At 44.3% G+C, this 144179-nt stretch overlaps 2 protein-coding genes across 4 annotated transcripts in view; both read right to left on the minus strand.

Annotated features, from left to right (window-relative positions):
• Positions 1 to 33423: 33423 nt before the first annotated feature.
• On the minus strand, positions 33424 to 86319 carry RBPJ (recombination signal binding protein for immunoglobulin kappa J region). 2 transcript variants are annotated; one of them, XM_056855310.1, is made up of 11 exons: positions 86254 to 86319; positions 48409 to 48447; positions 45823 to 45918; positions 44566 to 44731; positions 42409 to 42583; positions 41975 to 42112; positions 41727 to 41839; positions 39549 to 39689; positions 38532 to 38687; positions 35835 to 35938; positions 33424 to 33819 (listed from the first exon to the last, which is right to left on the minus strand). In XM_056855310.1, exons 1-11 carry the CDS (start codon positions 86271 to 86273, stop codon positions 33504 to 33506), a joined length of 1464 nt encoding a protein of 487 aa, XP_056711288.1. In that variant the 5' UTR covers positions 86274 to 86319; the 3' UTR covers positions 33424 to 33503. The 2 variants fall into 2 exon arrangements, with proteins under 2 accessions (XP_056711288.1, XP_056711287.1); XM_056855309.1 differs by lacking the exon at positions 86254 to 86319 and adding an exon at positions 77496 to 77656.
• Positions 86320 to 139917: 53598 nt separating this feature from the next.
• Positions 139918 to 144179, minus strand: part of SMIM20 (small integral membrane protein 20) — an 8893-nt gene continuing 4631 nt past the window's right edge. Inside the window, exons 2-3 of one of the 2 annotated variants that reach the window (XM_056855944.1) lie at positions 141471 to 141527; positions 139918 to 139955 (exon numbers count right to left, since the gene is read on the minus strand). In XM_056855944.1, the coding sequence (XP_056711922.1) occupies positions 139918 to 139955; positions 141471 to 141527 (95 nt within the window). The remainder of the gene's footprint in view (positions 139956 to 141470; positions 141528 to 144179) is intronic. The other variant, XM_056855945.1, reaches the window with a different exon arrangement.

Genomic DNA, 144179 nt, shown 5'->3' on the forward strand with positions numbered 1-144179 from the left:
GTGAGCTTCACGTAATGAGTTTCTTCCAAGGCCAATCCAAGAGTCCAACTTTGTCCTGTCATGTTCCGCAGCAAAATATCATTGTAGGCTCAAATACCAAAGTCTTTTGGCTTCCCTCCCCTGCCTGTTTCGCCTTTGGGCTTCAATGCCTTGAAAATGACCAGCACAGAGGATAATGAAGGAGATGGTTGTGATGTTGCTCAGGAATGTAATGACGTTCTGGAGCAGCAACACTTTTTATTTTCTTGCTTCGGGAATGAACAATGCCTACAAATTGAGCCCACAGTCTTTGAAAGTCAATATATCAATTTCCTACCTCCAGGCATTTCCCAATAGCATTGTTATTTGTGACAATTTCATATAATAAAGAGTCAAGATGTTAGCGGAGGAAGGGATTGATTTTGGGTTGTTTTAAATGGTGATCTCTTATCTTCCACCAATTAGGAAAACGAGAAGACCCCTGCTGGATCAGACCAATAATATATCTTGTCCTGCATGATGTCTGTAACAGACACTAGCCGATGCTTCTGGGAATACCACCAAAAGATGGCAGCAATTCTTCCCCGTTGTTTGTCCCCCAGAAATACACTGCATCTGAATATGGAGGTTCCATTTAGCTATCATGGGTAACAGATAATATTGGGTAACAGATGGGTAATAGACCTATCTTACAGGAAACTGCCTAGAGGTATCTGATTCTACTTTTTCAAAAGGCTTCAAAGAAGAAAAACGGGCCAACTGGCCTTTAAGCAAATTAAACACATTTTCATTATCACCAAGACTTCTCTATAAAGGCTTTCTTGAGATAGCAAAGGAAGCATTACTTACAATTTATTACAGATAACCTGCCCCTGTTAGAAAGGCAATTTTTACTATTTCCTTCTTTATTCCCTATCATAGTAACAAAGCAGAAGCAAATAGCAGCTTCTACACGATTTCCCTTAACTCAGCCCCGCCACTTAATCAACACAAGTGTTAATTAATTTTCATGAAGTCCCCCCCCCCCACACACAGTAGTACCAGCAGCAAATTTAGTAGGTAGCACACTCTAGGAGAGTTATACCTTTTCAAAATAGAACGTGTGTAGGAAGTTGTCAGCAACTGGAAAGTGTTAATGGAGTTCACATGCCTACGGCTTCACTTCTACAACCATAAAAATGAGACCGGGCAGGGAGCCCCTTCGAAAAACAAATTGTTTGTTTCAGATGTTCAATTCACAAGGCTTTGGTAACAATGAATATCAGAGAGGGTAGAGAAATGGCAGGAAAGCAGCAGTCTTGAAAGAACATCCCTTTTCTTGGTACCACCCCAGGGTCAAGAACTTTGCTACCAGTATGTTAACGGAGATGGTCAAAAATGAATTACGAAGGAGGAAAGGAAAGCATGAAATGGCAGGCAGACAGGCTACATGCTGTGCCCTGAACTCCTTGGAGAAAGATCACAATGGGTAGCCGTGTTAGTCTATCTGTAGCAGTAGAAAAGATGTGAGTTGTGACTCATGAAAGCTCATACCCTACCAGAAATGTTGTTAAGACTTTAAGGTGCTACTGGATTCTTGCTCTTTCCTTGAAGAAAGGGAAGGATAATAATGGCTGGATAGTGTACCTCAACATAAAAACAGACACGCTAAAACCAACACCTGTGCATTGAAAGAATCTTGTTATCCATTCTGAGTCAAGTTAGAACCATAGGGGGCAAAAAACCCAGTCTTTTGCAAAAGTGTTTTCTAAGGCTGCTCTAATTGCCAAGTCAATTCCATATCGAGAGTTTCCGTCAAATTACTTTTTCGCACGATATATAACTTATGGAATTCATTACCACTACATGTGAGAGCCAGTGCAGTATAGTGGTTAGAGTCTAGGAGCGGAACCAGGTTCGAATTACTGTCCTGCCTGTCCTGTGCAAGCTTGGGCCAATTTTGTTCTCTCTCTCTCTCTCTCTCCCCCTCTCTCAGCCTAACCTACCTTACAAGGTGGTTGCTGCGAGGAAAAAATGTGGGTGCCCATTGGAGAGAAAGGAGGGGTATAAATTAAGTGCACAAATAAAAATATAAACGTAATGATGCCGGGCCCCGATTTAAATGCTTGCAAAAAGGAGGCAGGTCTGTTGTCTATTCAAAATGGTATTTCTATGTTCAAAGCCTACAATACCTTCTTGAAGAGTGCCGGAGCACTGAAGACTAGTTGTGAGAAATTGGTTTTTAAGCGCCAGCAGAAATTTGAATGTTTTGCCTCCTGGGGTGGGGGTGGAGGTGGGAATGGAAGGCGGAGATATGAGTGCCCATGCAAATATATGCAAATAGAAGGACGGTGTAGTATGATGTACAAAGGCCTGCAATCTCAAACCAAAAGAGGGTAGATGTTCCAATATTATACACATTGGCCTTTTATGCAGGACTGTTTCCCCGCTGTCACCCCTGCCAACAGCTTCGGGGCTTCCTTTTGATTATGCATGCCTTTTCCGCCTGTCAGAGGTCGCCTTGCTCTCCCCGCATTTTCCAGTTTCTGGCTAAAACAGCACATAGAAAACATGGGCAAAACGTGCAGGGAGAGCGAGGCGACCTCTGACAGGCGGGAAAGGCATGCATAATCAAAAGGAAGCCCCGAAGCTGTTGGCAGGGGTGACTGCGGGGAAACAGCCCTGCATAAAAAGCCGTTGAATAGCAGGACTCCCATTCCTTGAAGCTGGAAAGAGGTATTGTGAGGATTATTAGAAAAAGTTTGCCTATCCAGAATTCAGGGACAAATTTGGATTGTCTAGGTCAGGGGATGCACACCTTAACGTGGTGAGGGGGTTTGTGTGTGTCAGGGAAGCTGAGAGCAATACTACAAGGGGTCTAGACTCTATCAAGAGACTAAACTCAAGATGGAATGGTCACAGCTAAGACACCAGATGAAGATGCATCCACCCCCTTAAGGGATCAATGGCCACATCCACAGAAGAGAACAGGCGGTTCCAATGGGGATGGGGGCAGAGGAATCCCTGAAGGTTAGCTACTGGGCAGCAGCAGTAGTGGAAGGTGACACTGGCAGAAGATCTTTCGTAGACAACGGCAGTGCCACTACAGCTAACCCTGGTTAGTACTGCGCAGAAGAAGGCACTGGTAAACCACTTCTGACCAACCTTTACCTTGAAAAACCCTATGATGAGACAATCCAAAATGAAAAAAGATATAGTGCTGGAAGATGGGACCCCCAGGTCGGATGGCACTCAATCTGCTACTGGGGTAGAGCAGAGGACAAGTACGAGTAGCGCTGTTCTTAATGATGCGATTGGACTAAAGCTGAAAGGACGTTCAGCGGTTGACATGAATAGATGCAAAAGGAAAGTCCGAAGCTGTTCGACGCATATAATAGGAACATGGAATCTGAGGAGCATGAATCAGGGTAAGCTTGAAATTGTTAAACAAGAAATGAAATGTATGGACATTTCAGTCCTGGGAGTAAGTGTATTAAAGTGGACCGGATTAGGACATTTTCAATCAGAAAATTACAAAGTGTTTTATTCAGGGAATGACAAAAAGAGAAGAAACGGAGTTGCTTTAATAGTGAGGCAAGATGTAGCAAAGGCAGTCAGGAGCTATAATGCAAAGTCTGACCAAATAATATCAATCAGACTTCAGGGAAAGCCTATCAACATAAGCATCATTCAAGTTTATGTCCCAACTACAGATGCTGATGAGGAAGAAATTGAAAGTTTTTATGCCAGTGTTCAGGAAGAAATTGATCAGACACCTAAACAACATATGCTGATAATCATAGGTGATTGGAACGCAAAAGTAGAAAACAAAGCAGAATCAAATGTTGTTGGCAGATTTGGGCTAGAAGCACGGAATGAAGCAGGAGAACGCCTTGTAGAATTCTGTGAAGACAACAATCTGTTCATTGCAAACACATGTTTCAGGCAACCAAATAGACGATGGTATACATGGACATCACCAGACGGCCAGTTAGAAATCAAATAGATTATATAATTGGAAGCAGAAGATGGAGAAGCTCTATTCTCTCAGCCAAAACAAGACCAGGAGCAGACTGTGGTACAGATCATGAATTGTTAATATCGAAAATAAAGATAAAGCTTAAGAAAAATACCAAAACATTCATAGCACCAAATTACAATCTAAGCAATATTCTGGAAGAGTTTAAAGACCATGTGAGGAACAGATTTGCATTACTGAGTTCAAGTGAATGTAAACCTGAAGAACTATGGGTGGTAACTAGAGATATTATTAAGGAAGAATGTGCAAAGACTATTCCTGTAGCCAAAAGAAAAGAAAAACTTCGATGGATGTCTGAGGAAACTCTTAAAATTGCCAGAGATAGACGAGAAGCAAAAGTAGAAGGTGATAGAAATAGAATCAAAAGTCTAAGTGCAACGTTCCAGCGACTCGCACGTAGTGACAAAGAGACCTATTATAATAACCAGTGTAAAGAAATAGAAGAGAACAACAAAAAAGGAAGAACAAGAGATCTGTTCCAAGAAATCAAAGGGAAATTTAAAGCAAGGTTAGGCATGCTGAAAGATCAGCATGGAAATACATTAACTGAACAGGACAAAATAAAGAAAAGGTGGGAACAATACACTGAAGAACTATACAGAAGAGATGAAAGGATAAAAGATTCTTTCCAAGAAGAATCTTTTGAAGAAGAACCTACAGTTTTAGAAAGTGAAGTGAAAGCTACATTGAGAGCAATTGGGAGAAACGACTTCTGCTAGGGACGCTGAGCTGAGCACCACGTCTCTTGGGGGCTCCCAAGGGAACCAAGATTCATTCGAATCTGGGGTGCAATCCTGCACCCCTACCCAATCCTAAATAGTGGATTGGGAAACAGGATTTCCCCTGCTGCCCACGAAGTGCAGTTTGACCCCCAGTTTTGCTGAGAGAGCCATTGGACGACTCTCGGAATCCTGGATGAGGTCCCGCCTGGCCTGAGGGGAAACCATTGCCGTAAACGTCTCTCTGGAATTAGGCTCAGCTCTCCCCTACCTATTACCATCTAAGCAACGATACATAAGCAAGAATACCTACTCTTCTAAAATCTGAGTAAGTAACAAAAACTCTTTTGTTTTATCTGGAATTGGAAGTCCCGAAGGAATGGAAAAAATACCTATAGAATCCGTATCTCCCCATCTGAGGTTTGGATGACTCTTTGACATTTAAAAACATTGGATAAGCACAGGATCTTAATCAAATTGATCGGTGGATAGACATAACAATTGGGACCTTTTGAATGACGTTATAGCCATCAATCAGAAACTCAGAAGTGTAAAGGGGAGGGATGAGCAGATTCCCCCCCACTTCTGGGAGGAGGCTTTTTTGAGTAAACAAATTTTCAAGCTATGTCTTATCCGGAAACATCAGCTATTGTCTGCCATTGTGAGAATACTACGGGATTTTAGACCGGATGTGTGGCACCACTGTGAAACTGGCAAATACTTCCCAAGTTCCTAGGCAAAAGGAAGGAATGGCAGGCGTGTGACCTTATATCCTGTCCCCCATAACACCACTTTACAACTCACAACGTATACCTGTCCGGATTTTACAAATTAAACCTCAACAAACTACCAGAAGTAGCAACCATGGAAAGTGAGACTAAATTCATGGATCGACTAGTCTCTCTGACAAACAATATCTACGAACTCGTCAATCGGAAACTGGATTTAATTTCGGGAGATCTCAAGGATATAAAAGACCGAATTATGACAATGAGATCAGAGATGAGAGAAGGAAGCTCCCCAAATGACAAACCATTAAAAGAAGAATTAAATTTTGTAAAGGAGATGGAGAGCTATGAAGGACTACCAAAGGATACACATCTGCAAGAAGAAATTGTACCAACCCAATTGACAACCATGGATATGAACGTAAAAGACTTTGACTTTTGTTTGTATGATTTACCTGATGGACTTTTCAAAGTCAACTGGGAGAATTTAAAAGGGCAAAAAGCTGGAAATACCAGGATTTTTCTTCTCGCCTTAGGAATGGAAGAAAACATGCTGCAGATTTACTATCCCCCATCAGTTTTCACAGAGGGAATTGCACTAACAACTTCCATGGATGCCCTTCCATGTTTAAAGCTACTGGGAAAAAGAGGAAGATGCTGGAAATTTAAGATAAAGAGACTGGGTCAAAGGGTTTAGTCTTTCTCGGGATTTAATTAAAAAGGACTGATTAAATGGCTTGGCTCCGACAAAAACAGAATAATTAATGGCATTAAAATAACTGATAATTATTAGATATGTGGCAGAAATGGAGGAATCATAATGATATTCATTCTCAAAGGAAGTTAAAAATGATACTTATTATCTAATCCATTTTTTAAATAAAAATAGTGCTTTTTATTTCTGTTCTTTCTTTTTTATTTTTATTTTATTTTTCTTTATTTGAATATAGATAAATGAAATAGCAAATACTTAGATTATGATTAATGTTAAATAAACAAAAATATCTTATAAATGTTTGTAACAATATTAGGATTAGAATCTTAAACAAAGGAGATTACAAATAAATGACAAGATTGAGGGAGGTGTAGGGGAAGTCTTTATATTTTATTTTTTATCTATATATGTATGTATTTTCAACAATTATTTATTATAATTTATACTCTGATGTTTACCTATATTGATTGTTGAATACTTTGTCTAATTAGTATAGAAAAATAATAATAAAAACAAAATTTAAAAAAAAGAGAGCAATCGGGAGAAACAAATCACCAGGAGCAGATGGGATATCAATAGAGCTATTCCAAGCCACAGAAACAGAGTCCATCAAAATCTTGACAAGAATATGCCAACAGATATGGAAAACAAAACAATGGCCCACAGACTGGAAACGATCCATTTACATTCCAATTCCCAAGAAAGGAGACATCAAAGATTGCAGCAACTATCGGACCATCGCATTAATTTCTCATGCAAGTAAAGTGATGCTCAAAATCTTACAGAAAAAGCTATTACCATATATGGAACAAGAAATGCCTGATATTCAAGCTGGTTTCAAAAAAGGAAGAGGCACTAGAGATCATATTGCAAATATACACTGGTTACTGGAGCATACGAGATAATTTCAGAAGAAAATCAGCTTGTGTTTCATAGATTACAGCAAAGCTTTTGACTGTGTGGATCATGAAAAGCTATGGCTGGTTTTAAAGGAAATGGGTGTGCCACTACATCTGATCGTTTTAATGCACAACCTGTACTCTGGACAAGAGGCCACAGTTAAAACAGAATATGGAGAAACGGAATGGTTTCCAATTGGCAAAGGTGTCAGACAAGGATGTATTTTATCTCCCTGTCTCTTCAATCTATATGCAGAACATATAATTAGGAAAGCTGGATTAGGTTTAGATGAAGGTGGAGTGAAAATTGGAGGGAGGAACATTAATAATTTGAGATATGCTGATGACACTACATTATTGGCAGAAAATAGTGAAGATTTGAAACGACTACTGCTAAAAGTTAAAAGAGAAAGTGCCAAAGCAGGACTACAGCTGAACATCAAGAAAACAAAAGTAATGACTACAGGAGAATTACACAACTTTAAGGTTGACAATGAGGAAATTGAAATTGTTGAAGACTTTCTATTCCTTGGCTCCACCATCAACCAAAAGGGAGACTGCAGCCAAGAAATCAGAAGGAGATTGAGACTGGGAAGGGCAGCCATGAAGGAGCTAGAAAAGATTTTGAAGTGTAAGGATGTGTCACTGGCCACCAAGACTAGATTAATTCGTGCCATCATAGTCCCTATTACTATGTATGGGTGTGAAAGCTGGACAGTGAAGAAAGCGGATAGGAAGAAAATAGATTCCTTTGAAATATGGTGTTGGAGGAGAGGGTTACGGATTCTGTGGACTGCCAAAAAAAACAAATCAGTGGGTTATAGATCAAATCAAGCCTGAATTGACCCTAGAAGCTAAAATGACTAAACTGAGGCTGACGTATTTTGGTCACGTCATGAGACGACAAGAGTCACTGGAAAAGACAGTCATGCTAGGAAAAGTTGAGGGCAGCAGGAAAAGAGGAAGACCCAACAAGAGATGGATTGACTCAATAAAGGAAGCCACAGCCTTCAATTTGCAAGATCTGAGCAAGGCTGTCAAAGATAGGACATTTTGGAGGACTTTCATTCATAGGGTCGCCATGAGTCGGAAGCGACTTGACGGCACTTAACACACACAGGTCAGGGGTCCCCAACGTGGTGCCTGTAAGCACCGCGGTGCCCTCCAACCGTTTTTAGGAAGTGGGGTGGGCCATGTAAGGCTTTTGCCCAGCAAGGCTTCTGATTGGCAATTGGAAATTTAATTGGCTGGGCAGATTTTTTTCAAATGATGCTTTGGCTGCAACTGCCACCACCACAGTGGAAGGATCTGCACTAGAAGTTAGAGTCAGAGGTCAGAAAAAAACATAACTACACATGATGTTCATTGTTCTTTAACTATATAGGCGGGCGTATACATATTATACACAAACTTTACATATGCTGTGTCATGAATTGCGCACTTATCTATGTGTGTTTGTTTTTTAAAGTGGTGACTTCAATCCGTCTTCATTGTTTCGCATTGCTGGGTACCTTCAGGCAGTGTGCTACATTTTCAAGAACAAACTGAAAAAGGTGTCACATGATCTGTATTAAATTTTGGTTGCAAAAATTTACTCAAGCATCCAGATTAAAAACTAATTTTAAATTTTGATACACTTACTTCCATATCAATATGACTACAGATACTCATACTAAAAAGCAGCATTGTTAAGGTGCATTTTGCTTTTTTCAAAAATGCAAATAGTCCAGAGATGAATATGACTAAGGGTTTTCAACTTGCCAATAGTAGTCTGGATCCCATTAGCCGTATCATACATTTGGTGTGATTTTATTCAGCTTTTGCGTTCTTATGCCCTGATCACTTACCTAATGCTCGGTGGTATGATCTGATGTAACCAAAGTGTCTTTTGATGTTATGGTCAGGTGTCATTCATTTCATTCTGACAATGGTAATCACATAGCCACGGTTGTACTGACTTGCAAATGCCAGGAGATTGGAGGTGGGGTACTTGGGGAGGGCACAGTTTGGGAGGATGTGAGGTCACTTTTGGGTGATGTTCTAGGCTGCTTCCTGCAGTCTCTATGGTCTTTACCATAGAGATTAGGGGAAATTCCTAGAGCATCACTATGTGGAGGCCATTTCCCTTCCACTCTGCTGCAGCGGCTCTGGGGATTTCTGGCGGCACTGCCTGAGGTTTAGCTTCTGAAATGGGTAAGTCCCCTGAGCTGGGGGCTGTAGACAGGGGAAGGCCCCTTCTGCCTGTGGTTGCTCAGCCTGCTGCTGCTTTTCTCTTTCACTGCCTTCTAATTCAAGGTCCTCTTCATTCAAGGAAGGCTCAGCAGGTTGACTCATGACATTGTGTTACATATGGTACCAAGGGATGCTTCATGAGGAGGGTCCTAGTGATGCACCTTTGGGAGACTTTACAGTCAAATTCATTCTCAGAACTACCCTATTCCAAATTCAAATTTTGAGACCCTTCCTCAGCATCCTCCTAGATTCCCATCCGCTCTTCTGTCCCCAAGTAATGACCTGAGGCCATCTCAGCTCAACTACACTCCTGCTTTCGGGGTGGAAGATGGGAGCTGCTGATCCAAGCAAAACAGTCTGGCATGTAGGATTGCCAGGTCCCTCTTCACCACTGGTGGGAGTTATGGGGGGCGGAGCCTGAGGAGGGCAGAGCAGGAGAGGGACTTCAAGGCCATAGAGTCCAATTGCCAAAGTGGCCATTTTCTCCAGCTGAACTGATCTCTAACAGCTGGAGATCAGTTGTAATAGCAGGAGATATCCAGCTAGTACCTGGAGGTTGGCAACCCTACTGGCACACCACTGTTGGCATGCGTTCTAGTGGTTATTTACCCCTGCATTAATCTGTTCTTATCTGGTACATGCAAGCTAAATGGTGTCATTGTGTCTTGAACAATATCCAAATTACCACTCGCAATGTGGAAATAGGACCAAAAAACTGGAGGTGACCCCCTCCACATTTGTTTGTTTGCTGTGGGCACACAGAGCTGCCCATGGAGGCACAGAATAGAAGAGGGGATTTTTTTTGTCCAGGTCTAGGTTGGGTAATGGAAAGGGTCCCCCTGCTGGGACAGGTTCTTTATCGAGGTCCTCAGAGATCATTTCCCCATGAATGGTTTCCTTCCCGTTCCAAATCTGATTTGTAGTAGAAAACACAAATTCTGCGGGAACAAGATGTCAGGCTGTTCGTGCCCCACAGCAAGACGTCAGCCAGACCTGCTCATTAAAGCCAGCAGGCAGCAACACATCAAGCACCGGTTTGTGCCCTTTGAACGGCTGTCATCCCGAGTCCTAGAAGAACAATGACGGAGAGAAGGGGGGTTATTTATGCGGGAGTTTTGAGGTTTAGAAAAAGTAACACAGCAATGAAAATGGAAAGTTTAATAAAACAACCACATGTAATGTTAAATGCAGTAATGGGATATTTGTGGCGGGGTCCTCTTTGGTTGAGAGGTTGAGAAAACCCTCTCAACCTGCCCTCTGTGAAGGGAACATTTACCAGGATGATTTATCTATATATTTCTGAAGTGGGATTTTGATACAGAGGCAGCCCAGGAGCCCTAAATAGCAGAGGACAAGATCGGAGAGCATCCTACCAGTGCTACGTAACTAGCTAATGTTGCGCCCAAGGCAAGAATATAAAATTGTGCCCCCTATACTTTCACAGTCGTTACTTTGGTAAACATATAAATAACAAGCATAACAACAACACAATGTTTATTTTAGGCATTTTTTTTTCCGCGCCCCTCAGCATTGTGCATCATTTGCCTCACCCTTCCTACAGCTCTGTATCCTACCCTTGCCGAAAAACTGAAAGGATCAGAACTCCTCTATCCCACCAAACTCCAAAACCTGCCCAAGTGGTGACTGTGCATATGCATTTTCTTGAAGCCATCAAGAAAATTAGAGGGAAAGAAGAAGAACTGGTTTTTATATGCCCACTTTCTCTTCCTTTTTGAAGGAGAATCAAACCAGCTTACCATCTCCTTCCCATCCTCTCCCCACAACAGACACTTGATGAGGTAGGTGGGGCTGAGAGAGTTCAGAGAGAACTGGGACTGGCCCAAGGGTCACCCGGTTGGCTTCATGTGTAGGAGTGGGGAAACCAACCCGGTTCTCCCGATTAGAGTCCATCACTCCTAACCTAAACACCCAGCAAATAAGTAGTGGTCCCCCACAGGGAAATAACATTGGCTAAAATAGACGTCAGCACAGTTTACTCCTTAGTCAACCAATGGAGGCCTTCACCAAATCCCTCCTAACCCCTCCCACCCAAATTTGCTCAGAGTGAAGCCCTTCCTTCGCTTCCAAAGTGATAATATGGGCACCGGATGGGGGGAGATTAGAGACAGGGAATAAAGGCGGTTACAGCGACCATGCATAAATGGCTTCAGAATACCTCTTTGGCACGTTGCCTCTGAGCCCAGTTCGAACCCCCACACCCTCTTCCCCCATCCAACGCTCACTTCAGAGACAAAGAAAGGAATCCGCTTTTCCTTTGTCGGTGAGGTTAAATGCCTTACACTTCAACATTTGCAATTTTTTTTTGCAAATTTGCAAAATCATTCCAAAATGAGTGCCAAGGTTTCTCTAAACCAGGTCTGCGCTCTGTACCGGCTCAGAGGTTCCGAGGAATCTTTTGCTGGCTAGCAGCGTGATGGAAGAAAGAGGGGTGGGGCTGACTCCGAGATCCCAGGCGTGAAGCTATCCAGCGCCCTAGAAATGCCAGGAGAAGGACAACGGCTAAGTCTACTTCGTCTACTCAGCTTGGAAGGCCGAAACGCAAGAACACATTTTCCTTTTGGGGACAGGAAGAGAAAGAGGGTCGAGGGTCTGTAAAGGGAAGGGCATGGGGAGTTATAATACCTCTGAATGGAACCCTCTTAGCTCTTACCTTTGGGAGCTCTTTCACACCCGTCATTACGGCAGCCATGAGCACATGCTGTGGAGACCGACAACAAGACCATAATGGAATGGAATAATTCTGAATGCTTGAAACTAAGAATCCACAGCCTATCCTGAATGTACCATCATGATATTATAGGTTAGAGGATGGTGGTTTTATCGACTTTTCTTTCAATTCTTGCTCAGCCTGAGATATTGATAGACCACATGTGTGCTTTATACCTTTTTTTAATTAAACTTCTACATGTTGTGAGCCTACATCTTTGTACCCACATCAACCCCATTCATAGTCATTATAGAGAAGTAAGGGGAAGGGCTTGCAATTTATCTTTTCATCACCAGAGTGCACAACTGAATGGCTTAGTGGTGGTTAAGAGCGGTGGACTCTAATCTGGAGAACGGGGTTTGATTCCTCACTCCTCCACATGAGCGACGGACTCTAATCTGGAGAACCGGGTTAGATTCCCCACTCCTCCACATGAGCGACGGATTCTAATCCGGAGAACCAGGTTCGATTAAATGAATTTGCAGTCGCAAAGAAGTGAGGTCACTCTTATTAAGGCCAGAATCTTTGTCTCTACATTTACTACAAAGTTAACTCTATTCAAATGCAAGATAGGCTGTTGCAAACTATGCCAATTCCAGAGCCTGTCTGAGCTAGAAGAGAAAGCAGGGATGCAAGATGATGATCTGCAAGTTTTTGGGTGACCATTTGGATCTGCTGCATGCAGATATGTCTGAGCAATCCGAGGATTTTCTTTCAATGGCAATTCCAAATCAGGTGATAAATCCCATTTCAGATATTGAGGAAGTTGGGTTAGTGGAGGAAGAACTAATTGAACTAAAAAAAACGACATTGAGCTGAAGCCAGACTTTAAGAAATTGTACTTAGCAGGAATTTTGGTTACAGAAGGAAATTTCTCATTATTATCCTGCCCTACAGACAGTGGTTAAGAAGCTCCTTATTGCATTTCCAACATCCTGTTAGGTGGAACGTGGTTTTAGATTACTAAATGTGGTGATGTAAGACTCCTGCTAAGTGACTTTAAACCAGACATTGGGAAACTGGTATCACTTCATCAAGTCCATCCATCGCATTCAGAATTTACTAAACAGTGAAGTAGTTACTAAACGTCTTATCTAAGTTTTTTGCTAAATGACTATCAGATATTGAAATGCTGGTATCAGTTTTGTTGAACAAATTAAACTAAAAATTAAAAAGTTTTAATTGGCTTTTGAATAAATGCACAATTGTTACTGTTTTGAATGTGATTGTTACTACAGCCGAAGTATCCTTTATCCGGACTGCTTGGGACCAGAAGTGGTCCATATTTTGGATCTTTCCTTATATTGGAATATTTTTGAATTTTTGCATACAATGAGATACCTTGGGGATGGGACCGAAATTCATTTATGTTTTATATACACTTTATATACTTAGCCTGAATGTAATTTAAAACAATATTTTAAATAATTTTGTGTACATTGATCCATCAGAAAGCAAAGGTGTCACTATCTCACCAGTCTACCTGTATTAGCTGCTAAACAAGAGCAACAACAAACAACGGCAGGCATTCAGGCTCCACCTGTATTTTATTTTTTTAGAGTGAGGAAACATTGCATGCCGGCTCGAAGGGTCCAGTTTTTGGATCAGTCCAGATATGAGATGTTGGGATAAGGGATACTCTACCTGTATCTATTTAGTGGGTCGTGCAAACCACTATTCGGAATAATACTTTTCATAGGGTAGGGTAGAGGACACTGGGGATGAGTTTTTGGAGCCAAACAGGCGATGGCCCGAAAAGTTTGGGAATCACTGATCTAAGCAGATGGAGCTCTTCTACCTGAGCCCCTGCTGAAGGAGGCCGCTGCCATGCAGAAGACAGTGACCAAGCCTGAGCAAAGGCTCCCAGGTAATGGGAACCCTTTAAACCACAGTAATTTTAACTTTAAGGAGCCTGCCTTAGATAAACAGCTGCTAGGGCATGTACAGAGAGAAGAATTATGTGTTTACACTTTTCTTTTGGATCCCTTGCTTAACCTGTTGCTGGGCAGGAGAATGTGAGTGTGGGCATTTTCTTTTTAATAAATGTTTTGTAACTTTTTAATGCTGGTAGCTGTTTTCTGTACCACATAGACCTCCACCATTTCAGACATGGTGTTTTAAAACCAGCGCCAATAGAAGAGGAGGGGTGGTCAATAGGCAGGCTGCTACTACTTTCTCAGTGGTACACAAGTGCGGTAAGCTGTCCCCCAGATATTGGGTAGTGGAAGTTACAGGCACACGGTAAGGCCTTAGAACAGCAATTCAGGGAAGGGCAGGTCGGAGCCCTGCAAAGGCCATGTGGTGGAAGTGGTTGACCTGAAAGAGGGAGAGAAACTCCTTCAGGTGTTGGGAAAGCCAGGTGGGTGGTACATGCCAGGCGGAGACCTTGGATAGCCACTGGTGCCCAGACATGTCAGAGGGCAAGACAGAACAGGGCCTGCAGGTTGACAAGGCCACAGATACTCTTCAAGGTTAGCAAATTGCAGTGGAAAGTTATCCCAAGAAAGTCACCCTGGTTATATGTGAGAAAAGAAGACAGGGCCTCGCCAAGCAGAGAACCAGGACAGCCACAGAACAAGCTCCTACATGGGCAGACTTGCAAGACTGTTTCCCCCCAGTCCCCAAAGTGACTATTAGATGCAAGGTTCAGGCTCAGAGACAGGGTTGCCAACTTCCAGGTGGTGGTTGGTGATCTCCTGCTATTATAACTGATCTCCAGGTGACTGAGATCAGCTCCCCTGGAGAAAATAGCCACTTTGGCAATTGGACTCTATGGCATTGGAGTCCCTTCTCCAAACCCTGCCCTCCTCAGTCTTCACCCCCCAAATCTCCTGGTATTTCCCAACCTGGAAGTGGCTACCCTATTCAGAGACTTTCCTCTTGAGGTCATCCTGCTCAGAGGCATCTAGTGGTGCACCAAGAAAGCTTTCAGTTGCATTGTGACTCAGCAACAAGCAAAATGGAGATGTAGTTCCTTAGGAGGAAATGCCAGGCTACCACTGTTGCTGGTTGGTAGCTAGAGTTGCCCGCGCCCAGAGAGGGGAGGCTGGAGATCTCCCAGAATTACAAATGATCTCCAGAAAATGGCTGCTTTGGAAGATGGACTCTATGGCATTCACATCCCAACTGTACTCCCTCCCCTTCCCAAATCCCACCCTCCCCAGGCTCCATTGCCAAATCTCCAGAAATTTCCCAACCCTACCCATATCCGGGGGGGGGGGATATGAAGAAGAGTTGGTTTTGATATGCAGACTTTCTCTACCTTTCAAGGAGAAACAAACAGGCTTACAATCTCCTTCCCTTCCTCTCCCCACAACAGACACCTTGTGAGGTAGGTGGGGCTGACAGAGTTCGGAGAGAACTGTGACTGGCCCAAGGTCATCCAGCTGGCTTCATGTATAGGAGTGGGGAAACCAACCCGTTTCACCAAATTAGGGTCCGCCGCTCATGTGGAGGAGCAGGGAATCAAACCCAGTTTTCCACATTAGAGTCCACCGCTCTTAACCAGTATACACCACACTGGCTCCCAAACAACCTTGGAGGTAACAAAGCCCCAAGTTTCTTGCACCATCTATGAACCCTCAACTTTCCTTTTTAAAAATAATTCAGTCTTTAGCTCTTTCCACTACAGAGCTATAAAGAGGAACATCCTATGTTCATCTCACCTTGGAAACCCCATGAGGGCCGCTCAAGCCGAGTCAATTAATCTCATCCTGACCAATATCATTCTCCTCTGTACTGCCCTTTGCTCCTTTTGCTTCTTTCATGCTTGTCTCTGTTGTATGCTGCCTCTTTAACAGGTTAACCCAAAAAGCCTTGGCTCAAGGACACCTTGTGTGTAAATGGGAGGAAAATGGTTTCACCTTTGCCACTGGTCATCTGCATGAGTGATGAGCCTGCGCAAGCTGTCCGAACCCAACCCAGGATCATTCTGGGTTTGGATATTAATTAAAATCCAGCATTAAAAAAGCCCCAGACAAGCATAAAAACATAGATGATAAAAATAAACCACAGATACTTAAAATAAAAGTTTCCAGGTTAAAATAACATTAAAAATCAAGCTCTTCGTTCAAAGCCTGGGAAAACAGAATGGTTTTGACCTGGTGCCTAAGAAAAGCAAAGGAAGCGGCCGGTAACCCTCAAGGGGAAGGGCATTCCCCAAGTGAGGGGCCACTACCCAAGAAGGCCAGGCCATGTGAGAAAGCACACAGGTAACACAGCAAAACCACTATGGATGGCAGGACCACCTGAGCATTTAGTGGGTTTGCTGTAAGGTATAGAAAGGCAGTATAGATGTGTTTTAATTCATCTAGCTGTGCTCCAGATTTTGCCTGCCACCAATCTAAGTGAGCTTATGGCCACTGAAATGGATGCTTCACTGTAAAATGGATTAAACGGCTGCTCGGGAAACCCCAGAACCAGCAGCGTTCAGGTGGGTAACACAGCAGCTCTCTCAGAGAATCCCGAGTTCGCTCACTGAACAACAATTCTTAGGATCCTTCGGGGGAAGCCATGACAACCACACTTGATATTTCAGCTCTAGGAGGCAGACATATGCTCTCTCAATGCAGCATAATTACTCCGCAAAGCTGATACTCCCCTCCCTGCTCATCATCCCAGATTCCTCCTCAAAAAGAGCCATTTCCACCACTGAATTTCTGTCCACCTGCTGTGAGCATCTCCAGACTCCCCTAGGTCACTGTATTAAATGCGAGCACCTGCTTGATGCGTATTGTAAATTCAGCATTGGGGGGGGGGGGGGAATGCAATGTTTTTTTCTTAAATGCCCATAAATTAAACTCAGCTTTGTAACTAACCATAATCCACCTGTAATTACTCCATTTATTTATGTTGGGTTTTCTAAGGTCCTACCAGTGGAAAAGAACACATTAATAAACCCATGGGGTCAACCTGCTATTTCGTTTCCAGCCCATTCTTTGGCTGAAGGCATCCATCTGTTTCTTTTCAACCTGTGCTTTGGAACCAAAAATTCTTCCTGTTTGTCTTTCACTGTCCTTGGCGTTGGGCACAAAGGTATATTTGCACTTCAGTTCGCTCCCCAATCCCCCTCAGGAGCTGTGAGAATCTCTCCACCTGCCTGTTCCTTTTATCTTTGATAGCGGCCAAAGGGTACTTTGAAGAGGGTATCACATTTGTTCAATCCATCATACGTTGTGTCACCTTTTAAGTGAAGCTTCGTGTTCTCAAACCATACATGAGACTGATGGTCTTTAAAAAAAAAGTTATAACAGCCACTATTAACCAGTTTCTGACATTGCAAGACCCTTCCAGTCCCATCTATTCCTTTTTTGTCACAGTTCCCAGCTTTCCTCCATCTGGGAAAAACATAGAGATTTGGGAGACTGAGAGCATTGCAGCAACATATGACATCACTCCTGGTTACATGACTGGAAGTGATGTCATGGCACTGCACAGTGCCTGGCCCCTCTTCTGAAAGCTCCAGGCGGTTGCCAGCCAAGGGCTGGCAATCCTATAATGCCCTCATGGAATAAAAGGAAGCAAAGCTTCTTACAAGCAGGCATGAAAAGCTGACCTACCCCCCCCCTCCAAAGCCCCTGCTGGGTTAGGTACATTGAAGGGGAGCTCCTCTGCTAAGAGAAATACCATGATCTTCGGTCTTCTTTTTCAGCCAGTTTCAAAATCTTTCTCCACATCTCTTCTTCCCGCTAACCTATCTAACTGTTTCATCCATACACACACACCTTTTCGCTTTCTCAGTCTCACATCGGGAATTGTAGCAGAAGGATCTAGTCATCTACAGTAGAGAATTCTCAACTGTTGACCAAACGACAATTCCCAGGACTCTTTGGGAGAAGCCATTGCGAACCAGCGCAGTGTAGTGGTTAGACTACTGGACTAGGATCTAGGAGACCCTAGTTTGAATCCTCACTCTGCAGTGGAAGCTTGCTGGGTGATCTTAGGCTAGTCACACACTCAGCCTAGCCTACCTCACAGGGTTGTTGTGAGGATGAAGTGGAAGACATGAAAACAAATGCAAGCTGTTTTGGGTCATCATTGGGAAGAAATAAAAATAACTGATAATGTGGAATAGAGCATGTTTGTAGGGTGGGTATGCCCTGATCAGACAGCCAGCATGGTGTAGTGGTTAAGAGTGGCGGACTCCAATCTGGTGAACTGGGTTGGTTTCCCCACTCCTCCACATGAAGCCTGCTGGGTGACCATGGTCCAGTCACAGTTCTCTCTGGATTCTCTCAGCCCATGCAGAGGCAGTCATGGCAAACCACCTCTGAATGCCTCTTGCTTTGAAAACCAATAGGTTCGCCATAAGTCAACTGTGACTTGACGGCATAAACAAACACACCCTGACCTGGATAGCCCAGGCTAGCCAGATCTTGTCTGACCTTGAAGCTAAGCAGGGTCAGCCCTGGTTAGTATTTGGATGGGAGACCATCAAGGAATAGCAGGGTTGCCATGCAGAGGCAGACAACGGCAAACCACCTCTGAACATCTCTTGCCTTGAAAGTCCTATGGGGTCGCCACAGCAAAATAATAATAATAATAATAGGGTGGGTATAGGCACTACCAATTGAGGTCTAAAAAGCAGCTCTGGGTAAATTCATAAATAAAATTGTGATATATCTTCAAGTATTAACTTCAATATACATTTCCAAATACAAAGGGCAACATACGTTTCGGTAAATAAAGATATTACAAACATTGTAAGAAAACAGATGACAGGTTGCTTTCTCTTTCCCTTCCTTCTGTGTCTTCATCTGCAAACAAAAAGGAATTAGGAGTCCCGAAGTGTGGTTCATTTTGTCCAATTCCAGATCTCGTTCGCTACCACTGTGACAACGGTCATCTTTTCGTTTTGGATTTCTGTCACGTCATTGTAAAGGGCCCTCTTGCTTCTTTTCTACGCAGGGACAACAGCTCTTCCCTTCCTGTCGATGCATGAACCTTGCATATTCAAGCATCTCTTGCCTGATGCAAGGTTCAGATCCCGTTACCCAGGGGATTCTGTAAAGTAAGGCTCAGCGTCGCAAAAGAGCCACCTGCTGGTCATTTGGGAGACCAGCACCCGCTACACTTTGAACTGGAATTCCTCCTGTTCTGATTTTGATGGGCACTCTTTCAGGCTCAAACTACACATTACTGGTTTTAATGAGTCCCAGAGCCACAGAGAAGCTGCGAGGTAACAGCCACCCACCATGTATGTTTCTGGGAGAGCAATTCCTCTACTGAAAGCCAATGAGTAGGGTTACCAGTTCTGGGTGGGGAAATACCTGGAGATTTTGGGGGTGGAGCCTGAGGAGGGTGGGTTTTGGGAAGGGGAGGGGCTTCAATGGGGTATAATGCCAGAATATACCTTCCAAAGCAGCCATTTTCTCCAGGTGAACTGATCGGTGTCACCTGGAGATCCGTTGTAATAGTGGGAAATCTCCAGCCCCACCTGGAGGTTGGCAACTGTACCAATACGCCACCAGAAACACAAACTTGTATGTTCCTCTTACCCTTATTATTCATTTTGCCTGTTTGCAGGCACACATAGATATCCCTTATATGCATCCTCTCTGTGTGCTGGGGTATTAAAGATAAAGCTAATATGCAGGTCACAGTGACCCAACAACCGCTCGGGTCAATACCAGACACCTGGCAATGTACAGAGGCCACAAAGTAGCTCAAAAACATCTGGACCTTAAGTGATACATGTATTGGAAATGGTGATGTGTGGGGATTTTAAGTTTGTGTTCGGCCTACAGAAATGACATTTAAACTCTAGGTAGTAAGTTCCTGTCTGATACCGCTTGAGACTGCAGGTGTCGCATGGCTGAATGTTCCTCCATATGAATACACAACTTTTATATATCAAAACCAGAAAAATATGGTTGTCATGCTAGCCATTTACCTGACAGGCTAACTTTCCAGTAGATCTTTTTGTCAAGAGAAGCATTTAGGTCATTAATGTGAGCTGACACTGCCTTTGAAGTGGTACAGGCCAGAGAGAGATACCACTTCAATGTGTACAAGGACTGTGGGTTAAGAACATAAGAACACAGGAAAGGCCATGTGGGATCGAACCAAGGTCCGTCAAGTCCAGCAGTCTGTTCACACAGTGGCCAACCAGGTGCCTCTAGGAAGCCCACAAACAAGACCACTGCAGCAGCAGCAGCAGCATTGCCCTGCCTGTGTTCCAAAGCAGCTAATATAACAGGCATGCTCCTCTGGTCCTGGAGATGATAGGTATGCATCATGACTAGTATCTATTTTTACTAGTAGTCATGAATACTCCTCTCCTCCATGAACATGTCCACTCCCCTCTTAAAGCCTTCCAAGTTGGCAGCCGTCACCACATCCTGGGGCAGGGAGTTCCACAATTTAACGATGCGTTGTGCGAGGACTCAGCCAGCAGGTAAGTACGGGGAGGGGAAATCAAGTCCTGCTTCACTCTCCCACCTCTCACTACGTATTTGTTCAATATGTGCTCTCAAATAGTTCTTTCCTTATGTCTTTTCTGTATTTCACAGAATTCCATATGAAACTTGGGTCTATTTCCAATGAGGCAGGACATTTCGTTGGTTCACACGCATGCAAGGCAGAGGGAGGAGGGCAAATTGTTAATAGCAGTTGCAAATCCATTGTTCACAGCAGGAGGCTGTATCCGTTTTAGCAACTTAGCTCTTCTCGCTTATTAAGGGACAGTGAATATACATCGTTACCTCTCATTAAACCCATTATCTACATTAATTCATTAACAGTAATGGGAGCTGGTACTTTTCTACCTCTGCAGTTTACAAGCCACAACTGAGTTCTTCTAGTCAGCAGCGAAGAGAATTATGAAATGTATTCAGCAACAGTAAAAATGACCTCTGGATAGGGTTGCCAACCTCCAGGTACTACCTGGCGATCTCTTCTATTACAACTGATCTCCAGCCGACAGAGATCAGTTCACCTGGAGAAAATGGCCACCTTGGCCATTGGACTCTATGGCATTGAAGTCCCTCCCCTCCCCAAACCCCGCCCTTCTCAGGCTCTGCCCCCAAACCCCCCCACCGGTGGCAAAGAGGGACCTGGAAACTGGATTTCATTGACGACTATATTCTTGCATTTAGAATAAAACTGCCATTTCTTATAAGGGTAAAGGTCCCCTGTGCAAGCACCGGGTCATTCCTGACCCATGGGGTGACTAACCATTTGTACCGGAATAAGTTTCTGTGAGGCAGAGCTCACTTCATCAGATGTAATCTTTGTCTTTAAGTGGCCACATAAGCGACTTCTGTTGAAAAGTGCCATATGACATGTGTACACACTCAATCATATCCAGCAACTTCCCTGGAAGACAGTGAACCACACTGGTGACAAACACATTGCTCTTAAAACCTGCTTGAAACCTCACACCAGGTCTGCAAGAGGGTTATTCCTAAGGGAATAAGGGCACTTATTCATGCAAGGTGGCACATCAAATTTAAACTGAGGCTAGGGTTGCCAATGTTCAGGTACCAGCTGGAGATCTCCTGCTATTACAATTGATCTCCAGTCAATAGAGATCAGCTCACCTGGAGAAAATGGTCACTTTGGCAATTGGACTCTATGGCATTGGTCCCTCCCCAAACCCTGCCCTTCTTAGGCTCCGCCTCAAAAATCTCCCACCAGTGGTGAAGAGGCACCTGGCAACCCCAACTATGGTACTGGTGCACATTTTTCTCAACATTAGCATACCAAGTGACCAGGCTATACCTTTCAGACATATTGCAGTGTGCATAGACACCAGCAACCTAATTTAAACGTGTACATGGAATCCACCCATTAGTGGTTTTTACTCATGTGTTTCAGCAGTGGCAGAAACCCTCTACCTGGTCAGAATAGCCTTGGTCAAGAACTTGGGAGGAGGCCAGAAACACCACCACCAAAGCACTGCAGACATGGCCATCTCCAGGCTTCCTCAGAAGGAATTGAATGGGAAAGTAGTGATCTATTCATGAGCCAGACAAGTTTCTATAACCCTGCTGACAAGCTCCAAGGGTTTTATTTTATTGGGTGAGTGAATGAGAGCTTTTATGTTCAGAAGCTTCTACCTGCTTATAAAGGAACATCCTCCTTAAAATTCAGAAACAGCTTCCTTCTTAAAAGCCCCTACCTACGTCTGCAGTCTGAGGGATCACTTAGAACAGCGATTGCACTTTTGAAAACCCATTCTGACCCATGGGTAGTCTTAAGCGGGCAGACTGGCAGAGGTTTGGTGGGTGAAATGTGGAGCACTAGCATGGGGGAGAGATACTAGTCACCACCACTTCTTCAAAAAATTGTATTTTCCTATTTTGAAAACAAGCTGTTATGCTTCACAAATGGGAAAGTTTTTGTTTTTTAACCCCAGACTTTAGATGTAACATTCTTTAGAGGGTGAAGTAACAGTTCAGAGAACAAGAATTAGTAATGATCTGGGCTTATGAGGGTTGCCAGCCCCAGGCTGGGAAATACCTGGAGATTTGAGGAGTGGAGCCTAAGGAAGGTGGGGTTTGGGGAGGGACTACAATGCCATACAGTCCAATTGCCAAAGTGGCCATTATCCCTATGGGTACTGATTTCTATCACCTGGAGATCAGTTGTAATCTCCAACCACCACCTGGTCGCCCCTTAGTGGCAGCCCAAAAATCTGCTCTGGAACCCCTCAATAAATATATTTCCACACACCCTCCTACATTAAGGATACTGGGGACTTCATTCAATACTTGGAAGGCTTGGAAATACCTGAGCAGTGCTTTTTGGCCACAGTTAACGTGGTGGCACTGTATATTAACGTGCCGTTAGATTTAGCCAGTACTATCATTCATGATTTACTTGCCTCCAGGCAACCCACTGATCCACCTACCCACTTCCTTCTTGATTTCATCGACATCACTTTGAGCATAATTATTTTAGATTTCTTGATCAGAGCTACCTCCAAACCAGCGGTATTGCTATGGGTTCCGCCAGCGCGCCCACTATCGCAAACATCTTTATCATCCATTTTGAAAAGGAACACATCTTTGGCAACAATCCATTTAAAGAGCATATTGTGGCCTTTTAAGAGGTTTATTGTTGATCTCTTTATTTTTAGATCTGATGTGGACTTTTTAGAGGTTCATTAAGTTGTTAAATTCATGCTCTGATCATTTACTGTCACGTGCCATCAGTCAGAGATCCCCTATCTAGACACAATAGGGTACAAAAGGCAGCAGGGACGTTGGCAGTCAAAATGTCTAGGAAGCCATCTGATCGTAATTCCTTATTGCATTTTAATTCCTTTCACCCAGCACACCTTAGGGTAAATTTGCCCTTTGGTCAGTTTCTTAGGGTTAAACCAGGGGTTAAACCTTTTTCCTGCCAAGGGCCATTTGCACATTTATGACATCATTCAGGGGCCATACCAGGTGTAGATCTCCCGGTGGGGGGGGGGGAAGAGGCTAGGGTTGCCAGGTCTCCAGCCATCACCTGGAGGTTGGCAACCCAGGGGAGGCCACACAGAGAAGGCCTGCAGGGTGCCCCCAATCCCCCCTCCCAGGCGGAAGGGCAGCCAGCAGTGGGCCCGAGAAAACGAGGTGCCAGGGGGGCGAGGCCCTCAGTCGATCGGCAAGGGAGGAAGGAAAACAGAGAAAGAGGAAAAGGGAGGGAAGGAGAAATGGAGAGAAAGGGAGAAAGAAAGAAAAGGACGGAGGGAGACAAAGAAAGAGGGAGAAAGAGAGGGAAGAAAGAGTGACAGAAAAAGAGGAAGAAAAGAGAGAAAAGCCTTCCCACACACACACACCCGCGCACGCTGGCCCCGTGCGACCAGGCCCCAGCCTCCCCTGCCCAAACACACCCGGCGGCGCACAGAGCCCCACGCAACCGGACCCAGTCTCCATGCCCTCTCCTCCCCAGAGTCCACAAAAGGGCCCCCCTGAAGCCCGATCGGCTCCTGCATGCATGCTCTGCTGCTGGGAGTTGCCAGCCTCTTTCCCCCTCCCTCTCGCTGCTCAACAGCTGACAGTCGGCGAGAGGAGGTCCAAAGGGCACCGCAGCGCAGCTGTAAGCCGTGGTGCCAGGAACACCCTCTGGGAGGGCCGCCCTGCGCCCCGCCTCTGCAGCGGGGCCCCGGAGCTCCCGAGGGCCACAAAAAATGTCCTCGGGGGCCGCATACGGCCCCCGGGCCTGAGGTTCCCCACCCCTGGGTTAAACGGAACTCCACTGAACCGGAGCAATTCTCAGCAGCTGCTCATGATTTAACGGTGTCTTTAAGACGAAACCCTTCTAAGGTTCTCCAACAGGCTAAACTACGCACTGCATCTTTAGATAGGAAAGGCATCTTGGACAAGGTTAGGGAGACCTCCAACAAACTATCCTTTGCTTTTCAGTACACTCACCTGTCTAGCAATATCATGCATACGATTAGAAAGCATTTGCATCTTGTGCAGAGTATTCAAGGTTGTGAAAACACACCTATCTTTGGACTGAAAAAAAACCTCTATCTATATATGACAAATTGGTAGACACGGATTTAAAGGGGCAGATGACGGATAGACTCCCACGTGGACATTTTAAATGCAAAAATTGTTCAGCCTGTTCCCTTTGTTTTGAGGTAAAAGAGTTTCAGAGACTAAACACATAGTTCAGGTTACAGTTAAGGACATTCTCTAATTGCAATACTAAGAATTATTTATTGTATTAAATGTCCCTGTGGTCTTTTGTAGATCTGGTCTAGTATTAGACCCGTGGGAACGAGGATATTGGAACATCGAGCAAGCATACCCACCAGGGTCATAGATGCTCCACTCGTGGAGCATTGGGGGGGGGATACTGAGAATAATCTTCGTTATTTTGTGTTATGGCATCTTAAGTCCAAAACCTATGACCGGGTAGATGTGGAAAAAATATTGTTACAAAAGGAGGCTTTCTTCATTCATTTATTTGATACTGTTACACCCAATGTCTTGAACCTTACTGACTTGTCTTGACTCCTCCGATGTATTTCTCTTTGCTATGTACTTTTTGAACCTCTGTTAACTTCAGCATGTACCTTTAACAGCTTGTGGTTGTCTCCACACCTGTTACCTATTTTGATGTTAAATGGGATAGAATCAGATTAGGATCCACCTTTGCAATTTTGTATCCCACGGTGGGACAAGGCAAGAGGTCTGTAAACTGCTATGACTGCATGATTTGTAAACATTACACTGGTGAGTTGTTTATTTTGTATATAAGGTTTTCCATTTTATTTCACTAGTATATTAGGCTAGCATTAAATTACTGTTTTTTATACATTAAGAGTTTCCTTATGAGGAAATGAGGAAGAATATTGTATATTTGAAACGAGATTTCTCACGAAATGGCATCGTCTTCTTTGGTGACTGGCATACTCTCCTGTCAGGAAGAAAGGAACATCATCTATAAGGATGAAAGAAACTTCGTTTATACGGAGTACCTATTTGGACTCTTGGGTGTGATTTTGAATGTACTGCATCTTTATTTTTGCACACTCAGACCAGTGGTTGTTAACTTGAATTTGTGTTTATTATATTTATTTCATCTGTTGCATTGTGCCAGCCTGTGTGTTATTGTATTGCATTATCTATTGTGTACACAGAGGTATCTAGGAGCCCCGTGGCCCAGAGTGTTAAACTGCAGTACTGCAGTCAAAAGCTCTGCTCACGACCTGAGTTCGATTCCGATGTAAGTCGGTTTCAGGTAGCCGGCTCAAGGTTGACTCAGCCTTCCATCCTTCCGATGGAAAATGAGTACCCAGCTTGCTGGGGGTAAAGGGAAGATGACTGGGGAAGGCACTGGCAAACCACCCCGCAAACAAAGTCTGCCTTGGAAACGTCGGGATGTGACGTCACCCCATGGGTCAGGAATGACCCAGTGCTTACACAAGGGACCTTTACCTTTACACAGAGGTGTCAATTTTCATTACCACCTGGAGATTGGCAACTCTAGCACTTATGGCTCTTGACAAAAACCAAAAAACATTTCAGAAGCAGCCTAACCCTCAAGCAGCTAACACATTTGTCTTTTAAAAAAACAACCTTTTGACTGATTAAATGCAATTGCAAATTGCCTGGCTTTCAATGCTGATACCTTTTTTTAAGGAAGCATGAGTCAAGTCTATTGTATGAGGCCATAGACCATTACAATCTAAAACAGTGTAACAATAAGGAAGCATGAGAAGCTACCACCTTCTTTTAAGTGGGAAGGTCATATTTGTCATTTCCTTCTGCATCCCAACTATACCACCTTATCAGAAAGAAGTGCAAAGACAGACCAATGCCCTTTACTTGTACACTAGGGAGCCAGCATGGTGTAGTGGTTAGGAGTGATGGACTCTAATTCGGTGAACTGGGTTTGATTTCCCACTCCACATGAAGCCTTCTAGGTGACCTTGGGCTAGTCACAGTTCTCTCTGAACTCTCTCAGCGCCACCGACCCCACAAGGTGTCCGCTGTGGGAAGGGGAAGGAGATTGTTAAGCCGGTTTAATTCTCCTTAAAAGGTAGAGAAAGTTGGCATATAAAAACCAACTTTTCTTTTTCTTCTAGACCTGCCCCATGGGGGAGGACAAAAGCATAGAAGAGGTTGCAAGTCCCTCCCATGTGGTCTGAAACGGTACATGACAATTTATTCATCTCTTTGTAGATGAGCTCGAAGGCACATATGATGCTGTGGGCCAATAAGAGACCTAGAAAACCAATGGCAATTAAAAGCAGATCTATACTCACAGCAGTCCATAGGAGGCCCACAAGTTAAGTCCTTTCTCTTCTAGATCCATCTTCAGCGCCGATTCAGGCTCCTCCAGTTTGTGTCATGGTGACAATGTTAAATAACTCTTCAACACTTCTACAAAATTAAGCCCCCCTTTTCAAAAGTGACAGAATTCTACTTCATGACACTACATAAGCTGAGACTAAACCACAGGCTCATAAACCTAAGTAACACACACACACAAGAGCATTAGAACCCTCCCTGCCCAACCCTCCAGATTAAGGGAAACATATGAGAAAGCCAGAAATGCTATGTAGACTCAAAAGGTTCTGCTACAGAACCTGACTAGGATTTTAGATAGGCATAGGCATTTTCAACACCAGGCCCCTCTAACGATGGAAGTTCCTCTTAACTATAGATTAGCAAAATGAGTAGAGGCTAGAAAATACACAACTGCATATGATAAAGCTAACAGTAACAGGGATTTGTGGCAACAATGAATCAAGCCAAAGCTAAAACTAAAAACACAATTCAGCAAAATCAGAATTGAGCTCAAACCTAACATCTCTGCGTTGGCTTGAACTCAAACCAAACACTGCCAAATGAAAACCAATCCACATTCAAAGAAAGGTGATCTGCTCTCCAGAGCTCCTGTGAGTACTCCCTTTTCAGTTTGTAGGCTGCCTGGATCTTTACAGCCAAGTAGGGAACAGGAGCCTACGAAGAAAAGACTGCTTCAAATCCTCCAAGGTATGTATAGACAGTTTGTTAGATTTCCACCCACGTGTTTAAAAATAAATAATTCCCCCCTCATTGTGTTCATTTCTGTAGGAGTCACATTGCAAGAATATTACCCAACACTCATTTGCGTGGAACGTTATCAGAACCAAAGCAATTTAATCCACTACTTACCCATTTTCTAAAGTCAGCATTGGAATCGGAAAATTAGGAAATACCGCTGAACTTGAACCAGAAACCCAAATGTTTAATTATACCCTGAAGCTGACTAATTGGCTTCTAATTTAAACAAAATTAAGCAGTTCATTTTTTTCCCTTATTTAATAAATAATATCAAAAAGTGAACTAGTTCATATTTACAATATTGGAATAAAAAAGTCTTGTCTGACTTCTGCATTCTTTTTTACAAGTTGCATTATGAGAGATTCTGTATCCAGTTTGAGCGGAGTCCAGCATGCTCATCCTCACAGCTGTGGCAGACTTCTTCCAGCGGCCTCGCTCTGATCTTCTCCTCATGCCGATGACCCCTCGGTGTCCACCGCCGGTAACATCTAACCGACTCCTTACAAGCAGAAGTGCATCAAAATTTCAACAGGTTTGTGATCGTATCTCAGCATCATACACATTTTTGAGGCAGTCACAGGAAGAAATAGGACATGTAATTCATTTAATTTCAGTGGGGGGGGTTTAAATTGAATATTGAGCGCACTAGTTACACAGACGGTACACATGATAACACAATGTGGTTTACATTTCACTTTTATTTATTCCTCGAAACTGCTCATATTGCAGGCTTTTAAGTGTTTTTTCAAAACGAAATATGGAACTGAGCAGATTCTTGTTCCTACAAAATTATGGTAAAGACTTGCTTCAGTCTTCCACCTTATTGCTACGAAATTTTACAGGTGCACGGTCCAAAAAATATAACCCTTAAAGGACTGAATGCGTGCGAACACGCACCCACACTCTCACACAAACACACATACACCAAGATACACACTATCACTAGACACCTGTAGCCAATCCTCTGTCCGGTAAATTCCTCCATCACCACTTAAGTCGCATGACTACATTTACCCAGAAGTAAGCTGTACCATGTTCAGTGGCACCTACTCCTCTGCAACTGTATGCTGGACTGCAGCCTGAGCTGCATAACTTGTCCTCAAAGAGAAGCCACTGCCAACACCCTTCCCCAATACTCTCTCTGTGAAGGAAAAGGAGGAGGAGCTATTACACCTGCCTCCTTTCGCCCCTCCGGTCCTCTCGAATAACACCTATCTTTTGCAAAGCAACTGCTGATTCATTTGTTCTGGAAATCAGCCACTGCGAGAGAACTTTCTTGCAAAGCAAACCAACATCCTCTTTGGCTAAGATCGGCCACAAATGCCAAGAACATAACACATTAATTGAGAAGGGGGGAGTTCTGTGGCAGCTTGTGGGTTTCTTTCGCTTCCTGGAGAAAGCAGCTCCCCTCCCCAATTCACAATCTTACACATGGTAAGAGGAAGCACCGCTGAAATCACTGGGACTTACTTCTGAGCAAACCTACATAGGATCAGGCTGTAGCCAAATGGTTGTCTCTCAGCCCCTTCCCCTTAAAGGTTGAGGCCTGTATGGTGAAGCTTCGCTGCCCTGGGTGCAGTACGGGACAAATTTGGTCTCTCCAACCAAGAAAGAACCGAACGTAGAAAGCCATTTACAACTCTGGAGCTGCTTGCCACAGATTGCCATTTAAGGTAGAAACACTTCAGTCCAGAATAAGTTGGAGAGAGACATGTTGGTATTTCTAAAACAAAGATCCCACTCAGCTCTACATGGAGAGTGTTTGAAAACCAAGTTCAAAATCTGGCATAGCAAATTCCGCACTCATCATATACACAGCTGCTTTTGAAAGGGAAAACAACAACAACAGTAAATGGCATAGTCGATAACTGGTTTCATAACAGAAACCACTACAGAACTATCTGAAGTGGAGTTGTATGGGTATCAGAAGTGGATTAAAAATAACATTCTACATATGGAGAAGTTAAATATTCTCTCTGTTCACCCCGGGAAACAGGGCCAGCTTACACAATCAAGACAATCGAGTGACAAGTGTTATTCGCAGGCTGCGCTACTGGAAAAAGGAAGATCTGTGGGTTTGGAAATGCTCCTGCTTGTAGAAAACTACCACAGCAGGATGAAAGGTAGGCTGGAGTCTTGTGCCAGACACGATAGCTTTCTGCACACCTGTTCACTGGTTTTAAAATACGTGCCCACCTGAAGTGGCGCAGTCCAGGAAAAGCCTGGCTATCCGATCCTGCCGATGGTATAACCTGACCCTAAACAAGGCTCACGGGCTTCCGTGGAATGCAACACTCTTGTCAGCATGGGTTGTAAAGGAATTTCAACAGATTCTCAGACTGATTATTCTGAAGTAGCCCCATATTGGCACGTTGGCTTATCACAGAAGCCCAATGTTTGAAGACTGCCACTCGATCTTATCAAGTCATACAGTGCAAAGAACTGCATGAAGGACTGTGGCCTCAGCAGGCAGATTCCTCTTACTTAGGCTTCTAAGAGCTGAATGGACATTGTCCTTCTATTAATAAAGCAATTAATACAACAGAGAGGCAGCAGATTCAGAAAGCGAGCTGAGCGCCACTCAGGAGGGCTGAGCCTCTGGAAGACTGTTTCTAATTTATTTGTTGTCCCTGTGACATCAACAGAACCGCCAGCACAGAGGAAAAGCTACACATGCTGAGCATTCTAAACCTGAAAGGTACTGCTGGAAACTCAATCTCTTCTCCTGTGCCTCAATACTCTCAGTATCCTGTGGTGTACTGAAAGGCAAAGTAGTAGATAAATATACTTGGTTGGACACTGCAGTCTGTCCACAGAAGACGTTGACGCTCACGGATGTTCCCCATTGTCTAATCCCTCCCCACCAGTCATTTCAAACTCCAGGAAAATTTGTTCCCAGGGCCTGCATGGAGTCATAGCTACATGGGTCGGGGATGGAATTGCATACGGCAGGGAGCGATTTCAACCCGCTCCATCTCCCACGGCAGCATTCCAATTAAGAGGGCTATTACTGCACGCAGGTCCCACAACCCTGGGAATAACATTTTCTTGGAGTTGGAAATGACTGTGGGGTGGGGGAGAGCTGATGGACAGATCCGTGCTCCTTGAGTGGTCCTTACATGGTCCTTGCACTGGATCAAACCCCATCATCTGCTAGATCATTTTAAAAACAGAGGCGCAAAGTCAGACTGAACAGAAGCAAACGCAACTATATGCAAAAGGTAGACATAAAGGATTATGGGAAATGAATTAGGTCTGGAAGGGTCTGAGAAATTCGCTAAAATTGTTAGCAAAATTTGAAAGCTGTGTAACAGGGTTTTTTTATTATTAACTGTGTACATGATGACTGTTCTTGGATATTACTGAAAGCTGAAAATGAGATCAGTCTTGCATTCCAAAGCAAGTAAGCCAAAAAGCCTGCTAGCTCAGAATTAAAAACAGTACTGTGACATCCTAAAACACTGAGATAGAGGCAAACAAGTGCATGGGCTTGCAAGTAAATGCCAGTAAGCAGCTTAAACCAGAGATAAGGCCACAATGAATTCTGCCCTCAGTCACCAGAGAGGAAGGGAGGGAGACGGAGGGGGGGGTGAGGCAGCAAACACCTCAAATTAAGAGCCAGCTATGTATGGAGATCTTGCAGGGGTGACATGGAATGGGAAAAAAAGGATGACCTAGGATAGAATGCATTTTAAGACACTAGTATGGATTAACTTTCAGCTACCTCTCTTTAACCACTCCACCTTCACTCTCTAGGCTGCCCAGTAGTTCAAAAACTAGAACAGTGCTCCAGGATGAGGAATGAAAAATCCAGTAAATTGCTCAACCACGCAATGCTGCTGATCAAAACGGAGGACGCTGCCTCTTAATGTTGGGTAGCGGTCAAGTCAAACGCTTCCCTGCGAGAAGCCATTAGCTAAAGCACTGGCATCTCTTCTTTGCGGAGCAGTCAGAACTCACACAGAACCTAAATATTTATCATTTGGAAGGAGAAGGACGACTGCGCACCAGGGAAGGCACCCTACTGAGTCAAAGTTCTATGCTCACCAATTAAGAGAAAACTGAAATTGTTTTAAAACAATTACCAGATTGGGGATGGGGATACGCCATAACAAGTTCTAAAGAAAAGTATCAGTAACATTCATCTAGTGCAACTCAAGGGCCAAATTAATGAAATTGCTTTTTCTCCTCCACAAGGCGTGCTTGGCAATCAACTTGAAGCAAGATCTTCACAGAGGGGCCGTTTTTGCGGCCGTGTCCAATACACACTGAGTTTTTGTGCTACCTGATCCTTCAAATAAACCTCAATCCTTGAGCTTTCCTGGGTGTATAATGGCTGAGGACCCAATAGCTGGATGATCCAAAAGGTCACGCAGGGCTTTCTGCACATGCCTTGGGTTTCCAGACCCTCACTTTGGAAAGATACTCCTGAAAGTTTGGGATTTGGCATGGCATAAAAGATTGCAGTTGCAAAGGGGGGAGGGAGAGAACAGCAGCTTCTCCACATACACACAGAAGCACTATTTAGATCTTGGCCAATGTGCATTAGACCCATTTACATGCAACACGAGGGCAGAGCATTTGATGACGAGTCCTGGAAAACACTTTGGAGAGGAGAAAACAGCGGTGCTATCAATGGACCCTCAGTTAACACGCTGCTGGGAGAACAGGACCTAGTTGTCAGTGTGCATCCTTTACTAAGTACTATCATTTTACTGGACAGTCACTTTACACACATGCACAGGAAAAAAAATCATACAAAACTAAATTGAGGGTTGGCTTAATGCCTAAGGAAAGCCACAGTAAGCTTGATGACGGAGCGGCACCTACCAAGCCCATCTGTGGCCTATGCTTGAGGAAAAATGTTGCCATATGCCAACAAGACAAACAACATGCTGCCAAATGAAGTTATTGGGAACAGTCCACTTAAACACACACACACACACACACTTAACTTACAATTAATATCAAATTATGTACAAGATTAGCCAACCCCCCCCAAAAAACCCCTGAAGAAATCCTGAACATATTTGCTGACACATGTATTGACTGTGAAAGGAAGGGGACGAACCCTTTAAACACATGAACATACGCCAGTAACATGAGCAGCTCGGATAACTGCGCAACAGGCCACGTTTGCAATGTTAAAAAAAAAACCTCAAGGATTGACACTATAAATACATAAAAAGAGACACAGAAAGCTCTATCAACAACGACCAAAACAAAAAAACAAAACAAAAATAAAACCCAGAGCTCTAAGTTAACATCGCAGGCAAGGCAGAGGCATCTTTTTTTAAAGCTTTTGCACAAACTTCATATAATCTTAAAAAAAATATGCTGGCCCTTTTATAAGGTTCTACTTGCTGAAAAATAAAAACAAATTTTTTTCGTTCATAAAAAGTCACCAGACTTCAGTTAAAAAAAATGGAACAGTTCCAGCCATAGACCAAAAATATATATATATATATATATATTAAAAAACTGGAAGAGTATGGTAATTAGATTATACAAGCATGGTCAGGCTCGGAACCTGAATATACTTCGGAGCAAATGCTCAGAGGCAAAAAAAAAAAAATATAGAAACTATTTGGTAACAAAAGCGTACTATATGTTGTGATACAAAAAGGTATGGTGAAAATGTACCTTTTATACTAAAGCGTTCCTTGGTCCATAAAAACTATGTTATGTCCATGTTTGCTAGTTCAACTCCCCCCCCCCACACCACTTTTATTATTTTTAAATTCGTGCCCATTTTTATAAAGACAGCTAAAAATAGAATTTGAATACGGAGTATTCCTCCCCCCCCCCATTTCTATCTTTTTTAAATTTGTGGTTTCCATGGAGATCAGCACTTGCAGGTGATAGAAGTTCAAATAAGTAGTGAAGAGGTGTGTCCCCCCCACATGAAACCACAAAAATGGTTCAGTTTTGTTGTTTGAAGCACTTGAAAGTCAAGGTTTTTTTTAAAAAGTTCCACACCAAGAGCAGTGGTTAGGAAACTACCGTTGCCGTTGATGATGTGACATTGGTTGGGTTTGTGCTGACGTTTGTGTAACTTCCTTCACTGTTTGCATTTGTTTCGCTGGATGCCAGGAGACTCGAGTTGGCCCTGAGGATTGCTCCAGCGGCACTGCAGTGGGGTCGGGGCCCTGGCTCTGGCGTGTAAGTAAACGTAAGGCTGGTGGAGTAGATTATGCCATCGTTGCGGACCAACGTTACAGGCACCTGGACGGGCTGACGGACCCACCGCCAGCCTTCCCGGAATGCAGAAATGTCAGGGACGACGCACAGCATACTTTCAGCGCACCTGGAGAGAAGGCGAGAGAAAGGGTGAGATGCCGAGAATGCGTGTCGCTAAGAAGGGACAATTCAAATGGTTTTGAGAATCCATGAGAAGCCTGTAAATTCTGAACCCTGGCAGTCCAAAAGCTGAATTCTGAAAGAAGCATATGTTATTCAAGATGAGCTAATTTGCACGGTTTTTTAAAAAAATCACAATTTATTCTGCTACTTTTGCTTTTCTGCAAACATTTATTATGATTTTGCTCGTCATTATGGGAGCATATGCAGGGCATGTGCACCTAACCACTTGAAATCTTAATCAGCCTCCTGCAATTGCAACACATGTTGTGCACAAGATTGATTTGCAACCCTACGGGCCAAAAAATTGTCTTAAAGAAATTGACCATCAGGAAACGCAAGCAGCTGTGGTACTAGGCAGAAATCCGTGTCTTTTCGGTAATCCTCTGGAACTACTGAGAATTACACTATAATGAGATTAGTTATTGCAGCACTGTAGCCACTAGGGCTGGGCATATCGGTAAATCCGAACCAAAAATAAACACGAAACTAGCCATTTCGGCAATATTTGGGTTTATTTTAGACCGAACACCAAAACCTGGGAATCTGCCCAAAGCCAAATAGACTATTCCCAAAAAGCCAAATTGATATTCAGCTTTTTCAGCTTTCGCCTATTCGCCTTCGCTCAGATGCATGGCTCGTGCCTTCTCCCATTTTTCTATCTTTGGCTGGTTGTTAGGACCTCATAGTTGGGGCCCTTTTGTGTAATCAGAGCCAACTTGGTCTGACCAACTTTCCAAGTACATCACCCAACAGAAGACTAATTTGCATAGCAGAAGGGTTATTTAAAAGACGGGGATCACTCAGTCCTGTCCGGAGGGATATACCCTCCAACTAAAAGCACCAGCTTCAACAGCTGCTGATCAGGCTTCTGAAGAAGACTCCCTCACCCGCGCAGATGAGCAATCTCCTTCAGAAGAGCCGCCTTGGTCAAGACTTCGGCTGGCTCCGATATCCCCCCCGCCCCATGAAAACCTGCTCTCAAACTGAAGGTCGCCCTGAGTAGTAACTTCCATTTACCCACACTGAGACCATCTCTTGAAATCAGATTTTTGATGACTATATTAAAGGACTATTCACAGGATGTCATTTGCCACCAAAATAAATGTTTTCTATGCCTTATTTTTCTTGCGTTTAGGCCATTTTCCTCAGCTTGGAAGGTAATTTGCATCAACATCATGCAAAGTGACCCAGACACAAACTGACCCACAGGACTCTGAGGCACCAGCCTGCTAATTGGTTCTTTCCGCCAGTTCTCAGCAATGCTGACCTTCTGAACCTGAAAACCGATTGACAGCTCTGCTCTCACAAATGCCTGGAGGATGGGGGTGACCCCTTTGCTGGCCCATAAAATTGGACCCCCTGTCCCAATGTTCACCAAACTTTGTCCGTCTAAGGAGAGTCCCTTGCTGCTATGCTGCAAATTTGGTGACTCTACTTTGAACACACACACCCCGGAGCCTTGAAAATAACCTCCATAGACTATAATGGATCTGATTTTTTTGGGAAACCTGGAAATAAACCAAATACCTATTTACCGGTATGGGTATTTGGCTTATTTCGGATTACGAGGCCAATAAACCCGAACCCTAAAATTACCAGATTTTTTTTTTGTACACCCCTAATAAAGGTAGCCACTTTTAATTGGTGTGGATGCAAGATAAGGCACATTTATTTGTTTTTTGGTTCTTGTATAATAAGGAAGGGGGGAAAGAACACTCTGAAAACAGCCTCTCTTCTAACCTACTGGCAACTTTCAGTTATTAAAATGCAAGTCCTCACATTTTCTTTAGGATCACAAAAAGCTGCCTTTTTTAAAGCTTTTGATAGTAGGTAAGTTGAATTTGATTATTATACTTGAGAGGTTAACAAGCCCCAACCTTCGTGAGGCCTAGAAAAATCAACACACATTAACATGTCCCAAACCTGCCACATAAAAAGACCCAAGGAGCAGTACAGCACCTGTACATGGTTTCCGCTTCGACATCCCCAAACCAGACACGTAAATTTGGAGTGAAGTTCTGCCCCGTTAGTTCCAGCATCGCTACATCTCCACCACCATTCAACTGGTGAAGAAAAAAAGGCAATGTGAAGCCCAAGCAGGAACACAAGAAAGCACTATCACTTGCCAAACATAATACACAAAATCTTGCATTTGTTTCGCTGCCACCCAATACAATCAAAGATGCCGCCCAATGATTTGCTATGTTCAACTAATTGGCATTGATGGATAAGGTCTGCTGAGTCGACAGTCAGTGAAGAGTGAGACAGGCCCAATATTCTTTTTGTATTATCATTTTTTAAAGGATACTGAAAAGGATCGCTAGCGTCTTTGGACACTGAGTTAGTCTCAACTCTGCTTACAGCTGCTAAGATAGTTATTGCAGTATACTGGGGAAAAACACAGACTCCCCTTCTATAAAAGACTGGAACATAGCCTCATTAACTAAATTAACATACTACCAAAGGATGTAAAAAACTAATTTAATTACGTATGGAAAAGTTTTGTGAATACTGGGTGATTGTTATTATGGATTGGAACAAAGTTAGAGATAAAACATGCCATTTGCTTTTTATTAATTGTTGTAAACAGCTTTCTTTTATCCAAAGAACTAATGAGGGTGTTCGTTGCTTTCACTTGCCTACAGGTGTGTTAACGCACTGTATCAAGCCAAATACCTGAACGAACGCATGCCAAAATGTCCTAGAGATTATATTTCACAACCCACAAAATATAAGGGGCCACTTTGCACACTATTTACGTTCACACCTAAGGATGCCGCATGCAGGTGTGGCTAAAGCAGACACGTGCACCATTCAGGACACTTACCAAAAAGCTACCATAGTACCGTAAAGATTTGCACTGAAAACATCACTCAGCAGTGTTCTTGGTCTAGTCTACCTCTGAGCCTTATTTACCTCACTGAGCTGTTGTAAGGATGAAACGTGTGCACAAGAGAATGGTATTTTGCAGAGTGGCGCAGAGAAGTAAGCTGCAGTACTGCAGTCAAAGCTCTGCTCACGACCTGAGTTCGATCCCGATGGAAGTCGGTTTCAGGTAGCTGGCTCAAGGTTGACTCAGCCTTCCATCCTTCCGAGGTCGGTGAAATTGAGTACCCAGCTTGCTGGGGGTAAAGTGTAGACGACTGAGGAAGGCACTGGCAAACCACCTCGTAAGCATAGTCTGCCTAGTAAACGTCATGATGTGATGTCACCTCATGGGTCAGTAATGACCCGGTGCTGGCACAGGAGACTACCTTTACCTTTTATCTTTAAGATTAACAACTAAAGAAACAAAGCTGGTAAGATTACGCAAATTAATTTGTCACCTATCAAGATATATTGAAATGGGATGGTAAGAAATGTACTTTAAAGGAGTATCAGGAGTTGCAAGAGACTTTGAACTGGTTTCAATTCCAGGAAGTTACATCAGTATTTTTACAAGATTTGAAAACAGGTTTTTCTAAAGATAAATCACTCTTTCATAAACTCTTGCTGGATAATAATGAACGGCTGATCTCTAAGATGTATAAACTCTTACTAGAAATTTACTGTGAGCAAGAACGAATTAAACCAACTGTGATCAACTGGGCACAAACGCTAGGTCATGATATCCCATTGAATAAGTGGGAAAGATTATGGACTCGAGATCTAAAAGGTATTTATGCCCAATCGAGGGAAAATATCTGTAAAATGATGTATAGGTGGTATTTAACACCTAAAAAGATGGCGAGGATCAACAATACGATGTCTCCTAAGTGTTGGGAATGTAATACAGAGATTGGCTCATTTTATTATATGTGGTGCACTTGTGATAAAGCTAAAGAATTTTGGGACATGATATACTATAAAATCAGATTGATATTACAGAAGAATATACCGAAATCACCAGAGTTGATGCTACTTAATATAATACCAGATACTATTTTAACTCAAAGAACTTTTTTGATTTATGCAACCACAGCTGCAAGATTGCTGTACGCAGCTAAATGGAAAACAACGGACATTCCAGAAAAAAGAGACTGGATACTGAAAATGCTAGAATTAGTGGAAATGGCAAAATTAACTGCATTGATAAACCAAAGAGACAATGAACAGTTTATGGGAGAATAGGAGGTATGGAGAATTTATTGTGAACATGAATTACATTTAGGGAAATTAGAAGGTTACACATTGAATTGACCCGTTAGGTATTCTCTGATGACTAGCTATTAGATTTTTGTTTAATATTAGGGTCAATACTCTAAACGTAAGAAATACATTAATCTATTTTGAAGCAGAGAGAGGTGACGGGGAAGTCATTGTTTAATTCATTACTATGTATTTTTAACAACATTACAGAGATATTCTTTTATGATTGTTATTATAACAGTTGTTAAATGGATGTTAAATTTACTTTTTTTTGAAAATAATAAAAAAATTATTAAAAAAAAAAGATTACGCAAATTAATTTTAAGGCTATATAAAGAACCTGGGATTAAACACCAAGGCAGCATTCCACCAGTATAAGAGTTAAGGGGACTGCAGTGTATATGTGTGTATGGGGGGGGGGGGAGAATGGCACCCAACCCCCTTCAGTTAGTAGGAAATGACTTTAGGATTCCGACTTTAGGATTCCAACTCTGTAAAACAAAAAACCAAACTAAAAAAAGGACTTACTTGTAGACTTTCCACAACAGGCACGGGTGTTACTGGAGCATGGACCGGTCCCATCCCCTCATAAAACGTATACTCTGCTTTATCTGTGCTAATGATCGTCCACGAAGCTCCGTCATTAATCATCTCTTTATTTGGTTCTTTGGGGCATGGAGTGGCCTTTTGCAGGGCAGGGGGGAGGGGGGAAGCAGCAGAATTAGGCAGGACACTGACGAAGAGGCACAGAAAATGTACAACTGGGCTTTGATGCGAGAAATCGAGGGACCGAGTGCCTTCTTCAAGCGATAATTGTACGTCAGCATTAAAAACCACATATGTGCTGGGGGGCGGGGTGGTGGTGCTCCTGATCCCTTGCATGTACAGCCTGCTCTACTAAGCACACGTCCAGCCACAAAATATTAGCAAGTTAAGGCCTCAACAAGGCACTTGGCTAGATAGCACCTTCAAGAGTTAGGTCAATAAGCATTAGGCGGTATTGCGCTGTAGTATTACAATCCCCAAATGGGGATTCGTTTACATCGTCACCCGAGTCTTTGCTTCCCTCCTATAGTTTCCACCCCACGTCCTTTCACATCTCATTCCCTCAAAGCCCTGGCTGGAACAGAAAAAATTTCCCAGGCAGCCCTTTATTGCCCGATTCTTCTCCAGGCCTCTCAAGGTTACCTTATTCCGACCCCAACTTGCAGCTTTACCGCCAGTTCTGAAATATTTCAGAAGAACCTAACAGATCAACTTTTTCAAAATAAGCCCACCCACCCCCACCTGCAACAGAACTAAGCATGGTGATATGGCATTGTATGAACACACATCCATCCCTGGCCTTCCTATAACACTGGCAAACCCTGGCGTCCCTCCAGGGTCCAGGAACCACCCAGTCCTGCCTCCATAGCCTGTATGGAGCGTGCGACTACAATCCACAGGTAGCTACTGCAAACTTCATACACTCTGCTCCCTGACTAAGCACCACCGCAGTACAATTTGTTTGGCATTGTGTATGCCCTCTTTCATCTACTAACTTACTTGAAACTGGATAATTCTCTCTTGAGAAAGGCACAAATACATTCTTTCTGTATCTTTAAGGTAGAATGCACACTTATGGAGCTGTGACACTGGATCGTCTGCATCTAGTAATGCGGTCTGTTTATCCACTTTCCGAATTATCTGCACATGAAGCACACAGAAATGGTTAGAATCCCAATGTATTTATTTTGCAAGCAAAATGGATGGATTTTGCTTGTTCTGTGTCAGCATATACCCCTGGATCAAAACAAATATCCCTAGACATACAACTTGGGGTCAGGAAATATACCACCTAGTTAACAAAGAACTTCCGTAGTTCCACCACACTCTGCATGTATGATGCAATCTGAAACGCTTAAAGTGCTTGACACATGTCATATAATTCATGACAATCCCGTAAAGCAGGAAAGGGGGAAGCTGGCTGCGATAACGGCAGCTTCCCCAAGACCATCTAGTGGGATTATGGTAGAGGCCAGATCTGAACCGCGGGCTGGTATGGTCACATCCACAATGAACTACATGAAGAGTTTTAATTCAAGAATGAACTCTCCTGCAACACCACATTTCAAAGGCATTTGCTTTCTTCTTGTCAGCTTTCTTCATTATCCAACTTTCATACCCATACATGGTAATAGGGAATATTATGGCATGAATTAACTTGATCTTGGTTGCCAGCCTTACACTTAAGAATCTTTTTTAGCTCCTTCACGGCTGCCTTTCCCAGTCAGTTCTATTGATATCCCACCTGTTCTTCTTCAAGTCTTCCTGGAAGGAACCGATCACCCTTTCATCTCTTCTGTATAGTTTTCAGTGTATTGTTCTCATCTTTTCTTTATTTTGTCCTGTTCAGTTAATGTATTTCCACGTTGATCCTTTCCGCATGCCTAACTATGCTTAAATTTCCCTTTGATTTCTTGGATCTTATGGAACCGATCTCTTGTTCTTCCTTTTCTGCTGTTCTATTTCTTTATACTGGTTATTATAATAGTTCTGTCTCTACATGCGAGTCGCTGGGACACTGCATTTACAGCTTTGATTCTGTTTCTGTCACCTTTTACTTTTGCTTCTCTTCTGTCTTTAGCAATTTTAAGAGTTTCCTGAGCCATCCATGGAGGTTTTTCATTTCTTTAGGCTACTGGAATAGTCTTTACACATTCTTCCTTGATAAAATTTTTGGTTTTTCTGGTTCACATTCACTTCTTAATTAATGCAAATCTGTCCTTTGCATGGTCTGTAAACTCTTCAGGAATGTTGCTTAGATTGTATTTTGGCACCATGAATGCTTTGGTGATTTTCTTCAGCTTTATTCTAATTTTTGATATTAATACTTCATGGTCTTACCACAGTCAGTTCCTGGTTTTGTTTTAGCAGAGAATAGAGCTTCTCCATCTTCTGCTTCCTATTATTTAATCTATTTGATTTCTACATATTTCCACATATACAATTGTATATTTGGTTGCCTGAAATATGTGTTCACAATGAACAAATTGTTGTCTTCACCAAATTATATGAGTCATTCTCCTGCTTCATTTCATGCTCCTGGCTCAAATCTGCCAACAATATTTGATTCTACTTCGTTTCCTAATTCTACATTCCAGCCACCTAAGATTATCAGCACATCTTATTTAGGTGTGTGATCAATTTTCTCCCAGACCCTTGCATAAAAGGTTTCAATTTCTGTCTCATCAGCATTTTAACTAGATTGGTGTTTAATTAGAAATTAAAGATTCAAGTGTTACACTGAGAAAGACAGCAAGTGTGGTGTGGTGGTTATAAAGTGTCAGAAGAGGATCTGGGAGGCCCAGGTTCAAATCCCCACTCTGTCATGGAAGCTTGAACACATGAAGCTGCCTTATACTGAATCAGACTCTTGGTCCATCAAAGTCAGTATTGTCTACTCAGACTGGCAGCGGCTCTCCAGGGTCTCAAGCAGGGGTCTTTCACATCACATACTTGCCTAGTCCCTTTAACTGGAGATGCCGGGGACTGAACCTGAGACCTTCTCCATGCCAAGCAGCTGCTCTACCAACTGAGCCACAGCCCCTCCCCTTGGCCAGTCACACACACTCAGCCTAACCTTCCTCATGGGGTTGCTGTGAGGATACAGTAGAAGACAATGTAAGACAATGTGGGTCCCCCACTGGGGAAAAAGACAGAGTATACAGTAAATAAATATACCAATCTGGGGAGTGCCATGCCAGTAACTGAGCATACAAGCTTGACCGTCTGTCCATAATGGATATAGCCATCTCGAACAGTGAATTCTTCTCCTTCCGATTCATCATCATCCACTACACAAAGAAGAAAAGTGTTAACATGTCATGAAACCCATCGATATATTATACCCCCAAGCAGGCATGTTATGACACAATATAGTTATACACCATCAAGGATTTAAAAAAATATATAGTTGAACCTTTACTTACGGAGATGAATGTAAAAGGCTCCCCACTGTTGTGAGCTGGCGTGGAAGTTTCCCCCTTCTACATGCAAGTATCGGGTGCTTACAGTTTGCGACCGGAGTCTATTAAATAGTGCCACTTTAGTCCCTGATGCAATGCACACTGGAAGAAAACAGACTTCAGTGTAGCAGCCCGTAAGCACGACAGGGTGCTCAAAACACATGCATTAAAAGCAAACATATTTAAATGATTTATAGAAGGAACTCCATTAAAACCACAAATAAAGGATTTATTGGGGGGATTGAAGTGATTTGGATATAAACTCAAACCCACAGGTGAGTCTTTAAAATAAAAGAAGCAGCCGTCCCCCAGACCCATCCAAAACTGCTTGTGTGCTCTAAGCCACTGCATTGGCCATAGTCACAGATTCACAGTTGCAGCCGACCACTAATACTCACAGTCTGCATTTTTCAGTGACTGTTTCTTTTTAGAAGGCTTGGAGATTACTTTGATCCGTTTACTGAGGAACACGCCAATATCGTCGCTGTTACCATAGAACATTTTTACCGATAACATGAAGTGCTTTCTCTTGTCAGAATCAGATATGTACAAGGTTTTAGCTGTGCAATAGTTCTGCGGAAGAGAACAGATCAATGTTCCTATTTCATCCCAAAGACAGACACCCAAGCGAAACATAAGCAATCCTGGATCAACTTGCCAGGAGATTCGGAAGGCGAAATGCAAAAATGCAATCTTTTCAGTAAACTATATTAACATTTTAAATATGACCAGTTTCCTCTGTGTATCTTTTCTGCATGACTCCACTGGGTAGTTCTTCTGTAGTCACGCTTAAGAACATTTGAAAGTAAATCAAGTCTGCAACCCTATGCAGATCTGCTCCCTTCTAAGACCAATGGAAGTGGTGTGACTCTGCACAGGACTGCACTGCACGTGCTCCCCTCTCTTCAAGAGCCAAGCCTATGGCACCCCAAAAAATCATGATGAGTAGCCATGTTAGCCGTTTCCTAAGACCACCGTTCAGCTGCATTTTTTGTCTGCAATAATAGAACGTTGAATGCCGTCAGCAATATCTGCATCTGGAATCATAAAAATTAGGGTCCTTTTAAAAAGGAAGTTTTAGAAGCTTCAGCAGTGGTTTCTAGGGACTGAAACGAGAAAAAGAAACTATGCATACAGTTCATATTTCAGTCATCCATCATTACTGAGTACTGCAAGCAGCTGCCACTGAGAGCTACTGTAGTGGCTAAAGGGCCTGGGAGACCCGGGTTTAGATCCTTACACTGCCATGAAACTTGCTGCGTCACCTTGAGCTGGTCACACTTGTAGCCTAGCCTACCTCACAGGGCTGTTGTAAGGCTAAAACAGGGATGGGGAACGTCAGGCACGGGGGCCGTTTAAGGCCTGCAAAATCATTTGGTCTGGCCCTTTGTGGGTTCTGGTAGATTTCTAGCACAGAACGATCTAAGACTGGCGATCTGCCCCTTCCCACGGACAGGAATAGCCTCTATTCAAGACGGATGGGAGTTTGTTTTGCCATGAAAATGAACCTCCCCCCCCTTGCAGAAGAGTCGCTAGCTATGGAGCTGCTAGGACCACCCAAGAAACTGTGTTAACCCTTTCCCACTCGGGCCGTGGAGAAATGTATTCCCTCTGTACTACAAGAGGGCTGGGGGCGGAAGTGGCGACAATAGAGGGGTTAAAGGGGGCAGGCCAGAATGCGTGCCGGGGGGGGGGGGAGTTCTTAGCCAGTGTGTCCTCATTTTACCCCTGCAGGCAGAGGTAGCAGGAGCTGGCTGTAGAATCCGTCCCCGACCATGCAGAGCAGGAGCAACTCCGGCATGTGGCTGGACAGCTACGCCCGGCTGGTGCAACAGACCATCCTGTGCCACCAGGTGGGCGAGTGTGCCACCGCTTGGATGCCTGCCTGCTTGCCTGCGCCGGGGGGTGTCATCTGGGGCAGCTGCTTGCTTGGGGCTTGGTCAGCTAATTTTTTATGGCCTGTGAATGATGTTATAAATATCCAAATGGCCCTTGGCAGTAAAAAGGTTCCCCACCCCTGGGCTAAAATGAGGATGGGGAAACCACAGCGGGGTGCTCCTTGGAGGAAGGATAGGCTGAACACGTAACTAGAAAGATTAAGGGAGATCGTACCGAAGGGGAGCAAAGGTGGAGCAAAGCAGCAACTTGCCCAAAGCTACCTGGCACAAGAGAGCACTGAGCCTCTCAGCACGGTTTATCACTCTGCTTCAGCCAAGGATTTAATGCCTTTTGGTGGTGGAAAGTGCCATCAAGTCACAACTGACTTCTGGCAACCCCGTAGGGTTTTCAAGCCAAGGGACGTTGGGAGGTGGTTTGCCATCGCCTGCCTCTGCGGGGGCTGAGAGAATTTGAAGAGAACTGTGGCTGGCCAAAGGTCATCCAGCAGGCTTCATGTGGAGGAGCGGGGAATCGAAAACCAGTTCTCCTGGTTAGAGTCTGCAGCTCTTAACCACTACACTACACTGGCTCTCTGCCTGTCAGTCAACACAATAAAAAAGTGACCCAGGCAGTCCTCGGAACGCCAATCTGTAGACACACAGCAGTTCTCAACCCACCTTTCCTTCCAGGTTCAACTGCTGCATTTCTTGGTCACTATTTCCAATCCCTATGAAGGCGCACGGTTGGGATTCCTGCTCGGAGCAGCCGTCCCGTTCCATCTGTTCTTTTTTTTTCTTCCACCCACTACCCATAAGGTAGACGCACGGTGGCGGGCAAAAAAACCTAAGGGGAAAGACGAAGCGCGTTAGGATCGCATCCACGTCAGGTGCATTTTATGCACAACATTAATAGATGGTACGAGAAGCTGGACTCCGTGATCTGTACTGATCACCAGATAGGAAACTGGTTTGTTGTACATGCTAATTTCGCCCTTCAGCACAGCTACTAGAAGTATCAGAACTTTGGCAAACCGTGCCAAAGCTCCACTACAGGCTTTCAAGATTTTCCCATGCCCTGAGCACCCACTTTCACCACAACTTTAAAACCTAAGAACTTGTGATTTTAAGAATGAGATTCTGAGCATGCTGACCTGAACCCTCGAAATCATCATCCCCTGTGATGCAATAAGAATGCAAAACTGTAAAACGTACTCAGCTCTGGCTTTGTGAGATAACAAAGAGCTGCACAGCTACAGATTAGATCTAAGGCTCAGACACAGGCCAGCTACAGCTTCGCATTTAAAAATCCCGCCATATTTAGTGGAAGAAAGCCAAGCATGCACTTTTTCCTGAAGGACTCAAAGCTGCTTGGATCATCCCCATACCCAAAGTCAATCTTCTCACAGTATTTTATAAAAGGCTGTTGCATTCAATAGCACATTGGCTTTGCCTTGCAGCAGAAAACTACAGTCTATGAGGGGATGCTGGGAACCATCTTTAAAAGAGAATTAAACTGAGGAAGAGAACTGAAAGCATCGCAGTTGATCAAGCACACTTCTCCAGAAACTTCTCCACTGCAACTTTATTGCTGGAAATAACTCAAAAACAGGCATAGGCTTAATTCTGCATTGCTCATTTGGCCTGCTCCTGAATATCATCTGGACAGTAGGTGGCGCTCCACACAAAACGCTAGGACTGTTTGACAGACAAGCTAGAATCATGCGGACTTTGTTTTTAAACACCAATTTTAGACATAGCTAGAACCAAGTTTACAATGAACAACTGTAAGGAACCTGAAGAAATCATCGTTTTACACAATTTTTACTGTAGCCTATCAAATGAGACTTCCAGGAACCAGGAAAAAAAGCAGATTACGGTTACCTCAACAGATCAAGAAAAGCTGGAGAGTGGGTTCGCATACGACATTTTCCCTACCTCTTTTCATTTCCATAAGATTTCTGTGCAACTTTTGCATGAAGAATTAGGACTGTTTGATCACCTCGCTCCTTTAAATAATTTCTCATAGCTTCCCTAAAAATTAAAAAGTACAATAAAAGTTAATCAAAACTTCTTTTGTACTATAAGGGGGAGGAAAAAACTTCAGGCTTGAAACAGGCAACCAGAAGTTGACAAAAATCTGATAATAGACTGCATAACAATAGGTTACATACAAAAAATACAAAGCTTTAAATCATTTTAAATCATTAAAAATATCCTTAAAACCAAACACATTTCGCCCCAAAGGCCTTCCTCAGTGGTATAAATTGTAAAATACACACACCATAAAATGAAATCATTCAGGTTTCTACAGTTTGGTCAGGTTTGTTATATTTTATATATATCCCCTATAATGGTCCCATTGCCCCACCCCAAAGCCGCATTTCAGGGGCCATTTTGGGCTGCAGCAGGAGTGGGAGGTAAGGAAGTCATATTGTTGTTGGACCTCCAGAGCAACAAGGTGACCACTGTGTGGAACAGAACCCCGGACTAGAAGAACCACTAGTCTGATCCAGCAGGTCTCTTCTTATGTGCACCGCAGGCAGAAATCCTTCTATCTGCTGTGTTAAAACCAAGCATAAATATTTGACAGGAGACTTTCTGTACGAATAGTGGATATTTTTCATGGTTGGTTTATTTTTTTAATAAATGAATCCCACATGTGGGAAGACAATCTAGACAAAGACTGGTAGAGAGAGCAGAGAAATGGACAACACCCTTTTAAAATCGGCTCATTTTAGCTCAGCAGCCTAAATAGCCCACACTAGCCCCAGGGTTGTGAGAGTGTGGAAGCCAAGCAGGGTCAGCCATGGTTAGTACTTGGATTGGAAACTACCAAGGAAGCCCAAGTTTGTTATGCAGAGGAAGGCAATGGCAAACCACCTCTGCTCATCTCTTGCCTTGAAAACCCCTCGAGGGATCACCATAAGTCAGTTGTGACTTGATGTCACTTGACTTTCAGTACCACTGACAATGGCATACTTCTGGATCACCTATCAAAGTTTGGAGTTTGAGGCACTGGGTGTGTGTGTCCTATTTCTACTCATAAATGATAGGTCAGTTCCAGACAGTTGTATTGTGGGACTATTCCTCTGTGCCATAGTTCCATAGGTCTCCAGTTTGCGTCCATATCATTCAACATCTATGTGAAACCTCTGGGAAAGAGATCAACTAGAAGTTTAAGTTGTTGTCAGCGTGATGGTGACATCCAACTCTACTTCTCCTTTCAACCAAGCAAGTGGATATTCTAACCAGGTCATGAGATAGAGGGACTAAATCTGAAGATAAACCAACTCAGGTAGAAGTACTGTTAGCAGGCAGCTTGCCAAACAGTGAAGAGGATGTTCACTTTGCGATGGGTGAGGCTACCCTTCCCCTAAATAATGAAGTTTGCAGCTTGCAACTAGAGACCACATTCCTTATGGATGTGCAAGTGATATTCATAGCTTGAAGAATCTTCTTAATTCTGGTTGGAATGCCAGTTACAAGCCTAGGAATGCTACTGTGGCATAGTTATCCATGCTTCAGGAACATCTAGACTGGATTAACGTCTTATCTTACATTCGTGGGGCTGCCTTTTAAAAGTCTGTGGAACTTCAACAGGTCAAGAATCCAGAAGCCATATCAAGAGGGACTTATGCAGTGCTGCTCAAAAACTGTCAGCAGCTTCCAATTTGTTGCAAGGAAGTAGTGCTGGTGTTGAAAAGACATAAACAGTCTGAGTATCCGTATGATTTCTCTCCCAAAGAGCATGCTAGTAATCTGAGGGCCTTCTCCAGGTACTCCTACTTTCAGGGGTTACCCAGGCATTCAACAGAGAAAGGACCTTTTCTGGGGTTGTGCCTCACCTCTGGAACTCTGTTGACAAGTCTCTCTCTGTGGAACCCACCTGCTGCATCTATTTGCCTGACACAGACAATGTTGGGCTTGAGGTATCAGGTGAAGGAGCTTTTTCCATTTCCCCTGGCACTTTGGTGATAATTGGTGTGATCTCATGGTTTCATTGCTCTCACTTTTAACTCTTACAGTGCTATTTTAACCTGCTGTTTTAATCCTCAAATAAAGGATTATGGCATCAGATTAAAGCAGTTAAGCATTTTACTTATGGTTATTACGGTTGCACTTTCTTTCTCTCACAGTCACCCTGGACAACTGATGCAGTTTCAACAGAACGCAACTTCATACAAATTCTGCTTCACTGCAAAATTCTGGCTAATATATGTCCAAAATAATAGTCATCGGCTATACTACAAAAGAGATAAATACAGTCTTTAAAGAGTTTATTTTTAATGATACACAAATGTGAACTATTAAACAGCCAAATCTCGGCAATTATACTCAGGCAGGAGTTATGTGCCTACTAAAGTAATACAGAGCAAGCCACAGCAATGCTTTCTGCCATCTAATGCTTTCTATATGGTGTAACCTTCAAACTTGTGATTTCCCATCAGCCTGAGATGGCCCAGGAATATTTCATCCATTGTTTGCATGAACCAGATCTTAGTTCATACAGCCAAGACTTACCTGGTGAGCTGTTTAGGTTGAGGTCGCTCACCAAATTTCCTGTAAAACAAAACAGTCAGTTGTGAGCAACCATGATGTGACAAGGTCTTTAAAGTAAGTTTTATTTTGAACCACTATGCAGCCTTTCCCACCCTTCCCTATATCCTGCCAAAGTTCACAGAGCTTTCATAATAGCAAACTGAATGTTTATTAAATCAAAAATATACAAGAACACTTGCTCTACTTGGGATAAACTTTTTTTTTTTGCCAAAGACACAAGATTTATACTGCAATTGAAACAGGTTTTTTTAAAGATCATTTTCTCATTAGCTTCAAAAAAGGAAGAGCAGGAGCAAAACATCCAAAGAACAAAATGAGTTCAACATTTCTCTTTAACATATTAATGTACTAAGACATGGCCACTAGAAGTGGTAATATATATTTAAGAAGTTTTAGCAACCCAACTAATTATTTTTTAAGCTATTACTACTGCAGAGGAAAAAAATAAACATTACTTAGAAATGTTTATGGGAAAATTTTGATTATGAGTTCCAAAAGCAAGATAAGCCAGAATCCAAAGGAGCTCCTTTAAGCATGCCTTTGTCCTTGCAGCCCTGACCTGGATTGCTCAGACTGGCCCGATCTTGTCAGATCTTGGAATATAAGAAGGGTCAGCCCCAGTTAGTGCTTGGGTGGGAGACCTTGGGTTTCTACCCTGAGGAAGGCAACATCAAATCACGTCTGAACATCTCTTGTCTTGAAAATCCTACAGAGCCTCCATAAGTTGGCTGTGACTTGACGGTACTTTCCACTGCGCCATGTCCTTGAAACATCACAAATTGCCTTTGTCAGTTCCTTGACTTCCAAAAAATGTTATCTTAGTGCAACGGGAAGTTAAGAAAAAAGCCCAAAGGCCCACAGGTGCACAGAACCAGCTGCCCAGTTCTTTGGACCACAGCTGATATACAAAAACTAATCGATTGACCAACATCCCACCATTACCAAACACACCTCTTCTCAAAATGATCGAGAGAAACAGAAGACCCCTTTTCGCCCAAGAAATTTTTACGCGAACCCAGGTAGATAGGTATATAAAATAGGTATACAAATAAAAAAATTACTGATAATAGTTCATAAATTTATTTTAAAACAATTCTTTGGTATATATATAATTTTACCATTTATTAAAGACAAAAGCAGATTTTTCGCGACCCCCACTTTGATCTATACAATCTGAGGTAGAAGTAATAGAAGGTGTGACAAATAAGAAGTGTGATGCCATTCTTGTAAAATTATCGCTCAAGCTTTCCCTGATACTAAATACCTTTATGGGTAAGTAGTGTTATCCAATGTTATAATAATTATTTACTTCATTTATACCATGCCTTTCTCCCCAGGGGGACCCAAGCAGCTTACACCATTCTCCCTTCCTCCATTTTACCCTCACAACAATGACCCTCAGAACTGGTTAGGCTGAGAGACAGTAACTGGCCCAAGGTTACCCAGAAAATTTCTGTGACAGAGTGGGGATTCAAACCTGGGTCTCCTAGATTCTGACACTCCAACTACTACACCACACTTAAGCACAAGCTCGAAGAACAACAGTGCTTAGACCCATAACCAGGAGCCTTTGTTTTCCCGTAACTACAGCACTAGCTCTATCCCCTCAGCTCCATCAATTCAGGTCAGACTAAATGCTGCATCTATTAGCTGCCGGCGGCAGAGAAAGAGAAAAAGAAAATTAAAAACCGCCTTGCAAATAGGTTCACAAAAATGACTAACGCAAACTCATTTTGTTGCCATCTCACCTCTTCATTTGAACACAGGGACAGCACAGAAGAACCACCAAAGCTCCTTTAATTCACAGCAGCCTTCCTACCTGGTCATTGGGGAGCCATCCTTACCCTCTGACAAATAATCAGAAGAGAGGTTATAATGAAGTCTGGAGCATCATGCATAAGAACATAAGAAAGGCTGGATCAGACTAAGGTCCATCAAAATATTGTCGAAGGCTTTCACGGTCAGAGTTCATTGGTTCTTGTGGGTTATCCGGGCTGTGTAACCGTGGTCTTGGTATTTTCTTTCCTGACGTTTCGCCAGCAGCTGTGGCAGGCATCTTCCGAGGAGTAACACTGAAGGACAGTCCTTCAGTGTTACTCCTCTGAAGATGCCTGCCACAGCTGCTGGCGAAACGTCAGGAAAGAAAATACCAAGACCACGGTTACACAGCCCGGATAACCCACAAGAACCAAGGTCCATCAAGTCCAGCAGTCTGTTTACTCAGTGGCCAACCAGGTGCCTCTAGGAAGCCCACAAGCATGACGACTGCAGCAGCACCATCCTGCCTGTGTTCTGCGGCACCTAAGATAATAGGCATGCTCCTCTGATCCTGGAGAGAATAGGTATATGCATCATGACTAGTATCCATTTTAAATAGCAGCCATGAATACCTTTCTCCTCCATGAACATGTCAACTCCTCTCAAAGCCTTCCTAGTAGGCCGCCATCACCACATCCTGGGGCAGTGAGTTCCTCAATTTAACTATGTGTTGTGTGAAGAAATACATACAAATCCCTGCATACAAACAAATCCCTCTGGTGAAATATCACTGGTAGCAAGCAACCTTCCCCCACCCCCGGCAATGAAGCTATCCAGGCCCATACGTGCCAATCAGGTGGCGGAGCTTAAGTTTGGCAGATGTTTCTTATAAAATGTGGTGACAGGAACCCTGCAAGGTAAACACAGTTGTAGAGTCATCCTCTTTCAACAGGTAATAGGGATTTGTGGGCCTTATGCCCAAACCTCAGAATTCAACTTCCTAGATAGAGGACAGACACTGAAAAAAGTTATCGCGACAAGATGGAAAGACTCCATAAACTGCTCTCAGAAGTCCCTTTGACGTTTATTCAACCTCAGAACAGCTAAGCTGCTCTGTGGCGCTACAAGAAAAAAAAAATACTGAATGAATTCCTCCAAAGAATCTGATGCTACTGTTATCAAATAATCAAGCAGCTTGGCATTATTATAATGGTGTCAAATGTAAGAAGCCCCATTCAGTAACTGAAGATGGCATTCTAGGAGGATTTATATTGAGTCACCTCAAAACTCTCATTAATATTAAATTAAATATTGTGGTTCAATAGACTGTAGCAGAGACCATACTTTTTGTGACTCGAGTTAAGAGAAGACATGTTTCAATGAGGCTGATGTAGCATAAAAGAGATCTGAGGGTTTCTCTCATCAATGGGCAAATATAATTGTGAAAAAAAATATTGAAAAGTTGGATTTTGTGTTTAGATGCCAGCCAGCGATGGCATTCAGGTATTAGAAAGCCAGAAAATGATGCCCTTGAAAAGACATCTGAAAGGATACTTGTGAACTAGCACAGCAACATCAACCACTAGAGTTTTTAGAATTAAAAAAAACAACAAATCCTGCCATTGATTCATTGACATTCTTTGTAGATTTCCCCTCAACTCAACATGACACTGGATAATTATTAATTATTATTAATAATATTCTTTTTCTTTATTCTGTCCCCTATGACCTGCTGGGCGCTTCAGCAGATAGCTCTATGTTGCACGATTGGGTATATAAGGGTGATGCTCTGATTGATAGCTCATTAATCTAAGTCTTCTCCATGGTTTAAATTAATAAAAAAGACCATCTCAGAACCAAATATCTGGTTAACATCTCAATTCAAAAGCTCAGAATGGCTTCCACATCTCTATGCTTTCAAACAATGCTAACTGCAATATTGGATGGACGATCTAATAAAGTACCACTAGCACAATGTATTGGCATTTGTGGTTCTGCTGTAGAGAATTTATCTCATTATATTTTAGCTTGTCCTCTTTATGGACAAGCTAGGGGAAAATTCCTTCATACCGTATTTACTGGGTTAAGCTCATTTCCTAATTCCAATAAATTAGTATTTTAATTGTCAGATACCGACTCATTTTTCACTTACAGGCTGTCACTTTTCGCTCTAGCAGCTAGAAAGATAAGAGCCAAACTGCTGCCAAAGAATGTAACTAGCCAGAACTGATGGCCAGCTAGGATATATTTTAATTATATTGTATTTTATCATCGTTTATATGGCATTTTGTAGTTTATCTTTTATCTTTATTGTATAATTTTCTTGTTTTATAATTTAATTTACCTTGTAATGGCCTTTGGCTGTCTACAAATAAAAAATATTTACTTACTGGATTCTGTGTTTAGATGGCAGTCAGCGATAGTGTTCAGGTATCACTCAACATGACACTGGATAAATGGCTTAAAGCAACTGAGGGCTTTTCTGCATTTTTAGTTTCCTTGTTTGTGAGTTCCTGTTTCTTCAGGGGGGGGGGTCAGTTCCAGACAAGTTTTGCTCCCTTTAGTGGCTGATTCGATAACAAACAAGCTTATATCCAGCACATTTCTCTGCAGGTTTGAACTGCAGGTTTTTACACTGGACTTGTTTGGTGTCAAATCAACCATTAGTGGGAGCAAAACATGTGCAGAACTGGTAACCCCCCCCCCAAGAAACAGGAATTTACAAGCGAGGAAACTGAGAATGCAGAAAAGCCTTGAAATTTAACATCTATGTATAGCTGGACAGAAAACTGCTTCTTGCGGTCATGTGTCTGCACACCACCCCCTGTACACAGAATATGCGATGCGGTACGGACATTTGAAAGAACATGTGGCGAGAGACTTTGGGAAGAGGGATACTGTGCTGGTTAGCTGTAAAGGGAGGCTGTGGGCCAGCTACTAAGGAGGCGTCGAAGAGCAGCACTATGTAAGCTCTTGGCCCGAAGAATCACCAAAAGCAACAACCCAAACAGGTGGTCCTAAGAATAACCTAAGTTCAGCATCCTCTGCCTTTCAAGGCCCAGGCGGTCAGTTTTAACCACACTGGGTCCGGATGCAGGATGGGTCCCTGATGTAGAAGGTCCCTGGTTTTCGGCAGCTCCCACGGGTCTTGAGTGGATAGCTCCCTCAGCGCGGGAAACCACGGTCTTTGAGGCCAGTAGGGGGCGATTAGGATGATGTGCGCCTTTTCCCTCCGAATCTTCCTGATTACTCTGGGGATTAACGGAAGGGGTGGGAAGGCATACAGCGTCTCCCGAGGCCACGGTGTCTCCAATGCATCCACCCCTTCTGCCTCTGGGTGCACGAACCTTGTGAAGAACCTGCTTAGTTGTCGGTTCTCGGCTGAGGCAAAGAGGTCGACAGCTGGACGGTCGAATCTCGCGCATAGGAGTCGAAAGACTTCTTTGTTCAGGGTCCACTCCCCTTCGTCCAGCTGCTGCCTGCTTAGCCAGTCCGCTTGTGAATTTAGTGTGCCCCTGATGTGTTCTGCCCGTATGGAGGAAAGATGTTTTTCCACCCAGTTTAGGATGAGTAGTGACTCTGCATGGAGGGGTGAGGAACGAGACCCTCCTTGCCTGTTCAGATGCGCTTTGGTGGACACATTGTCCGTCCTGATCAGGATGCGTTGATTCTTCAGCAGAGGATGGAATTGTAGGAGGGCTTTGTGTATAGCCCTCAACTCTAATTTGTTGATATGCAGACGGGCTTCTGTTGTAGTCCACTGACCCTGGGCAATGTGATGTTGTAGGGTAGCTCCACATCTTTGTAGGCTCGCATCTGTAAAAATCTGAGTCGTGGCTTCTTGAATATATGAGAGGCCCTTGGTTAAGTTGGATTTCTTGGTCCACCATTGCAGGCTGGCTCTGACTTGCTTCGTTAAGGTAAGGCGAGGGTTCCGCTTCTGGGCTATCTGGATTTGATATGGTTTCAGGAACCACTGAAGAGTCCTCATGTGCAATCGTGCCCACGGTACCGCGCCGATGCAAGCTACCATGAGCCCTTGGAGCCTCACTAGGGACGATAGTCTGGTTGATGTCGAAGTCATGGTGGTTCTGGCTACAGCCTGTAACATGGATACTTTGTCTTGAGGTAGGAACATTTTGTTCTGAATTGTGTCTATGATGGCCCCCAGGTGATGTATTGGTTGTGTTGGCGACAGGAGGCTCTTGGACATGTTGTAGGGTTCGAATGAGTCTCTGTGTGGAGTATTGATGTTTGTTCCGAGGGGGCGCTCACCAGCATGTCGTCGAGATAGGGGAAGATGTGGATCCTCTGCTCTCTTAAGACAGCCACGATGTTGACTAGGACTTCGGTGAAGACCCTTGGGGCAGATGTAAGGCCGAAGGGTAGGGCTCGGAACTGCAGATGTAGATGTCCGTGCATGAATCGAAGAAATCTGCGATGTGCTAGGTGTATCATGATGTGCAGATATGCCTCTGTGAGGTCTATTGATGTTAAATAAGCTTGAGGTCGCAGCACCTCTACTATGGACCTGAGGGTTTCTATCCTGAAGTGCTTTTTGTGAACAAACCGGTTGAGGAATTTTAAATCTAGAATGGCCCTCCAGTCTCCGTTCCTTTTTGGCACAGTAAAGAAATAGGAGTAAACCCCGGTGCACTGCTCTGAGACTGGAACGTGTTCTATCGCCTGAATGTCCAGGAGGTGTTGAATGGCTCCTTGCGTTCTGAGGGCCTTGTCTGGATTTCGGGAGACTGGAGAGACCAAGTAACGATTTGGAGGAAATTTTAGAAAGTCGATGGTGTAGCCTTGGGATATCAGCCAATGTACCCAGGCGTCTGCTGTTGAGGAGGTCCAGGTTTTTACGAAGAACTCTAACCTTCCCCCCACCGGTGCCAGATTGGAGTCATTGTTTGGACTGCTTGTCAGCAAATCTGCTCGCTTTGTCTGCCCCTTGGTTGTTGAACTGGGGGCCTTTTCCAAATCTGGATCCTCTCCTGAAGACTCCCCTTCCAGAATTCCAAGAGTTTCGCCTCCCATCTGATCTGGGGCGTGCCATGTAGTGTGATGTCCTGAAGGGACGAAAGGAATGAGAGAAAGATGGTTTCCCATCCTTTTTGAGGTATTTTGGCAAGACTTTTTTCTTATCCTTGTTTTCCACAAGGATGTCGTCCAGCTTTGGGCCAAACAATTTTCCCCCTTCAAACGGGTACCCCAGCAGGATGGACTTAGACCCGCAATCTGCCGACCAAGATCTAATCCAGACGGCTCACCTACCTGCACAGGATGCCGCCAATGACCTAGCGGTGAAGGACATAGAGTCCAATGTCGCATCGGCCATGAAGTTGGAGGCCTTTAAGAGACGTGAGAGACTGTCCAAGACTCTTTTGTTGTCCTGTGGGGGCAAATCAATGATTTTTCGAATCCACATTATGCTAGCCCTTGCCACCAGGGTGGCGGTGGCTGACGCTTGGATAGACAGTGCTGCGGCCTCATGTGCCTTCTTGGCTGCATAATCAATTTTCCTATCCAGGGGGGATCCTTTATATTGCCTGCCCCATCCTCCGAGATTAGGCCCGAGGATTGGAGGTCTGTTATTGGTGCCTCTACCAGTGGTACCTGCAGCAGAGTCATGGCTCTAGGCTCCAGTGTATATAGCTTTTTTATGGAGGCTGGAATTTGCTTATTAGACATGGGTTTCTGCCATTCAGCCTTAACCAGATCCTCAAAATACTCTGGGAAGGGCACTGATCTTGTTTTGGTTTGGAGTCTAGTGAAGAACTCCTTGGATCCCCTAAATTTTGCCTTGCTCTTGATGGCCTCAGTGTCCTCATCCTCATGAAGGTCGAGGGCTGCCATGACTTTGCAGAGGGAAGACTGATAGTCCTCCCCTGCGAATAAACGTGGGTGTGGGTCTTGGCCCTGGGTTCTCCCTTCTTGCTCCTCTTCTGAGGAGAACTCCCCTTCTTCAGAAGAAAGATTTCCCTGAAATTGTACATCTTGGGATTGCCTGGGAGGATTGGCTGGATGAGCCTTTTGGGCTGCTTTAGTCGGCCAGGCAGTACTGGGACCTTGTGCTGCAGGCTCAGAAATCATTAAGCGCTCTGATCTTACTGAGCTTTTAGAGGGAGAAGAGGCTCTGGAGCTCACTGGCCCCCTAGAGGACTATTTTCCAAGGAGTGCAAACTCTTCCCTGAGGGCCCTTCGCATTAAAGTAATCATGCTTTGTTCACTTGCCCCCCCCCCACCATAAGTTGGGAAAGAGGGGTTTCTTACTGTGCTGGGTCTGTCGCCCGTAGCAGAGTCTCCCGCAGGGTCAGCATTATGGGCTGGTTGAGAGCACTCACCCTCGTCACCTTGCAGGGACAAACGGGGAAGTTCGGTGGCCGTTTCCTCAGCGCGCGCCTTTTTCGCACCATTTTTAGCTTCCCTGGCTGCCTTCGCGTCTTTGGCCGGCTGCCTTCGTTTTGATTTCCCGGCGGCCGCCTAAGGCTCGTTGCGCCGCTTACTCTTTCCCCCACCCGCCTCCGTCATTTTTTGCCGGCGGGAGGGTAGGAGTCCCGTGTCCACGGCCTTGTCCCCGGAAAGGAGTTCGTCTCCGGACCGCTCTTCCATTGCCATTTTCCTCCGTGAGGGAAAAAAATGAGCAGGCTCGGGTCGGGAAGGCGACGGGGGCACAAGCAGGACAATGCACAGACTTGACAAGGAAGACACAAAAGGACAGACTTTAGGTTTTAGTAGGGGAAAAAAGGTAGGTTGAAATGGTAGCTCAGCTCAAAGCTTAGAAGTAGCTCACTTTAATGATGCTTATCCCTCTGAGGCAGGATTAGAACTGGAAGTCGGGGGGCGTTTCAACCACAGGACAGGAAGTGAAAGTTTTAAGATCCTGCCTATCCCTGAGCATAGGAAGAGAAACACCCGCTCATAAGATGTCCTCTGAGTCTCAGAGAAGAGAAAAATTCATTTCAATCCAAGCAAACCTTGAATTCCCTGACATCCATGGAGTTAAAATGGAGAGGTTAGAATTCAAAGCTACTGATCTTGTACAAACTAATTTTGATAAGAGGAAAAATCTTGCATAATATGTCAAAAGATTATTTACCATTTAAAAGAAAAGTAGATAATTTTGTCCACAATTTACTGCAACACTTTGGTGTGAAGAGGATAACTGATGAAAAGACCATTATAAGGTTTAACTCAGTTTCCACATTTACCAACAGTCCTTAATATGATCTATTAGGGTGGAGGAAGTCTGTTTCAGGGAGCGGGAGATAGAGATAATTTACAGATCAGCAGAAATTGAATTAATCTTTTCACAATCTTTTGTAGTAGAGTTTATGCACAACTGTTTTGTAGCTTAACAAATGTATGGTGTATTAGATAGAGCAGTGAACTTTGATCAGGAAGCCCTGGGTTAAAATCACTCCTTAGATGACCATGGGTTAGTAACTTCCTCTCAGCCTAATCTGCCTTTTAGGACTTTCATGAGGATAGAATGGGGGAGACAGGAAATGGTATGCTGGACTTACAGCAAAGGCCCATTCCATCAAGAGAGATGGAGGATACCTTAATAGATTCAGTTCTTGTAGGCTATCCGGGCTGTGTGACCGTGGTCTTGGTATTTTCTTTCCTGACGTTTCACCAGCAGCTGTGGCAGGCATCTTCAGAGGGGTAACACTGAAGGACAGTGTCTCTCACTGTCAAGTGTGTAGAAAGAGTAATATATAGTCAGAAGGGGGTTGGCTTTGAGCTGAGTCATTGTCCTGCAAAGTATTAAAAGTAATGTGCTAATCATTGTCCTGTAAGTATCAAGATAATGTGCTAATGAGGGTGTGGTATGTTAATATGGAACCACGGTATCCTGAAGTGATCACACAGCCCGGATAGCCTACAAGAACAGATGAACTCTGACCGTGAAAGCCTTCGACAATACCTTTATAGATTGATTATTCAAATTATTTATATCCCACCTTATCTCCTTAGACTCAAGGCAACTAACAATATAGCAAGCTGCAAGGACACAAAGGTAAACGGCCCATTAACAAGGTTAAAAACAGTGTATGAGTTAAAAATGCACAGATAGCAATTCGTTCCTTGCCAGATGCTATAGGCAAAAACCAGGGCTGCAATTTGATGTCTCCACTGCCAGGTGGCGCCTTCCCCCTTCAGTTCAGAGGCTTCCCAAGCTGTGTTACTCATGGCTTAGAAATAGTGGACTTCCAACTATAAATCCAAAGAATTAGAAATCACATTAACAGGAGGACCTCCCCAAGAAAGCAACAGCAAGAAAACACAGCAGAAGAACTGTCAACAAGGTTGTAACCTACACTTGAGATAAAGATTTAAGAACAGGAATTAATTCCCCGTTAGAATGAAAGCCTTCCCTGCTGCTTAATTCAGGATGGGGAAGGATGTCCTCCACGTCTCTAAGCAGAATGGACCTTCACTTCAAGTAAGTCCACTGTGCCATTCTAACTAAGAGGATGGAAGGCATCCTTCCTGATGGGATGCCCAAAAGCTGTGGCCCCATCTAAGGAGGCTATGACTACCATACCCCTCTTCAACTAGACTACAAGCTGAAGGATTCTCCATCTGAAGAGTACATCAGGGAAGAAAGTGGAGTCAATTCCGTCGCATCTCACACATGCTGATACTGATCCCCAAAAGGCAAGCCTGTTCATTTGGAGCATTCATGTTAAAGCAGATGCGTTCCTGATAGAATGTGCCATGAGGTCTACTGGATCCTCGACTCCTTTCTGCTCTGAGGCTTTCCTAATACAGCCTCTGAGCCAAGCACTCAGATATGTTTTAGATGCCTTCCTGCCTTCATGATTTCCTAAAATTTGACAGCTCATAGGTACAAATATGTAAAGTTCCACGTAGACCCCAATAAGTGCTAGAACCTCTCCTCAGGATGTGTTGGGTTGGAGCAGAAGGACAGTAGATTGATCTCTTGGGATCATGACTGATCCGTTCACAGAGCCACTTTATCCTTGTGAAAAACCTTTAGTCCAACTCTAACAAATAACAGCCCCAAGCTTTGACACCAGCTGACCAAAACCACCACGAGTAGTAACAGACACTTCACTGAGGGGCTCCAACAGGCTGCACTATAACCTGTAAAACCACATGGAGTCTCCAGGACTTGAAGCGATGCTGAACTGGGGGAGGGGGTGGAGGCTATTCCCACCCCAGGAATGGCTTTACGTGCAAGTGTATTGAAAGCAGCAGACCATTAAATGGATGTAAGAATGTAAGCTAGCACTACAGTTGAACTTTGGATGGTCTTAAGGCCTAAGGCAGGGGTGTCAAGCATATGGCCCTCAGGCCAGATCCGGCCCCTTGAGAGCTCTTATTTGGCCCATAAGCCAATTGAGGCAGCCACCACCCCAGTCCCAATCTGGACTGGCAAGCCCACTGCAGGATCACCAGCTGAGACAGCACCCCTCCCGGTCCTGATCTGGGCTGGCAAGCCAACTGCGGGCCAAGTGACATTTATGTCATATCCAGCCCCCATAACAAATGAGTTCAACACCCCTGGCCTAAGGTCTTGGATCAACTCCTCCCACAGAAACGAAAGGATCAGGATGGAAGCGCTTCTTTGTGTCCTGCACCAGCACACAAAGGCCTCCCAGGAAGTGCCATAAATCCTGGCCACTTGCAGAGCCTGAGCAATGTCACTGCAAAATCCTGCTGACTTCAGGAAAACCCTGTAGCCTTTCAATCTCTAGACGGTCAGCCTCCACCAACCTGAAGCGGGCCTTCATGCAGCTTGACTGGAAAAACTGGAATGTGCCAAGGTTCCTGGTGCTATTTCCTGGAGACTGAGGAACCAGGCCTTTTCTGGCCAACGAGGCACCACTAGTATCAGTTCAGCTCCCTCCCATTTGGCCTTCCTAATAACCTGGAAATCACTGGAGTGGATGAAAAAGCAACTGGTCAGGAGGCAATCAGCATATTAATCTGCCACACCCAAGCATGCTGGTATTTTGTCAAGATCCTCCAGACCTGCCAGTTAGATGGCAAGGCAAATAGGTCCACCTGTTGAGCTCTCTCCTGGAATATCTTTTGCTGGAAAGCCCATTCAGCTGGATCTGAGATCTGGTGGCTGAGTCAGTCCGCCTCCACACTGGATTCTAACGATGTGCTGTGCCTTAATACAGGCAGGCCTCGGTTCAGTTCACAACATAAGGATCTTATTCACCCCTGGCAGTAGATATGCACCTTGGCAGTGATACTGATCATCTTGATGCACATATTTCAGTTTCAGATGGCTGACTGGAAGTGCTTTGAGGCTCCAGCCAACTGATGTGCTTGCTTGACTCAGCTTGAGTCCACAGCTCTTGACCAAGCTTGTCCTGAAAGGTCTGCCCTCTTCCTGGCAAGCTGGCATCTGTTGTGATCTGGGTTAATTCCTGAATCTGAAAAGGCTTCTCCTGAAGCAGGTTATGATCTACCATGCACCAATGCAAGCTTCTCTTGGGGACTGAAGTACTCTCAACCTCAGGAGAGGCTTCTATGCAACCTGATGTTGAAAGGGAAGGAAAGATTCCTCTTGAGTTTGCCCTCACCTTCAGGAAAGAGTCAACACTCTTGCTATCCAGAGAGGAACGATGTAGATAGAAGATGGGCATTGTTGTAGGATTTGCAAGTGGGTGAGCCCAAGATGGTGTACTGATATTATTAGGTTCCATAATACTATATCATGTATACTATTATATAAGGATGAAGCTGGCACTTACATCTGTTGCAGGGTTTGGTTCCTGGGTGTCATGAGTCAGCCTGAGAGTTACTCTTCAGAAGAAGATGAGGTGGCAGAACAAGCCCTCACTCCCTCTGAAGAGATAACACCGGATCAGCAAAACGGGGCCTCTAAGCCAGAAGATTGGCCGTCTGAAACAAGAGAACAGGAACAGGGAAGAGAAAGCCTTTCACCTTCAGGGTCTCCTCCACCAGTGGAGAGAAGAGTAAAAGGTAGAATGGCACTGCAGCAAAGGAGAAAGTCGGCCCGGCTTTTGGACAAAAGACGTAAGTTGTCGCAGGAGGAATCAGAATCTGAAGCCGACAGTTGAGCTGAAACACCTGGAGAGTTACGAAGACAATATAAGCAAGACTGACCGTTAAGTGCCTCGTGGGAACAAATGTTATTGCATGCCAACTGTCTCTGACAACCTCGTCTGAGATTTATCTCTTATCTTGAGAAGCTTCAGTTGGAGTCCGGTTTGCCGTGCTGTTGAACTTCAAAGAAAGCCGTGGCCTGCAGCCAAGACCTTAAGGGTGAGGAGCTTGCGTCTGTCTGTGACCTTGTTCCTGAATGGTGAGTGTACTGTTTCTGTGCTTACTGAGGAGCTGCCGGCCCCTCCCGGCAAGAGTAAAATACGCATCAGGCTCTGCTTTCTTCAGCACCGATACATTACTGTGTGGAAAGCAGAGACTCAGACCGGCCTGTACGCAACACTGGGATTGGGTCGCTTTTGGGTGGTCTATTGTTGGTGAGGTGTTTTAAATTGGGGGGAAGGGAGGTTGCATGTAAGTGAGGAAAACCCTGAGATGGAAGAGATATCCCACTCCAGGAGAGGCTGTTGGTCACTGATGATGTGTTAAAGTGATTTTAGTTGTGAGCTGTGGGTAACTACCAGTGGTGTTCATTTAGCTACCTTGGGTCTCTCGTAGCAGGTTTGCTTTGCATACTATTCTGGCTTTGTTAATCTGCTCCTTTACTATACTGGCGGGGTACTGTAAACCAAAAAAGGGTCTTGTACATCCTTCAGGTGACAGTCCCTGTCTGAGAGGGTAGAGTAATGAACTGCTTGACTACAGTCTATGGATTGTTTTATAAATTCCATGTGGCTGCTGGATGCATGCAGGTATGTTTGATGGTCAGTGGGTTATCTGTTCACTGTGAAGTTTCACTGGGGTGTCCAAGAAATATATCTGTTGCATGGACAGGCCCATGCTAAGATTGATCTTAAAGTCCTGGTGGACTCTCTCAAGACTTTTATTGTTATGTGTCCAGATAATGAAACTGTCATCACTATTACCAAGTTCAAAGTAGCTGTGAGTGAGGACAAATAAACAAGTTTGGTAGCTACATGTGCGGTGGCATTACCTGGGGATAATGATCCTAATGGCTTGTAGTGCATCTCTATGGCTGATTTTGGTATACACCTGACTCGGCATCCATGATTGCTAAGATAGTGTTTTCCAAAAGGCTGTCAACGGACCATAGTTTCCTCAAGAAGTGAGTTGTGTCTCGTAAGTAACTTGAGGGGCTGATGGCAGAAGGTCTGAGGTTGAAGTCCAAATAGCCGGGCATCCCTGCAGTGATAGTACCAATACCTGATATTATGGGATGTCCCAGGTTTGTGCATCTTCCTTTCAACCTTGCATTATAAAAGCATCTGCTAGCAATTCTTTCTTACCTACAAGGCATTTTCAATATCATTTGTCCTTTCATTGTCATGATTTCTAGTGAATGTGATCAAATTCTACCCAAACTGTCTCACAGACTCAGTTCAAGTTTTGTTTTTAAGTTTGTTTTGAGGCCCAGATTTGTCACACAACCTTGTACCGTTCCTGCTAAGCCAGCTGACCTTTCTGTGACCGTGTCGTCTCAGTCACTTCACAGAAGTTCATGAGCAGGCAAATGTCACATCATAGCACCATGTAAAGGCAAAAGGACAACAACCACTATGTCCCAGCTAAGTTTTTATCTTACTATAAACAGGTTGTAAAGTCCAAGGCTCCATCTACGCAAATGGCTACCAGAACATCAATACAGTGCAAGAGTCTACAATTTTTTCCTTGCTTTGAGATGAGTACTTATTAGCTTCCTGCTGTAATCCCAACAATTTCCAATGCTAAATTATTTTCAAACTTACTCTTTGTTCAGTATAACTGCTGATTCTTCAATGGTAATTACTTAAGAAGCTAGTAATCTAGCTTTAACTACACAACGCTTGCTTTACAAAAAGCTGTGTTTATTCTTCCCGCTGCAATTTACCTATTTGCAAAAGCTGCAACAGTGGCAGAACAAGAAAGTTCATTTCTGTACACTCATCCCAAGTTATTTACGAACTATACTTCTATGTAATTGAGGCAAAAATGAGGAAAATAATTTTCTTTCATTGCATCTGAGGAAGTGAGCTCTGACTCACAAAAGCTCATGCTGGAATAAATACTGTTCGTCTTTAAGGTGCCGCGGGACTTCAGTTTTGTTTAGTGAAGTCAAAGCCAGCTTTGGTTATTCTTTTAAGGACATCTGCAAAGCCTGTAGAAAGAAATAAAGTATCACATTGAACAGAACACGTACACCAGCGTGGTGTACTGGTTAAGAGCGGCAGATTCTAATCTGGAAAACCTCACTCCTCCCCATGAAGCCCGCTGGGTGTCCTTGGACTAGTCACAGTTCTCTCCAAACTCTCTCAGCCCCACCTACCTCACAAGGTGCCTGTTGTGGAAGGGGGAAGGGAAGGTGATTGCAAGCCGCTTTGATTCCTTTCTGCTGGAGAATGGCCACTAGCGTGACCAGTATCTTGGAAAAGACGAGTGGCGCTGAGGCCAAGCCAAAGGGCAGGGCCCTGAACTGAAAATGTTTGTCCCTCGTAAGAAAGCCTGAGGAATTTGTGGTGTGTGGTGTGAATGGGCACATGTAGATATGCTTCCTGGAGGTCTAGTGCTGCCATGAAACACCGCGCTCTGAGCGCCTCCACGATTGGCCGGAGGGTTTCCATGCGGAACTTCTTGGCCTGTTTATGTATTTTAGGTCCAGGATGGCCCTCCAGTCCCCATTCTTTTTGGGGATCGTAAAGAAAATAGAATAAACTCCCTGACCTGTTTCGCTGAGAGGTACAGGTTCTATCACCTGGATGAGAAACAGATGCTCAATCGCGGCCAATATCCTGAAGTATGCTGTACGACAACCCTGCTTCCCTACACTAGGCAGGATGGAAACTGGGCTAGCTGGGCTTTCCTGCCCAAGAAGACAGGAAGTGAAATTTAGTCCGGCCTCCCTGGATATGTGATGGTAAAACCCAGAAGTCTGCCAGATGGCCTTCCCTCAGTACGAGAAACTGGCATTTTTGGGAACTACCATGGCTACTGGCTGTTTGACCTCTGGTTTCGCTGGTAGCTCTCCTTGCCAACCACTCAGCTACTGAGGGATTTATCATTGACGAAGGGAAAAAGCTCTTGGTGAGAAAGGGTGCATAGTCAGTGGAAGGAAGAGTTGTGCATTCGCATAGGAACACACTTCGCACAGAAGCTTGCGTCTCTTCAAAGGCTCAGGATGGGCAACAAAAATCAACCCCCATACTGTTTACAGCTATATGAAACCAAGGGAGAGGTGCCCAGGAATCCGGGGGGGAAATGCCATCAGTATGCTGATGATGCCCAAGCCTCATACTGCATCTAACAGTGAGCTGGGTGGCCCCTGCAGAGATAACAAAAGCTGCAGAACAGGGCTCCCACAGACAAGGCAGGGGTTCCTGCATACTCATGAAACTCCTCAGGTGTAAACAAAAATATGACCTCGGAAATTAAGAAAAGAAAAAAAGGGAACAGACAACCCCCTGCAATGCCCTGATGACTAACAATGTTCCAGGACATGTTGTAGTATTTGGACTGTAAAATCAATCTTCTTGCTGGTCGTGCATGATTTCCTGTAGTGTGTACTCAAACGAGGTTCAACTCTTTGGTGAACTCCGACTGCATAAGGTGTTTCTCCCTATTTCCCTTGACAGATAATTTTAAACGTTTCAGAAATACTAGATTTAGTGCCTTATAATAGAGATTAAGAGTTAAATTTGGCCTTCTAATCTTGCTTTAGAAAAGATAATGAGCACATATCAGATGTAGTCTTAGATGCACTTGGTTGATTATCTCAGCAATAGCTAAGATCCAATCATTTATCTAGATGATGATCATAAGTTTAAGTTCAGAGATATTTAAGACTACTGTTTTTCAAAAGACTGCTGTCCCCCCCCCCCATAAAAATGCATTGATGTGATAAGCAAATCAGGTATCTGTGGATGGAACTCTCTGAAGAGATTAGGTGAGATTTCTGTATGTGTGTGATTTGGGTTTACAGAAAATTTCCTAAAAGCAGTTTAAGACACTAGAGATCTGGATGGATAAATCCTATGAATATATAACAATGGCACAACTGAAACTTTACAAATGAACAATCAAAAACAAAATATAGACAAATGGACACCTTTCTATGATTACATTACAACTAAAAAATAACAATTAGACTCCAAGAGTCGCAGTAGGGGGATCTTAAATCCACCCTACTAGAAAAATAACTATATTAATAAGATGCAAGGGGGTAGACTCCAAGAGTCGCAGTAGGGGGATCTTAAATCCACCCTACTAGAAAAATAACTATATTAATAAGATGCAAGGGGGTAGTACTAGGCGCTACACCGCTAAATATTATTTTAATAAGTTATTGCTGTTCTTTTTCTTTTTTTTCTTCCTTCCCATCCCTTTTTCCCTTCTGTACCCCTATTTATCGTTGAAAATCAATAAAAATATTTAATAATAATAATAATTAAAAAAAGACACTAGCCTGAAAGCTGGTTTGCTTTACATTTTACTTACTTTTATATGGTTGAGAAGTGTTAGGAGCTTTGATAATTTTGGCACATGTTTCTGCAATAGTTATAGGGTTAAGTTTCACAGGCTTGTATTTTTTAAGGTCTTGTCTAATAAAGAGATTTATTTTTTAATAAAAGATAAAATTTTCCAAAGGTTTTCTGTCTGGTTTGCTGGTACTAGTTCAAAGAACAGAACTCACAGTTAATTCATTTGCATTGTCTTAGAAAGTTAATTAGCCCAGATTCTCTATTTGGATGCAGGAGTAAAACATCTCATTACCGAGGTTCTGCTCTAGCTCGGAGTGCTTAGCGAATCCTGTGAAGGGGAGTTTTTGGAAAGTGGGACTGGATTTTCCCTCCTCCCCCAATCCATTATGAGTCTCCAGTATGTTTCCCCCTTACACAAAAATCAAGCAGACATTCTGAGCAAAAGTCTCGACTTAGCAACAGGCTGGATGCGGTAACAAATGAACTGCAATCTATACAAGATTGACAAGCAAGTGGTCAATGAGAAAACAGATCAGCTACTGATGAGTCAGCCTGTTCTACATGGGGTTGCACAATTCCTACAGAAGCAGGTTTGTAGCTGAGGGGATGCTACTAAATTCATAGCTCTATTCAGAGGCATATATTTCCTCTGTAGTAGTACCAACCACTTTTTTAATAGCCATTTTGGTTGATGCGCTTGCTGTGGCCTTTCCTTGGAAACCCAAATTTGGTCATGGTTACCCATACTCCCAGATTACATCCAGGTTCTGCAAGAGTGAAAGAGGGCAGTAGTTTTCAAACTAGCATCCTGAGGAACACTGGATTTCCTTTGAAGCAAGGGTCCGAAATTCCCTTATTGGCAGTGAGAACTAGTAGGATGGAGTGTGGTAACAGCTAGCATGGTCCAGTGGACCAATAGCTCTCTCAATCTCCCTACATATCAGGCTGTTGCAAAGATAAAAAGTGGCAGGCACGTACATCACTCTGAATTCCTTGGAGAAAGAACAGAATAAAAATAATTGATTTAAAAAAAACCTCTTGCAAGTGCATGCATGTTGCTGCCACAGCTCTGCATGTCATATGGGTGAGGGTTTACACTGAGCATCCCATGGGTTTAAAACAGAGGTGTGGAATGGAAAATTCACCAGTACTTCATTTTCCACAGATGTTTTCCCAAAGATTCATTGTTCCACAACACTAATAATCCAGATATTAAAAATCAATTGAGGAATTTGCCTGACTAGCTATGCAGGTCAAATCAACACCGAAGCTAACATTTCTATGTTCCCTGTGATCACTAAGCTGATATGAAACTACCAAGTAATGCTCCAGAGAGTGACAATAAAACTGAGGTGCCCGGGAGATCTCTGGGAAGCAAGTTAAATTGAAATAGATCAATGAACAACCACATCTATGGCATATCATGCACAGTATTTTTGTGTGTGCTAAGATTAGTGTGTTGACATCTTTCAGCATCTTAAGGTTTTTCTTACATTTAAAACAATGCCAGGGAAGTCCATGCTACACTGTCTTTAAATTTTTGCAAGTACTATTACAATAAAATTAATTTCCACATAAAGCTTTGAATTTGTCTGAATATAACATCCAAACCATACTCAATTTATCCCCCCCAGCAGTACTACTTAAATTTCGTTAACAAGTAAACGAACATGCTAAATCAGATCACACTCTGTGGACACAAGAATATTTTTTAATTAAAATGTTTCCAGAAAAACCACACCACTGGGTTCAAAGATGCTCAGAAGCACAGAAACGTTCTTCCAAGAATCTCTGACACTTATCCTGAAATTAGAGAAAAGACCCCTCCTTCTCCTGAATTAGGAGAACAGCAGAGGTGGCCACAAATTTTGTCTAGGTACACAGGTCAGCTTGTCAGGGTTCTTCAATGCAAAGGTTAACAGTGACTAAGCTTGTTATCCATTTTCAAAATATAAGCAACTAAATTTCATCTCTTCACCATAGCTGACAACTTTCTCCACTAACTAATAAACAATGAAAAACGAGAAAGAAGAAATAATGGGCAGATCACTATGAAGAGAAAAGTGCAGAAAGAAAGGGAAAGAGGGACAACTCCAGAACAAATAGAAGTACACACGTTTTGGTACTTAGAACTACTCAACAATTTATAAATGGAAATGCAAGCTACTCTCCTATTATAAGAGGACTTCCCCCACAGTAAACATCAATATTCCCTCTACCCAATAGGAGTAGAAGAATATCATTGCTTACAGACAGCTTGCTGTCTACTACCAAGCTTCCCCTGCTAAGTGCAACTTCATGGATATACCAGACTACTCACGGGGCCCAATGGGCAAAACTGAGGCCCTATAGAGGCCCTGGGAATGGAATGTGCACCCAGACTATTCTATGAAGCTCCCAGGTTCTGCTGCAAGCTTTCCAACACTGGAAGCATTCACACACAGAAAGCTGCCTTATACTGAATCAGTCCACTGGTCCATCAAGGTCAGTACTATCTACTCAGACTGGCAGTGGCTCTCCAGGGTTTCAGGCTGAGGTCTTTCTCATCACCTATGACTTGATCTTTTTAACTGGAGGTGCCAGGGATTGAAACTGGGACCTTCAGCATGCCAAGTAAATGCTCTACCCCTTAGTCACAGCCCCCTCCCCGTGAAAGCAGAAAGACAAAAAAACAAACGAGGAGGGAATGGGGGGGAAGGATAGTCTTTCGTTCTGACAAATAACGACTTAAAATTAAAACACGAACTATTTTATACTTCCCTCATTATTCCCAAAAGGCACCTACACTTTGGTTTCAATAATATGCAAACAAATTAAACAGATTTATCTAGAGGCAGTACTGTACTTAAGACTCAATTTATTACTATCTGGATTATTTACCAGGACACATACTGCAGCAAAGACTATTGCAGGTGTAAAGAATTCAATGCAAAACCCTCCACTCTGTACTCAAAGCCACTAGAGACTTCTCATTTTTTAAGTCAGTTCAAGCAAGGTTAAGATAGGCTGGAAAGAGCTGGTATATAAGGTGTGCAAACACACCACGTCCACAGAAGGGCAAGGAGACAAAAGCTTCCCTTTCATTTGTCCAAGAAAGACACCCTGGGCATCAAGCATTCAAACGATACACTTCCCTGGATCAGTAGTGACACGCTTACTAAAGTATATCACCCTGACCTGGATGGCCCAGGCTAGCCTGATCTCATCAGATCTCAGAAGATAAGCAGGGTCAGCCCTGGTTAGTAGCTGGATGGGAAACCACCAAGAAGAAGAGTTGGTTTTTATATGCTGACTTTCTCTGCCACTTAAGGGAGAAACAAACCGGCTTACAATCACCTTCCCCCAACAGACATCCTGTAAGATAGGTGAGGCTGAGAGAGCTGTGACTAGCCCAAGGTCACCCAGCAGGCTCCATGTGTAGGCGTGGGGAAACAAATCCAGTTCTCCAGATCAGAGTCCACTGCTCCAAACCACAGCTCTTAACCACTACACCAGGGTTGCTGCACACAGGCAGGCATTTATTTACAAAATTTATATCCTGCCTTTCTGTCCTCACAAGGGCCACCAAGGAAGCTAACAAATTAAAACATATATGACAAAATAACATTTTAAAACCATTAAAATCACTTCTCCCAACATGCATCACTGAAACAAATTAAAAACAGAGTTAAAATACATACAAAGATATAAAAAATGGCAAACCACCTCTGAATGTCTCTTGTCTTGAAAACCCAATGAGGCAAGTTGATGGCCAAAATAAAAAAGTTTATCAGTCCTCCAGTGGACTCCCACCCACATTTTTCATCTCAATGAGTTAGGGACCCACAATTATTACCTGCTGGAAAAGTAGGAGCACATCCACATTCCTGCTTTACTTTCTTCTACTATGGGATGGTGACAAAGATGCCATGTTCCACCAAGTTTAAACATAGGCTCCCTGCACAGCAAGGTGAGGAAAAATCTTACCACCACCCTTTTACATTTTTTTTGTATGTGTGTGTGTGTAGAGTGCTGTCAAGTCGCAGTCGACTTATGGCGACCCCTTTTGGGTTTTCATGGCAAGAGACTAACAGAGGTGGTTTGCCAATGCCTTCCTCTGCATAGCAACCCTGGACTTCCTTGGTGGTCTCCCATCCAAATTCTAACCAGGGCTGACCCTTCTTAGCTTCTGAGATCTGACGAGATCAGGCTAGCTTGGGCCATCCAGGTCAGGGCTTTACATTTTGGGATTTTCTAAAAATCTTCATAGTGGGACCTGGAGCAGTTTAATAAGTGGGATGAACAAGAGCAAACCTCGGCTTTTGCAGAACTCTGCTGGCACTTTCTCTCCTCTTTCACTTTTCAAGTCCATGAGGACAGAAGAACTGAACTACTCTCGCATTTCAATTGCAATAGTCTCTCTCGGCTTTAACTAGGCTTCTGATAGCTACCTTAAGAAAATTTATTTTGAAAGAGACAACTCACAGCAGAAGCTTCAATAAACTCCAAAAGCTTTCCACTTAATTCATGTCACAAGTCTGCCTGAGGCACATAGCATATTCTGCACCACCCAGAAGTCACTGCATTCTTTTAAAAGAACAAAACTGCACAAGTTATTGAAGTAATCTACTTGACAAAAACAGTAACTGAAGCATCAATGCTATGTGCAATTATATCACAGTGGGTCTTGAACACAAAGGACATTCCTTTGAAGAACCATGCATGGGATTGAATAGATGCGCTGATTAAATGAAATTATTTCCATTCCCATTCTGCAAACTCTATTGGCTGCCCGTCTGTTACCAGGATCAGTCTAAGGTACTGGCTATCACATACAAAGCCCTTCATAGCCTTGGCCCCACTTATTGGCCAGACCACCTCTCTCCACCATGACAACTTAATTCAAGTCAACAGGGGCTTCTGCAGGAGCCAACCTGTAAATCAGGGGTGGGGAACCTTTTTCCTGCCAAGGGCCATTTGCACATTTATAACATCATTTGGGGGCCATACCAGGTGTAGATCTCCAAGAGGGGGGGGAGAGGCTAGGGTTGCTAGGTCTCCGGCCACCACCTGGAGTTTGGCAACTCCAGGGGAGGCCACGCAGAGAAAGCCTGGAGGGCTCCCCCGGTCCCCCCCTCCCAGGCGGGAGGGCAGCCAGTGGTGGGCTTGAGAAAACGAGGCGCCAGGGGGGCGCAGCCCACAGTCAATCGGCAAGGGAGAAAGGGAGGGAAGGTAGGAAGGAAAACAGAGAAAGAGGAAAAGGGAGAGAGGGAGAAAAAATGAAAAGAGGGGGAGAAAGAAAAGGACAGAGGGTGACAGACAAAGAAAGAGAGGGAGAGATAAAAGCCTTTCCCCCCCCCACACACACACCTGCCGGCCCCACGCAACTGGGCCTCAGGCTCCATGCCCTCCCCCAGAGTCCACAAAAGGCCCTCCGAAGCCCAATCAGCTCCTGCGTGCATGCTCTGCCGCCGGGAGCCACGGGCCTCTTTCCCACCTCTCCCTCTCGCTGCTTAACAGCCGATAGGCAGTGAGAGGGGCTTACAGTGTGCCCCGGCATTCCTGCATGCTGCGGCAATAGGGGGCAGCCTTGGGGGAAGGGTCCCTCCCCTTCCTCTCACCCACCAACAGAAGTCGGCGAGAGAAGGTCCAAAGGGCGCCGCAGCGCCCCTGCAAGCCGCGGCCCCAGGAACACCCTTGGGGAGGGCCGTCGTGCGCCGTGCCTCCGCGGCAGGGCCCCGGAGTACCGAGGGCCACAAAAAATGTCCTCGGCCCCTGGGCCTGAGGTTCCCCATCCCTGCTGTAAATGGACAAAATCAGCAACTGCCCATACACATGCTTTCTCTGTTGTGGCTCCCGCCTTGTGGAATGGCCTGCCTGAGGAGGCCAGGAAAGCTCCCACTCTCCCGGCTTTTCACAAACTATGCAAAACTGAACTATTCAAGAGGGCTTTTCTGCACAGGTAACAGAACTGCACAGCACAACATGGTGTTACAAACTTGCTTGGATAAATGATTAAGGACTGTGGCCTATACTGCTGTGTTTAGCTTATTGTAAGTAGGATCCTATTTATATAATTTCTGTACCGCTTAATGTATCCTTGAATACTTATGCTATGCTTCAGTTCTTTCTGGTGGTTTCAGACTTCTAAAATCCTAACGCACTGGTTATTGAAGGTCCCATTTTTGTGATTGCACTGGCTCACTATGTGTAATCTTGCCTTGAGTTCCTTTGAGAAAGGCAAACTATAAACAATGTAAATAAAATACAATAAAAAAACAGGACCGTATATAACACTGACAACGTACTACAGAATAAATGCAGAGATAGAATTCTAAAAGTTGCTAATCGTTGTTTCTCAAAAATTAAACGCTAGAAACAACAAGAAAAGAACATTTCACAGATTTACTTCCTCATATTTAAGTCTAGCTGTAGACATCAGCAGAGGAAGCTAAAGTATTTAGCAAAAACATAGGTGGTGGAAAGTGCTGTCAAGTTGCAACTGACTTATGGCAACCCTTCTTTGGGTTTTCAAGGCAAGAAGTGAGCAGAGCTAGTTCGCCATTGTCTGCCACTGCATAGCAACTCTGGTATTCCTTGGTGGTCTCCCATCCAACTGCTGGCCAGGGCTGACCCTGCTTAGCTTCCGAGATCTGACAAGATCAAGCTAGCCTGGGACATCCAGGTCAGGGCAGCAAAAATATTAGCATTTAGCAAAAGCAAAGTAAAACATTTCAGTATTAGACAGCTTTTGTGTTGAAGTTTGTGCTGTGTACAACAACCAACCACATGCCATTATGTAGTACCCCTGTTTAATTTATAACATAGCATTAAATGTTTTGTTACAGACAGACGCATAACCCTAAAATATAATGTAATTTGTCTCAACCTTTCGGCAGCATAGAGAAGCTGCAATAAGTGACACTAACAGCAACCTAAAGATAACTCAATAAACCTTACAATTAGTTTAACATGCCTAAAGGAGTTCTAATCTTGTATTTCTTGAACTAACATCCACTCAAGACACAAAGCAAACCTCTTCTGAAATGGGGAAGATTTTCTAAAACAGTTCCAAAGGTATTGCCCAAGTTAAAACAAAACACTCTTGCAAGATTGCCCAAAACCATTTCATTATATTCAGGACAGTCATTAGAATGCAAGAAAAAGGAAAGGCCCTACCTAAAAAAGCTTGAATCATTACTCAGTTCTATTAAGAGCTCTCTTAGCCCCACCTACCTCACAGGGTGTCTGTTGTGGGGAGGGGAAGGGAAGGTGATTGTAAGCCGGTCTGATTCTTCCTTAAGTGGTAGAGAAAGTCGGCATATAAAAAGCAACGCTTCTTCTTCATGTCCCCAATTCAATTTTCACACTCACTCTCATTTCAAGATGCTTTAGGGACTCTACCGTTTTGCAACTGAAAATCCTTGAGATGGGCAAATCATTAGGGAGTGTTTAATTAGGCAATTAATTAGTGTTCCTCCTCTGATCCAAATAAAAACCTCAGGAGTCTTCCACACAGCATACCAACACCCACCAAAACTGAAAAACGATCTCCCCTCTTTTGTTTTCTCCCTTTCAAATAATGCTCAATTGCCTTCAACATTCCATGTCTACTGGAGGGTAACAAGCACACTTAGTTCTTGTTGCACCATAGTCTGTGTGTTTGTGTGTGTGGGGGGGTCTTTTTAATTTACAAGATAGTGTGAGGCTTTCAGGAGGGAAGATGGCATGGTGTAGCCCAATCTACTCTGATCTTGGAAGCTAAGCACGGTTGGCACTTGGCTGGGAGACTACCACGGAAGACTCTTCAGAGGAAGGCAATGGCAAACCATTTGCTTCTCTCTTGCCTTGAAAGCCCCTGGCTGGGGTCACCATAAGTAGATTGTGACTTGACAGCATATATGCACATTTGTCTGCAGGTGACCCCCATTTCACCGGTCTCATAACAAGCAAAAGGCCACAGTTCAATAGCAGAAAGGATGATGGCAGATTACCATATTTATCCTTGGAAAAGGAACCTTTGAATAGATGGACATGAAGTGAAAGTTTGATCACTTTGAAAGGAAGCCTAGGAGAGATCAACAACCTAACAGCTGGAACAGCAAAATTTGAACAAGTATAAATATTTCAGTGGTTTAAAAAACTCTTGTACGAGCTGAAAACAATCATTAGTAAGATGACTGGATTACTATGAAGAGAAAAGGGAAGTTCAGGCAAAGCTCTCTACTACTCCAAATAAAAACCACACCTGCTCACAATTCCCAGGGTAGTTCCTCAGAATGCAGACTCAAGTACACTAATGCTCTAACTTAATAATTCAACTAAAATAGCAATTCTCTTGCGCAAGTTTATTTACATAGCTCCACTCCAATAAGAACTGATTTGTGGGATGCCTCAAGGTTCCACCCTGTTGTCCATATTATTGAAAACATCCATACAAAGCTGTTGAGTAAGGAAGTTCATATTTTTGTTTTCAATTAATCAAGGATTTGCACTCTCTACACACTTTCTTGCACTTTAAGATTATGAGTCTAGGGAGTAACAAAGAAACAGTGCCTGAAGTGGAACCACACAAACAGGAGCAAGTTCAGTTCTCAAAAATAATAAAAAAATGTCCATTAAGTTCTATGGGGCAAAATAAACTGTCCTCCCCACACTGGAGACACTTGAGAACGGGACAGACCTGGCCATTCTGCCCTTGTTCCTATTCAAAAAGTGCCTTAGACTAGAACCCTTCACTTCCTTTCCTATTAGTGAGCAGTTACCTTCATTCTTATGGAGACAGTGCCCTCAACTACTTGAAAATCCTAACAGGGTAGAAAAAGCAGGATAAAATTATTTTAAATAAATAATAACAGATGGTCAAGGCCCCACTGAAAGGGGGATGCTCCGTGTGTCTTTGTGCAGAGCTACTGACACTCATGCAATATACAAATACCCCCTGCACCCCCACTCTGTTCATCATGACGACCAGCATTCTGCTGGTGTGAAATTCGTTGTTGTTTTTAGCAAATCAAGAAGTACATTGTAGTTTGATTAATTCGCCCATGAAATTGTTCTTTGACAGGAAGTCTGTGTGTACTCAACACATTTCGCCCACCTTCCTGACTGCTTAGATTAGAATCTTTGTCAGCCTGGAGACCTCTGCATTTAGGTGCAAGTACTACAAGTGGTCAGTGCAATGTCATGCTGGGTAACCCATGCCCAGCGGTCAAGGCAGTAGACAGTTCAGTCCTTGGGTACAACTATGGAGAAGTTACATCCCAAACAGTGGATAAAGGCACACAATCTTTCTTTGCTGTCTAAATATTAGCGGGTGCAGGCATTCATGAATAAGTTGGGTCGCATCACACTGCCCATTTAAAATGAATATAAGGTCACATGACTGCAGCAAGGAAGCACACTAGGTCTCGGACAGTATTTTCAAAATGCCACTTCAAAGTCTGTCAGCTATTCATTCCTCTATTAGGGCATAAAGTAAGGTCCCATAGTGCGTACGCATGCATACACACACACCCTTCCCAAAGAGTTCTCAGCAGCTATCTAATTGCAGGCATAGAAAACGTTTTCCTATCACCACTACAATATTTTCAGTTGCAGCACCTGTAAGACCTTTGTCTCTTGAGGTTGCAGCTTTGATCCACACAGCCCACCACTTCCCTGCACAAAAAAAGAGATGTTAAAATGCTGGGCAGCTTCACAGATACCCCTTGCCACCACAAAACTTAGCAGAAGCCACACAGACATACTATCCTGAACTTCAAAAGCAAAAAAATGGGCACGGTAAACTCAGAGAGGAGAATGCAGCAACTCCAACTACTGTGCTGAAGGCCAGGGAGCCAGACGCTACACACAGCTTTGGAATCAAGGACCGGACATGTTTTTTAAAAACCTCAAATCATTGAAGAAGACTGCTGAAGCAGCTCACTGATACAACAAAGAAGTTCAGTGGCTGAGACAGAAAAACATAGCTTTGCAACAGAAGAGTTTCAACAAATGGCTGAATCAAACCAAGATGTTCAATAACTGGACTTGGAGGCTAGTGAGTGTCATCAAGTCACAGCTGATTTTGAGAGATGCCAAGAACTAATGTAGCTCTTCCTCCCATCCAGATACAAATGTTTCACTGATCTTCTCAAAGCATCTGAAAACCTGCAAGGAATGGGGTACTCTGAGTAGCCTCAGTACAGATACCTTGCATCTTCTCGGCTAAAACTTTACTGAGAAAGAAAAGAGAATGGAATCAGCTAACCCACTGACAGATTAAGAAAGCCAGTGTATTGTGTTACCAGATGAGGGAGCATCAGAGGAAAACAGAATGGCAGCAAAAGCAACTCTTCAGACAATGATTTGAGGCCGTTAAAGACCAACAAGATTTCCAGGGAATAAGCTTTTGAGAGTCAAAGCTCCCTCTGTCAAACACTTCAGATACATTAGAAACTTCATCAGATTCTTCAATGTTCATATCTTTCATTTTCAATTAATCTAAAGGTTCATGAAAGAATGACAGCTTATCCTAAGCCAGTGTAACTTAGCCAGCCCATAAACAAAATTAAAAAAAAAACATTTGTGATTTTTAGGATAGTATTAATGATAATGAATGAACAATATTGTAGTTAGCCATCTTGAAGTGCTTCATACATTTAAAGTGCCTGACACATTTAAAAATTAGCCATTTCTCTACAGCCAATGCAGTGAAGTTCCAGTTTCATACTACGTAAGACCTAAGAACGAACCACAGAAAACCCAAGGAGAAAGGATTTTATACATACAATACCCACTTTGCTTTGTATGTTGAAAACAAGGGAATTCACAGTTGGGCAATAAGGGAACTAGCACTTACAGCTGTAAAGAACTTAAAGAATTGAAGGTCTTTAGGGTCCACACCTTAGCAAAAGGTTGTTTTCCAACATGATGAGTAGATCAACAGAGCAAAGCTTTGCAGCCATCTGGTTCAATTCCCAGCATCTCTAGTTCAGAAGCCACCTGAACATTTTAAAAACCCTTCACCACAAGGTCTTTTCCTATGCATGAACAAGCAAAATACATTGGGTGGAGTTGTCCTAAGGAACTTCCTCTAACCCGTAAAGCTTAGGACTGTTTTAGGGGCACACATGTTCAAGAAAATTTAAAATAAAGAATTGTTTAATTCTTCAGTAGAGATTTATTATCCAATCACATCCCTCTGTTGCAATACAGATGTTACAATACAGCAAGAAATTTAGAATTTCAGTTCAGTTAAGAGTTATGCTATTTTTATAAAGACTCAAAGAGCATTTTCTCTCCCTTTCTAGATATAGGTGAGATATATCTATGTCTTTCAGATCACGTGCCAAATCTCAAGTCAACAAATGATAAAGGACATCACTTTTTCTATACATGTATTTTATGAGGTATTTTGCACAGCTTTAATTTGTGCAATTTTGCCAGCTACTAAAATTTCCCATATCATACAAAACGCGTGTTAGTTTTTACAAGATGCAACAATTCTGCATTTTAGCGGCTAGAAGCAATAGTCACTAATTCTTTGTGAAACTTTGGAACATATGGGTTAACTGAAGTCCCAGAATAAGGTATTTTATAAGATTTTTCAATATGACTAATTATGCTACCCTAGAACCTTTGAACTTTCAGGCAAGACCACCAAGTGATGTAGACAAAAACTGTTTTTCTGGAATTTCCTCTAACATGCTTCGAGATATTGTAGGAGCATATGATGGATTTTACCTTGGATGAAGGGCCATCTAGTACATATTTTGTACACTGCTTCTCTTGTGTTCATGGAGGTAGTTTTGAAAGGTGATGTAGAACATAACTTAGTCCACATATCATCTTCTAATTCTTTTTCTAGCTATTTTGCCATAATTTTACAAAGGATGGAGCACTTTAACTTCTGCAAACCAAAACGAAATGAAATTATTCAGAATCCAAGCTAGTTGACAACATTAAAACTTCCTCACGGGAGTACAACAAACACTATTTAGTACTGCTTTTAAATTCTAGAGCTCTATGTATCATGACTACTGCACGCTTAAAATCAGGCACCTTCCCCCAATGTTTCAAAGTGACTGCTGTATTTAACGGAGTGCATGAAAGTAGCATCCCCCATGGCACATGGAAACTGAATCGGGTCAGTGTTTCACAACAGTGAAAATTCCCTATCCCTTGGCAATTATTCAAATCCTATCATCATTAGGATCTGCTACAGAAGCCTATCTGGCACACTGATATTGAATGTTTATTTAGTAGACATTTTGACCAGTAAGCGTTTCAGAAATTATTCTTCTGGCTGGTTTTAGATGCTTTGCAACCTGCCTTCATTTTAAAACAAAAACCATAATGCTTTCGGAAGGAGTTTACACAAGCTTCCATTTGGTCTTGACGGTAAGTGAATAGGGGTCACAATGATCCAAGGAGACAAAGAAGGCTTTTCCATAAAAAAACTGTAAGGTCCCCTGCCCACAGGACACAATAGAAAATTTAAAATATGAACTGCAACCTGTTTCACCAACTTGCGAGTTAATCACAAAAACTGCATAATCAAGCTGCTTGGTGTGAAGAGCAATTCTGTTGGGCATAAAAGCAGGGGTGAGCACAGCAAGCTGTGGATCAAGCACAGGCAACCTTTTTGAACGGAATGCCGAAAAACCCTCCAGCATTTACCTGTTGGAGACATTGGCGTACAGGCAAATAAAAGTGGGGGAGGGGAAGTTGAGGGTTTTGCTTGGAGAGATGTGCTTAAAGTCAACTGTGCCCCAATGGCACTGCACCACCTGAGGGGCTTGCCTCAGACCTTTGGCCGGAGAACCAACCAAACCCTGAGTGCCAACCAAACAGAGAATACACATTTTAAATAGCTACAAATTTACAACAGTTGAGTTTTTATTTTCAAATAAAGCCTCCTCTCATTTTTACAAGGCAAGCTTCATCATATTTTCTTCTGCAACAAACCAATTTGTATGCTAACAACAGAGGAAAAGTGATGACCTGCTGCCCCTTTGCAATTCTTCCAATGTGAGTTTCTGTAAAATCCATTGTGGGTATTCACATAATACAATCCAACACTGGACAACAATAATCTACACTAGTATTTAATATAGGGGGAATAACAAGAACAACATTCTGGCAGATTATATTCTACAGACGCAAATATTTCATATAGTACAGAACTGCTTATGCACATTTTAAAAGTTCTATTAATTAACACACAGAGACAGGCAATTGTATAAAACCATTTAAAAACCAGCTCAATGTCCACTTTGCACTCCCTTGCTTATTTAGTTTCATCTGATGAAGATGAATTTCTTTTTCACAATAAGAATACCAAAACGTTTTAGAGAACTAAGAAGTAACACCCCTCAAGTTGAGAGCCAGTTGCAGTGCAGTGGTTAGAGCATCAGACTAGGATCTGGGGGAACCAGGTTCAAATCCACACTCTGCCACAGAAGCTGGTCGGGTGACCTTGGGCCTGTCACAAACTCCCAGCCTCATAGAGAAGAGGCGAGGGGAAGGATGTCACCTGCTCTGGATCCCCATTGACGAGAAAGGCAGGGTATAAATGAAATCGATTATAATAATAAGTTACACGAACACAGAGAAGCAAATTCTTGGTTAAGAATTGTATCTTTCCCATGGCAAGTGACTCTCCAGATGGGGAGCCCCAAAGCCAGGGGGATGCTACATAGGTTTAACAGATACAGGCCCACCCAGTCCTTTCTCAGGCAGGCCCCTCCTGCAGCCCTAGGATGATTCTCTGTTGTAAAGTGAGTAGTTCAGGCTACACCTTCAAAGAATGAAAATACCTCATAAGTATTCCATTTTGGAACTAAAAACTTGTTCTGCACCAAGTTCAACCAGCTTCATGAGAGAGAAGATATTGTGGTATGTTGATGTATTCGAAGATGCACAAATAAGTAATAGCAAAAAGTCTGACACCACAGCTTTTGGCACGATGATCCTTTAAGAGCAACTGGTTGCCATCACATACCACTCAGTACACAAAGGAAACATGCATGATAAGTCTCTGAACAGCAAAGGCAAGAAGCTTGCTAAGAAGCATATGAAAGATTCAGAGTGGTTTGTTCGTCAAAGCTTTGGGTTTCCCTGTAGACCCCCCAAATATCATAGAATCGCAAGGGACCACCAGGGACATCCAGTCCAACCTCCTGCACAATGCAGGAAATTAACAAATACCCCCCTCCAAAGGCACACATGCCTCCAGTGATCATACCCAGAAAATGGAGGGGAAAACCCTCCAGGATCCCTGGCCAGTCAGGCGTGGAGGAAAATTGCTTCCTGATCCCTCGCCTAATGACTCACACTCTATCCCTCAAGGCATTTAAATGGAAATCCTCCTCAAATTAATAACACATCTAGCCTTTGCAGCAGTAAGTAAAAGTGAGCTTTCAAAGAACGCCCTGTATCAGTGGGAAATTTCAGCTTACTCATCTGACATCAGTCCATGTAGCTCTTTTGACTGGAGCTGCACAATCCCTGCCATAAACCTACTTTCTTTTCTTTTTATCCCAGTCCAACCTGCAATATTGCTTTATACAAAATGCAGAGGAAGACCTATAGCAAAATCACTGGTTAACTGTAGGCTAGCGGCTTGGGTACTAGCACAGTATTTCATAGCCAATATTTCATCTGCTGGTATGAATAATCATTTTTCACATTTACTCTGCAGATAAAACCTACAGGAATTTCTAGTTAATTTTACCGGTCATTAGCTGCCTTTATACTGTATAGGAAGTCAAGGTGGCTTAGAATGTAAACAGCTTGCAATGTTAACATCTGGCCTGTTCATTTCAATCTGGTTTTAGGCCGGGGTCTGAAACAGCACTTGTGGCCCTGGCTGATGATATGATTAATCTTGTATACGGGTAATACATTGCAGCTGTTAAGACCTATTAAGAGCATTTGGTACAGTCAACCATGATATTTTTGTGGATCAACTGTAGTCAATGTTTGGGATAAAAGGGATCACCTTTGACTGCCTTTACTAGGCAGACTATGTTTACGGGGTGGTTTGCCATTGCCTTCCCCAGTCATCTACACTTTACCCCCAGCAGCAAACTGGATACTCATTTTACCGACTTCGGAAGGATGGAAGGCTGAGCCAGCCTTGAGCCCGCTACCTGAAACCAACTTCCATCGGGATCGAACTCAGGTCGTGAGCAGAGCTTAGACTGCAGTACTGCAGTTTACCACTCTGCTTAAGAGCAAATTATTTCACTCCTTTCGTTTTCATTTCCCTGTTTAATTCAGGAATAACAGACCTCTGTCTGTACAATGCCTGATGCAGTGAGAACCCAAGTGACTAGTACTAGCCAATTTCCTTATGGATTACCTAACTTTTTTTTAACAGAAGGCGGTCTCATTTGATTTAAAAATCTTTTAGTTAGTAAGCTAACAATTTAATTCAACTTGTCATTGCATTTTCTAACAGAAAGCCAAAAAATTGTAAGTTTCACACCATCACCACAGAAACCTATCCCTCATAATGATAACTTACGATACTACTGAAAGATCCTAAGACTTAGGCTCTGGTAAGTCTCCCTGTAAGGGGGGAAACATCAAGAATTGAGAGTCTCAGTTACAGGGTAGCCTCTAAAAAGTCTCACTCTATGCACCTAAGTTACATAGAATGCAAATATACTCAGAAAACTTTGTCATCAATATCAGAAACTGTGACATGATAAGAAGAGGGCGGCAATCTTAAATGTGCTGGGGCCGAATCACCATAGATTTATTGGTCAATACAGCACCACAAAATGTACACACACACAAAAGTTTTAATTGCCCGCCTACCCCATTGAATTTTCTTTGGGGCATACAAGCATCCTGGGGGGACAGGACCTGATTTTTATCCAGTTTACAAAAGCTTCCCTACCTGCCTTTTCAGAGACAATTCAGGCTCTCTATGGGCAACTGTTTTCCCTTATATTCCATGTGTAGTGGACAGACTGTCTGATTAGAATCAAACTCTAACACTGTGCTGCAACTCACTAGATAACTTTAGGCCAGTCACACTTCAGCCTGATCTGTTACACTGGGTTGGTGCAAGTAAAATTCAAATATTATTAATACGGTCGACTGACCAATCACGTGCCAACATACCAAAATTTCAAGACTCAATAGTTTTGCACCGCAGAATCACAGACTACCCATACATATAAAGGTGTAAGATCAATAAAAGCAACCCCTGGTTAAAATTATCATCTTAAAATTGATAAAATTGTAAAATATTCTAACACTCATTCTCTAATAGAGATTTGCGTATTTTAATAGCAACAGCGCAGAACTTGGCAGTTTGGAGCGTAAGCTGAGGGTCTTCTCCTAATAGGAGCTTCTTTGCCAAAAGCTCAACTGACTCTTCAGGGAATTTACCACGTAGGGGGGAAATAAGCTTTGATCTAACTTCGTGGTAGAATGGGCAACATATTAGTGCATGTTCGATGGTTTCAATGTCCCCTGTTCTACATGGACATAACCTCTCTGATCTAAGGATCTTCTTATATTTCCCTTCTAAAACAACCGATGGTAGGGCCTGGCATCAGGCAGCCTTCCTATAACTAATAGACTCAAGGTGATAAAAATAAGCCGCAGGTGAGACTAAGTATCTAAATGTATCAGGGTTGGAGGAATACCATGTAAATCATCCAGATCTCATTGGACAGACAGCAGGATAAAAATGTGAGCTATTAAAATGTGTTCCAGCTACATCCCAATTACAGCTGTTATTTTGTTTACCACAAATCACTGGCACAAAATAATAGTAGCATAACATAGTAATTACAATTTCTGCTTTGTTTTCTGATACAATGAAGCTTTAAGGAAATCAATATACAGTATCTATGGATTGTCCTGCTTTATCTTAATATCTAGTAGAAACAACAACACACAGTAGAAATGATGCAAGATTAGTCATTGTGCCACAGCAGCTCAACTGTTGGGCATGGATGAACCAAACCCATACTTGCCATTGAAACTCACTGGGTTCCCTCACAAGGTACTCTGTTTAGCCTACCTCATGAGGTTGTTGTTCACACTGTCCAACCTTCTTGGACAAATGGCAGGATACGATTCTGACAAGTACCCTGAAGCTAAACTGAGAAATATGGAAGGGAACAAACACTTTTCTATGTTGAGCTGCGAAATCTGGAGAAAGAATCTCCATGAGAGTAGACTGATGCAATTACTCAGTTAATAAATAATTTGTGGGAAATATTCACTAACTAGCTTCCAGTTCACAAAAACGTACACTTTTCAATCCAAAACTAACGCATCACCATAACACTGAATAATGCGAAGTTCTACAGTACTAACATAACTGTTGGTAGGTATGTCATATTGCAAGGATGCAACTAAAGTTCCCGAGCAAGGCAAACTTTGAACTAAATTAGAAATTGAAAGCAGTATTGCTCCAGTGTGTTGACATGAGCTAAAACCAAAACAAAACCCATTTTAACGAGAAACCATCATCTCAGAATAGCAGACTGTGTTGTGTTCAAAACTTTAAAAAACCACCAACAAAAGCTTAGTATTCTGATAAGTGTGGAAATTTTAAATTATTTAAAAGTGAGTGTACAGACGTTTGCAGTAATGATCCTTTAAAAGTGAGTGTACAGATGTTTGCAGTAATGATCCTTTTTAGCTATCTCTCATGTGCTTGCTGGTGTTGAACCACTCTCTCTGGAGTCTTTATCACTTCCCTCAATGGAGTTATGCACCATCCAGAGCTGACACAGATCAGTGCTGCTACGTATCTATTATCACCCTTGCATCCCAATGTACATCCATCTCTTGCATTTCTTGCTGTGTGCACACTATTTCTGCATCTTGGCTCCCTTTCCTTGGAGAAACTGATTTTGCCCCGTGACTCCTCATAAAAATAGCAAAGATTTAGTCAAAAGAAAGGTACTGCTTGTAGGGCAAGGATGAAATTATGTTTGTTCACACCAATAAGTAGGATAGACTGACTCTATCAACATTCCTGAACACCCACCTTGAAATATATTCACAATAAGCTGTAAATATATAGACTTCACAAGATTCCTTTAAATTTAACATTTATACATATATCTGACCAAAAACATTGTGAAGCAATAAAACACATGTGCTTGACTTCATATTCACACACAACTTTGTAATTTAAGAATATGAAGCTATCAACAATTGCTATTTGACACTGAGAACACTACTGGCAATTCATAGTCATAAACAAGAAAAAAGACAAACAGAACTTAGAATAGCAGTTCACAAACTTTGAGAAGAGACCCACTTCTAAACTTTCTGTATGTTTAAGAACCCTCTGGTAAAGTAGCTTCACACTACTTTCTTGCTCCCCAGCATAAAATGCAGGCATCTCCAATCAGTTAATACTGAACAAGCTTATATTTTATTGTTCATGTTTTATATCTATATAAATATATTTATATTTATATACCCAGGAAGAAGCTGGGTTACATGGCCAATTTGTACATAATGGACAAACAAACCCAAATTTGTCATTGATCCTCTCAAAGCTCACACTATTCCTTCTCTTCCATCCTGGCCTCATGACTCACCTGCAAGAGAATCTCAACCCCAAGGTTGACAACCTTTGTCATACTAAATCTATGTTCAGACTATAGAAAAGCTAGATCAAACCTTCCACAACAATGGTATGAGATTAGAGAAAGTGATGAACTATAAAACAAAGCAAACAGCATGTTACTTTATCAGAGCACAATAGTATCACCTTGCTGACAGCTGCAACCAAACGAGCCTTCTGAATTAAGTATCACATTAATAAGCTCCATATTTCCATGACATGTTTTGAAATAAAGTGTAAAGCTGCAAACAAGGTCACATTAACGAAAGCTGCAAATTTTTCTTTGTGACATTTGGAATCCAGTGATCTTTATAAGATAAACTGCTGCCCTTTCACCAACAAGAATTTACTTTCAGCACAATTGTATTGTCTAAAGTAAACCTCATACCTCAAAGGCCAATTCCACCTCCTAACACAATGAGCTTTTTTGCCAGATGACGAAAACCAGTCAATCAAGCAAATTAAGTAAAACAACTCTGATAACTCAAGAACTTACAGCAAGGACAACTGAGAACTGCTGACGCCGCATCAGTATTCAATAAAAGGTGTGATGCAGATTGCAGGACACCATGAAATAGCATGATTGAAGAGGGCCCCTAGGAGGAAAACTGGGGCAAGTTCTTCAAGCAGACTCCGCGCGGTATTGCTCAGTATCCTCACAATAGTCGCTGCATTTCAAAGCCTGACTCACAAAGAGGGAGTTTATTTCCCACAGCAGATTCAAGGTATACAAGGCCACATGCCTTCCAACCCACGCAGTTTGTGAGGATACCTCAGCTACTGAACTATCACCAAAACCCTGGGAGAAAGCTGGGAGAGCAAGTTACGTAATGCAACACACTGACCAGTTTAACCATGTAATCATGCGGCTAATACAACAGCTCTCGTTTAAAAGGGCTGCACCTCATTACAGATACTGGCACGCACGTCCTTGAAATACCAAGCACTGCATTATTTGTGCTGGTCTTCCTCTCACAGAGGGAAAAAAAAGAAAAGAAGACAGCATCCACTCCACCCTCCCTAAAAAGCACTACAGCTTTCCTAAGTTCCTCTTGCCTCTCCAAGGCAAAGGAGGGGGCACCCCTCCTTCCGCTCCAGAAGGTGATTTTGCAAGCAACGTCCCATTAACCATGCAATCCCACGACTAGAGTAACTGCACACGGGGCTGTGCCACAAGCTGCCCCCACCCAGGACCGGCCATGGCTACAAACCCAACTCCCTTCGATGCAGTATACGCTCTGAATGCAAGCTCCTTCCTCTTTGAAGGGGGCCAAGGATGGGCATGCCCTCGCTACCTTAGGGCACACGCCAGCTCTACTCTTTTTGAGCCCCTGCTTGCATTTCCCCATTCAAACATTTAAAAGTTGTGTTGTTGTTGTTTTGCCAAAGCGCCTGCAGTTAAAACAGACGCTGGGACCGGCCACAAACTGGGCACCAGAGAGCCACCCACAACGCCCGAGATGCGGCGAGCTGGGGACCCCCGACAGATTCGGGTGGGCCAGGCGTGGTTTCGGGGGCCGCAAGGGCTCCTGCTTAGCGGACTAGCCCGGCTGCCCTCTCGGGAAGGGGCAGCTTCTCCTGGGCGCCGCTCAGGAGGAGAGCGGACGCGTGAAAAGGCCACCTCCAGAGGAGACCCTCCGAGGACCAGGCGCGTCTCGGCGGGAACTCTCCCCCAGGCCCGGGCCCAGCAGCCACAGACCCCCCGCGCCCCTCGAGGACCAGGCGGCGGGGCCTCCCCCCCCCCAAAAAAAAAAACCGGTCCCCCGGGGGAGGGGCCTGAGGAAGCCCGGATGAGAAGGGAGCCGCTGTCCGGATGCGGGGCCGGCCGGGGCGGCCCGCGAGGAGCCGGGGCTGAGGGGACCGTAGCGGGAGCCCCCCCCCCGCACTTACCCTGTCACAACAGGCGCCATCTTCCACAAACTCTCGCCAAAACTCCTACTCTCGCGAGAGCGAGCCAGGGTGTCCGCCACATGCGTGGGAGGGGGCGGCGGGCAGGCGCGCTCGCGCTCCAACCGCTTTTCTCCTCTTCGCCGGTCGATACCGCGCAGGCGCAAGGATAGCGCGCGCGCGCACACCCCGGTCAACACACCGCAAAAAAAGCAGCGTGTAGAGGGGCGGGGCTCAGAGTGGAAGGGAACCGAAGCGCCGTTGCCCCGCCTACTCAACTCGCTTTTAACTCACGCACGCTCTCTCTAGCGTCTCTCTCGCGTCAGACACGACAGGCGTGGGAACCTCAATCTCGAAGCCTCGCGAGATTTCTCCGGTCAGGGGAGGCGATCGGCGGTTAGTTATCGCGAGAGTGACGGAGGAAAAGAGGCGAGGAAGGATTCTCCTTTCTACTCGCCCGGCTGAAACTTTAGCGTCGGGGAGAGTGGAACGTACCATTGTCACGCAGGGGGGAGGGGGGGACTAGGCGCTGTCGTCAGAGAACCATTCAGAGGAAACGTTGGACGGGACCATTTTAAACGCAAAACGGGGGAGGAGAGGTAGTCCAATTCAGGAGGGGGAGGAGGAGGCTTGGATTTGCCGATCTCTGTATGCACATTTTCCCCACCCAAATTCTGAAAACTAGAAAATAAACCCCCATGCAGAGTTTTGAGACTCTGGGTGGGGGAAAACGTGCATCTAGAGAGCGGCGAACCCAAGGGAAAACCTCCCAGGCATAAATGGCCAAAGAATCAAAGAAAATTCCATTGAGGGGAAATAATAATCCTACCCCCGTTTGCTTGTATTCCGGACTCCTGCTCCTAATAGTTTGTAGTCGTTTGCCCGACTTGTCAACGCTTGCAATTAATCGGAGTCGCAATTAATAAATGTTAATGGAAACTGGGCACGCTTCCGCCGACCTTAAGCCCTTCTAAACTCCATCCGAGTGAAAGAGCGGATTTACACACGCGTTTAACGGGTCAACCCTATGCAGGGTTAGTACTCCAATTTGGCAGTGGGATCTGAGATGCCGGGGATTGAACCTGGGACCTTCTGCGTGCCAGGCAGATACTCCACCACTGAGCCACAGTCCCTCTGTTGAACAGGGAGGGACGTGCTTCTAGATCACTGGTTCCCAACCAGGGGTCCATGGACCCCCAGGGGTCCGCGAGAACTAAATTAAGGTCCGCGAAACAAAGTTATAAACCCATAATAAATTAATATTTTCAATTAAAAGTTCTCTGTTATAAAAATATATATTCAAATATTATTCTAAGTTTAATGTTTAACTAACAGTTATGATTAAAGTTTATTTTCAAATTCTCTGAATTTTTATTTTGAACCTTGGGGTCCCTGCACCGAACAAAAAAGTCCTAGTGGTCCCTGGTCAAAAAAAGGTTGGGAACCACTGTTCTAGATAATGCTGGGTCTGCATGTTCCTTGGTAGATCGTGACCCCAATAAACTAATATTGTTATTTAGAAGAATATTGCCATAAAGCCGCAATTCTTCCAAGTGCTTTGAACAGCTTAAATCAGGGGTCCTATGCTATCTGCTTATTGCATGGACACAACATTCATTCCATGAAAATCCATAAAGTAACCTTTGAGATGCACTGTTTGGCCCTCTCTGCCCCCCTTTCCCTCTTGTTGCTTTGGCGCACAAGTGGTCATCTTTAGATGACAGAGCAGAAGGAGCCGATAGTCGGTTTTTCTGCCTTTTATTTATTATTTATTTATTTGCAAGTTTCTACCCCTCCCTCCCCGGCCAAAGCCAGGCTCAGAGAGGCACCCTTAATTTACTAGAAACGACAGTAGGGCATGCTGGAGAATAAAACCCCATAGAGTGGTATGAGGGGTAAGCAAGCAGGGGTGAATAGGCAGGGAGGCCAGCATTTGTAGAGAAGATACCATCACTGGTCTCAACCACAGCCCTGGCGGAATAGCTCTGTCTTGCTGTCCCTGCGGAAATCCTTACGGTCCTGCAGGGCCTGATCTCACTAGGTAGGCTATTCCACCAGGCAGGGGCCAGGGCAAAGAAAGCCCTTGCCCTGGTTGAGGCCAGCTGGACACTCTTTGGGCTGGGGACCACCGGTAAGTTGGTATTAGATTATCGTAAAATCCTCTGGGGCGAGGGTTGCCAACCTCCAGGTACTAGCTGGAGATCTCCTGCTATTACAATTGATGTCCAGCCCATAGAGATCCGTTCACCAGGAGAAAATGGCGGCTTTGGCAATTGGACTCTGTGGCCTCCTCTATGGACCCCTCCCCAAACTCGGCCCTCCTGAGGCTCCACCCCAAAAACATCTCGCCAGTGGTGAAGAGGGACCTGGCAACCCTATCTGGAGCACATACCAGGAGCGGTGATCCCGCCGATAGGAGAACTTATTAGATTTTTAACCTGCCCTTTCCCAACCAAGGTCGGGTTCAGGGCAGTGTGCATCAGTTCCACTACAGCATCTCATCATAACTAATGATAATTAAAACCAATCCTATCTCTTAGTAATTAAACAACTTTTTTTGATTTGGTTGATGCGTCACCGGACCTGTCCTCAACTAACACCTGACCTTGCTGAGAGTCCTGGCACTATAAATGCCCTGCCTCATATCATCTGGGGCTTTGGAGAAGAGCTGTGACCATGGGTGGTCATGGAGCAAGAAATATTTCATACAAAGAGAACCCGGTCGAGGATTAAAATAAACACAAGGCCAAATATGTACGCAACTCACATTTGCACTGCGTTTGCCTCCGCTTCCACTTCCTGACTTCTCCAAACAAATGAGTTATGTTGAACTCGTTCACTTTTTGTTCCCTAGTGACTATGGCAATACAGTGGGGACGTAAGTATTTCTGGCAAAGTCCTGTTGTCACTAATCCATAGAATCATAGAGTTTGAAGGGGCCATACAGGGCACCTAGTCCAACCCCCTGCTCAATGCAGGATTAGCCTAGAGTATCCCTAACAGGTGTTTGTCTAGCCCCTGCTTGAAGACTGCCAGAGGGGGGTGTTGCCTGGAGGTTGGCAACCTTAGTTTTTAGGTACTTTTGTGCTGCTGAGTTTTATTAGCTAATTGTTAATGCTTGTATGTTTTTGTGATTTTATCCTGTTTCAGCTTGTAAGCTGCCTTGAAGAGGACTCCAAAAACGTGGCATATACATGTTTTTAAATAAACAGTAAAGATGATCAGGTGAGCCAGCGTGGTGTAGCTGTTAAAGTGTCGGACTAGGACCTGAGAAACCCAGGTTCAAATCTCCACTGGCAACATGGAAGCTTGCTGGGTGATCCTGGGCCAGTCATGCACCCTGACCCTGGCAAGTATTTGGATGGGAGACTCCAAGGAGTATCAGGATCCGGATGCGGAGGCAGGCAATGGCAAACCACCTCTGTTCATCTCTTGACTTGAAAGCCCTACAGGGATTGCCATCAGTTGGCTGCAACTTGATGGCTCTTTCCACCACCATCTGACCCATCAACATTCTCTGGCAGGGAAGGAAAGCTGGGAATCTCTCTTTGCCAGCTGAATGAGAGCTGTGTTGAGCATCAGGTTTTGCAGGTGTTTCGGTTGGGTGTTGCCAGAGGTGTGAGTTGAAGAGCTCTTTGGAACTTGTGGCTCTGAGTGAACTGAACTGCTGAAACCAGCACCAGCTGTGGATGTTGGCACCATCACATTGTATAGGTTTTTGTTTGTTTCTATTGTTTTTTTTAAGAGCCCTGTGGTGCAAAGTGGTATGCCGCAGTACTGCAGTTAAAAGCAGAACTCACTACCTGAGTTCGATCCTGACAGAAGTCAGTTTCAGGTAGCCAGCTCAAGGTTGACTCAGCCTTCCATCCTTCCGAGGTTGGTAAAATGAGTACCCAGCTTGCTGGGGGTAAAGTGTAGATGACTGGGGAAGGCAATGGCAAACCACCCCATAAACATAGGCTGCCTAGTAAATGTCATGATGTGACGTCACCCCATGGATCAGTAATGACTGGGTGCTTGCACAGGGGACTACCTTTACCTTTTATTGTATTTTTACATTTACTGTGTAAGCCGTTTTGAGACCCCAATGAAAAACAGGGCATAAATGCTTATTTTGAGCACCATACTCAACCATGTAAATTGTATTTCTTCCTGTTACAATAACTGCAGCTTTAACCAAGGTGTGAGTAGAAGGGGGGGGGTTAAGAAAGAAGGCCCTAGGCTTGAACTTGCCCTTATTCCCTGAGTGGTTCTCCCTACTCCTTCTCTGTGTTGTCCATATCTCTGGGGAGGTCTTGACATGAGTGAATGTCTCAGAGGTCTCTTCTGGAGATGATTTAGGCAGAAAGAAGGTTTCCCCTCAGTCCAGGGTCCTCAGATAGGGTTGCCAACTCATATTTGGGAAATTGCTGGAGAATTGGGGGTTGGAGTCTAGGGAGGATGGGGCTTGGGGAGGGAAGGACCTCAGCGGGGTATAATACCATAGCATTTACCATCCAAGGCACTCATTTTATCTGGGGCAATTTATAGTGTTGCCAGGCCAACTGCAGGGGATGGGGGGAGGTAGGGTTGCCAGATAGAGGTTGGGTAACTCCTGGAGATTTAAGGATGGAACCTGGGGAGGACAGGGACCTTGGTGGGATACAATGCCATGGAGTCCACCCTCCAAAGCATCCATTTTCTCCAGAGGAACTGATTTCTGTAGTCTGGAGATGAGCTGTAATTCTGGGGGATCCTCAAGTCCCACTTGGAGGCTGGCGTCCCTAGTAACTTATCTCTGTAGTCTGGAGATCAGTTGTAATTCCAGGAGATCTCCAGGCCCCACCTGGAGGTTGGCAAACCTATCCTCAGGGTTGGATCCTTTTCCGTAGAAGATAGGACATTTCCCCCTTTCTGTTGCAGACCTTGCCCTGCTTTGTCCCTTATCCTTTCCTGAGGCTCCTCTGTCCCTCAGGAACAGCATTTTGAAGAGCTATGTCTCCATGTGCCAGTTATAAACCTCAATTTGGCACCTGCTAGTTGGTCCCCTATTTTGGGTATCCTGCTTGGCAGCTACAAGAGCCTGTGCCTTTTCCATCACGGCTCCAGCTCTACGGAATGGGCTTCCTAAGGAGGTGAGGGGGGTACCATCTCTAGAAGTATTTAAGAGGTCCTGCAAAGTTACTCTGTTAGCTAGGGCTTTTAATGGAGTGTAGTGTGCAGGGATTTTTAAGGGGAGGAACTTATCTGGGTTTTTATTGCATTTTGTACTTTAAAAATTGGAACTGTGGGAACAACAAGGCATAAATGTTTGAATCAATCAGTAGGATGCAATTAGGAGGATGCAATTCCACAAGGAGCGTGCTACTATACAGCCCTGGTTGGCAGCTGAAGAAGACCCCGAATGGACGAAATAGGGAATATCCGGCACCCTGTCCTATAATCTGAAGATTACCACTTGGCTACTAATTGGAAATTGCCACCTGTGAGACCTTATACCTAAAAGACTGTGGCAAGAAGAAAAGACTACCTTATTGCCAGAAACCCTTGCCACTGGGACTACCTTCACATCTCCCAAGACGCAAGTCAAAGCGAGATATTTGCACAATTTGTGATTGTCAATTGATATACTGTGATTGTACAAATTCATATATGAACTTTAATATAATGTGAATATTTGTGAAACATATATCTAACTAAAAAGATTGCAGTATAAAACTTTGCATATTTTCTGCTATTTCATGGTTTACTAACTACTTATATAGCAGGCTAACTTTATATTTGTTCAACCTCCAGGTGGTAGCTGGAGATCTCCTGCTATAACAATTGATCTCCAGCCGAAAGAGATCAGTTCACCTAGAGAAAATGGCCGCTTTGGCAATTGGACTCTATGGCATTGAAGTCCTTCCCCAAATCCCACCCTCCTCAGGCTCCACCCCAAAAATCTCCTTCCCTTCCCCACAACAGACACCCTGTGAGGTAGGTGAGGCTGAGAGAGTTCTGAGAGAACTGTGACTAGCCCAAGGTCACCCAGCTGGCTACATGTGTAGGAGTGGGGAAACCAACCCAGTTCACCAGATTAGCCTCCACAGCTCATGTGTAGGAGTGGAGAATCAAATCCGGTTCTCTACATTAGAGTCCACCGCTCTTAACACTACACCACGCTGGCTCTCGGGCACATTGGCACTAATGAACATTTTTATGTGTGTTGTATTTTCAGGATATCAAGAAATCTGCTTCCTCAGACTTTCCCAATAACTTTCCAAGGTAAACAGCGCTGCAACCCTTGAAACTGTCCCTCACACATTTCTAAAGCTCAAAGGAAATGCCACTGAGGAAGGAGGAACGTGTGCGGTTTTCATTTATTACTTTTCTACCACATTCTCCATTTTGCACCTGATTCGGCAAAAGGTTTCTCCCTAGCTCCTGGCTGAAAGAACTCTGCAGCTGGGCCAACTGAGCCAGTTCATTAAGAGGAGATTTTTTTTCCTCCACCCGAGAATCGTTATTAATGACAGAGGAGGCGCCCTTGAAGCGACAGTTAGCATTTTGCCAGCTTGAACCATCGATACAGCTGTTGCCACAGAAAGGAGGAAAGCTCACAGCTCGGCTGTCTGTCGGAAACAAAAAAGAAATGGCAAAGGCAATTAGTTCCAGATCACTGGAAACCCTGTGCCACCATCTGCCGGGGGTCTGCGCCGTTGCCCACGTCGGCCTGAGTAAGGCACAAAACTCAATGCCTTCCGCTGATCTGCGCCCAGCGGTACATATCTGGAGGGACAATGAAGCCAACCTGCTCCCCGGACAATGCCGTGTCACATTTCATACAAAGGAAACACAACCCCTGCTTCATATGCATCACAAAAGAGGTACTCGGGGAGGGCTTTTTATAATTTTCAGGGCTGTTAACAGGGACCAGGAAAGGAGCAAAGTGCCCAAGCAGGGATGGAGAGAGAATGGCCATTAACTAGAAAAAACCAGTGGCCGCAGCGCTCTGTGGGGGCCTTCTCAGGAAATGCAGATCTGAATGAAAGCCACCCACAGGAAATTAACAAGAGCCAAATCTGCAATATTAATTTGCGAGCACCGTCTTTCACTTCCTGTCAGTTGCGGGTCAGGCAGAAATACCTGCAGAAATCAAGAGTTCTGCCCCTCCTTAGCAGTATGGCCTTCTATGCAGGGACGTTTCCCCGCGGTCACCACCGGCCAACTGCTTCAGGGCTTCCTTTTGATTATGCATGCCTTTTCTGGCTGTCAGAGGTCGCCTCGCTCTCTCGGCGTGTTTTTCCCGCATTTTCCAGATTCTGGCTCAAACAGCATCTGGACAACACAGGCAAAAGTGCGGGGAGAGCGAGACGACCTCTGACGGCCAGAAAAGGCATGCATAATCAAAAGGAGGCCCTGAAGTAGTCAGCTGGGGATGACCACGGGGAAACGTCCCTGCATAAAAGGCCAAAATAACAGTGTGTAAGGGGAGACATTTGGCTACAGCCCATATAACAATTTTCTTCCAAATCCTTACCTTTTCAATTGGTTTGGAGCATCTTTGTAGTACCGATTAGCTATATGCCTCCCAGGACACTTCTTTTAAGCAAATGAAGGTTCCCCATTTTCACTATAGTGTGAGACCTCCCAGCGATCTCCTGTGTTCCGCAATTCAAAGGCTCATGTTGCACAGTGTTGCTCAGGCATGCTACATCACTCCCAGCAAAAAACCGACATGATATCATGACTTTGGGGGCAACGCTCTCAGATCTGCTCAAAACGTCATGGGTTAAACCACAGAATTTTGGGTGATTCCTAGAGCATCACCCCCTACATCATGACGCCAACTTCTGGTGAAAACCGAATTCCATAACACCTGCTTAGGTCCAGCACAAACTCTCAAAGCCCTCTGACAAAGCAAAGAATTGATATATCCAGTGCAGTTCAATTCAATGGCATCTCCAATATATAGAATAATAGGATGTATTAGATCCAAGCAGCTTATTCCATAGAACATAAGAGCATTAGAATAGCCATGCTGGATCAGACCAAGGCCCATCAAGTCCAGTGGTCTGTTTAGACGGTGGCCAAACCAGGTGCCTCTAGGAAGTCCACAAGAAAGACGACTGCAGCAGCATTATCCTACCTGTGTTCCACAGCACATAATGTAATAGGAATGTTCCTCTGATACTGGAGAGAATAGGTATGCATCTTGACTACTATTCATTTTTAATACCCATGGATAACCCTATCCTCCATGAACATGTCCACTCCCCTCTTAAAGCCTTCCAAGTTGGCAGCCATCACCACATCCTGGGGCAGGGAGTTCCACAACTGAACTATGCGTTGTGTGAAGAAATACTTCCTTTTATCTATTTTTAATCTCTCACCCTCCAGCTTCAGCAGATATCCCCGCGTTCTAGTATTACAAGAGGGGGGGAAAGCTTCTTCCTGTCCACTCTCTCCATACCATGCATAATTTTAGAGACCTCTATCTCCCCTTTCCATTGGTGAAAAAGAATCCTCCGCTCTTAACCACTACACCATGCAGGATGCATGTCTTGCCTTCATGGTGCCAAGATGGAGAAGAGAGAAGTTGTCAGATGGAAGGATGGAAGATTCCCTGAGAGTACCAATCTACACATCAGAGGAGTGGAATCAGAGCAGAAGAAAGGAAGGATGGTCAGGGTCCTGACCTATCTATCTCTCTGACTCTCTATAGCAGGGGTGGGGAACCTTTTTTCTGCCAAGGGCAATTTGCATATTTATCACATCATTCGGGGGCCATACTGGTGCCATACCGGTTGTAGATCTCCCGGCGGGGGGGGGGCGGCGGGGGGAGAGGCGAGGGAGGTTTTTGGGGAGAAAGAAAGAAAGAAAGAAAGAAAGAAAGAAAGAAAGAAAAAGAAAGAAAGGCCATTTATGCATGGGAGGTTTTGCCTTGGATTTGCTGCTCTCTAGATGCACATTTTTTCCATTTGAATTCTCAAAACTCTGCATTGGGGCTTATTGTTGAGTTTTGAGAATTCAGATCGGGAAAATGTGCATCTAGTCTAGAGAGTGGCAAATCCAAGGAAAAACCTCCCATGCATAAATGGCAGAAGGGAGGGAGAGGGAGGGGGAAGAGAGAGAGAGAGATGGAGGGGGGAGAAAGAAAAGGACAGAGAAAAAGAAAAGGACAGCTTGTGACAGACCAAGAAAGAGACAGAAAAAGAGGGAGAAAGAAAGGGAGAGAAAGGAGTGACAGAAAAAGGAAGAAAAGAGAGAGAAGCCTCCCCCCCCCACACACACACACACACCTGGCGGCGCGCGCAACACCGCACAACTGGGCTTCAACTTTCCTGCCTCCCCACCCCCAGAGTGCCTAATCGGCTCCCGGGAGCGGCTTCTTCTTCTCCCCCCCCCCCCCGCCGCCTGTCAGCTGTTGAGTGGCAAGAGGGAGGAGGGAAGAAGAGAAGCCAAGCCGCTCCCGGAGGCGGAGCATCCGCACGGGAGGCGATTAAGCGACTCTGGGGGCGGGGTGGGGTAGGGAGGCGGGAAGGTTGAAGCCCGGTTGTGCACGCCGCCGTGGCATGCAGGAGCAGCTGAGGCAGTGGAAGGGTTTTTTTTAAGTGTGCCGCAACGTTCCCGCACACCGCGGCTGTAGGGGCAGCCTTGGGGGAAGCGTCTTTCTCCCTCCCCCCACCACTCGGAAGGAACCTGGGACCTACTGCAAGCGGGTGCGTGCCTGTGTGTGTGTGCTGGGAGGGGAGGGGAGGGGAGGGAGGGAGCCAGGAAGGAACATGGGATCCTTCCCGGTTCCCCCCCTCCCCTGCAGGCACACAGGCACGCACCCGCTTGCCAAAGCTTCCAGGTTCCTTCCCGGTCCCTCCTCCCCGCAAACAAAAAGGCACGCACCGGCTTACGAAAGGTCCCAGGTTCGTTCCCGGTTCACACCCCTCTCCCGCACACACAAAGGCACCCACCCGCTTGCAGAAGGTCCCAGGTTCCTTCCTGCATGAACCCGGCCACGCACACAGGGGCCCACTAAGCCGGCGGCGCAGCCAGCATGCAGGCCGGCAAGGCCCCGGAGTCTCAACCCCACCTCAGCATTAGGCCGCAGAGCGGGGGTGCGCTCGGGGATGGGGTCGAGCAGGGGGAGGGCTGAACGGGCCCCGGCAGCGCGGCCAGCACACAGGCTGGCGAGGCCCCGGCGGCATGAAAGCTCACGGCACGGGGGTGTGGCCAGGGGATTACCACGCCCCACAGACAAAGGCAAGCTGGGAGGGGGGAGGTTTGGGGCCGGCAGGCGCTCCTGGCCTCCCGGCAAAACCCGAACTGCCAAGAGGAGGCTCCGGCTAGCAACAGCTAGCTCAGTGGAGCTCCCAACCTTGGCAGGCGGGCCGGGGGCCGGATAAAATGAGCTCGCGGGCCGGATCCGGCCCCCGGGCCGGAGGTTCCCCACCCCTGCTCTATAGTCTCCCTCTGAAGTCTGAGAAGAGACAGCGCAAAGTCCTTCACTTCCAACAGCATCACCCACAAGCCATGTCACTTCCAGATTCAGATGCTGTCTCCCTAGGGTTGCCAATCCCCAGGTGGTGGCTGGAGATCTGCTATTATAACTGATCTCCAGCCGATAGAGATCAGTTCACCTGGAGAAAATAGCCGCTTTGGCCATTGGACTCTATGGTGATGAAGTCCCTCCCCAAACCCCGCCCTCCTCAGGCTCCACCCCCAAAATCTCCAGTTATTTGCCAGCCTGGAGCTGGCAAACCTAATTACAACTGATCTCCGGGCGACAGAGATAAGTTCAGCTGGAGAAAATGGCTGCTTTGGAAGGTGGACTGTAAGACATTATACCCCATTGAAATCCCTCCCCTCTCCAAACCCTGCCCTCCTTGGACCCCACCCCCCAAAACTCCAGGAATTTCCCAACCCAGAGCTGGCAACCCTACATCCCACCTTCCTTCTCTTGTAGGGTCGCCAACTGCCAGGTAGTAGCAGGAGATCTCCTGCTAATACAACTGATCTCCAGCCGATAGAGATCAGATCACCTGGAGAAAAATGGCCGCATTGGCAATTGGATTCTATGGCACTGAAGTCCCTCCCCAAACCCCACCCTCCTCAGGCTCTGCCCCAAAAATCTCCCGCCGGTGGCGAAGAGGGACCTGGCAACCCTATTCTCTTGCCACGACAACCAGCAGTCCTGGTAACCCTAGATAAAAGCCGTGTGGGACAGGGCTGGAGGGGAATTGGCCAAGATTGAGTGAAGAAGAGAATTATTTAGTTAGACTCTGTTGTAGTCTGAATATATATATTATTTGTAAAGATCCAAGGAAATTTAAACACTATCCTATATACAATGTTATGTTTTCTTCTATCAAACCAGCATGTACTAGCTTTAGGAAATTGCATCCGTCCAGTTTCTAAGTTCGTTTAGTGCTCCGCTGAGGCTGCTATGAATTGGGCAAATTGTATTAAGGACGGCTATAATGATTTCTTCCCCACGGCCACCAGGCCACTTGGAAGGAGCCAGCAAGAACAACGGCTCATATATCATCGGCTACTGAACAGGCATAAGAAGGTAATGGCTTGTGGTTTCTGCACACTCTGGCCACATTTAGATCACTGACCTTGAGGTGAATGGCCCTTTATCCTATTAGCACTCCTCAGAGAGACAGGCTATCTGCAGGGAATGCCCACCCCCCGCCAGTTTAGAGGAGACAATTTAATTTCCTAGTTTCCCTCTAGAGTATATGGCTATTCAGTGATCAGATTTAAGCTTCAATATCCCCACAAAGCTTTCTGTTCAAAAACAATTACAGACGTTCTAGATTAAAAAAAAAAAACTTACGGACACATGCATCTCATCAGATAACTCTGTAATTATTCCGCAAGTTAACAAGAAGAGACTTTTGCAAAACATTAGCCATCCATTGACATTAAGATGACATTCTGTTCACATATTGCAAAAGCCTGCTAGCTACACATATTGGGACCTTGCGGGTTCCTGTGATAAACCTGATCTGTGAATTTTCCACACGGTAACCCTAGATAAGAGCTGTAATGGTAACCCTAGAGAATGTATGGATTTTCCATTCACCTGAACCGGAACCCTGATGGAAGCTTCGGGTTGCCAGGTCCCTCTTCGCCACCGGCAGGAGGTTTTTGGGGCGGAGCCTGAGGAGGGCGGGGTTTGAGGAGGGGAGGGACTTCAATGCCATAGAGTCCAATTGCCAAAGTGGCCATTTTCTCCAGGGGAACTGTTCTCTGTTGGCTGGAGATCAGTTGTAATAGCAGGAGATCTCCAGCTAGTACCTGGAGGTTGGCAACCCTACATTCACCCACCCCCAACTGTGAGGCAAAGCTTGCCTTTTATTTTAGAGTAGTCCATGCAGAGTAATTAAAAATGCAGACCTGTGCCAAAAAAACAAGGCCGAAGCACTGAAAGATTCCAAAGAATTACATCATTTCCTTGTATCTTCCCCAAGGCAAAATAGTGGAGAATATGAGTCAGTCCAAAAAATTTAAAAGATCACCGCAAACTCAAAACACCAAGCTGATTTTTCTGCATGCTTCCTTTACAGAAGAAAGCAGATGTTTGAAACAGTATACCAAAAAAGATGTAGAACTTCCCAAATAGTTTGTGGTTTTTAATAAATGTGTGTGTGTGGGGGAGAGATACACAGGTACAGATTATGGGACAGCATTTTTGCAGACAAAATACGTTCTACCTGCAAAGCATGATTTCTTTGGCCTTCCATCACCCTCTGCAGCCCCAGACACCTCCTGAAATGCAGCTCCTAGGGATCAGGGGACCCACAAGAACACCGTTGGTGGGAACATTTGGGGCCGCTGCAGTAGGAGGGGAGTTTCACTTTCTAGGAGTAACCGTAGCTGGGAAGTCCCCTTAACCTGGAAAGAAAGTACTTCTGGCTGTAGTTGCTATCTGTGAGTCCAGGACCTGATTCATCAGTACATAAAAACTATCACCTGATCCTTGGTAGACCCCAGCCACAGATGGAAAGTAACGAAAAGTTAAAATTCTTCTTGCAAGCTTAACGAAAAATGTGGAGGAGGGTTGATATGCAAATAAAACAATGTCAGGGGAACTTTTAATAGTAATTACTGGCACTTCCAGATCTTTCAATTGCCAAAGGCTGTCAGCTTTTCTTTCCAAACTGTGTGATAAAGAAAATTAAAAAACCAGAGGAATACAGTTTTAAAATTCTGTCACTCAATTTCTTTTCCTTTCAGTGCTCAAGCTCTCAGCAAGACCCTTGATTTCTCACAAAACATATTCCTTAAAAAAACACCCTTCTGATTTTTGCTGTGAGATAGGTTTTTGTCAATGTAATAAAAACATAATGGAATGAACATGGGGCAGAGAAGAAAAGGGTTGGATCTAACCATCTTTTTCACGGGTGAAAAAGGGAAGGAGGCATCCTCTTCGACTACCTGGAAGGCTAAGATAAGGATTATGGGACCTGCAAGGACAAATACCATGGCTGTAGTAAGGAAGGGAATTAGGTAAGATTAATGGAGAATCCCTGCCCAGATCCAATCCAATTTTAGTCCTCTAGAAGGTGAGTTCACTTTATGGCCCTGCATGATGGCAGGGAGCTTTAATTTTTTGTTTTTCTCATTTCTCATATTATATGGAGGGATACAAACATAAAGAAGTATAAATAGTCAATTCAGGCCGAACTGAACATTATGAGGTGAATTCTTTTGCACATGAAATCCAAGAAGAAATCTCAGGGCCTGACCAAATCATACATCGTTTCTGAGTATATACCTGGCTTGGGTTAGCATATGTGTTCTGGCAGTCCAAGTCTCTTTTGTGTGTGCCACATATATTTGGATTGAGACTGTACGGCATGAGAAGGAGAGACTTAAGCCTTTCCTCCACGTCATTTTCCAAGACTCCCAGAACACATCTGCCAACAAGACAGGAAAATGTGATTGGACCCTGAGATGTTTATGATGAGGGCTGGGTGTTGGTCCCCACCGGTGTTGATTACCAGGGTACTTTGTACCATAATGACGTGAATTTGCACGCAGGTGTGAGGTTAATTTGTTGTGGTAATGACCATTGTTACAAAGCACAGGAGTAGATTATGTAAACTCTAAAGCAGTTTCAAATAAGTAAAGCCAATAGCAATCTCAGAGACAACTGACTGACCACTGTTAGATCAGCATGCTAGTCTGATTGCTGGTAGGCTTACAAGCCCCCGTTGGTGCTAGTAGGCTTACAAAAACCCTGCCACTAGCAGACACTTCCCGCTGCCACTTACCTGGCCAGTAGGGGGGAAATGGTGGGAAACTGATGGGACTTCGGCAACATCGCAACACACTGACGTCGCTCCCCATTCAATAAACCATAGAGTTTTGCCCAAATGCCAGAGCGTCCCCAGTGACATGCTGATGTCACTTCCAGGCACATGGGAAGTGATGTTAGTGCATAACCAGCAGTGTCATTACGCTGTCAGTGAGCCCTCTCCCCCAGCAAGGTAAGTATCCCATTGGTTGTAAAGGTAAAGGTCCCCTGTGCAAGCACCGGGTCATTCCTGACCCATGGGGTGATGTCACATCCCGACATTTTCTAGGCAGACTTTGTTTACGGGGTGGTTTGCCAGTGCCTTCCCCAGTCCTTCCCTTTACCCCCAGCAAGCTGGGTACTCATTTTACCAACCTCGGAAGAATGGAAGGCTGAGTCAACCTTGAGCCGGCTACCAGAAACCAAACTTCCGTCGGGATCAAACTCAGGTCATGAGCAGAGCTTTGGACTGCATTACTGCAGCTTACCACTCTGCGCCATGGGGCTCCTAATCCCATTGGTTTCCTGATCACTATTTTGATCTAGTAAGGCTGTTCTTATAAATTGTTTATCTGCCATCTCCTTCCTCACAAAACGTACTTCAATGGCTTGATCATTTCTGTAGCTGGACTTTGTTTTCCAGCTAGTGAGATGCCCCTGAATGGTGGGGGTGTCCACAGAAATATGGCCATGGGATAAACTTGTGGTCCCACCATGGTCCACACAAATGTGGAAATTGTACAACTTTTTAAGGTTGACGATGAAACTGAAATTGTTCAAGATTTTCTGTTCCTTGGCTTCATCATCAACCAAAACAGAGACTGCAACCAAGAAATCAGAAGGAGATTGAGACTGGGTAGGGCAGCCATGAAGGAGCTAGAACAGATTCTTGGTGACCAAGATCAAGTTAATTCATGCCATAGTATTCCCCATTACTATGTATGGGTGTGAAAGTTGGACAATGAAGAAAGCTGCCAGGAAGAAAGTTGATTCCTTTGAAATTTGGTGTTGGAAGAGAGTTTTACGGATACTGTGGGCCATCAAAAAGACAAATCAATGGGTTCTAGATCAAATCAAGCCTGAACTGTCCCTAAAATGACTAAACTGAGGCTATTGTACTTTGGTCACATCATGAGAAGACAAAAGCAGCCCTGGTATGCTTTTCTGTAGTTCCTTGGGGAATGACACATTTGGGAGAATCTGAGAGGTCACAAACACACCAAACCAAGACTATTCACTTCCATTCTGAACTTCCTAACATAACCTCCTTCACTTGGGAGCAATTAAGAAGAAGGCGGACAGAGAGAGACTTACCAATGCAGATCATTATACATTGAGATGACTCAGATCCACATCAGATGGCTCAAAATGAAATACCGCAGTCCTCTATCTAGATCTTTTACTCAACCAAAACTATAATTATACAAAGCAGCACACACCCAGATTATCTGTATCCCTGCAGGACTCCTGAAATCTGCAGCTCGCACCACATAAGCAAGCTATCAAATGCAGAGCCCTGTCTAGGACAGCCATTGGGAACTGATGCTGTTATCAAGTCTTTCCCAATTCTACCTAAAGGGGCTAGAAGGACTTCAGATCAGGAGCAAAATAGAACTTCCTCCCAGCTTTTCCAGTAGCTGGATCTATCTCAGGGCCAAGAATTGCTGTGGGAGCTTCTCACATCTCACCACAGTTCAGATAGGGTTGCCCACTGGTGAGGAGAACAATGTTCTGCATAATGTGTGAAAATGGGCAGTTGAAGCTTTTCATGGCATGGAGGTAAATAACATTACCTGATAAATAACATCCACTATCAAAGGGATAGGACATTTTACTCCAGGCGGTTGGCAACCGTCATGGCAGCACATGTGCCTGACATGCCGTAAGGCTCCAGATTCAATCCCTAGCACTTCTGGTGAAAGGATCTCCGCTAATAGGTGGTTTTCTGCCTCAGGCCCTAGATAACTTACCAGTCAGAGTATGCAGCAATGAGATTCATGACACACATCTTTTGTATGGGAATTCCTCATATCTCAAAACCCACTGAATCTTTCCAATCTGCTATGACTTGGTATCAGGATTACATCATTCTCTACCTTGTTCTCAAGTGGGGTTCTACCTCACAACCGAAGTCTACACTCCTGTGTTTGAAATCCAAGGACTCAGAATTCTCTTTGAGATCTATTCTGCTGCTGTCTGATACAGAACTCTATTGCTTATGTCTGTGCCAATGAGCTGATGTGTTCCTTACTTTCCACTTGAGCTGAGATTCACCAGATAAGACTAAAGTAGGCCTCATCCTCTCCAGTTGCCTGCCCCCAATCCTGCAACAACTGTACCAACCTGTCTGCTCATGGACTCCCACAAAAATGTATACCAGACTTTTCCACACAATAAGGTTATAAGGATTGATGCTATCCTTTGGGTGATTTTTGACACAAGAACATAACTACCAGGGAACCCATATGGTCTGATGGACTTTGACCAGAAATACTTGGTTTCAGCCATAAAATGCATTAGGCCTTGGGATAGTAACTTTGTCTCAGTCCGTGTGTAAAGTGCCATCAAGTCGCAGCCAACTTAGGCAACCCAGTAATGTTTTCAAGGCAAGAGACTAACAGAGGGGATTTGCTGTTGCCTGCCTCTGTAAAACAACCCTGATATTTCTTGGTGGTCTCCCATCCAAGTACTAGCCAGGGCTGACCCTACTTAGCTTCTGAGAGCTGACAAGATCAAGCTAGCCTGGGCCATCCAGATCAGTCTCTCGGCCAAACCTACCACAAAAGTTTGTTGTGAGGATACAATGGAAGGTGGGAGTACCATGTATGCCACTGTGAGCTCAAAAATACCTAGATAGATAGCTCTTTCCTTCTTAGGAAGATTCTGCCACTTATGTATTATGTTCTCTGCTGTGAACCTACAAGACATTCTTAGGCAAGTCACTCTCTTTCAGCATCAACGCCACCATCACCTGTCTGCATTATGGGAATAATGCTGACCTATCTCATAGGGTTGTTGTAACAATTAGCCAAAAATGTATATCAAGCACTTTGAGTGCTCCAAAGCTCTATGTAAATTGTAAACACCACACAACAAGCACTTGTCAGGGATGCTCTAGGCTGATCCTGCATTGAGCAGGGGGTTAGACTAGGGCTGTCGATTTGGTTCTATCCAACAAGAAAATTTTCCCTGATTCGGCGGTTTCTACTTCGGATAGAACCGAAGTAAAAAAAAGGTGGGAAAACGACGAACCGAACTCATCGAGTTTGGGCGGACTCCGGATAAATTCGTACAAGTTCGGCGCCCCCAAAGCAGCATTCTCTCAATCAATCAATAAACCTTTAATAGCATATCCATTATTACAAAGAGGGGAAAAAACAGTATAAATACAACTATCAGCTAAAAAAGCTAAAACAAACATAAAATCATAACACAGAGTTTCCCAAATTTTTCATTGTTAACACATCGACTAAGAAATTGGCCACTGCCACAGTGATCTCTGCTGTTGTATCATTCAATAAAATTTGACATTTTATTTCATTAGGAAGATAATATTTAGAATGTATCCATGTATCCAAATGTAACCATTTCTTCCTAGCGGATGCATATAGTGAGCAATCTAGCAATATGTGCTCGATTGAGTCCAAAGAGTTGGAGCCACATTCACATTTCCGTTCACGTTTAGGAATATTTTGAAACCTTCCATATAACAACTTTGATGGGAAGGCATTTACTCGCGCAAGAGAAAAAACTCTGCGATGGCTAGGACTATCAAGATTGTATAGATAATCGGGGATACATCCCACAACATTCTTAAGATTTAATATAGCTGATGAACAGACAGGGAGTTGAGACGGCTGTATTTTTTGAAGTTCAATATCTAAAAGCCTCTGTTTAATCGTCTTAAAAATATAAACTTCCGAGGAGAAAGTTAACTCCTCCAGGGAAATGCCAATAGATCTTATTTTAGATCGAATTTTATGATCCCAAGAGGTATTATAAATTTCCTTTAATAAAAAAGACAGAAGCGAACCATCATCAGTATTAAAATACAGTTTAAGCCAATATCGAAGAGTTAACATCCATGCCTTAGTTTCAATTAAATTTAATCCTAATTCAGAACACAATGCATAATAAGAAACACAGTTTGGGAAGCCCATAATTTGTCTAAAAAAGGATGCTTGAATCGCCTCCACTTCATGATTAAAAGCATTAAACCATATAGGAACCCCATAAAGAACCTGAGGTAAAACTTTAGAATTAAAAACTTTAACAGCGGCAGGAACAAATTGATTTCCTTTGGAAAAAAAGAAGGCTTTTAATTGATTGGAAGACAATTTCCCCAGATTGATAGATCTTCTCCTATGAGTTGCCCACTGAAGGTTAAAATTAAATGTAATACCCAAATATTTATAACATTTAACTTGTTGGATCTTGTTCTTACCGATATGCCATCTATAGGAGACCCACTTTCTATTAAAAACCATAACATGGGACTTGGAATAATTAATTTTGAGCTCATTTAGGCTCAAAGCAGCATTCTCCCGCGGCCAATCGGTGGCCAAGCGGGTCTTATTCTGGCCAATCAGTCGTGGATGAGTGTGTGACCCCGGCCGCTGTGCGGCCCAGGGAGAGAAAGACTGGGAGTGTCTATTTGTGTGAGAGAGAGAGCCCCGTGGGTGGGGGTATGTGTGCGTGTGCACATTTGCAGCTTTCCACAGCTCGGGGGGGGGAGTTTTAAAGGTAGAGGTCCCAAACGTTCAGTGTAGCTTGAGGGGACCCTTCTTGCAAGAACCCCCAGGTTTTGTAAAGATTGGGTCAGGGGGTCCCGAGATATGGGCCCCAGAAGGGGTCCCCCCAAAATTGCCCATTGGTATAAAGCCATTAAAAACACATTCGCGGCTTTCCACGGCTCCGAGGGGGCATTTTTGGAGGTAGAGATCCCAAACTTTCAGTGTAGCTTGAGGGGACCCTTTTTGCAAGAACCCCCACGTTTTATAAAGATTGGGCCAGGGGGTCCCGAGATATGGGGCCCGGAAGGGGTCCCCCCAAAATTGCCCATTGGAATAAAGCCATTAAAAACACATTCACGGCTTTCCACGGCTCCGGGGGGGGGCATTTTTGGAGGTAGAGGTCCCAAACGTTCAGTGTAGCTTGGGGGGACCCTTCTTGCAAGAACCCCCAAGTTTTGTGAAGATTGGGTCAGGGGGTCCCGAGATATGCGGTTCCCCCCATCTGCCTGTTGGAATGATTGGGAGCAGGCGATCCTTAATGTGCATCTAGAGAGCGGCAAATCCAAGGCAAAACCTCCTGTGCATAAATGGCCAGAGAGAGTCTGTGTGTGTGAGTCTGCTAGAATCGTATTGGATTACTCCCAGTCCCTGCTCCTGATGGAAGAGAAGAAGACATCCACAGTATGACCCATTTTGGGCTTTTTTCTCTATAACTTTTTTCCTGTGTGTGTGTATGTGTGTGTGTGTGAGGTGGGACGCCAAAGTGGGGTGGGTTTACCTGTTCTGCTGGGTGGTGGGCTTGATTGCCTCTGTGTGGGACTGTGCTTTCTGCTGTTTTCACCGGTTGCCAACTTCGTCTGGAGTTAACTGTGGGTTAACAGAGTTTCTCTCTGGCTGGCTCCAATTGTTTCCAACGGGCTGTGCAGCCGTTCCTGTTGTTTATAATGGGCTAGCCTGTCATTCGTTTTAGTACATCCCATGTCAGTGAGTCTCTCTCTGTCTGGCCCGTTCTTCTCCTTCGTTTGGAATTTGCGTCTTCTGGTTCGGGGGGGCTGTTCTGCTGGGGGGGTTGATTGCCTCTGTGGAGTGTGATTTGGGGGGGTTACCTGTCCTGGGGGGGGGGGCTTGATCTCTTTTTGTGATTGTAGCTGTGGAAGATTTGAATCCAGCAGCATGAAATCTATCAATACTGAAGATACGCAATATGCGCAGGTCGCACTTACCCAAGTAGCATTATAAGATGCACTTTGGCTGTGTTGAAATGAAAAGATATGTACGTTACCCAAGATACTTAAGCTGTTTACTTATGCTTTGAGCGGGATGCACTTTCGGCGTAGTTACATCGGCTCTTAGAAGCCACAGACTGGCTTCTACTGTGTGCGTGGGGGGGGGAGCCAAAGGGGGGGTGACCTGTCCTGGTGGGGGGGGGCTTGATCTATTTGTGAGTGTGATTGTTGCTGTTTTCACTGGTTGCCACCTTTGCCTGGAGGTCAGTGTGGGTTGGTGGTTAGTCTCTCTCTGGCTGCCCCAGAAACAATGGGAGGTTTTGCCTTGGATTTGCCGCTCTCTAGATGCACATTACGGATCGCCTGCTCCCATTCATTCCAACAGGCAGATGGGGGGGGGACCGCATATCTCGAGACCCCCTGACCCAATCTTTACAAAACTTGGCGGTTCTTGCAAGAAGGGTCCCCTCAAGCTACACTGAAAGTTTGGGACCTCCACATCCAAAAATGCCCCCCTGGAGCCGTGGAAAGCCGCGAATGTGTTTTTAATGGCTTTATTCCAATGGGCAATTTTGGGGGGACCCCTTCCGGGGCCCATATCTCGGGACCCCCTGACCCAATCTTTACAAAACTTGGGGGTTCTTGCAAGAAGGGTCCCCTCAAGCTACACTGAAAGTTTGGGACCTCTACCTCCAAAAAATGCCCCCACCCGTAGCCGTGGAAAGCCACAAATGTATTTTTAATAGCTTTATTCCAATGGGCAATTTTGGGGGGGACCCCTTCCAGGCCCCATATCTCAGGACCCCCTGACCCAATCTTTACAAAACTTGGGGGTTCTTGCAAGAAGGGTCCCCTCAAGCTACACTGAAAGTTTGGGATCTCTACCTCCAAAAATGCCCCCTCGGAGCCGTGGAAAGCCGCGAATGTGTTTTTAATGCCTTTGAATGGCCGCATTTATTCACAAACTCCAAATTGCGTGCCGAATTCCACGGATCCGAATCAGGGCAGTTCGGACTTCAGCATTTCCCAAATAAAAACAGGCCAAATTTTGCCGGATCCGAATTTTACCGAATTTTTTTTTCAACAGCCCTAGGTTAGACAAGATGGCCTGCATGGCTCCTTCCAACTCTATGAATCTATGATATTCCAAGTGTCTTCCAATGATGGAGGCAGCTGTTTCCCATGCCGACACCAAGGGGATGTACCTCCTGGGCTCTTATGAAGCACCTCCTGCTCCAAGGAGGTACAGGAAAGCAAGGATAAGCTCTTTGCTTCGGGGGACATCTCAGGAAGAAGGAAGTAGGCACCAGGAAATGCACTGGCTTGTGCCATGGCACCTACAAGCACTGTGCTGGGATCCCCAGATCACACATGAAAAGGAAGTTGGCACCTTTCCTCTACATGTTTCAGTCAGTAGCTGTTTCTGCACCAATTGTTTGCAATGGTACATGAAACGTTTTCTTTTCTCGTGTCCGCACTATTTTCCTTCCGTTTGGTATCGGAAACGTTTTGGGATCATTTAAAATCCGTGTTATCTAGTGTCAGCTGTCCAAACTATATTTAATCATCTACAAACATAAGAGCAATCTAGTCCAGCATCCCTTCTCCAGCAATGTCCAACTAGATGCTCCCAGAAAGTACACTAACAGAACATGAAGGAATCCCTCCTCTACACTCCCCTCCCCCAGCCATGGACAAGCACTGGTATTCTGCTTCTGAACACAGAGGTTCCATTTAGGTATCATAGTGAATAGCCATTGATAGACCTCTCCTCCATAAACATTGCAATCCTAAGCAAAGTCACACCCTTCTAAGCTCACTGACTTCAGAAGGGTGTAACTTTTAGGATTACACTGCAAGTTGTCTAATCCTCTTTTAAAGCCACCTGCGCCAACAGCCATCTCTACATATTTTATCAAATTCCATGTGTTAATTATATGTTTTGCAAAGATGCATTTTCTTTTATCTGTCCCAAATGTGCTTCCAATCAGTTATGGAGTTATGGATGACCCGGAGTTCTAGTGTGATGACAGAGGGAGAATTTTTTTTTCTCTTGATCCTCTTTTTCCACACACTGTGTAATTGTATCAAGTTTTGTCCCGTCCCTCCTTGCTCTAAACCATCATTCCACAAACTGAAAACAGGAAAAGTGAAAGGCAGGACTTGATTAAAATGTAAATCATGGCTTCTTTATAGAGACTTTTTGGCTGAGTGGTGCAGTGCACTGCAGTCCTTAAGGGAGACTGGAAAATAGGAAGAAACCTTGACTCAAGAATTAAAACAAGATATAACAGACAGTAACGGAATCCTCAGCATAGACAGACGAAAGGGACCTACTGTGTTTATTCTGTATCAGTGGTTGCCAACATTTCCAGACCAGGGACCCAAAGTTAAGGCAGCAGCTTGGGTCCCCCTGAGCACATGACATACCCACATGATACTGCACTCACATGATGTCAGAGTCATGTGACAGAGACATCGGTCTCTGAACCTGTCTGTGCTGAAAAACAATCCTCTTAAGTGCTGAGTAATCAAATCTCAATTTCCAGCTGCTTCTGGTGTGCAACAAATGGTGGAGACACAGCACCCTGGTTCTTGACCACAGATCCTCCAAGGATCTGACCCTTGACCTGTTCCTCTCTATGGTATAGCTCTTGGTGTTTTCTGTCCTCCTATCCCCCATGCTGCCGGTGGTCCTGATTTTGAAACCAGGAAAGTCGTAATTGAGGTTCCCCTTTGTCCCAATCACATGACTTTGATAGTGTGACTTCCTGTCACATGCTTGCAGCTCAGTGGGTGCCATACAGAGTGCGTCTTGAAAGGCTGAAGACCACTGCTAGGAAGACTGCTAGGCCGCACAGTAGAGATCCAAGTACACTGATGGCGCGGGTTGCCAGCCCAGTTCTGGTACCTGGCAGAAGATAGCAGGGACCTACTTGATTGGTGTTACACCAGTGCCATGATGTCACTTCCGGCATGAACGGAAAGTGACATCATGATGTTGGCATAGGGTTGCCAACCTCCAGGTAATAGCTGGAGCTCTCCTGCTATTACAACTGATCTCCAGCTGATAGAGATCAGTTCCCCTGGAGAAAATGGCCGATTTGGCAATTGGACTCCATGGCATTGAAATCCCTCCCCTCCCCAAACCCCACTCTCCTCAGGCTCCACCCCAAAACCTCCTGCCAGTGGCGAAGAGGGACCTGGCAACCCTATGTTGGCATGACACCAATTGAACCCCTGTCAGGCCTGTATCTCAGTTGATGTGTTTACTTTCGTTTTCCCACCGACCAGACTCAAGGACTGTTGTGCATACCGAACTTCGTTTGAAGCTCTGGGAACTCAACTCTGTTTGTGATTTGTAATCTCTTGCCTTTTTCTATGCTTGTATATTACCAAGTTCAAGCCAGCAAGCCTCATTGCTGTCACCTTCTTTTATGCTCTGTTAACCTATTTGACCAGTAAAAACCAGCTTCTTTGGACCTGACTGTCTCTGATGTGGTTTTTGGTTCGATTGGGCCAAGGGCTTACAACCACCATTTTTCTCTCACCAATCTATTGAGAGCAGTGTGGGTGGTTAGGTCCAGGGCTGAAGGTCTTCCACCATAGCATGGGGACCTGGGGGCTCTACTATGCGCCCTAGATATAATTGCCAACTCCGGCATGATAAATTCCTGGAGAGTTGAGGCCAAAGTCTCAGGTGGCTAGACTTGGGGGAGGGGAGGGAGCTCAGTGGGGATGTGATTCCATATAGTTTGCCCTCCAAAGCTGCTATTTCATTCAATGAACTAACCGCTGTAGTTGGGAAATCAGTTGTAATTAACAATGCATAGTTAAATTGTGGGACTCCCTGCCCCAAGATGTGGTGGTGGCTGCCAACTTGGAAGGCTTTAAAGGAGAATGGACATGTTCATGGAGGAGAGGGCTATCCATGGCTACTAGTCAACATGGGTACTAGTTGTGATGCATACCTATTTTCTCCAATATCCGAGGAGCATTCCTATTATATTAGGTGCTGTGGAACAAAGGCAGGATAATGCTGCTGCGTCATTTGTGGGCTTCCTAGAGGCCCCTGGTTGGCCACTATGGTTGCCAACTTTCAGGTTTTGGCTGGAGATCTCCTGCTATTACAACTGATCTCCAGCCGATGGAGATCAGTTCACCTGGAGAAAATGGCCACTTTGTCAATTGGACTCTATGGCATTGAAGTCCCTCCCCTCCTCAAACCCCACCCTCGTCAGGCTCTGCCCCAAAAACCTCCCACCGGTGGCAAAGAGGAACCTGGCAACCCTATTGGCCACTGTGTGAACAGACTGCTGGACTTGATGGGCCTTAGTCTGATCCAGCATGGGTTTTCTTATGTTCTTACGCAGGAGAACTCCAGGAGTTTGGCAACCCTATGTATATAAGATATCCCAGTGTCCCTTGCAGCAGGCAGGGATTGCATGTGTTAGAGAGGCTATAAACCATGAATAGCATTAGGAGTGCAAATCTGAATTACATCTTAACCTGGATCTATTGGGACTTCACAAAAAGTCACTTCGAGAGGTATATTGTGTGAACTGTGCTTACACATCCCCCCCCCAATAGATAAGAAAGGAGAAAATTAGCCAGAAACTATTTGTTTGATTTATAGGAAAAGATTCTTGCCTGTGACGTTGGGGAATTGAAATATGCGAGAACAAGCACAAAAGTAATATTTTGGCCAAGAATGTCTGGTCAGGGAGGAAAACCAGCCAAATGTCAGCAGCTCGTATTGTCTAAATGTCAGCTGCAATAGTAAAACAAAAAACCCCCAAAAAAACACAGCTCTCTGCAAGAATGCACACTTATTGCTAAGTTTCCATGTCAGCTACAGCTAATTCTGGGAAAGACGCCTGTTTGGAAAAGCAATTAATATATCAACTGCAGTTGGCAACTTAGCCTATGCTGAAACAGTCTCCCAACAGGGAGATGGTGGTAGTCAGAGAGGGGCCATAGTTCAGAAGGTCCCAAGTTCAATCCTTTGTGCCTTTTGGTTAAAAGGCCTCAGGAGTCAGGTCTGGAAAATGCCATCTGCTTGAGACCTTGGAGAACACGGGTAGTCATGGTAGATGATGCAAAAAACAGAAACTCTCCAACACTTTTTACAAAAACTAGCCCAAATGACACAAAACAATATGCAAGCTTTTGAGGGCTCTGGAAATCTTCATCAGGCTGGATGTTGAAAACCGAAAGGGAAGAGAGAAGCCAAAAAAGATGTTCCAGACCATGATCTTGAGGTCTTGTGTCTTCATCAGCTGTAGAAAGACCAGAAGATTTAAAGGGTTGGGTAGATAACAGGATTAGATACTCTTCTTTTTAAATTAATTTACATGAAAGGATATATTATTGTACCACAGTTACTGGAACGACTTTGGAGATTTATTTATTTACTTATTATATTTCAAGCCCCCACCATATTAAAACTCAGCTTCCACCCCGCTGACTTGGAGAAAGTATTAAAGTAATTTTTGTTTACTTTTCTTATAGATTTAATTGTTCACATGAATGATCTACTTAGAATTGTAGGGTCATCTAGTCAAACCCCCTGCACAATGCAGAAAATTCACAACTACCTCCCGCCCACACCCTCAGTGACCCCTACTCCATACCCAGAAGATGACCAAAAAATAAAATAAAAAAAAAGCTCCATCCAAGATCTCTGGCCAATTTGGCCTGGAGGAAAATTGCTTCCTGACCCCAAGGTCATACTTATATCCAGTGTTGGATGAGACACAGATCACTGCTCCGCTTCTGAGTAAGGATTTCTGGTGATTCCTAAGCTCTGTGCTGGAGCACACTAGGGGTCATCAGAGTGGCAGAAGGTACCTACAAAAGCTAAGCAGCCATATTGGGTGCATGTGCCCACGTAGAATTGATCCCACCTTTCTCTGATGCTTTAAGGACAACAACATCAACCTGAGAAAGTTAGGATTCCCCAAGGTAGCCTGCATTGCAGTTGATAGGCATTTGGAAATCCTAGAAATGGTACCATTCCCAGAAAGCATGCGCCCATCACTGAGCCAAAGGGATGGCAGGGCAGTGGGATCCAGTGTTAACGGAGGTATCCTTCAGTTGTGAGGGAAAAGCGTACAATTTAAAATCAATATTAAAGAGGGGAAATAATCACTAATATGCGGTGACGTTGGTCTCAGGGAGCAATAAGGGGGAGGCACAAAAAAAGAGACAGAAGAGAGATATAGGGATATAATCAGGTCAAGGAAGGAAAGAGGAGGAGGAGCTGGTTTTTATACCCTGCTTTTCTCTACCTTTAAAAGGTAAAGGTCCCCTGTGCAAGCACCGGGTCATTCCTGACTCATGGGATGATGTCACATCCCGATGTTTACTACGCAGACTTTGTTTATGGGGTAGTTTGCCAGTGCCTTCCCCAGTCATCTTCCCTTTACCCCCAGCAAGCTGGGTACTCATTTTATCGACCTTGTAAGGATGGAAGGCTGAGTCAACCTTGAGCCGGCTACCTGAAACCAACTTCTGTTGGGATCGAACTCAGGTCGTGAGCAGAGCTTGGACTGCAGTAATGCAGCTTACCACTCTGCGCCACAGGGCTCTCTACCTTTAAGGAGACTCAAAGCGGCTTACAATCTCCTTCCCTTCCCCTCCCCACAACAGACACCTTGTGAAGCAGGTGGGGCTGAGAGAGTTCGGAGAGAACTGTGACTGGCCCAACTGTGACCCAGCAGGTTGCATGTGGAGGAGCATACTGCAGAATTGCTGTTGATCTATGCTGCCCCAGTTGGATTGTCCAGATTATCTGCTTCCTGAAAAGTCTCAAAGGATAAGAGGTTGATGAGAATCCAGAATACAGACTAGCCAAGTCATTGTTAGGCACAACATTGTAATTAAAATTTATATTCCAATAAAGGCTTGTGTTGTTGTTGTGTTGTGTAATTAAAATTGCAGTTAACGTTGGTGGCATTTCAGTCATTGTTAGGCACAATATTGTAGTTAAGGTTGTAGTTAATGTCGGTGGAATTTAAGTCAGTCTTCATTGTATGTATTATGCTGGGTTTTTGCATTCTAATTTTATAATCCAGCTGTGTCTATTGTGTCACTGTTCTCCAGTCCTGTAATGCCTATGTTACTGTCTGTATTATACTGTGTGTTTAATTGCAATGTTCTCTGCTTTTGTTTATGGGGTAATTGTTGGTTGTATGTATTGTACTGTACTCACGTAATCAGTTTTATCTGTCATCTGACCTGTGTCTCAATAGGGAAGGCGGACTGTAAATGAAACAAACAAACATGATCCCAGTCCAAACTAGCTAATGCACAATGTGTAATTTTATTGGGTTTTTAATGAATGCTGCCGACTTGTCGTCACATTACAACTGTCTCTTTGCTTCTTTATCTTCACTTACCACTGCATCTTGGTCAACTGCCCATGAGTTATCCATGACTCACTGATAGGAACAAAACCATTTTTTAAAAACTTTTTAGAGTAACCACCAGGGTTGTTTGGATGCAACCTCACCACAGCAAGCCAAGTATACCCTTTTCTATCCTGGGGCAAGCTCTGGGGGAAAATTATGCCTGTGTTTAGAATGTTTCAGTTGGAAAGGTAGAAAAAGATGCTTGTGGATGGAACTAACTGGTCAGTGCCTGTGCCATCAGCAGCACAACTCTTCCAAGTCCTAAAATCTGCCACGGTTTTTAAAATGTCTGCAGCTGGGTGTGTTTTTTTCCACCCCAAGGATAAATATAGATGGATGAAACACATTAGCCCGCCATTCAAAGGCAGCTCAACCATGACGGCAAACTGGGAAATCACCTGGGTTGCCAAACTTCCAGTTCAGTTGATTCATGCAACCTTAGTTGGAATTTCCAGACAAACTGCTTCCTGAGAAGGCTTCTACCTCAACTATGTAAATGTCTTGGAGAGAAAGACAGAGAGAAAGAGACAGAGAGAGAGCGCACCTAGGCTTTAGGAGGAGGGACACAAAGGAAGCTGAGCAACTTCTTGGCTGAGTGATCTTAGTTATTACATTCCAGGGGATGTCTGACAGTAGGATTGTCAACTTCCAGGTGGTGGCTGAAGATCTCCCGCTATTACAACTGATCTCCAGGCGACATAAATCGGTTTCCCTGGCAAAAAATGGCCACTTTGGCAATTGAACTCTATGGCATTGAAGTCCCTCCCCTCCCCAAACCCCACCCTCCTGCAAAAGTGGCTGCCTTGGGTTTAATCTCTTCTTACCAGAAGGCATGCTCAGCAGAGTGGTATGTTCAGCAACAGATGAATGACTTACTGTGAAGAAAGGTTACTGGTTAGGGTTGTCAGGTCCCTCTTCGGCACCGGCAGGAGATTTTGGGGGCAGAGCCTGAGGATGGTGGAGTTTGGGGAGAGGAGGGACTTTAATGCCATAGAGTCCAACTGTCAAAGCGGCCATTTTCTCCAGGTGAATTGATCTCTATCAGCTGGAGATCAGTTGTAATAGCAGGAGATCTCCAGCTACTATGTGGAGGCTGGCAACCCTATTACTCATGCCCATTTGATAAGTAAACCTTTGAGGGGGGCATAAGAGAGATGGTGAGCCAGCGTGACATGGTGTCAGACTAGGATCTGGGAGACCCAGGTTCGAATCCCCACTCTGCCATGGAAGCTTGCTGGGTGACCTTGGGGCAGTCACACACTCTCAGCCTTGACCCTGGCAAGTATTTGGATGGGAGACCACCAAGGAATACCAGAGGCATGATGAGGAAGCAGGCAATGGCAAACCACCTCCATTAGTCTCTTGCCTTGAAAACCCTACTGGGTTGTGACTTGAGGGCACTTTACACACACACACGCATAAGAAAGATATGTGCTTCAAACTGAAGTTTCGAAAGAATGTGTGCTCCAGCTCTCAGAGGTTTCAGGAACATTGCACTAATATATCCTGAAAAGAAACATTTAAAAATCAACCATACATTCTAGCCAAAATAAATACCACCTTCGAATTATAGATGCAAGAAATGTGCAGAAGGGTTTCAACAACACGCCTGGAAATTGACTGGTTCCAGGGCTGTTTCCTTTTAGCTTTACCGCAGGGCCAAAATCCAGACCCGTAGAATTTCAAGACGGGAGACAGATTTGTAGGGAAATGAGTGTGCGTGTATATGTATAAAATACATACTGAAAAGGTGATCCGGAGTGTTTTAAGCTCAATGTCCTAGCATTCCCGCTGTGTCTGAAAGCAAACCGAAGGGTTTTCGCTCTATTTTTTTGGAAAGATAAACCCTTTAATTTTTATAGTTTTGAAAATCCTTGGGGCTTCGCTTTGAACTTCCACCAAGAAAAATCCTCTCTCATAAAGAACTGTGTTTGTTGATTGGCCGAAGGGCTGGGTCAATATTGTTCTTGGCAATGGTTACTGGCGGCGTTTGCTTGCAGAAATATACTGGTCGCAGTGCTAAAAAGTTATGTCAGTATGAGCCTCTTTTCTTGGAGCCACACCAGTGGGGGGGGGGGGAGGAGGAATAGTTTCCAAAGTTTCCTCCAGAATTTAACCTTACGTTTGGTTCCTCTCAGTAAAACAAATTTATATATACAGTACTGGAATGTTGAATCTCTCCGCTGGATTTTCTCCAGTGATACCTTTTTAACAGGGACCATCTGATTCTCTGGAACCTATCTGGTTATTATTTTTTGTAGCTTGGGCTGTGGCTCAACAGCAGAGCCTCTGCTTTGCGCCCAGGAGGTCCCAGGTTCAATCCTCGGCATCTCGTGTTAAAAGGATCAGGTTGTAAAAGAGGTGAAAGACCTCAGCTGATGACCCTGGAGAGCCACTGCCTATCAGAATAGAAAATACTGGTCTTGATATAGAAGAAGAAAAAGAGTTGGTTTTTATACCCTGCTTTTCTCTACCCAAAGCAGCTAACATTTGCCTTCCCTCCCCACCCCCCACAACAGGCACTTTGTGAGGTAGGTGAGGCTGAGAGAGTTCAGAAAGAACCGTGACTAGCCCAAGGTCACCCAACAGGCTGCATGTGGAGGAGTGGGGAATCCAGTCTGGTTCTCCAGATTAGAGTCTGCCGCTCATGTGGAGGAACGGGGAATCAAACCTGGTTCTCTAGATTAGAGTCCACCGCCGTTAACCACTACATCATGCTGGCTGTGAGTCAGTGATCTGACTTAGTCGCCCTGTTCGCGTGTTCCAGTGAATACGGGTATAACCTTGCAGGTATGTCTACACTTGTTTGTAAGAAAGAACTGATCTTATACACCTTTTTGAAAAAATCACTGCTTAAGATGAACAGACTCCCCTGAAGAAGCCTCTTAGGCAAAAGGCATAGGGAATTTTAACTGAGTAATACAAAAAATATTTTACCTATTTTGCACCATTGGCCTTGGTGACTGGTGCGGCCCTTTTATTTCTCCTTGTGAGAAAGAGCCAGCACACGTTCACTTTACGAATGAAAACAGGGACTGCTACCTGCATAAATGGGGGACTTGAATCACACATTGAGCTGTACATGTGTTGAATGGAACATGAGAATAACTCAATGCCCGTATAAAGACAATCAAATGTACGCTGCACAAGGGACTATACGTGTTTTCACTAGCCCTGTTCAGAGGTTCCAGAGAATGCATGTCCATCCTGAAAATAGTTGCGTACATTGGTTCATAAGAAAGAGAAGACACACGTTCACTAGTACCTGGATAAATGTGGGGTTTGAATTGCATTGATCTGTCCATGTGTTGAATGGAACATGAGAGCTGGCAGCCCTATCGATCTTTGTGCATGTGATGAGTAATTCTCCCATTACAGTCAACTCACGTCTCACGCACAGCTGAACGTGTGAATGAAACCCCACATTTATCCAGGTACCAGATCCCCAGTTTCATTTGGTAAAGTGAATGAGCCTTGGCTTTTTCTTACAAATAGATGTATGCACAGATATGCAGGTTGAATGTGTGCTCACTGTAATGAGAACAGAGATTGGTTGTTGTGTTCTCTGTAACTTGTGAACAGAGTTATTCAAAGGCAGCTTCATGTGTGCGATTTTACTGTCCATTGTAAATGAAGGTGGAACTAGTTCCCACAAACAACAGGCGAAGCGATTAACCTTAATCTGAACTGTTTTACTTCAGCGTGTATCTGAGAACTCATACATTCCAAAGATCCTTCACCAAAGAACACAACCACAGGAAAAAAAAAAGTTGGTTTTTATATGCCGACTTCCTCTATCACTTAAGGAAGAATCAAACCGGCTTACAGACACCTTCCCCTCCCCACAACGGACACCCCATGAGGTAGGCGGAGCTGACAGAGTTCAGAGAGAACTGTGACTAGACCAAGGTCACCCAACTGGCTACACGTGGAGGCGTGGGGAATCAAACTCGGTTCTCCAGATTAGAGTCCACCACTCCTAACCACCCCTCTTAACCACTACACCAAGCATGTCAGAGAGAAATCTAGGCTGGAATCCCCCACCCACCCTGAAGGCTACTTTTCTACATGGGAGGACATATTTGTACAGGGGACAGGAACATGGGCTGTTTGTGACTGCTACATCATCCGTACCACTACGTCACTTCAGGGAAAACCCTAGAAGCAAAAATGACCAAACTGAGGTTATTGTACTTTGGTCACCTTATGAGAAAATAAGAGTCACTGGAAAAGACAATCATGCTAGGAAAAATTGACGGCAGCAGGAAAAGAGGAAGGCCCAACATGAGATGAGTTGACTCTATAAAGGAAGCCACAACCTTCAGTTTGCAAGACCTGAGCAAGGCTGTTAACGAGAGGAAATTTTGGAGAACATTAATTCATAGGGTCGCCATGAGTCGGAAGCGATTTGACAGCACTTTACACACATAGGAATTGACTAGCTCTAGGAGTTACCAACGATTCCTAGAGCTACCTTACATCACTTCTGGGTTTTCCTCAGAAGTGATGTAGCAGTGCAGACAATGCAGGCAGCCCTAGCATCGGATTGTACTTCACGTCTTTCAGCAAATCAGTACCTCGGTGGCCTCCTGAAGACTTCCAATCTGCTTAATGTAGCTCCTTGGACCTCTGCCGTAGTTATATAAACTTGCATAGGGTTTTGTTTTTTTTTAACTTAAAAAATGGTACCGAATTATAATGTTACACTAATTCTCCCACTCGTCCATTACTAGAAACTAAAGAAGCCATAAAAGGCTTTCAATTTTCTTCCAACTCTCTTCCCCCTCAATGAGTTTTGATTGATTATTATATAACTGGAAATGTTTTGCATAGCTGTAATTTCCTAGGCTTCACTGAAGCCAAACTGGCATTCCACACAGAGTTCTCAGTTTCCCAAATTTCTCAAAAGTCATTCGTGCTGCTACCAATAAGTTCCCAATGAGTTCTTTCCTACTCGTTGGAGCCCATCCTGGCAGACACCCCCAGCAACGTTACCACTGGATCCTCTCAGATCTGTAATTCTACTGATTCACAGCTTCCTGCAGGTCCACCAAACATGGGGAATGTTTCACTTAATCGCACTCTTTTTGGCATAGATGATTTGAGAGTCGATATTTCTTGAAGATGAAGCTGCTGAAAACTGTCTGGAGACCAAGTCCTATGAGGAAAGGTTGAAGGAGCTGGGTATGTTTAGCCTGAAGAACAGAAGACTGAGAGGGGATATGATAACCATCTTCAAGTACTTGAAGGGCTGTCATATAAAGGATGGTGTCGAGATGTTCTCTGTTGCTCCAGAAGGTCGGACCAGAACCAACGGGTTCAAATTAAATCAAAAGAGTTTCCGTCTAGACATTAGGAAGACTTTTCTAACAGTTAGAGCGGTTCCTCGGTAGAACAGGCTTCCTTGGGAAAAACCAAGCTTTCCTTCCCGGGAGGTTTTTAAGCAGAGGCTAGATGGCCATCTGTCAGCAATGCTAATTCTATGACCTTAGGCAGATCATGAGAGGGAGGGCATCTTGGCCATCTTCTGGGCATGGAGTAGGGGTCACTGGGTGTGTGGAAGGTAGTTGTGAATTTTCTGCATTGTGCAAGGGGTTGGACTAGATGACCCTGGTGGTCCCTTCCAACTTTATGATTGTCTTGTCACCAGATGGAAAAGCTCCCCAGCAGGGGATATACAGGAAGCTTTTCCTTCTTTCCCCAAGCTGCACTTCCCTCCTTGAAAAATTCACAGGTCTCCCCCACCCAAAATGAACTGTTTAGGTGTACTCTTTGTTCCACACTTTCTTATCATTGCCTCTCTATACTTAGTCTGGAGGTAGACAATGGGGGTACCAACAGGCTGGTTGCCAACTCTGGGTTGTGAAATTCCTGGAGATTTTGGGTTGGACCCTAAGGAGGGCAGGGTTTGGAGAGGGGGGGTCCTCAGTGTGTTGGGGTATAATGCCGTAGAGTCCACTCTCCAAAGCAGTCATTTTCTCCAAGTGAACTGGTCTCTGTTGCCTGGAATTCAAAATCAATTGTAATCCCCAGGAGACCTCCAGCCGCCACCTGGATGTTGGCAACCCTATCACCGAGTGAGCTTTGTGGCTGGGCGAGGATTTGTACAAAAGTGTCTCCTGTCCAAGTACGACACTTAGTTACCACACTACACTGGTTCACATAAATTATAAGCAGACATAATTTTTTTAAAAAATCTGTAGCATATATGTGTGAGCGGCCATACTGATGTCAGAGTTTAATTAAACCCAAATTAAAAGTACTCAGTAGCCACTTTGAAAGCGCTTTAAAACAAGGCGTTCAGGGGAAACCAACTGGAAAAGCATTTTTGTTACAATGCAGATGCTGAAATGGGATATTTTTGGGAAAGAATGTTGTTGTGCTAGCCACACACTGTTTATTTTCCTTGATCTGCAATGTTAACCTTTGGAGCGCTTTGAGGCCTGGCATGGTTTTAGAGCAGGGTTCCTTCTCAAGCGACAGGGGCTGTTTGCGTGGAAACTCCGGCTCTGCTGGAACTGTTTACGCCACAGATTTGCCACAGGGGTCTATGTGAGTTCCCCGGGATTCTTGGAAGTTACTAGTTGTTTTAATTGGAATAGAAATCCACACATTCTTTGGTCTTTGCTTAGCATAGTGAGAGAAGATCTTCACTGCACAAGGAAAAAGAGGGCTCCAAACTTTATGTTCTCCCCCATGAAGCAGCAGACAGCAGCAAGAGCACTTGACCCCTCTTGAACCTCCCAGTCACATGAACACATGAAGCTGCCTTATTCTGAATCAGACCATCAAGGTCTATCAAAGTCAGTATTGTCTACTCAGACCGGCAGCGGCTCTCCAGGGTCTCAGGCAGAGGTCTTTCACATCACCTACTTGCCTGGTCCCTTTAACTGGAGATGCCGGGGATTGAACCTGGGACCTTCTGCATGCCAAGCAGATACTCTACCACTGAGCCACAGCCTCTCTCCATGGCTCTCCAGGGTCTCAGGCGGAGGTCTTTCACATCACCTACTTGCCTGGTCCCTTTAACTGGAGATGCCGGGGATTGAACCTGGGACCTTCTGCATGCCAAGCAGATGCTCTACCACTGAGCCACAGCCTCTCTCCATGGCTCTCCAGGGTCTCAGGCGGAGGTCCTTCACATCACCTCCTTGCCTGGTCCCTTTAACTGGAGATGCCGGGGATTGAACCTGGGACCTTCTGCATGCCAAGCAGAGGCTCTACCACTGAGCCACGGCCCCTCCTCAAAGGACAGGCCACAGCTCAGTGGTAGAGCAGCTGCTTGGCATGCAGAAGGTCCCAGGTTCAATGCCCAGCATCTCCAGTGGAAAGGCTCAGGTAGTAGGTGATGTGAAAGACCTCTGCCTGAGAGCCTGGAGAGCTGCGCCAGTCTGAGTAGACAATACTGACTTTGATAGACCTTGATGGTCTGATTCAGGATAACGCAGCTTCATGTGTTCATGTGGTCTCCTCCACGTATTTCTCTCTATCTCTGTCCCTCCCTCTCTCTCAGACACACACAGGCCCTGTTCAGATTACTGTTCTAAGCCGGATGTCATCCATTGTTGGCCCATTTTGGAATAAAGTGATACAAAGATGGGTGTTCATTCGGCTCATTTCAATCCATCTATGAGCCATCTCTAAAGCACTCTGGTTAGTTCAAACAGCCATGCGATTGTTTTCCTGCCTTTTTTGCCGGTGCGTTCTTTTCCGGCTTAAAAAAAAAAACGTTCTGAGATTTGCGTATAACGCAAATCTCAGAACGTGTTTTTTTTTAAAGCCGGAAAAGAACGCACCGGCAAAAAAGGCGGGGAAACAATCGCATGGCTGTATAACGCAAATCTCAGAAGTTTTTTTTTTTAAAAGCCGGAAAAGAACGCACCGGCAAAAAAGGCGGGGAAACAATTGCAGTCCTTCCCGAAGCGCTCCAGGCAGCTTTGAGCGAGCATCAAAATTGACCATGCAAAAATGGCCAGAGAGAGAGAGATCCTTTCTCCTCCCACTCCCAATTCAGTTTCAAACCCTTGATCTGGATAACAAAATAAGAATGTCTTGGGGTGAATTTAGAAGGGAGAATCTATGGATAAGGGAAGGAACGTCTCCTTTTGCCTTACTATCAATTCTCCCTTACAGATCCCCTCACACATTTACTTCATTAGGAAAAAAACAGAGTGGGGAATCCTATGTTTTTCTCGTGAAGGCCAATGTATTTTTTTTTATTTTTTACGTTTTATAAGATTTTTATTTATATAATTGGTAGGGTACAGGGAAAAAAAGGGAAGGGTAAGACGTTGTATATGTAAAAACAATACAAGATTAGAAAATAAGCTCAGTTGTATACAAAATTTTTTATGATATATTAGAAAACATTTTCTGCGTAAAAAATTGTTGCAAAATATCATTGAGTTATTCTACTTATGTCATGTTAATATACTGTTATATGAAAATCCAGAGTTTGCTTAGCAGTTAGTTAAAACATATAAAATAATACATAGCCTGTTATAGATATTTAAGCCAGCGTACTTTGTTCAGTTAGCTGCAATTCATATAAGTATAGAATGACGCCCACTTATCATCAGATTGCTCTGTAGATTCACTGGATTTTAAATTTAATTCGAAAGTCATCCTGGCCATACTGGCATATTCCAACAGTTTTTCTTTCCAGGCCAATGTAAATGTGACGGGGCAGTCACATTTGTTTATTCATTATCAGTCCTGCTCGCATCTAAAATGGTAGGGCAGCGGTCAACTTTTACAACACGAAGAAGAAGAAGATCTTAGGGGAGATCGAAGAATCATGTTACAACAGGATCAGGAAGACCTGGACATTGTGTGGGCTGGGCACGAGGTCATCTCTAAGGGACAGAAAACTCAACAACTGTAATAATTATTATGCCATTAAAGGTTTCATTGTCATTGTCATTGATAGAAAACTCATCCATAACCCCAAAGAAAAACTGAGTCGGACCAGCGGAGAAAGTAAGTCAAAGTGCCCATTTGTAAAAGACCACAGAGAGCCAGAGTGGTGTAGTGGTTAAGGTGTCAGACTAGGATCTGGGAAACCCAGGTTCGAATCCCCACTCTGCCATAAAAACTTGCTGGGTGATCTTGGGCAGTCGCACACTCTCGGCCTCAACCCTGGCAATTATTTGGATGGGAGACCCCCAAGAAATACCAGGGGCGTAATCCCAGGAAATCTCCAGTCACCACTTGGAGGTTGGCAACCCTATTTCTCAGTAAGAGTGCATAGGGGTCAGAGCCTCAATGTTCATGTGTGTCCATTTCCATGCATGTGCAGTAGAGTCCAGCAACATATGCTCTCATCCAACCCTTGACTTTCAGCTACCAGAGATCTATGGGAGGTGGCTGAAACCTGGAAAGTTGTGGTTCATGACTCAGTGTTAACATTTTTTAAAGGCACCCCCAAAATCTCCCAAAGGGACAAAGCAGGGAAAGTAATTTAACAGGAGAGAGAGAGAAATAGGTTTTGCCTCAGGTAAACAGGGTTCATTAGAACTTATAAAGGGGTTCGCTCTGGCCAACACACCTGGAAAGACCATTACAGATGTTTAAAGCCAGCTGTTTTATTTCATGTGGAAGCATTGTGAGCAGCAGACTCTTCTCTCCAGTAGCTTAATACTAGGATCCATCCATCCATCCATCCATCCATCCATCTATCTATTTATCTATCTATCTATCTATCTATCTATCTATCTATCTATCTATCTATCTATCTATCTATCTATCTATCTATCTCTGAAAACAAGGATAGGGTTGCCAGCTCCAGGTTGGGAAATACCTGGGGATTTTGTGGGTGGAGCCTGAGGAGGGTGGGGTTTGGGGAGGGGAGGGACTTCAGTGGGGTATAATTCCATAGAGTCCACCTTCCAAAGCAGCCATTTTCTCCAGGTGAACTGTTCTGTGTCGCCTGGAAATCAGTTGTAATAGCAGGAGATCTCCAGCACCACCTGGAGCTTGGTTGGCAACTCTAAACGAGGAGGATATTGTTGTTTAATATTACAAACGTTATCCACTCACAAAAACTCACCAACTGTTTTGCAAAAGAGGTTTAATATGGACAAATTTTGTACAATAACATTCTTAGTACAATCAAACGATACTCCTGAGGAAGGTGGGGCTTCAGGTCAAAAGACCTGGCTGGCTGTACCTTATCCAGTTGCTGGGAGCTGACATATTCTTAAGAAGGTCTGCTTCTGTTCAAGGTTTTTTACCCTAATGTAGTACTGCTCCTTCAGTGGGCAGGTGTCTTTTAGATTTCTGGTTGGTTCCAGACTCCTACAATCCTAATCCTAAAGCGCTGTTTATTGAACATCCCATTTTGTGGATTGTATTGACTTAGTCTGTGTGATCAGCCTTGAGTTCCTGTGAGAAAGTCGGACTATAAAATTCATAAATAAACAAAATAGTACAAAGTACAGCCTTCACAGACTACTGGAATAACAGATACATCTTGCTGTTTTAGCAGCTTTTCGCAATGTACCCTCACAGAAATCCTGCTTAGTTATGCCAGAACACAGCAACTGATTGAAGAGCACCCATTAAGATTCATGGCTGTGGAGGAATTTGAATTCAGGCCTCCACTGCACCTCACCGACTGTCATGAGAGCTGGTGAAATCTACCCGCTGTAATGCAATCTGGATTTCTAGAGAAAAGACATCCCAGTTCGGTATTCTGTATTATTGTCTGATAACAAGGGTGCATTGGGAGACCAAAACACCCCAGGAAAAGGGCCAGTCTGCCCAATAACACAGTTCATAAGCATTAAAAAAAAAACCTCACCTTTATGTATTACTTCAGAAAGGCAATGCAATGAGTCAAAGCTGAACCAAGAAAGTGAGCCACCCACTATTCTGGGTCTAAAGACGTCTGGTATAATTTCTCTGTTTTGATCAGCCAGTGTTATAAACTTTCATTTATGCCTTCATCAAGATATCTTCTTTTATTTTTCTGCAGAGCCGCATATCCCTACATCGAATAGCCAACAACAAGGACAATTGAGCATTTTGAGCAATGAGGAAAAGCAGTAAATAAAGGGACGCAAAACATATTGGAGACAATCCAGTCCCTCGTTCATCCTCCCTACTGTCTCCCACCTTTACAACCCTCTCCACCAGAGCTGCCAAGTCTCCCACTATTGTGGGAGACCTCCTGGCAGCAGCCCCAGACCCCTACCCCCCAGTCAGTAGGGCAGTGGGGGGGATAGGTAAAAAAAATTTAAGCTTTAGGATTTGTGTAACTGAACTCTCAAGTACCTTCCTAACAACTAGACAAAGGTACCAAAAGGAAACTGCATTCACAAGCTGAAAAACCTGTTTCTATCTTGCAGACGTTTCTGTAGCACAGTCTATACAGGGCAACGGGAACCAGAAAGAAGCAAAAAATAGTTTTTTATGAAAAGAATTATATCTGTTCTTGTAGGTTATCCGGGCTGTGAGACCGTGGTTTTGGTATTTTCTTTCCTGACGTTTCGCCAGCAGCTGTGGCAGGCATCTTCAGAGGAGTAACACTGAAGGACAGTGTCTCTGGACACTGTCCTTCAGTGTTACTCCTCTGAAGATGCCTGCCACAGCTGCTGGCGAAACGTCAGGAAAGAAAATACCAAGACCACGGTCACACAGCCCGGATAACCTACAAGAACCGATGAACTCTGCCAGTGAAAGCCTTCGACAGAATTATATCTGTTGGAGCTATGGATATTCTCTAAGTAATTAGTTGCACATGGTTTTTTGCTTGTGCCCCGGGGTAAGCATGTTCTGAGATGAGGTAATAAACAGATTGAGTGTGGCTTTGGAAACTGGCGGCCACGTTACCCAAAACGTCCAGTAAGTGAAAATGCCTGAATCTGTAAGACCTTAGAAATCCAAAGAGACCACAAAGGGGGAAAGAAAATCTCTTAAGAGCCAGAGACATTGCGTTTCCATTTGATGAAAAGTGATACTATTAAAAAGGGGGGGGATGAGAACAAAGCTTTCTCTCACAACCCCGAAGAGCTAAGAAACAAGCAGGAGAGGATTTGCTAGGGTCATTTACTCCAGCATATCCGTGCAAATTATTGGTGTCATTCCAGCTCCCATCCAGAGTTGGGGAGGGGAGGCAAGTTACTGAGGCTTGGTTGCCTGCATTTCCTTCTGAGGCGTACCTTCAGAGTTTTTATTCCCCAGAACAAAATACCTGGCTGGTGATCTGAGTTAGGAAATTTCCCTGGGGTGGTGAGTTCCCAACCAGTCGCAAACAGCCAAGGAGCTACTATGAACCAGGGGCTGAACACCATATCAGTGAGTCATGGCACAAGGGCTACTAAGTCAGGGGAGGAAGCCACCGGTGCAACTCTAAGCAGAGTGGCCCCCTTCTAAATCCATTTAAGTCTATGGGCTTAGAAAGGTGTCACTCTTTTTAGGATTGCACTGCATGAGTCCGAGGCTGGTCCCTGAAACATTCTTTAGGGGTCCAGTTTCAATTGGGCTTTGAACCCAAAGCAGGGCTTGGACGAGACCAACCTTCTGTGGGATCCGTCAGATAGTAGGTTGCTTTAACTTTCCTTTTATCCCTTAGAAGCTCCTTGATCAATTGATCTTGAGCAGCATATATCTAGTGTTGGAGGGATATAAGGACTGAAACAAATCTTGCCACTGACAATGTAGCCTTGGGGTCCCTATCACTTAGTAAAAAAGGCATTATGTCAGTCACAGAGGCATCATAGTAGGTTGCAGGGCTTATGGAACTTGAGAGAGCTCCCAGCCGTCAGAGGTCGCCTCGCTCTCCCCCTGCACTTACCCACGTTTTGCCCATGTTTTGAGGGACCTGTTTTATCTCATATTTGAAAACCAGGGCAAAATGCAGGGAAACGCGGGGGAGAGCAAGGCAACCTCTGACAGTTGGAGGCGGGGAGCGCCTTTCCAGCTCTTCTTTCCGTCTCTTCTTGCCGGGGCTCGGCGATGACATTGGCCAGCGGGGGGGGGGGGGGGGCTGGGTCCGGAAAGGGGACCGAAAGGACGCCTCTCCCGGGGGCCCAGCCCGGTGTGCCGGCACTGGAATGTGGGGTGGGCGCTCTCTGAGCTGGACTTTTGGGAGTGACGCAGGCAGGGGACCACTTGCCGGGTTTTCTACAGACCTGTTAATTATGCTATTTAATTATAATTCTGCAGACCTGTTAATCATAATATTTAATATATTCATGGAGGAAAGGGGTATGCATGGCTATTAGTTAAAGTGGATACTAGTCACGCTGCATGCCCATTCTCTCTAGTATCAGAGGAGCATGCCTGTTGTATTAGGTGCTGTGGAACACAGGCAGGATGGTGCTGCTGCAGTCGTCTTGTTTGGGGGCTTCCTAGAGGCACCTGGTTGGCCACTGTGGGAACAGACTGCTGGACTTGATGGGCCTTGGTCTGATCCAGCATGGCCTTTCTTATGTTCTTAACGGCATGCATAATCCAAACAAAGACCCAAAGTTGTCAGAGGGGTGACCGCGAGGGAAACAGCCATGCATAAAAGACCTATGAGATGATCCAACCTAGGGGCTAAGCAGTAATAGCCTGTTTGTGTCTGAAAGCATTAAACAAAATCCAAGCTACTTTCTAGAGCCGTAGCTGATCTAAACCTCAACCAGGTTTCTCCTTTGTCAGCCTGGAGACCTATGCTGCTGTTCTATTCCTTGTGACTATCTTGTACATAAATAAATCTTCTTTGTCCTGTTCAAATCCTGCCTCAATGATCGCCTTAAACTATTTGCGCACTACATATACTTACCGCATAGCAGCGAACCCAAAGCCTATACACTCGCTACCATTAGAACACCTGGTAACTGAAGAGAAGGTTTATAGTTTAAAACAAACCTAGATCCAAGAAACCTTAGGAGGCTCTTTGTGTGGAAAAAATAGGCTCATCACAAGAAATGTAGTCTGGAAATGAGCTGTAATTCCGGGGGATCCCCAGGTCCCACCTGGACGCTGACATCCCTAACAGTTAAACATGATCATGGAAAGGGTGTGTGTAAAACTCTTCAAAGACTTAGATAAGCCCAGCGGAAGGCTTTGCTGAAGTGATGCTGCCAACTATTTTACTACGATACTTTGCAAACAACAGCCGTGCAAATGTAGTCCGTATGGAGTGCATTACAGAGCTTTACTGTGGAAGAATTTCTTATTTATGTTCAATTGTACAACTGCCAGTTGATTCATTTTCATTTGGGAGAGGATTCCAGATAATTTATTTTGCTTGAAAACCAGCATTTCCTTCTGACTATGCAGCTTCCAAAATATAGATTGCCTGTCTAGATTGAGTATTTCATCCCCTGAATTCCATGGCATGCTAATCAGCTAAAGAGCCCATGGATTGACTGAAGAGGCAATAGCATCTTCACTTTTCAACTAGAGGTACCATTTTACATAGGGTTGCCAGCTCCAGGGTGAAAAATACCTGGAGGTTTTGAGGGTGGACCCTGAGGAAGTCGGAGTTTGAGGGGGGGAGGAACAGCGGCTATTTTCTCCAGGGGAACTAGGGCTGCCAACCTCTAGGTGGTGGCTGGGATTCTGCCACTATTACAACAAACCTCCAGGCAACAGAGATTCAGTTCACTTGGAGAAAATAGCTGCTTTGGAAGGTGAACTCTGGCATTAAACCCAATTGAAGGCCCTCCCCTCCCCAAATCCCGCCCTCCTCAGGTTCCACCCCCATAATCTCCAGGTATTTTCCCAACCCAAAGCTGCCAAACCTAAGGGTAACTGATCTCTGTCGCCTGGAGATCCACCTACTTTCCCCAAGCCTTGCCTTCCCCAAACTCCAGCCCCCAAATCTCCAGGTATTCCCCAACCCTAAACTGGCAACCCTAGCTACAATAGGGCAAATAATGGGTCCCTGGGGCCATTCTAGGTCAAGAAACTGCATGGGATGAAAGTTCAGCCCCTTCTCCCTAAATACCACATTTCTGATTAGGGTTGCCAGATCCCTCTTTGCCACCGGCAGGAGGTTTTTGGGGCGGAGCCTGAGGAGGGCAGGGTTTGGGAAGGGGAGGGACTTCAATGCCATAGAGTCCAATGGCCAAAGCAGCCATTTCCTCCAGGGGAACTGATCTCTATTAGCTGGAGATCAGTTGTAATAGCAGAGGTTGGCAACCCTATTCCTGATCCTAATCAGCCCTTCCATACCTAAGAATCTGCATTTCAACCAGGAACTCCCAGTCCATATCTGCTCCAGGGAGCAGAGTCAGGAACTATCTGATCAGAGCCTTGCTACTTTTGAGTAGCTAAGCTCTGATCAGACTACTCTACTGCACAGGATTGTTGTGAGGATTAAATTGAAGGAATCCCCAGGTATACTTCCCTGAACTCCTTGCAGGGACGGTCGGGATACGAATGCAGCACATCTTCATCCATGAACTCTTTCTTCAAAAAGGTATAAACAGATTTCCAGGCTGTGTACCTGCTTTTAAATAGGATTTCCCCCCTCCTCCAGGTTTCCAAAAACGTAACCTCCCTATTACTCATAATGTGTGTGTGTTAGCCAAGCTGGAAGGAAAGCAAATCCCAACTCATGAAAATAGACAAATCCTTCCTGTGATTTATTATCCTGTTAGTCATCAACCAAAATAGAAACACCAGCTATGGCCAGATGGGCAAGTGACCCAATGAGAACTTCGGAGGGCCATTTTGATCGGGCAGTTGGGTGTAAGACCATGAATGCTACCAGTGGCGATGTTTTAAAAAACACAGCATTCTAACCATATTAGTGTATCCTTATATTCTGTTGGGAATCCTCAAGGTCTTATCTGCTGAACCTTATAATGGGGTGTCTAAGGATTTTTTTTAGGGGAAAAACCCCCAGAAAATATTTTCAGACATTGATACTAGGTAGAGAACACTGACTTTGGTTGACAACAGAAAGCTTGGGTCCAAATCACAATGGACTTAAAATGTCACTGGGTGATTCCAATAACGACAGAAAAAAACCGAACTGCCGTTGGACCACATTTTCCATTGGAGGCAAGGACATTTTGATTGCAAGCTCTGCTTTTGGTATTTCCATTTTGGAACAGAACTTTGAAAGGGAGCGGGCCATCCATTGTCTGCATACTCAGTCACATTCCAGGTTTATTTGTAGTCTCATGCACAACGCCAATCAGAACAGAATAGATATAAGATACGAACCTGCCTGTTGGATAAGATTCCTGATAAATGCCTGCAGGCGCAGGGGTACAATTGGTTGTAGGGTTGCCCACCTCCAGGTAGTAGCTGGAGATCTCCTACTATTACAACTGATCTCCAGCTGATAGAGAGCTGGCAACCCTAATTGGCTGGCCAGCAGGGACAAGGCCTTCTCTGCTGTAGCATCTAGGGTTGCCAATTCTGGGTTGGGAAATACCTGGAGATTTTGGGGGTGGAGCCTGAGGAGGGCAGGGTTTGGAGAAGGGAGGGACTTTAATGGGGTATAATGCCATTAGGGTTGCCAACCTCCAGGTGGTAGCTGGAGATCTCCTGGTGCTACAACTGATCTCCAGGCGACAGACATCAATTCCCCTGGAGAAAATGGCCCCTTTGGCTATTGGAGTCTATGGCATTGAAGTCCCTCCCCTCCCCAAACCCTGCCCTCCTCAGACTCCACCCCCAAAATCTCCAGGTATTTCCCAACCCGGAATTGGCAACCCTAAATGCCATAGAGTCCCCCTTCCAAAGCAGCCATTTGCTCCAGGTGAACTGATCTATATCGCCTGGAGATCAGTTGTAATCCCAGGAGATCTCCAGCCACTACCTGGCATTCTAGGAGGTGTTCCCAGGGGCTTCCTAGCCCCTATGGCCCCGGGAACGCCCCCTCCTGGGGTGGCGTGGCCATGCCACCTTTTATGGCGATCCTATAGGAATTTCAAGACAAGAGACATTCAGAGGTGGTATGCCATTGCCTGCCTCTGCACAGGCTGAGAGAGTTCGTAGAGAACTGTGACTGGCCCAAGGTCACTCAGCAGACTTCATGGGAGGAGTGGGGAATCGAACCAGGTTCTCCAGACTAGAGCTGCATTCTACTGAGCCAGGCCATTGGTCTATCAAAGTCAGCATTGTCTGCTCTGACTGGCAGCAGCTCTCTAGGATCTTAGGGCACCAGTTTTCCAGTCACCTTTTCCCTGCTCCTTTTAACAGGAGATGCCTCGGATGGAACTGGGGCCTGCTTCATGCAAAGCAGATGCTCTACTACTGAGCCACGGCCCCATCCTGATAACGGAGAGCAAAAAGCAGACAAGCACTGCCTGTATGGATCTAGGGATGCCAACCTCCAGGTAGGCCTGGGGATCCCCTGAATTATAACTCATCTCCAGACGACAGGGTGGACTCTGACATTGTAACCCACTGAGGTCTCTGCCTTCCCCAGGCTCCATCCCCAAATCTCCAGGAGTTTCCCAACCTGGATCTGGCAACCCTAATGAATGCCTGTCTGCTGTTCCTCACTCCATGTATATATTTACCAATATATACCAGCCTGGTTTAGTGGTTAAGAGCAGAGGTTTGGAGCGGTGGACTCTGATCTAGAGAACCGGGTTTGATTCCCCACTCCTCCACATGAGCAGTGGAGGCTAATCTGGTGAACTGGATTTGTTTCCCCACTCCTACACATGAAGCCAGCTGGGTGACCTTGGGCAAGTCACATTCTCTCAGCCCCACCTACCTCACAGGGTGTCTGTTGTGGGGAGGCGAAGGAAAGGTGATTCTAAGCTGGCTTGATTCTCCCTTAAGTGGTAGAGAAAGTCAGCATATAAAAACCAACTCTTCTTCTTCTTAAGTAGCCTGAATTTCCAATGGCCTTTGTTCACAAGGGAAATGAGCCCTATAAATAGCTGCTCTTGAAACATTCGGTTCCTCCAAGGGACCCCCTAAAAGAATGCCTGTTTTTCTAGGAATCCTCAAAATCCTTCTGCGACATAGTTTAACTGACTTCATCCTGTTAAAAACCTTCTACGTTCTTTTCAGCCATCTAGAAATGCTTTTAAGCTGCACATGCCTCCAAAGACACATATTGCTTAGATTACTTCAACATTTCCTAAGAGACCCGCATCTCCTCTGCCCTCAGAAAGGAAGAAGGGGGGGGGGTTTCAGTTTCCTCATCGAATAAAATTAGTATGTGGATGAGTCATTAGCAATGCATCGAAATGCTGGTTGAAATGATGCACATAACTTTGGAAACTCTGATGGAAAATAATAGCCATCCTGGCTGTGAGCAAATGTAAATGTCCCTGGTCCTCGTCCAGGGAAAACTACTTAGTCAACTCGATCCTATGTGTTTTTACTCAGAAATTGAATTCAACAGGGATTACTTCCAAGAAAACATACAGAGCACTGCAACCTAAGGCCCAGGAAGAGCCACGGAACTTCAGATATTCACAATTAACTCATTTTGTGGAATTAATGTTAGCTGGATCAAAGCCTGCATGTGTAAACAGGCCAGTTACAGCCAAGTGAACTGGGGAAATTCTGAAGTTTACTATGATGCGTACAGGAAGTCTCCTACATATTCTTATTGAGTTTTAATCCCCTCAAGATCCATGGCTTTAAGCTGCAGAAAACATCCAGGAGAACTTCAGGTCGGTAAAAGCAATGAATGAAAACAATTCTTTCACAATTGCACAATAGCGGCCTTTGAAATTCCTCGGCTGGTGTACAACAACGAGGATGAGACAGAGAGAAATTGCTTAGGAAAATCTCCTGGCCTCAGAGAGACATTCCTTCCGTTCCTCTTCAAAGTTTGTAAAATCCCCTGGATAGAAAAATACGATAGGGCAGCCAAAAGCCTCCCTGGATTTGGCAAAGCCCAGAGCCCCAAATATACAGAACGCGTGAGTTCGCTTGGAAAGGACCTCAATACTCCTATCTGAATCATCAGAAAGCAAATAAAATAAGACCTAAGCAAATAAACCTGATTGTGCACGGAAACAAATCCAGCACTCTGGTTTGGCCGCGGCTCTCTTTTTGTTAGTTTTACTGGCAGTGCACTTTGGAAGAGAAAAGGACTGAAAGATCCTGGCTCGGCCTTACCAGCTCTCTCCATGTGTATGGGGAATGGGGGTCCCTTCATTATCCCGGGGTTGAGATAAACTCAAGAGTTTGCTCTGGTCAAACAAGTCACTGATGATGATGATGAAAAAGAAGAGTTGGTTTTTATATGCCACCTTTTTGGCCACTCAAGGAAGAATCAAACCGGCTTACAATCACCTTCCCCTCCCCACAACAGACACCCTGTGGGCAGGTGGTAGGTGGGCTGAGAGAGTTCGGAGAACTGTGACTAGCCCAAGGTCACCCAGGAGGCTTCATGTGGAGGACGGGGGAAACCAACCCGGTTCACCAGATCAGAGTCGACCGCTCTTAAACACTACACCACGCTGGCTCTCTTGTCCATGATAAGGAAAAAAACACCTGTGGGTGCTTCATATACGCACCAGAGCACCTTTTGTTAGTTTAACAGGCATCAGAGGTTGGCCAAGAAAGGGACTGAAACCTTTGGCCTTCAGATGATCTAAAGTCTGCAGACATTTTCCACGCAGCTACAAGAGGAAAAGCACTTTTACTTAGACAGAAAAATGTTATTAATAATATACTAATAACAACAAAAATATAAAAACAACAATATAGATATATGTATACAAATATATTCATTCAGATTTTAATCACCATTAGAGTTTGATAATCATATAGGCTACTATGTATAGATATAATAGTAGACCGTATATTTGATATGGAAAAATATTTAGTTTTAATGGCAGTTCAAAAATATTGATTATTAGCTTCAGCGAGTATTAATGTTTTAAATCAACATAATTACAAATGAAGATAAATAATCCAGATTAAATGTAAATTAGAGAAGAAGCATTTATGTATTTGTTTTAGTAAAGAATATAGTGTGATTCCAGACTAGTAAGAAATGCAATAACTGATACAGAACGTATTAGCTCCACTCTGTTTGTTATTTGAGGGGGATCTTTTTGTGGATATGAAGTTTAAGGAGTGTGTGATGTGTGTGAATTGCATGTTTCATAAAAAAACAATAAAATTTTATTTTATTTTTAAAAGAGTAAAAGCGCTTTCCGCACCTTGGAAAAGACGAAGGGAAATCACCTATTTGTATATGCAGGTTGAGACACAACGCCAAGCCAACTGTCCTCCCAGCACCGTGTGGTTTGTAGTGGGTGGGGAGGAAAGGTGGCCTGGAGGTTAAACCCACATCTCCCCACCATCAAAAACCAAATGAGCCACTACTTGGAAAGGGGGAAACTACACAGTCCAAGTGGTAGGAGGAAGCTGATGCAATTTTAGCACCTGACTTCACACTGAAACATATTCAGATGCAACTGCCACCTAGCGAGCCAGATTGGTGTAGTGGTTAAGAGAGGTGGTTTGGAGAGGTGGATTCTGATCTGGAGAACTGGGTTTGATTCCCCACTCCTCCACATGAGCGGCGGAGGCTAATCTGGAGAACCGGGTTGGTTTCCTCACTCCTACTCACAAAGCCAGCTGGGTGACGTTGGGCTAGTCCCATCTCCATCAAGCGCCTGGTAATAGCACTGAACTTCCATGACAAATAGATGGTCTGGTCCAAACCGGATCGTCCATTGTCCAAAAGAGATTAAGTCAGTCAGGATGGTCCAACGTGGAATGGAAGTGAACACCCTCATTCTAATGGAATCTAGGGGTCCAAGATCCCAGACGCTTTGGGTGGCACTGTTGAGCCTCAGCAAGTTTCAGGATTTCTGTCACGATCGCATTAACAGATCACATTTTTATGGATTCCTTTTTAGATGGTAGTCTCTAACCCCTATGCACACTGACTGGGAAGGTAGGTTGCCAACCTCCAAGGGGTGGCTGGAGATTTCCGGGAATTACAACTGATCTTTCCACTGGAAAAAATGGCCGCTTTGGAAGGTAGCCTTTCCGGCATTGTATCCCATTGAAGTCCCTCTCCTCCCCAAACCTGCCTTCCTCAGGCTCCACCCCCAAAATATCCAGGTATTTCCCAACCCAGAGCTGGCAACCCTAGAGGGACCTCAGCAGGGTATAATGCCACAGAAGCCACCCTCCAAAACAGCCATTTTCTCCAGGGGAACTGATCTCATCTGGAGATCAGTTATAATGGCAGGAGATCTCCAGGTGCCACTTGGAAATTGGCAAGCCTAGTTTTTTTACTTGAGACATCTTTGTGACAGAGAGACTTTGAACAGTGCACTTCAGTAGATACACAGAAGCCTAAAACTAAAAAGGCAACCCTGGATGGAGTGTGTTTAAGTACAATTTGAATTTTACAAACACCATTTTACTCCATCACAAAGACTGTAATATTCACATATATTTATGTTATTGTATAATGGCAAAAGTGTATTCGGAATTTTATGTATTCAGACCACTTAAGAAAGCTTCACAGCTGAAACGTGTTTGGTCTTAGCTTTGGTATTATTGTGTGGTTGGATTTTTGTGTTTATTTGCTTTGAATGTTCAATATTCATAATAGATAGAGGGCTTGAACAGGTCTATATATATAAGTTGTTTATTTTTGTTTGTATTAAATTTACTACTTATCATTTATAAAATTATTTGAATCAATATTAGCCCTATGTTGCATGTTGATTCTTGATCTTAGGGTACCTTATTCCACCCCCAAAATCTCCAGATATTTATCAACCCAGAAATGGCCACCCTACAGTCATTCTCTAGGAATCCCCCCCCCCAATTTTTTTAAAAGATATTTTAACATTTTTAAAAATATATAACAAACATATACATGCACTTCCATCCACACAGTTTACACTTACTTCTGGGGTCAACATATATCTTAAACATTACTCCATTATTATTATGATGTTCCTTCAATACTCTCAATCTATGATAATTAACCAAAATTCTACTTCAAATTAATAGTTGTTGCTTTTATCTATGTTTATATTCTAAATTTATCTTAATCTATATTTTATTCCAAGCATCATATTCTACCTCTGTTATAAATCAATCTAAACTTTCCAGTTAGCATATTCAAAGTAATTTTCCCATTTCTTCTGTATATCTTCCCCAAACTTTTAGTGTGTCAACCCAATGCTGTGACATCAGTTTCTGGTCAAACCATTGAAATTTTCCTCCTTTATTTGGCTCCAGCTGATCTATGAAGAAGCAGCTGAAGCCAGGAATCTGGGAGCAGGAGATTTCCCACATAGTGGGAAATACGTCACCCCTACTCTAGGAGGCAACCCCAAAATTTAGGAGCCAAACTCATTTTTCATCCTTCAGGGTTTTGCATTTTAATAGCTATATTTTCTGATCATTGCTACAAAACGTAATCCTAAACTCTTCAATTTCCTGTACATTTATTAAAGCTGTGAAAAAAGTCTTGCGGTATTTAAATAGAGGGATAATCTTGGTTGTTGTCCAACACAACAAAAGGCTAATCTCAAATCCTAACCTAATTTCTCTTAATTCAATCATCGCTGTGAAAACCTCCATTTAATTGAATATGGGAGCCACGTAAAGTAATGGGTTAAGAAATGGATTCATTCACAAACACAGAACGAAGTAGTTGACATATAAACAAGCAACGACCAGAACTTCATGCACATTTATGTCATGCATCAAAACATTCTGATGTGAAATGATAATGAAGATTTGGGTTAGCTCCAGCCATCTTTTTTGCTCAATCTTGGCCCTTATTACAGCCTCCATACCACATTAATGTCTAGGGTTACCAGGTCCCCCCTTGTCATCGGTTGGAACTTTGTTGGGGGGGATTTTCGAGTGTGCGCACAATAATTTCTTTTCCGGGGTAAACCAGGAAGTGATAGGGGCACTCTAGCATGTCCCAAAAAAACTCTATGGAAACCACGGAGTTTTTGGAGGTATGTGCTAGAGCTTTCCGCCAAACCTGGAAGTGACAGGGACGCTCTAGCATATTCCTCCAAAACTCTATGGTTTCCATATAAGTGCTAGAGCATCCCTGTCGCTTCCGTGTTCACCTCAGAAGGGACATTATTGTGCCACCCTGGTTCCCCTGCCGGACAGCTGAGGGGCGGCAGGCTGGCCAGTTAATTGGCCACCATTAACGGGCACCCGGCGACCCTTGTTATGTTAAATGGATATCCAAATCTTCTCAAATGCAGCTAAAGGTATTTGGAGAAGGTGGAGAAGTTTCACCAAGGTCAAAACTGGAAGACGTACAGCAGCATCTGAAGTGGAGTTGCAGCCTTCTAAGACTTTGGAACACAATGGGCTTAGAACTCTGCTGGGGGCCGCCCTGTACAATTCCTTGCAGGTGTTAGAAATCAGATTTGTACAACTCCCAGAACGACTGAATTGTCAGAACGTATCAGAAAGCCGAGGGTGAAAATGCAGAGCCTGATTTTTTTAATCAATTTTTATGAGTGGTGCCCCCAACTTTGGTTCTTCCCACTAATTTAGCCCATTACCCATGCCCCCCTCCGCCACCTGCTGATTCCTAAGAAACCTGGAAATACTATGTTTCCCAATACTGGCTGACCTCCTGTTAGCAAAACATGTTATCGCACTCTGGTGTTGGCCTGGCCGAGGCCACGGACCAGCTGCTTTTCGTTTGCGTCGGCCTGCGTAGTGGTCTAATTGATGTCACACTGACTGTACACAGTTCTGGGAAAAATAGCAGTTAATCATTGCTAGAGGGCAACGGGAGATATCTCCCCTAAATGATTCTGGGTTAAAAAACAAATACAAGCTGAATGGGGTCCTTTTTTATTCAAAAAGTCTAAACTATTGGGTGGCTTTTGCTGATATGGGTCCAGTTTATCTTGTCCCTGGGATGGATAACTGTGCAGCAGTTTTCTCTCCAGGTCACCAGCGGTTGCTGGATTCGATCTCATTCCAAGGTCTGTGCCTCCCCTGGAAACCAACTTCCTTTGCCAACTTATCTGCAAAGGTTTTAGAAGAACACCTGGTGCCCAGTCCACTGATCAAGATCCTCTTCCCAAACCCTGCTTTCTGTGCTCCCACCATTCATATTGCTACACAGTGGGGTAGATCCTACTGCTATCTTACTACTCCACTAAGCAAAGTTTGAAGCTTTCCTCCAACTTAAGTACCTAGGCTGTTGGACGAAGGCGTCTTAGGAGGATGGTTGGATCCACCCCCATATTATGCCAGAGAACAGTCATAGGAGCAAAGCCCTTACTATAACCTTGCCAGTCTCCCAGTTGGGGAAAGGGATCCACCACCCCCTGGTCCTATTGCCCACCATGGATAATTATTTTTTAAACTGAGATGGCACATGGGCTGTTACATCACTTTTGGGGAAAACCTGGAAATGATGGGAGGTACCTCTAGGACTGGCCAGAAATTCTATGGTTTTACTATATTGTTTTTGTCTATTCCTAGAGCCAGCGTGGTGTAGTGGTTAAGAGTGGTGGTTTGGCACGGTGGACTCTAATCTGGAGAATTGGGTTTGATTCCCCACTCCTCCACACGAGTGGCGGACTGTAATCTGGTGAACCGGGTTGGTTTCCCCACTCCTACACACGTGAAGCCAGCTGGGTGACCTTGGGCTAGTCACAGCTCTCTTAGAGCTCTATCAGCCCCACATACCTCTCAGGGTGTCTGTTGTGAGGAAGGGAAGGAGATTCTAAGCTGGTTTGATTCTTCCTTAAGTGGTAGAGAAAGTCGGCATATAAAAACCAATCTTCTTCTACCCCATATGGCCTCTAAGCTGCAGTCTAGAGACAAGAGTGGCCCTGAAATTACACATATTGTACAGTTTTTAATATTTACAATTTTATTACAGTGTTTGTGTTTTAATATAATTTTAGGCTTTTTGTAATTGACGCTGCTATTTTCATATACAAGGTTTTTCATCTTTTTCCCCCACCCTTTTTGGTTATCTGTTAAGATGCCGACAAAAACCACACCAAGAAGATTCCAGGGGAAACAAGACAAAGTTGCAATGAAATCATACAAAAATCTGACCACCAGATATGAGTTAAGCCCACTGACTCAAAACTTTATTTTTGAACAGGATGCTCACATGTCAAAGTAAAACATTCTGCCTATTCTCTCATTACAAAATCCACAGATGAAACATTCTCCTCATCCACACAAAATAGCGCTGTTTACTTCTGTCCAACATTCAGAAGCAGTGAAAAATAACTAAAATTTAGTTTTGCTCCCCAGGAATAAAGATCTGCCTCTTCTGCCATGAGAAGAACTCATCTCAAAAGTATTTAACCACCGCCGGCGCAGAGTGTTAAGCTGCAGTACTGCAGTCAAAAGCTCTGCTCACGACCTGAGTTCGATCCCAACGGAAGTCGATTTCAGGTAGCTGGCTCAAGGTTGACTCAGCCTTCCATCCTTCCAAGGTCGGTGAAATGAGTACCCAGCTTGCTGGGTGTAAAGGGAAGATGACTGGGGAAGGCACTGGCAAACCACCCCGCAAACAAAGTCTGCCTAGAAAACGTCGGGATGTGACGTCTCCCCATGGGTCAGGAATGACCCGGTGCTTGCACAGGGGACCTTTACCTTTACTTACTTCGAAGCAAACACCAACAGTTTCAGTAAGAGTCGCTACCAAGTACACCAACTTCACATCAGAGCCAAGTTGATATTAATATGATCTGATCTGTTTTTATTTATGAGACCGACAAATCGGAGAGCTCCGCATCCGGTTTGAATGAAAACATGATTTACACATACACAGAGGCCCTGATTTTCTCCTTTGCAGATGCTCGACTAGGCAGTGCCCATTTAGAGAAAAGCCAGTTGCATAATTCATTCCGATCGCGCCCAGTTTCTAAAATCAAATCCTCTTCCCTTTCCTTCAGTGAAAAAGGATTCCACCTGCTTCGAAGAAAACATTCAGTGCAGTTTTCCTCCACTGCCACTGGATAGCTGGGACCCACGTGACCAAAGCTGCTACTACAAAACAAACCCAACTCGCCCGATATGTTCTGTATTCTCTTTGTGGACTCAAAGAACCAGGCACATCGCTGCGGGAATAAGGAAAAGGCAGCCATCCTTGAGACAACACCCAGGGAACGTCTTTACTTTCTTCCAAACGGATCAGACCATACTTTTAACCCTATGGGTAAAAAAAGAAACCATTATAAAAACAGTTTAGAAGGGTAATGGAATGTCTGAAGGATGACTTTGGCTTGGAACCAACAGTCAATCTCTGCAAAGGCATTTCCATCAACAGAACAGGACTTCTTCCCCGACCTTCCCTGAAACATGTTGCCTGAAACATACCGATAAAGCTCAAAAGATTTTAAATGCCATTCAAGAGATTACAAAGCGCCAGTTCTCACAAAATTGAATATGAATCCTTTTTTTGCCATCAAGTCAAAGCTGACTTATGTTGGCCCTGTAGGGTTTTCAAGGCAAGAGACGTTCGGAGGCGGTTTGCCATTGCCTGCCTCCACATCACAACCCTGGTATTCCCTGGAGGTCTCCCATCCAAATACTAGCCAGGGTCAGGGCTGAGTGTGTGTGACTGGCCCAAGGTCACCCAATGAGTTTCCATGGCATCGGTAGGGATTCGAACCTAGGTTTCCCAGGTTCTAGTCCGACACCTTAACCACTGCACCATGCTGGCTCTCTTTTTACAAAACTGAAGATGAATACCTAAGTAGAAAGTACCGATACTGCAGGCCAAGAGTCAACGGCTCATGCAAAACTTGTTTTGCCCTGTTTCTCCTTAAAATGCATGAGTGGTATATCTCTGATCATAGTATAAAATGAAAGATTAAAAATACCTGTCAGTGCCTTTTATTTTTGACCCATGGTCTGTGTACTGGGATATTCATAATCTACATGCAAAATATCTCATTGGCAACTGCCCCAAGACACCCATCTTTAAAGAAATCCCTTTAGAGACATATTTAAAAGCGTACTGCAGCATATTTTGTATGGCATGCTAAACAGACTGTAATGGATCCAACCATCCTTCAAGGTAGGGTTGCCAGGTCCCCCCGGCCATCAGAAGGGGATGGGGGTGGGGTAGGGTTGCCAGATCCAGGTTGGGAAACTCCTGGAGATGGGGAGATGGAGCCTGGGGCAGACAGGGACCTCAGTAGGGTACAATGCCACAGAGTCCACCCTCCAAAGCAGCCATTTTCTCCAAGGGAACTGATCTCTGTAGTCTGGAGATGAACTGTAATTCCAGGGGATCCCCAGGTCCCACCTGGAGGTTGGCATCCCTACTCCAAGGAGCCTTCCTCCAACTTAAGAAGCTCTTTCTTCCAACTTTGCTTGGTGGAGTGAACACATGAAGTTGCCTCATACTGAATCAGACCCTCGGCCCATCAAAGTCAGTATTGTCTACTCAGACCAGCAGCGGCTCTCCAGGGTCTCAGGAAGAGAAAGGTCTTTCACATCACCTACTTGCCTAGTCCCTTTAACTGGAGATGCGGGGGATTGAACCTGAGACCTTCTGCATACCAAGCAGATGCTCTACCACTGAGCCACAGCCCCTCCCCAAAAGATGGGGTAGGATCAATCCCACTTGCTTGTGAGTAAACCTGCTTAGGATCAGACTGTTCAGTGAGAGGGCAACATTATTCACATAAGCACACCCCAAGTGATCATTTAGAGATACCTGCAGGCTGAATGTCTTCCTGGATAATACCGGCTCGGTTTACCGATTGCTCCTTTTCTGAGAAACACAGAAATGCTGTAGTCAATGTCAATCTCATAATTCACTTGCTCACAAAGATGCAGCGAAGGATGGAAGATGATCGCAAACCCAGGCCCACTCAAAACAGACATCTCAACTGGTTCCCCAGAACAATATGTTGACCAGATGGTGGGATGTTGCTAGAATTACCCACCCCCAGAGAAGCTTCTCCCTGTGTTTCTAAGGAAGACATTGTTCTGGATTTGTCTCCTCTGAAGGCAAGTAATTCTGTTCTCTCTGTGTGTTCAGAGTGACAGAAGGATCCGATCCCACTCAGTGCAGAGTCTCAGAAGGACTAGAAGGAAAGAAGGCAGGAGCAGAGAATCATTGTTGGAACAAAGTGATCATGACGGGTAGCCGTGTTAGACTGTCTGTAGCAGTAGAAAAGAGCAAGAGTCCAGTAGCACCTCAAAGACTAACAAGATTTCTGGCAGGGTAGGAGCTTTCGTGAGTCACAGCTCACTTCTTCAGATACCTGAATAGTTGTCAGCATAAGCAGAAAAGCAGACTAGTAGTTAGCATAAGCAGAGAGCCAGCATGGTGTAGTGGTTAAGAGCGATGGTTTGGAGCGGTGGACTCTGATCTGGAAAACTGGGTTTGATTCCCCACTCCTCCACATGAAGCCAGCTGGGTGACCTTGGGCTAGTCACATTCTCTCAGCCTCACCTACCTCAAAGGGTGTCTGTTCTGGGGATGGGGAGGGAAGGTGTCTGTAAGCCGGTTTGATTCTTCCTTAAGTGGTAGAGAAAGTTGGCATATAAAAAACAACTCTTCTTCTTAGATCAGAGCGGTGGTCCATCGAGTCCAGCATTCTGTCTCACACAGTGGCCAACCAGTTACCCTAGAAGGCCAATAACAGGGCACAGAGGCCGAGGCTGTTCCCTGATGTTGCCTCCTAACACTGGTGTTGAGAGGTCTGCTGACTCTGAAGGTGAATGTTCCTTTTAGTTACCATGGCCAGTAGCCACTGATAAGGCATTCTCCACAAACACAAGAACATGACTTGTTCGTAGGCTCTTTGGGCTCAGAAGCATCTTTATTTAAATGAATATAATTCTCGTAGGACACAGTTTGGAAACAACTGTTTTAGGCACTGGTCAAAGCTGGACTTTTTCAAGGGGAGGGGAGAAAGTACTACTACCACAGTCACTGAAACTGCTGAAATATTTAAGACTCTGATAACAGCTAAAAAGAATGTGAGTCGTCTTACGGCTGTTACCGCACTAGGTATTCCCAGCGATGTATTAAGAGTTTGAAAATGTTATAAAAAATACTGTTCGCACTTTCTATGTATTCCCACCCATGTATTAAGAGTTTGAAACTGTTATAAAAAATACTGTTTGCACTTTGTTTGGCCCCTTTAGCTGTGAAGACGTCTTCCAACCATTTTTTAGCCGTGGCATCCAAAAACCCTTTTAAAGCGATGTTTTTTATAACATTTCCAAACTCTTGATACATCGCTGGGAATACCTAGTGCGGTAACAGCCTACATTAGAAGTACGGCTTGGATCTGAAGCACCACAAATGGAGCCATGCTACAGCAAGAGCCTCCTACATAAGGCTCGCCAGCAGCTGCACAGTGGAGATCACAGAGGACCTTGTAAAAGACCATGACATTATTTTATTTCATAGGATTTTTCTCTGTCCTGCTTAACCGATTGCTTCATTTCTCGTGTTCTTCCTAGTTCATGTACTGGGTTTTTTTTGTTTTTGTTTTTAAATTGCCGTCAAGTCATAGTTGACTCATAGTGACCCTGTAGGTTTTTCAAGGCAAAAGTCACAGCTGACTCATGGCGATCCCATAGGGTTTCCAAGGCAAGAGATGTTTGGAGGTGGTTTGCCTTTGCCTGTCTCTGTGTCATGACCCCAGTATTCCTTGGAGAGCTCCCATCCAAGTACTAGCCGGGTTCAGGGCTGAGAGTGTGTGGCTGGCCCAAGGTCACCCAGCAAGGGACCTGGGTTTCACAGGTCCCAGTCCAACACCTTAACCACTACGCCACGCTGGCTCTCACGCATTCTGTTTCTAGGATGGAACAAAACTTGATAGCATGTCTGTGGGATGGGGTGGAGGGCTTGGGATAATTTTTGTTACTCAGAAGTAGTTCTTGTAAAAGAAAAGGTGAGCTGTCTCTGTGCTGGAGAAAGGCAACTTCCCTTCCTCCCCCCTCTAACTGCAGTCTTCCGTGTGTCCCCAACTGCCCTCATACGCATCATAAGAACAGTTACATATGACTCGCTGCTCCTTTGCTGTCCAAATTTTATCTTCTTTTTAAAGTATTATCTGTTTACCGAATAAATGTGGGAAATCAGTACTGTGCAATTGTCAACTTTGAGCACTCTGCGGACTAGAAAAAGCTCTAAAGACAGATTGAGTGAGCAGATGCACCCTCTGCTGGTCCTAAATGAGATAACAATGAATTCAGAAATATTTATCTGAAGTGAGCTGTGACTTTCAAATAGGATTGTCAGGTTTGGGTTGGGAAATACCTGGAGATTTTGGGGGGTGAAGCCAGGGGAGGGTGGGGTTTGGGTAAGGGAGGGACCACAGCAGGGTATAATGCCTTGCAGCTCACCTTCCAACATAGCCATTTTATCCCGGGAAACAGGTTTCTATTGTTTGGAGACTGGTTG

The sequence above is a fragment of the Euleptes europaea genome, chromosome 9 (assembly GCF_029931775.1).
Source record: "Euleptes europaea isolate rEulEur1 chromosome 9, rEulEur1.hap1, whole genome shotgun sequence".
NCBI lineage: Eukaryota > Metazoa > Chordata > Lepidosauria > Squamata > Sphaerodactylidae > Euleptes > Euleptes europaea.

Coding starts and splice junctions, on each gene's coding strand:
- RBPJ (XM_056855310.1), bottom strand. CDS start 86,273: ATGGCGCCTGTTGTGACAGG. Junction 38,688..39,548: donor AGAGAATTATCCAGTTTCAA/GTAAGTTAGTAG, acceptor GCCCTGCAAAAG/GCCACTCCATGCCCCAAAGA. Junction 33,820..35,834: donor GAAGCGGAAACCATGTACAG/GTGCTGTACTGC, acceptor CCTTCTCTCCAG/GTGCGCTGAAAGTATGCTGT.